The sequence below is a fragment of the Anabas testudineus genome, chromosome 24 (assembly GCF_900324465.2).
Source record: "Anabas testudineus chromosome 24, fAnaTes1.2, whole genome shotgun sequence".
In the NCBI taxonomy this organism is placed as follows: Eukaryota; Metazoa; Chordata; class Actinopteri; order Anabantiformes; family Anabantidae; genus Anabas; species Anabas testudineus.
The window spans coordinates 10,389,447-10,532,631 of record NC_046632.1 but is presented as its reverse complement, the minus strand read 5'-3'; the positions used below and the strand labels follow the sequence as shown (position 1 = coordinate 10,532,631).

The 143,185-nt window shown below is 38.8% G+C and overlaps 9 protein-coding genes across 15 annotated transcripts in view; 6 read left to right on the top strand and 3 right to left on the bottom strand.

The window, feature by feature from the left end:
- fig4a (FIG4 phosphoinositide 5-phosphatase a) overlaps nt 1-33,423 on the bottom strand; it is a 36,242-nt gene extending 2,819 nt beyond the window's left edge. Inside the window, exons 1-23 of the mRNA XM_026341734.1 lie at nt 33,294-33,423; nt 33,039-33,160; nt 31,475-31,573; nt 29,654-29,777; nt 26,998-27,154; nt 26,707-26,757; nt 25,983-26,146; nt 25,241-25,369; nt 23,371-23,471; nt 22,369-22,531; nt 20,990-21,087; nt 17,473-17,606; nt 16,957-17,073; nt 15,175-15,220; nt 14,423-14,571; nt 13,958-14,124; nt 11,349-11,487; nt 10,050-10,108; nt 9,375-9,522; nt 9,135-9,218; nt 8,081-8,279; nt 3,378-3,466; nt 763-837 (exon numbers count right to left, since the gene is read on the bottom strand). Of these exons, the coding sequence (XP_026197519.1) occupies nt 763-837; nt 3,378-3,466; nt 8,081-8,279; nt 9,135-9,218; nt 9,375-9,522; nt 10,050-10,108; nt 11,349-11,487; nt 13,958-14,124; nt 14,423-14,571; nt 15,175-15,220; nt 16,957-17,073; nt 17,473-17,606; nt 20,990-21,087; nt 22,369-22,531; nt 23,371-23,471; nt 25,241-25,369; nt 25,983-26,146; nt 26,707-26,757; nt 26,998-27,154; nt 29,654-29,777; nt 31,475-31,573; nt 33,039-33,101 (2,555 nt within the window). The 5' untranslated portion in view covers nt 33,102-33,160; nt 33,294-33,423. The remainder of the gene's footprint in view (nt 1-762; nt 838-3,377; nt 3,467-8,080; nt 8,280-9,134; nt 9,219-9,374; nt 9,523-10,049; nt 10,109-11,348; nt 11,488-13,957; nt 14,125-14,422; nt 14,572-15,174; nt 15,221-16,956; nt 17,074-17,472; nt 17,607-20,989; nt 21,088-22,368; nt 22,532-23,370; nt 23,472-25,240; nt 25,370-25,982; nt 26,147-26,706; nt 26,758-26,997; nt 27,155-29,653; nt 29,778-31,474; nt 31,574-33,038; nt 33,161-33,293) is intronic.
- Nucleotides 33,424-33,579: 156 nt separating this feature from the next.
- Nucleotides 33,580-44,526, top strand: ak9 (adenylate kinase 9). 2 transcript variants are annotated; one of them, XM_026340718.1, is made up of 37 exons: nt 33,580-33,699; nt 33,951-34,048; nt 34,141-34,204; nt 34,294-34,346; nt 34,431-34,527; nt 34,664-34,776; nt 34,959-35,111; nt 35,259-35,381; nt 35,615-35,689; nt 35,909-36,010; nt 36,188-36,327; nt 36,433-36,749; nt 36,996-37,016; nt 37,199-37,317; nt 37,573-37,720; nt 37,812-37,908; nt 37,993-38,057; nt 38,150-38,200; nt 38,370-38,564; nt 38,679-38,815; nt 39,001-39,204; nt 39,296-39,562; nt 39,709-39,827; nt 40,129-40,348; nt 40,440-40,508; nt 40,600-40,821; nt 40,985-41,203; nt 41,367-41,583; nt 41,659-41,860; nt 42,029-42,175; nt 42,313-42,530; nt 42,877-43,073; nt 43,210-43,379; nt 43,450-43,548; nt 43,722-43,824; nt 43,952-44,066; nt 44,190-44,526. In XM_026340718.1, the coding sequence occupies exons 1-37, from the start codon at nt 33,660-33,662 to the stop codon at nt 44,396-44,398; spliced, it is 5,205 nt and encodes a 1,734-aa protein (XP_026196503.1). In that variant the 5' UTR covers nt 33,580-33,659; the 3' UTR covers nt 44,399-44,526. The 2 variants fall into 2 exon arrangements, with proteins under 2 accessions (XP_026196503.1, XP_026196504.1); XM_026340719.1 differs by having other exon boundaries at nt 43,952-44,074; nt 44,190-44,408.
- Nucleotides 44,527-44,975: 449 nt separating this feature from the next.
- Nucleotides 44,976-55,755, top strand: si:dkey-119f1.1 (uncharacterized protein LOC557127 homolog). Its single transcript, XM_026341923.1, has 27 exons — nt 44,976-45,045; nt 45,437-45,581; nt 45,785-45,920; nt 46,670-46,775; nt 47,014-47,150; nt 47,273-47,334; nt 47,438-47,518; nt 47,609-47,710; nt 47,889-48,008; nt 48,130-48,228; nt 48,329-48,475; nt 48,839-48,927; nt 49,016-49,180; nt 49,314-49,492; nt 49,910-50,111; nt 50,602-50,716; nt 51,769-51,929; nt 52,414-52,549; nt 52,650-52,730; nt 52,887-53,057; nt 53,159-53,296; nt 53,417-53,562; nt 53,665-53,790; nt 53,897-54,002; nt 54,198-54,350; nt 54,483-54,580; nt 55,265-55,755. The coding sequence occupies exons 2-27, from the start codon at nt 45,453-45,455 to the stop codon at nt 55,359-55,361; spliced, it is 3,282 nt and encodes a 1,093-aa protein (XP_026197708.1). The 5' UTR covers nt 44,976-45,045; nt 45,437-45,452; the 3' UTR covers nt 55,362-55,755.
- Nucleotides 55,756-60,540: 4,785 nt separating this feature from the next.
- Nucleotides 60,541-61,883, top strand: tmem18 (transmembrane protein 18). Its single transcript, XM_026340765.1, has 5 exons — nt 60,541-60,719; nt 60,881-60,998; nt 61,166-61,220; nt 61,317-61,410; nt 61,513-61,883. The coding sequence occupies exons 1-5, from the start codon at nt 60,627-60,629 to the stop codon at nt 61,609-61,611; spliced, it is 459 nt and encodes a 152-aa protein (XP_026196550.1). The 5' UTR covers nt 60,541-60,626; the 3' UTR covers nt 61,612-61,883.
- A 26,546-nt stretch (nt 61,884-88,429) lies between these two features.
- On the top strand, nt 88,430-92,423 carry LOC113149032 (protein ALKAL-like). Of its 2 annotated transcripts, none has more exons than XM_026340853.1 (6): nt 88,430-89,189; nt 89,653-90,013; nt 90,458-90,511; nt 90,675-90,755; nt 90,876-90,944; nt 91,556-92,423. In XM_026340853.1, exons 2-5 carry the CDS (start codon nt 89,725-89,727, stop codon nt 90,938-90,940), a joined length of 489 nt encoding a protein of 162 aa, XP_026196638.1. In that variant the 5' UTR covers nt 88,430-89,189; nt 89,653-89,724; the 3' UTR covers nt 90,941-90,944; nt 91,556-92,423. The 2 variants fall into 2 exon arrangements, with proteins under 2 accessions (XP_026196638.1, XP_026196637.1); XM_026340852.1 differs by having other exon boundaries at nt 90,876-90,948.
- A 1,293-nt stretch (nt 92,424-93,716) lies between these two features.
- acp1 (acid phosphatase 1) lies at nt 93,717-101,255 on the bottom strand. Of its 2 annotated transcripts, none has more exons than XM_026341835.1 (6): nt 101,188-101,255; nt 100,469-100,542; nt 99,472-99,585; nt 96,299-96,360; nt 95,484-95,589; nt 93,717-94,028 (listed from the first exon to the last, which is right to left on the bottom strand). In XM_026341835.1, the coding sequence occupies exons 1-6, from the start codon at nt 101,228-101,230 to the stop codon at nt 93,951-93,953; spliced, it is 477 nt and encodes a 158-aa protein (XP_026197620.1). In that variant the 5' UTR covers nt 101,231-101,255; the 3' UTR covers nt 93,717-93,950. The 2 variants fall into 2 exon arrangements, with proteins under 2 accessions (XP_026197620.1, XP_026197619.1); XM_026341834.1 differs by lacking the exon at nt 99,472-99,585 and adding an exon at nt 99,657-99,770 and having other exon boundaries at nt 101,188-101,249.
- A 6,210-nt stretch (nt 101,256-107,465) lies between these two features.
- On the top strand, nt 107,466-111,414 carry fam110c (family with sequence similarity 110 member C). Its single transcript, XM_026341594.1, has one exon. The coding sequence runs from the start codon at nt 107,811-107,813 to the stop codon at nt 108,843-108,845; it is 1,035 nt and encodes a 344-aa protein (XP_026197379.1). The 5' UTR covers nt 107,466-107,810; the 3' UTR covers nt 108,846-111,414.
- Nucleotides 111,415-111,754: 340 nt separating this feature from the next.
- fbxo25 (F-box protein 25) lies at nt 111,755-121,965 on the top strand. Of its 3 annotated transcripts, XM_026341590.1 has the most exons (12): nt 111,805-111,862; nt 112,419-112,472; nt 112,743-112,886; nt 116,193-116,296; nt 116,801-116,850; nt 116,992-117,084; nt 117,174-117,267; nt 117,847-118,031; nt 118,301-118,483; nt 118,993-119,130; nt 119,919-119,945; nt 121,042-121,965. In XM_026341590.1, exons 3-12 carry the CDS (start codon nt 112,759-112,761, stop codon nt 121,126-121,128), a joined length of 1,089 nt encoding a protein of 362 aa, XP_026197375.1. In that variant the 5' UTR covers nt 111,805-111,862; nt 112,419-112,472; nt 112,743-112,758; the 3' UTR covers nt 121,129-121,965. The 3 variants fall into 3 exon arrangements, with proteins under 3 accessions (XP_026197376.1, XP_026197375.1, XP_026197377.1); XM_026341591.1 differs by lacking the exon at nt 112,419-112,472 and having other exon boundaries at nt 111,755-111,862; XM_026341592.1 differs by lacking the exon at nt 119,919-119,945 and having other exon boundaries at nt 111,806-111,862.
- A 357-nt stretch (nt 121,966-122,322) lies between these two features.
- Nucleotides 122,323-136,225, bottom strand: si:ch211-225h24.2 (testis development-related protein). 2 transcript variants are annotated; one of them, XM_026341602.1, is made up of 4 exons: nt 135,893-136,225; nt 128,587-128,643; nt 125,099-125,214; nt 122,323-124,180 (listed from the first exon to the last, which is right to left on the bottom strand). In XM_026341602.1, exons 1-4 carry the CDS (start codon nt 135,977-135,979, stop codon nt 123,742-123,744), a joined length of 699 nt encoding a protein of 232 aa, XP_026197387.1. In that variant the 5' UTR covers nt 135,980-136,225; the 3' UTR covers nt 122,323-123,741. The 2 variants fall into 2 exon arrangements, with proteins under 2 accessions (XP_026197387.1, XP_026197386.1); XM_026341601.1 differs by having other exon boundaries at nt 122,323-124,183; nt 135,893-136,221.
- Between the last annotated feature and the right edge of the window lie 6,960 nt (nt 136,226-143,185).

Genomic DNA, 143,185 nt, shown 5'->3' with positions numbered 1-143,185 from the left:
AAGTCTGCTGGCTGATTGCTCTACCAATGAGTGGCAGCAGCTGGCTTCGCTCCCTGGGTGCACCTTGGTATCGTGCCCAAGGACACGTCGACATATAACAGGAAGATCCGAGGGTTGGTGGACGACCCGCAACCCTGCTATTTAGTAAAAAAGGATCTTAGCTAGAAAGCAAATATGGGTTTCCTTTAAATGTCTTGTGCAGTTCATAACTCCAGATAAACGTGTTAGCTGATGTATGCCTGTGTCTAGTATATGAGTGTTTGCATGAAGAGAAGTAAAAGAGAGAGCACAGCATCCAACTAATCTTTTTGATACATGGTTGAATTAAACCACTGAAGCCTAAGTGCGAGTGGTGCAACATTAGTAAAATAGACCTGTACAGTGTGTGGGTGAAAGAGACTGAGCAAAAGGTGAAAGGGCAAGAACAAAGAAATCAGAAGGAAAGCATAGAGAAGAAAGAAAGCATGACAAAGAGGGAAAGTGCTTATTTGTCTCTATAGCTGCACATTGCTATCCCATGTGTAGTTGTAGTCACGGGTGCAAAAAGCAGTGAAACCACTTAGGTTGAGCGACTGTTCACTTGTCTTCATGAAAAGTTGAGTGGTATTTACACAGATTCTAACTACGTCACACATATACAATATTACAACACAATTCTCGACATTATGCGAGTGAGGATTATTGAATGTGGCCACGCTGTGTTTTTTTTTTTTTTTTTTCTAGACTTTGTGTTTGGATTAACGTGTCCAATGTTCTACTCACAAGCAGATGATGTTCGCCAGCTCGATCTGCTCGGTTCTCTCCACTTTGTGCTGGTTCTCGCCCAGATGAGCAAACCTGAAAACACACACACGCACAAACACGCACAATGAAAAACATTCCTGCAAAACGAGCCAACGCTCTAACATGTGTTCGTCTCTCTGTCACTTGCTCCTGCCATCTTCATCATGTGAAGAGCAATTAACACGAAGTCACTGGGTGACAGCGCTGTTGTTATTTGCTGAAGGACTCTTGAATTGTCTGCTCTTTTACATAAATACTCAGAGATGAGCTAAACATATCTAGTGAGATGTTTAATCTTCAGAGCACATCATCATCAAATCCCAAATTTCCCCATGGGTCGTTTTTCTTTCACTAAGACACAGCAATATGCAATGGTTGAGAGTTCCCTCCTGGCTCTTGCTTATGATTTTTAATATTAATGCATTGATTAGCGGCGCTCTGGCTGCAGCTAACATCCTTGGAGCTGTTCCAACTTCCAGCTTCAATAATGAATGCTGTTTCATTCTCATTATGTGCCACTACAATGGGAACGATATGAACAACATTCTTCACCGCAGTTTGTTTGTTTTTTTTGTTATTTATTAATTTTTTTTTAAGTCAACAGCTCTGTTTCAATCAACGCCTCAAAACTGGCTGCTGTCATGTCAGATGAAACACAAAGTAAAATAAAAAATAAAAACAAAACAAAGTGCATGCAATTTTTTTTCACAAAGCCGCTTTTAGTAAACGAATATATAGTTGCTTCAGAAAGTAATCGCAACCCTCCATGTTTTGCACATTTTGTTTTGTTGTGAACAGGATTTGAAATAGATCCCCATCAGTCGACACACAGCAACCCATAATAACAAAGTGAAAACACATTTTGTGATCATTTTCTTCTCATTGCAAATTTGTCAAAAGAACAAATAAATAAAATGGTGCAAAATGTACACAGTTGTGCATCTAGGGTACAATTACTCACACGGGATGCTAGAACATTAAGCCACAAAGTCCAACAAAAGAAGAAGTCCAATAACTATGTCTGAAATAATGTCCATACACCGCTAATTGCTAATACTATACAGTGAAGCATGATGGCTCAGTTTCATACTTTTGGGTTGCTTCTCTGTACTTGGGACAAGAGCATGGTCAGAATTGAGGAAAGGATAAGTGCAGCCAAATACAGTGTCTTCGAACGCTCTAGAGTGTATAACACTGGACCTGTGCGATGTCTGACCTTTATACATGATCATATCACAAAGCAAACAGTCGGCGGAGTGGCTTCAGGACAAGAATCTGATGGGTCGTGAGTGATTCGGGCAAAGCCCAGACTTAAACCCTATAGAGCATCTGTAGAGACCTGATGATGGCACTTCACAGAGACTTCCTGTTTAATTTGATGAAGATCTAAAGGGATAAACTGTCCAAATCTAGATAGGAGACATACCCAAAAAGACTCAAAGCTGCAATTGCTGCCAAAGATGTTTCTACAAAAAACTGGATTAAAGATGTGAATACCTTTGTAGATGAAAGATTTCACATATTAATTTTTAATATATTGTCAAAAAAAAAGTCTAGAAACATGCTTTCACTGTGGGATTACAGATGGTTACTGTGTGTAGGTTGATAAATCTGAAGTTAGCTTACAATGGAGCCAAAAAAGTTGGTAGGTAAGTAAGGCGACTGTACTGTTGTTGCATTGACGTACAACAGTATTACAGCTGGGAGAGATTTTGTGTTTTGAAGGGTCACAAGAAAGATTAAGAACATATTGTCCTTAAAAAATATGGACACACTCTGAAATAGAGTGTTATTTTTAGACAGTTTTGTTGGAGGAAAACAACTATTAAAGGTTCATGAAATGCATCATACTGTCTCAAATGTACAGCTAATCTCAGTTTCAGATCTGAGAAGGGCTTTTCCCTGCAGCTCATCAAGGTGGTTGGGTGAGAAAAGACAGAGTGAGTTATAATGGAGAGGGAGAAAAATGAAACTCAGGGGTGAAGGAAGGGAGAGGTGGACAAAGAGCAGTGAGGTCAGAAGTGTGGTGCACACAGCAGGCCAGGGTTGACAATGTCCCTTTTGCAAAATGACTGATATCACTCTGGAGAGGGGGGGGGGCTGCTGACACCGACTGCTTGTTCCTCCCCTCTCTGCCTCACGGGGTGTACAGTCAATAAAGATAAAAAGAAAACATTTTCTTCAGGGCCGCTTAAATGGGCAGAGGCAGCCTGAAAATAAGGCTGGAGCTCGACGTGAACCAAAATCAAAACAAAAAACATGTTCGACATACAATCCTGAGAACTGAAGGTCAAACAAACAACTAGCTCCGAGTTGGTAGGTATGACACATGTCAAAAAGGGGCTTTTTTTCCTGGCTTACAAATGTATTGTGCAGCACGGTACATGTTAGTACACGAAGGTGTGATGTGGATTATAGCATACCAAAAAAAGATCAAACTATTAGTGCATTAATGGAAATAAATGTATATAAAGTACATATAGCATCTGTACATATCACTTATATTGTACAAGGTATGGTCAGTCACTTTGAAGTGTGTGCATTTGTGTGTAATTATGATCTCCAAGAGTGTGTGCCAGCCTTCTGTACATTACCTTTCATAAATGAGCAGATCGTTTTCAGCAGGAAATTTAGCCAGATTGAGTCCATAGGGCTCCTTAACTGTCTGCTGCTGTTGGATCTCCTGAAGAGGTCAGATATGAAAGGTAAGAAAGACAGAAAAAATTAGGTTTTAACATAGTTATGACTTCTTGAGGACTAAAGAGATACCATTTAGTGTCAACAAGTAACTTTGAAAACAGAAATAAAATCAGCCAGTAACAAACAGAGGCCAAATCAAGTCAGGTGATAATAGATGACTTGATCACGCTATGCTAAGAAGAACACATTTAAAGAAATACACAGTTTAAAACCATATCTTAAATAGAAAATTTATTTAATAATTAAATTAATTATTGTGGCCTAAAATGATTATTTATCTATAATGAAGGTAAAATAAATACTCATTATTATTAAAGACACATTTTTTGTTGTGTACTGTGCATCATGTTCTAATCACATCATGTATAGAGCTACAACAAAATGGCACTAGAATTTCCTCATTAAGACGCAGTAAGATTTAAGTTTTAAGCTTCTTTAAAAACACATAAGTACTTCTTACATGTTTTACTTTTCATCATTACTTTTCATGATTAGCAGATTCCCCAACCACTGACATCATCATGCAGGAACATATTTTAATATATCTGCCCTCAAAATATTCTTGTCTTGTTGAGTTTTTTCCAAATTATTTACAAGGTCAGTACCACAGTGGCACACAGAAGGACCTTGAAGCAGACCATGAGCAAAAACAGACTAAGGCGAATTGCATTCCTGTTGACTAAGAATAAGATGGTGATTATGTAGTGGACACGTGCTCAACAGCACCTGACACATAGTATCCTTGGTCACTTTACTTGTCATTCACCTGAAGTTCCCTGTCACCTTGCATTTGTTTGTACGCTCGTGAGACGCACATGTCATCTTGCAGCTATTAGTAAGAGAGCGTTGTCTGGCCTGACGCATCTCGGTTTCTGTGTTCACGTACTGGTGCTGGGGCAGGAATATCACGTAAACAGCATGAATCCGTCTTGCCTTGTGTCATGGTGAGAAATTGCGGGGATGGTTATGAGTGTTTTCTTGGCAAATATTAGACCATTTCACAACAACATGAGAGAAATGACTTACTCTCCATTTGTAAAGCAATTTAAAAAGGGAATGTATATGAAACCTTAAGATGTGCTGTGATCTTTCTTCTGTAAACCTTCAAGAACAGGGAGAAGCCTGTTATGTAACAAGCTGCACAAAAGTGGCCTTACAGAAGTCAGATATGTCACTGTTTATATCGACACTACAGCAAAATGCTCAACACAATGCATTTGGTTTTCACAGTATTTCTATTGATACAAGCTGCAGAGAGGGGAGAACAAATGAGGATCATGTCCAGGAAACCACAGCTGTGAACACACACTCAAACACACAGGATCACAGAAATACACAGTCTCGTTAAAAGCACGAACAAATAAACACACACTGCTGCATACACACATTTACATGGTGTGTCTAGTACTGATGAGTGAGTAAATATACTTGCTTGTATATACACCCAAATGAATTGAAAATCTATGTTCATGCGAGCACACGTACGCTCAAATTCAGGTGGAATATGAAATGAACATGTGTAATTACATGGCAATCACAGTAATGATCTGATGTTTAAATATTTCAACAGTTTTGTGTTGTGCTGGCACCCTGGCAATCAGTTCTCACGGACAGGCTCGGAGGCAGCGACACAAGAAGCGTGAGAGTGACTGTGTGCACCCAACACGTGAGCTACCTATTCATGACCAGCTCATTACTCAAGGCCCCAAGAAGACAGAGCTGGGTAAGAAAAAACAGCAAGAAACACATCATAAATCAGGAGGAAGAAAGAGATGGATTGAACAAGAAGGGGAAGCCTTTGCCTCCAGCTGATCAAGATCGGTCCTATTTAAATTTGTCTTGTCCAGTATCTTTGCTCAGTTTACATCAAGTGAAATTGAGTCTTTGAAAAATGATATTATGAGGATTTTATCTATTTCTTTGTGTTGATGTATGAAAAGAAAGTTAATTTGTAGAGTCTTCACCATCCATCAATGTGATGCCAGCAACAAAGCACTAACTTATGGCATGTAAAACTTTATAGTTAGACAGTGAGAAAAGGTTCTTTAACACAAAGGTTGGCTTTCAAAATTAGTACTTATTGGTGCCACTACATAAATTCCCGAAATTCAAACTAGAACAGAGACGCAGTCCTCAGGCTTATGAACACAACCAACATTAGAGGACAGAAACTAGTAACATGATAATTAAAATCAGACTCTTCAGTTAAAAGGATCTGAAATGAAATTATCTGAAGACCTGTTTAAAATGTAGACTGTCATCTTTAAGTTTAGGTTTGTTCAAAAATATTGGATGAAATACGTAGGAACTACAGCTGTTCTAACTAATAGACCTCCAGTAATTGTAGGGCTCTATTAAACCTATGAAAGTTGTGATATGAACGATGGCAAAAACAACAAGAAGACAACTCTGAAGTGTTTCGAGTCATCTGTTATCTGCCCATTTTCAGAAAATGAAACAAGCTGCTTCGTTGTGCAAAGAGTGCCAACGACACACATGGGAATGTGGCCACAAACACAGTCATGTTTGGAAATTACAGTGAATGTGTGAAAAGTAGGACACGAAGGCAAAGTGTTGACAGGAGGAGTCACCTCATTATCCCACTATACTGTAATTGCTCAAATAAACACACACATCACTAATGGTTCTTATGCAACAAGACATTTCATATAAACTGAGGAATTCCAACAGGATATTGTTTCTTGGTTCCTGACATGTGAGTCATCCTGTTAACACACTGACCTACTACCTGAGCTCGGTAACATGCTCATTTTCTCTCCTCGGATATGGAATCAGTGTCAATGGGAGGTGTAAATGTGCTAACAGCCTATGTAGAAGATGAAACAGATACTAGACATGAATGGCAGTTTATTACAGTAGGTACACTTAGCTAAAATGAATGCAGCCTAATACAAAAGTCTTGCAATTTGTTCTCCCTTCATGTACGGTTTCGGTTATTTTGCCTAGCCCCAGAATGAACCCCAGTCTCCAGCATGGCATATATCAATATGATATAAATGGGGTGGGAAAATAATAAGACAACATCCTCCAACATTATTAGAAACCTCTCTAAAATAGTTTCCGCAGTTACAAACCCATTATGACCAAATGAAAATATAACCCAGTTTTAGATGCTATGTAAAATTTATATGCTACAAACTGTCATTTGTCATGCTACTACCTTGTCTCAACACTGATACCCAAAACTCTGTGCACTTTCAAAGGGAGTGAATATTAAATACAAATGTCAGTATGCAAGAACGCACACTCTACCTTCAAAGGTGTTTTAGAATTTAAGGGAAATAAATCTGAACAAATAAAAAAACTCTTTTACTCATTTCTTTTTTCCTTTATAAATAAATTCATGATGACAATGAAAAAGAAGATCATGTACTGACTACTAGCAAAAGTGTCGTTAGGATGGAACAGGAACGACAGGAAACTTTTGTCAAACAACTTATCTCTTAACAGCCACAAATAATCCTTGGTACTAAAGGAGCAGATGTAGACCTTAACATCAACCTGTGCAGCAAACTCAAGAGAACATTAAACATTACATGGTGCGGCACGCATGGCTCTGTGATACGGTATTTTATACATATTTCCTACAATGACAATAAAATATTCTCTCCTATATCCCCGTCATGTCCTCGAATGAGAGAAATGCCCTCCTGAGATACACGCTGTAATGATACCAGGGCCTTGGAGGAGGAAGTCATAAAAGTCAGACCATGATACGGTACACACGTGGCTACAAGCACCAGAGAGTTGGAGTTCCTGTTAATTCCCAACCATGATCGTATTGAACACAGAATACATAGTATGCTTCATAAGAGGCTGCAGAAAGGATGGAGAAGATGTTTCCTGTATGGATGGTGCACCTTTGTGCATAGCATTGAAAATTCTATTAAATAGTAATATAATTTTAAAAGCAGTTAAAAGTCTTGTGGAGATCAGTGGGACAAATTACTATGAGACAAACAAGTATGTGTTCTGATAATCAAACTGTAACTGAAGCCAACCAGAACTGAAAAATACAAACACGATAACTTTGAAATGTGTTCTCATGCATGTGTTTGACAACAACTTGATGCCTTTTATTTCATTCTCCGTGAAACCGACATTGATATAAACTGACATTATGTAAACCCCAGTTACAGAGACTAGACAAGTTGACGTCTCTTCTTCTGTCTGACGCAAAGAGCTAATTTCTTCTGGGAGACTTGGGAGAAGTGAAGAGGAGAAAATACAATCAGGGGGACACAGTCAAGCTGGAATGCAAAATACTTTTCAGGCCCAAAATACGAGCAGGTGGTTTAAACTCAGCTTGAACTGTGATGACATTTCCCTCAGGTCTTTAGAGGAGATTAAATATTGTTGAGTCATTAGAGGAACTTGTTTTAATGAGCTGTTTGTCCTCCACATGAAACAATAAGGCTCCAAATGGTCTATTTTTTATTTACTTGTCATTTCAAGTTCTCCTTGAAGGTTTAAATTGTAATTTTACTGTATTTCAAATCTCTCATTACGGCAGTACATATGTGTTTGCATTTGTACATTTGATGATGTAAATCTGTTTTGGGGCATTGTTTCATACCTCCTGTGTGCGACTGCTCTCCCCAGACTCTGTTAGCAGTTTGATCGGGGTTGAGCGCTGGGACACGGATCCGTCCTCGTCGCGGTCCTCCTCCGAGTCGTCCTCGGATGTGCTGGAGATGGCCTCCTCGCTCGGAGGAGGAGGTGCGCTGGCTGCAGTCTTCCTCTGGAGTAGCGTCTCCTCCTTACTGCTCTTATTGCTGCCAATATCCACACACATGGACACAGATGAATATATGCTCCAAAAACAGCTATGTGACTCCAAGAAAAGTAAAAGTTTCTGATTGGCATTAAACTTACAGTGCCCTACGAAAGTATTGCAACGACACAGCTTTTTTTTTTTTTTGGCTGTACACTGAAGACATTTTCAATTTGGTGCTATGTACAACTCAGTATATAAAAAATTACCAAAGATTGCACCTTTGGTATCAGAGCACAAGTATTAGAGCACATAGTTTTGAAGTAAATTAAAGCCTACTATATACTAAAATATCTGATTTTAAATCCATTGTTTGCATTAACTGCATCAAGCCTGTGACTCACCGATAGCACCATAGTGTTTCGTCTTTTGCTTTGATGGGTTCTCCCTTTAATTCCCTTCTACAGTAGGTGAAATGTATGTTTAGATGGGTTATTTATGCTTATGAAGTCTTCTTCAAATGCTAGGTTCTAGATGTATACATGCATCATCAAACTAGATTCATAGGAAGTGAGTTGAACATTGGCGAAGTGGCCCTTTAAAGGGAAACACTCCAACACAACAGTCCAATAAGCTCTTTTCTAATAGTTTATTTTAAAACTATATGCACCCACACAGTTTACTGCAGGTGAATTCAACGCGGTGGTTCTAAACAAAGACAGGAAAAAGGATAGAGTGTTGTTTGTGGCTTCCTGAGAACACAGTGTCTAATGAAGTTGTGTGGATGAGGGCACTGTGACATGGGATTTATTGCATCAAACACACACACAGACACACCGCCACACATAGACACACACACCCCTACCAAAGAGTTGTGAATGTGAGCATGTATGTATATTGACTTAGACGCACTCACCCCAGAACTGATTTCCCAGTCTCTTCTGGCTTGCGAACAGTGAACGGGCTAGGATCCACTCCAACTGATTTGGGCATGAATTCCCTACATGAACATGAAATACAAGGAAACCCATTAGCTGACATTTAGCATTTATCAATTAAAGCCAAGGAACGTTTCGTACAAGTGTCTACCATCAACCAAATCTGTCACGTTGATTGTGGGACATGTTTAAAGGATTTTGTATGTGTGTGTATCCACCTTGCAGAGTTGGTCATGGTGATGCAGAATGTGTCATCAAAGGAGGTGAGTTCATACGGCTTAAAGAATTCTGTGTAGATGTCAATACTCTCATCGAATTGGTTCACTCTCTTCACTTTGATCTTCTTCATGTTTTCCTCACAAGGGACTGCATCCACACAGGAACAGGGGAAAAACAGTTTTACAGGGCATTCATCCACACAAGCATATATATCCATATCCATGTGTGACTAAGTGTGATTGTGGTAACATTTTGTCAACATTTAAAAGTCGTTTTTTGTTTTTCATTTGTGGCACAGATGTTCATTGTTGTCCGAAAAATATTAAAAACCCATCGTTGAGCCACACTGGTGTACTGGGTGACACATGCTTTTCAATATGATAAACATGAACATGCAATACATGTTGTTAATCTCTCATACGCTGTTCTGCTGCTTTGAAGGTTTTCGTGTGCTGCTTACTGGCACAACAAAACCACAGCAAAAACAGGGATAACTAAAGTATATGTATATAAGTTTATGACTTGACTTCACTGTACATGGCTGCCAATATTTGTATTGGTATAATACTTATATTTACAAATATCAATTGTGAGGTTTTTATAAAATGTATAATGTGTAAATTAGATATAAAGTATCTGTAACATATTATGGATATTGAATATTATAGAGATACCTTCATCATAGGCCACAGGGAGGGAGGACAGGATTCCTTCTGACCACCACAGGGTGTAGCTAAACACAGACAAGGCACACAAATATATTAGTACCTTCCAGGAAAGTTTCCACTGAATGTGCATTCTGCTCTCTGCACCATTGCACCTGGGCCTTCACATAATCTAGATATGAAAATTGGCTTGGCGAGACCACCTACTGTACAACTCCTGAATACATCAGCCCTTTTATTCAATAGAACCAATTTGAGTGAATGCCCTGATTATTATTTAGTGTGTGATGTGCTACTTAGGCGAGTTTGAGAGCAAAAGCTCAGTGTGTGGCTGCTGAATCCAATTCAGTTCTAGCCATGTTAATTTCTTAGAATAATGGCTGAGCTACCTTGGTCCATTGTGGCTGCATAAACTAGTTGGCCTAAAGCCGAAAACTAGGTCTACTTTTATGTAAGCATGAAGACATGAAAAGCAAATAACATGCATGCTATTACAACCTTACACACATGCACACAGATGACACACTTACTGTGGGTCAAAATATAGAGTGAAATACAAGTGTGTAAAGTGACAAAACAAACACGTTAGACAAAAAAATAACTGAAAATCGGTCAAAAGACCAGGCACAAAAAAACTGTTGCCTTGTTACGTAGTTCAAAAAATAGAGATACAACACAATCACGCCTCTTTTAGAGAAATAAAACATGATAATGATAATGCAGCTCAGCAATAATTCACCTTAAACACTGTTAAGGAAAAGCATATTCTTCTTGAACCAGACTTACTGAAAAGCTACCCTAAACCAGGAGGAGAGCAGCTGCAGTAATACAGACACTTTATTAAGGTGACACGGTAAAACATGGACCCTCAGACCCTCAGGAGTGTAACACACTCACATAATTACACATCAAGGCCAAAGCTGTGTGACCCCGATACTTCACCTTCCACATATAAAGAGGGCTTAATAGCAGCCAATTGGAATAACCACAAAATCAATCCAATCCCATAAAAGCCCATCCTCATTCTAATGCCAACAGCCTCCACACTTGTGGCAGACGTGCACCCTCTGCACTTAGAGAAAAAAAAAAGTCTTCACAAACAGCAGTACAGATGCTAATCTTTTGTAAATTGACTTCCCACTGAGCAATCACTTCAAAAACTAGCACACGAAAACACACTCAAAACATCATAAACAGCCTCAGTTGCTCTTAAACAGTTTGGTTTCATAAGCTTCTTATTTAGAATTGTGCATATACTGAATGTGCAGTAAGTATTTCTATTTTTGTATGAGACGTATGCACGTGCACCTGCGCCTGTCTAGGGGAAGGGCCATGGTGCTCCTCTGATGTAGGTAGAAGTCAGTGGGCAGCTCCCACAGATGTGGCTTGGACTCTGATGGCTGGTAGACTTGGAGAAACAGGTTGATGGCATCCTGTCTGTCAGCATCTGGACGAGCAAGATGGACACAATAAAGACGTGCACACACACAAGCACATAAATATCTACACCCCTTCATAATATTAATGCATGAGTTCCTAAAGAGAGAGCTCAGCAGCAATTCATGCTGAGAAGACAAAAACAAGATACTCAGAATATTATTAGGGCTGAACTCAGTCAACAGCACATTCTCACCTTGTTCACAGGAAACATACCAGCAAAAAGTGTCCGATCCACCTCTCATCAAAATGTTTGCCTGTGAGAGTGTGCCAAGATAATCTCTGTGAGTGTTAGTCTGTTCACCATGTGGCACGTGTTTTGTGTGTTGCCCAGTTTGGTGCCATTTAATCCATCCTCCAACTGGGAGGCCACGTGCGTGCGGCTCCAGCAGTCATGTCACATAATTAGAGACTAGACTGGGTTCTATTAAAGCCTGCTACCAAGCCTTTTCTCTAGGTAATTTTCAGCCTGGGGTTCATTCAGTACATCACGAGATACGAGTTATGCATGATCAGGGAGCATAATACACATGTGCAGCGGATGTCCTGGACAAAAAGCCCAATCTCAAAATACGTATTACGAATGAAATGCTTACAGTAAAAACCAGTAAACACTTTTCCTCCCTTTTCACTGTTGTCGTCAGTCATTGAAGTTTGCTTCAACCACTCAACAGGCACCAAAGCATATGTTAGTGGCTACTTTATGTTATAATTATGAGTCATAAAAGCATGCGTCATTTACCATAATGGTAGGTGTTCCTTTTTTCTCCTAAAGGTATCAGAAGCTACTCAAGATTGACTTTTGAGGACTTATTATGGAATCATAAAAATGGGTAATATTTGGGCTTTGAAAGGTTAATTTGCTCAAATTATTTCTCATTAATCTCCAGTTTGGTCTAGTTCTTTTTAAATTTCTGCCTAGAAGCTCTGTGAGGCTGTAATTTAGGAACGGAGGCTTTTTGAGCTAAATGCTAACGTCACCATGTTAATATACTCACATGATGATGTTTAAAAGCTTTAATGTTTTACCATATTTGTTTAGCATGTGAGCATTATTTGCTTATTTGCACTTAAAGCATACATGAGGCTCATAGGAATAGCATTAGTTCAGCGTTTTTAGCCATCAGCCTCTGATGATGCTGTCATTCCTGGGGGCCATACCACCAGCATGGCGTGTAAAGTGACAATTAAAAGAACTTACATTGTAATTGATATTAATATTAGTTTCCTGTTGTTAATCCTGGGTACAGACTCTTGCAGACATTAGCATATGGCATAGTAAATGTATGGGTAAAGCGGCTGTACATACTAGCTGGTACTAAAACCTAACAGTGCAACCTGATATACATTGTGTAAAGGTATTACTGAGTTTGTGTGCTGCATTAGATGAACCTTTCCCACTTGATATTTCAGTCTGAATAAAGAATCTGCTACCAGTACTTTCCTGGTTCTGTTTTCAATCGACAATGCCAACCAGTCATTAAGAAGCAAAGACAAAAGTCGGCTTTGTAGGTCAAGTAGTACAGATCTATTACTCCCGATTTATTATACTACACACAACCTTCATCTTCTTTTCTGGATCCAGTAATGCCACTCGTTGATGTGGAAAAGTCACATGTGTATTGTGAAAACACCCATGCACATTTTCATAAACCCACTCTATCAAACTATACACTACGGTGTCATTTAGAATTATTAGAAAACTGAATTGACAAGGCAAAACAAAGCCACTTTATGTAGGACAAATTCACAATGAATCTTGTTTGCAATTAAAAAGAGATGTAAAAACATCAGTCAATTTATGGCTTTCTCCAGACATTAATATCAGAAATGTCCCCAAAATATCCCTTTTGCAGCAACACTACAAATGTCGTTGAAATAGTTTCAAAATCCATTCTTTACCAATTATAGCACAGCACCATCATGGTAGTCTGGGAGCTAAGTATGCTGGTAAATCTTTAGCAGTGGATACTGAAATGGGTATGTCCATCATTTAAAAAAATCAGACCAGTGTTCTACTAACCCACAAAATTAAAATGAGTATTTTCAGTAACGTGGAAACCAATGAGCAATGGACCTCTGCAATAGCCAGCAATATGGATATGCTGCAGATGTTGTAAAGCAACCTTTCTCAAATCAGCTCCAATAATGTGCTGACTATGGAGATGGTCACATTGCATAAAACAGTGAGAAAAGTACTTCAGGGTTCTGACTGTGAGTGCAATATGGGGCTGTTTTCTTGTGTAAATATCCTTTGTGCGTGATATTGGCTAAATGTACCATATATTTATGCAAAGGCTGAGGTTATGTTTCTCCTTGTCCAACATAGGCAGATTCAGTCTGACAGGGTGTGGTGTACTGGAGAAGCTGTGGTTCTATATATTTGAATATAGATGAATTTATTTATATTAGTGCAGAAAGTATACGTGTAAGAGAAGCTTATTAAGATATGTGATTTGATGTGTACGTATAACACACACCTGAGAAAGCATTGCTGTAGTAGCGTGACAACGTCTGCATGATGTCTTTGGAGTGCTGAGTCCAGGGAGCGATCTTTCGGTAGGTCTTGACCCTGTGGACAAGCTGGGAACCGCCATACTGCAGTGACAGAGTGTCTCCGTGGTCCTCATACAGCTCCTCAAACAACCTGAAGTACACACACACACACACACATGCTGCTACTAGTCTTTATAACTTTAAGTGAACGGCTGCACACTAAGTTGTGTTCTCAGGTGTGGTACATATTGATATTATTATTATACATTGATACATACAAGAATTATAGTTGCCACCATTTGTTATTTTGCACAAAACACACAAACCAATTGTTTTTAGTATTTAACAGCACAACACTTACAAGGACTTAACAAAGCACCACACAAACACAGTTAAACACATGCATATTCCTTGTTGGCTGGTGCAAAACATAAAATAAGGAGCATTACCTCACACAGTCGGTATCAAACTGCAGCTTGGGCTTATCAATCATTCCTAGTGCATAAAGCTGATAGGCCAGTGCGCACTTCCCCACCATGAACTGGGCGGTATTGGTCCGGTCCAGACAGTCCACACAGTTGGTCCTCAACACACCGTTCTACAATAACCAAGACTTATGAAACTCACTGACAACACTTCGATCATCTACTATTTATGTATTTCTGACAGTCAGATAAAAACTTCATACAAATCTTTATACAACAATCCATGGTCAGACACAAACTATGTGAAAAGGCAATTACTAGATCATCAGTAGCATCAATGGCAATGACCTATTCATCTATTTACCTACTGTGAATGATGGCAATTCATTTTACAATATTACAGCTCAGATCATTCCAAGAAAATCACTGTATAGACAATCAAGGTTTCCATGAAAACACATAAAACCTCTCATTATGCACCTAGTGTAACTGCATTAGCCTAGTTTTGCTGTTGTATCAATGAACACGGGGCACCTTTAAAATAAACATTCTAGACAAAAGCTGTTTCCTTGGCCTAGATATCCAAGTACCATGAATTGATATGTGGGTTTATTAGCTTTTATGATTCAACTGACATGCAGTCTTTAATCTGCTATCTGATATTTATCTTTACATTTTGCCAGAGCAAAAACTGTAAATGAGTTACCAAGATGGTTAAGATATTAGGATTTTACCATGAAAATGGAATTGTGACATAAAGGTTTTATACTTCATACCTGGACTCGTCCGCTGTTTGTGATTTGTCCACCCAAATCTCCCCACCTGAAAAATTTGCATTTCATGTTACTAAGAGGACATAGAGCTGGAGATAAAATGTGGGCTCTGACTGGGCCACTCCAAAAGGTGGATTTTATGTCTTTCTGAAACAGTTTGACTTTGAAATCTAGGGTTAGTGTCCTGCTGCACCACCCAGCTTTTTCTCAGTCTTAGCTTGCAGGCAGCCACTCTCACATTATGCTGTATGTCCTGATAAACTTGGGAATTCATTTTCCCCTCCATGATGGCAAGCTGTCCACGTCCAGAGGCGGCACAACAGCCACAAAACTTTATGATCCCTCTACCACACTGGCATAATACTTCTTCTCAAATTAAACAAATGGGATATTGCACTTTAATTAGAGAGCTTTAGAGGCTCTAGAGGTCAATTTTCAAGACAAAAAACACTTTATGCTAAACTTTATGCAAAGCTAATGGGCTGTAAGCTGTAGCTTAATATTTAATGTATTTATGAGGGAGCAGTATCAATCTCTTCATCAAACACTTTAAAAAACACTAGATTTGTTGTTCCCTGAATCTTCAACTGCAGCTTTAAAATTAAAACATTGTTTATTCAGCCATTAAATTGTAAGTTTTTGATCACTAGTGAAAAATCAGTCCACCTCTGGCTCTGGACAATTAGTCCTTTTTTCCCCACAATTCAATAAACCTCTGACTATTCATCACTTTCTTTTTAAAGTGTTTTTCAAATAACACAGCAATAGGCAAGGGAAAGTCAGCAATAGGAAACAAACTGCCTCTAAATTGTTGCAAAGAGCTCTGAAAAGAAAATTCAATAGTTGTTAAATGCTGACTTTTAAAGCAAAGTGGATCTCTGCAGGGCATGAACTCAGTGAACTGACTGAGACCAAGGAGCCACGATGAGTTTAAACACATATCTGTCTGAGAAAATGTATGTCTTATTGTGAAGACAAAGTAAAAAAATCTGTGCTCATCATTTTTCACAAGTTATTTATGTATGTGATGGAGACAACAGTACACGTGCCAGAGGTGTTAGTGCATCTACATAAAAAAACTCTGTGTTTTCTGTGTGTGTGTACATCAGACTAGGAGCCTCAGCATGAGTGCGAAGTGAGAGTATATTACAAAGAAAGTCAGATAGTGTTGGGTTATGCAAAAGAAAGGGTAATAAATACAGGCCTTGGCATGGTCATTGGGTTATGTAACAGAATGGTAATGTTGGGTGAAAGTGATTAAGACATGCAGACAATGGAAGGGCCGTGCGCTGAGTACATGGACGGCAATCTACTCAGCTCATTAGCAGAAAACTCTCCACGACACAACTGCCTTCAGGCATAATTTCCATTATGAATTCAGATCTGAAGAGTAGCCAAATTAAACAGTTCGATAAATGTATGATTCTGAATATGTATGACACAAAAATAGATGATATTCTCACATGTAAGTCTTGATATGCAAATCCAGAACATATGGCAGGGTTTTCTTTGTTCACGTTTTCACATATCAGTGGCGCATAATCTGCAGCCTTATTTCATTTCAACCCAGTCTAACTCGTCTAGTTTTAACAGTTCACTTAGTAAGAACAAGCGTGCTATTAGGAGCCGAAAGATCTTAGTCACAAAGTGTTTTTGAACACGTTTTACATTAGCTGACTGTTTATTTCATATGGAAATATGACACAATAGTAGTTATGTGGTTTTCTGAACAATAAAGAATGAAAAATAGCAGAAACAGGTGCAATGTAGATGAAGAAGACTCACCTTTCATCTGGTCTGAGGATGTGACAGTAGAATTCGGATCGATTAATAAAGAAACCTGTTCTTTTAACCACGTTCTCTGCGATCATACTCAGACGGTCGAGAACATTGCACAACTTACTGAAAGAGAGAGAGAGAGAGAGAGAGAAATAGAAAGGTCAAACTAGTATTTGCTCTATAGCCAAGTCTGTAATATACAGATCCCATTATTTTAAAAACAGACACGGCACGGCACCCATCACAAATCACTGCCCTCCTCAACACATGTACAAAGAGATTCTCACCTTGATGAGAGGCAGATACTGTTTATGGTGATAACAATTTTACTACGTATCAAGAAAAATGATATAAAGATGAATTTTTAACTCTTTAATCCCACTTAGCCACTTCATTCTCCACACTATCTTAGACTAACTACTCCTTATGCGGTTGATCTGAAACCATCATACGGCAGTGTTTTAGACTGAGACTGATATTTTGAACGAATTACAAAAGCTGGTTTTCATTTATTGTCGCAACCTCTTGGTGTAGCGGGCCATGTCCCAAGCAATGTAGTCGATGCAGTGATCTGGGGGCAGGAACTGATTGAGGTTGATCACAGCTGGGTAGAGCTCTTCACTCAGAATCTTCTCATGTTTCCTTTTTTCACGCTTCTGTAACAGAGAGACACACACACACGCTATATCACATGTATGACTCTGGTTCTATCCAAACAGCAAGGTCCTATATTTTGGTGTTTGTTATGCACAGCTATGATTATGATACATTAGTATAAATGGCACACGAGGAGTTGAGCACAAATAAGAGAGATCCAGAGAAATCCATTCACATCTTTGTCTCACAGGCAAAGAACACATCTCTTCATAATTGTCTGCAAATTAATTCATTAAGCTAAACTAGACCGTTTAGAGTGGCTAGACAGAATCTACATTGAATAAAAAACACATGTGAAAGCAACATGGACAGGGAGCCTGATGAAAATTGAGGGAAACATGAATGTAGCTATATAGAGAGAGTCTTTGAGCTCCACAGTGCATATCACCTGAAAGCGGGGTTACAGATAATCCTGCAGCACAATAAAGACCTGAGGCACACAGCCAAGACAACACTGGAGCAGCTTCAGGACAAGTCTCTGTCCTTAGGTGGCACAGCCAAGACAATTTAAAGACCCAACCATAGGCAGTTGGAAGCTCCTCGTGTTGTAAAAGAAGAATTTACAGAAATAGGTTGCAATCAAATTAAACTGAACTAAAAAGCTTGACTCTTGCCACTTCTCATGGTAATAATCACTGACACACTTTCCAAATGATTCCTCTTGTACTGCTCTACCCCTCACTGTGCCTTTTTGACCCACCCTGGGCGTTAATCAGCTTGGATGCATCATTTAGCAGCTCACCACACATCCAGCAGTGACAAAGCAACACACAAGCCTTCAAATTACCACCGCACTTCCTCACCTAACGTCAGAGAGTCTTCCGCTTAGACACATACAGACACTCAACTTTCTAGACACAGAATGATAATAGAACGCGTGCTACATGTGCACATATAAAAGCACACGTGTTCAGTTCACAGGTAGAAACCAGCACATAAATGCCATCGCGATAATCATGGGTGTAGGTGTTCACATGTGTTCCAAATCATGAATGAATAAACGGTCGCACATACAGGAGAAGGCAGGTCGCGGACATTTTAATAGATGGAAATAAGCTCTGTAATTATTTTAATATACATAGTTAATCACAATAAAATGGTTTGTTAATTACGTCTTTTACGCTCTTCTAATGTTTTTACCACTTTCTTTCGTATGCAATGGTTTGGTGGTTGCTGCCATTTTGGAAATTTTTGTCTCAAAACTATTTGTTTTTGATCTTCACAACAAATTTTATTTTTGATTTTTAGATTATCACCGAACTCCAACAGTAATAAATACTTTTTGTGTTTTGTGTTTATGTGTGCAAAGGGTAAAAGTTATCTCCCACAAAACAAATTGACTCTAATTAAGTTAGCTGGTTGGAAAAATAATTCACATGCTAGGCCATGTGAACACTTACTCTCCTTCACTCTTCATATTTAAACTCAGAAACACGCAGCAACCTATGACAACATCAGAAGCCTATGTTGGCATTAACACAACCCTAGTCGCCACCATGGCAAAATGGACTGTCACGATTTTATGGTCAATTGCGAAATCTTTTTTCCTCTCTCACTGGGGTGAGAGAGAGGGTGTAGTGTATTAGTCAGGGGTCCCCTCCCTTACTCCCCACAGTCTGCAAATCACATGGCTGCAACTTGTGCGGACCTCTGCGCTCTATGATTGGTCCCTCGTCTCACGGCTCCCTTGTGAGTGACAACGTGAGTGTGAGAAAGCCAAGCTACAGAGTGTATGGCTGCGTGCCCAAGTGTGTCCATGCATGTGTATGCAAAAAGGCAATACAAACACTACTACTAGAGGGCTGGCTCAGATAGGACCATCTATAAACACAATGGGAAGAGAATTCAATATAATTTGGCATAAGCAATTCATGCAACCTTTAGTTACTTTTATTGTGGATTTTTAACATGACATGGAGTCTTGAAGTATGTTATTAGTGCAATTAGTGTTACACCTGTCAAAACGTCATCATTACCAGACCAGAACTCAGCCGCAAGACTCTTAACTAGAAAAATAACATGTCACCCCTGTCTTAGCTTCTTTGCACTGGCTCCCAGTATGTTTTAGGAAAACATTTAATATTGATTTTATTAATAGCATTAAAGCCCTGCATGGCTTTTCTTCCAGTTATATATCCCAGTTGTTAAAACCTTATGAACCGCCACCTAGCCTGAGATCCGCTGGTAGAGGTCTTCTGATTGTTCCCAGGTGACAGAGCTTTTGCAGTTAGAGCTCCCAAACTCTGGAATGACTTAGCTGAGGAAATAAGATCAGCTGACTCAGTAACATCTTTTAAATCTCTGCTTAAAACATACTTCTACTGAGGAGCCTTTTCTGATCTCCTTCAAATGAACTGATTATGTTTTTCTTTTGGAACTGGTTTTACAGAGGAAAACTATAGTTGATTGCTGTTGTTGTTGTTCTACGTGTTTATTGTTACTAGTTTGACTTGTCTGTCCCTTATTATTATTACCATTTTTTAGTTTAATTAACATTTAATGTTAGTTTTTCCTTATATAACAGCAAATTAATGGTTGATGCTTTTTTCAGAGCAACATAGTGAGTCTTTATGTATGTGTCTTCCCTGTCAGTGTTGCTGTGTGTTTTCAAGGCAATGCTGAGGGAGGATTTTCAAGGTAGTATTTCAACTGCTACCAATTACCAGCCATCAAGAAAATCTTATGTGATTACTAAAGTCTACACAGCAAACAACCAACCCATATAAATTGAGCGCTTGGGCAATTACACAATCACGCATCCTTATTAGATAACAACCTGATGAACGATTGCACCAACTGGGAATAATTCAATGGAACAATCCACATCAACAAATCACAAAGGTCCAGTTTAAATCAAATCGAGAAACAAGTCTTCTGTAAACTAAACTCCAGTATTTGCAACATTGTTTTATTAAGGTGATTCAGGCTAGGTTAAATGAACTGTAACATTTAAACAAAATATATGGAGCTTACAGTGAGTAAAGAAACAAATTAGGTGTGAACCCCTAAATGATATTATTAAGAAAAAGCTCACTGGCACCATCTGAAAAGATAGTGCCAATGCCCTGTACATTCACATCATTAGGTACACCTGTACACTCTAATGCAAACCAATACAGCAGCTGTGCCATAAATTCAACTTTTACAAGGTCAGAATTTTTTGTTGAAACTGTCAGAAAGGTGATGATTGCACCATGTTTATTATTGAGGTCATAAGTTTCATAAACATTTTCTGAGAAGATAGATTCTCATCATAAAGGTAAGTGCTTAAAATGCCAGCTAACCCGTTTATTTAATTTTATTATTGGATGGCCTATGCTATATGCATCGTCATGGCAAAAGTGGAAAAACCTCATAAAAAGAGTTTGTGCATGTGCGTTACCTTGACCAGGTTTAGGATGATGATAGGAGAGCCGAACCGCTGCAGCATCTGGTCAAAGTGCAGGGCAGCTACATGGGCATATGGGTCAGCCTGGTCCACTGAAAGACAAATCAAGCCAATTGATTTATCACATATCACCAAGTAGCTAAAAATCTTAGGACATTTGCAAATTTGAGAACAGATAAGCAAAAACAGACATTTTGAGAGGCTCAGAACTCAGTGGTTCAGATTAGATCAGAGGTTTGTGTTTCGGGGTATGATGCATGTTCAGCTAGTTGATATTAACAGAACCAGGTCTGTTTCATAAAGTCAATAAAAGTAGACACTAAGCTAAAAGTTACTGTCTGATCCCCGACTCTGGCCCGGCTTATTGTTCACTGTTTAGTATACTTACTTCCATTTTCATTATTCTATTAATTCTTTATTTTGTGTTTAATAACACTCATGGCTGGGCATCACACCTGCAGTTTGACATCAAATTGGATCAGTGAAGCAGCCAAAAGACAGATTGGAAGAAATAAGTCAGATTGTGCCAGAGTTCATGCAGTATGTCAGAACTGAAATGAATATTCCTTTGACCTAGAGATGTTGTAACCTGTGCTATTACCTAATCCAGACAGAAAAACAAACCTAGCATGAATAATTTTGTTGTTTTATTTAAATGTGCAGTAACTGAAAATCTGGAGAACTGAGAAAAAAAAAACATCTCAGAGAGAAAGTATGTCAACACCAAGGACAAACTGTCTCAAGCTACATACACACAGTCAACAATAATTGAAATTGGGCAACATTTTGGTAAATGCCAGATAAGGACTGTCATTAAGGATCAAAGTGTAGGCTGGATGATGAGGTAAGCTGATACACAGAGGGATCCTAGGGACACACTCAGCATCTCTATCTCACTCAGGTAAATGTCATCCAAGGATGAATTAAAGGGCAAACTGGGGGGAAAAGATTATGATTTAATACTGGCATTGTACAGATGCAAGCACCAGCGTCTTACTATGTATACACATACACAGAAGTGCACACAGCTGTCTCCAGTGTCATCAGCCTCTGGGACCTGATCGCCTCCCATTGTACCTGGTTTTGTGTTTTTATCTGGCTCATAATGACATGGAAGAATGGCTACAAAGATGAAAGAGAGGGCTGTCCTGCCTTCACCTACTGCCTTTTTACTTTCCTATCTCTTTGCCAGCAGTTGAGGAGCAAAGCCTCAGTATAAAGTCACTACTTTATTTGAACGTAGTTTTTCTGATTATATTTGTCTTCTGTCTTTAAAGGGTATTTCTGGGGCTGCACAGTGGCTACAATTAATAGCATAAGAAGAAATGTAAAACGTGAAAACAGACAGAATCAGCTGTAAAGAGCGGTCTCACATCGTATGGGGGGTTTTGGCATCATGGTGGAAATGTCCTGGGACCAGTAGAGTGGTACCGAACCTCGCACTTGGACGTACGAGGAATAACTTCCCGCTGTGAAAGACATAACTGAGGCATCATGGACAATCTGTTCCGTCTCCACCTCATTGGCCACATCCCCCTGGAAACAAAAGAAAAGTATGAACAACAACAAGGTTGATGAAGAAGAAACTCGCCCCAAGGTCCAGCTCATTTAACATGATCTTCATCAGCAAGTTGTTACAGAAGTGTAGATGTTAAAATGTCCATTTTCTATGGTGATGAAACACAGCTGTTCAGCTCGTTCAGTGTTTTAGAGATTTTGTTTATATCACATAATCTTTATCACTAAATAGACAAGGTACTCATCAAGAACAATTTCTTTAAGAGGTCACAAAACATTTCAATGTCTACAGCTCCATGAAAAGTCAAAGATCATGTTAGTGTTCCAGAGCTGCTGTTAATTGAAACTTGAAGTGAGATAAACTTTTCAGCAGTTTTTCCAATCCAAGAAAGAACTTTTAACATCTTTTTAACGTTAACTAATATCGGCTGCACCACATAGCTGCCGGCTTCTATGCTGGCTCACTGATGTGGCTTAAATGTAACATTAAGGACATTTATTATGGCTGTGGTTTCTCAAGGTCAAATGTCTGTGTGAAAGGGACCTATGAAAAGGTAAATCATAATAATATGCTTTATTTGGCGACACTCACAACAGCTGGAAATTGTATAAATTGTGTCTAATCACTTACTGTAGCAGTTCAAACTGAAAAAAAAGAAATTGTATGTTTGCACCCAAGTTTCTCCCTCCTTCCACCATACACCTAGACACCCACACATTGCACTCGTGCATGCTCAAGGAAGATGCTCAGGTCAAATTAACCCCCGTGATCATCCTGAGTCATCTCAATCATCACAGTGGTTCTCAGCCCTGCCTACACTATCTATTCTTCCCTGTTGCCTCGGCAACTGCTGTACCTCACAGTTGGCTCCTCTTTTAAGGAAGCGGGTCCCTGCAAATTTGCTGGAGCGCCTGGCAATGAGGGTGATGTGAACAGGTCGGCCGTAGATCAGGAGCTCTGTAGTTGGCAGGTCAAGGGGAAACCACGCTTACAGTATTACACAATGCAGACATATAGCACATATATAATTGATCTTATTTTATAATATTAAATTAGCCTTTTCTGTAGTCCCCCAAACCTCACAATTTAGTAGAAATACAATATAAGAGCCATTAGTACTAATGTCAAAATATTGAAATTAATATTTATACGCACAACACTTAAGATGACAAGCAGTTAGGATAATGGATGGATGGATATTCATTTTGTTGACATAATTATTGCAATTATTACCTAATTATATTATTTTGTAAACAACTGGCTAATATCTAATATTACACTAATAAAACTAATAACTTACTCTTCTCTATTCTTATTTTAGACTAACGACCTACTGGAGCATCCTGTATCTTCTTTAACATCAGCTATGTTGTTGATGCTACTATGCTGTTGGGGGGGTGTTGATGTTCCCACCTATAAATTTAACATAAAACATGAAAAGTTTGTTTCAAATTTGTTCCAAATCACAATTCATTTTAGAAATAACAACCGACTTTAAAAGCTCTTAATGTGTTTCTGTATATTTTTACCTACAGACCCCCCCTCTTATTGCTTCTTTTCAAATTTTCTTTGCTCTGCTTTGGTGTCTCCTCATCAGCAACAAATTTCAATATTTCCCTACTCCCCACCTCCTGCCATCGCACCCACTGGCCCTCTCATGCTCTCAGAAACACAGCACTGAAGGCCAATCTGTTTCCACCTATTTTTTTCAACTCAAAGCGCCCACACAATGTCTCTGTGTCAGCAAGCTGCCTGATAAGAGATGACAGTGGAAAGTGCACCCTAGCTTATCTACCTGCTGTGATTTATTGTGCAACATACAGACATTAGGTAAAAACCAAAATAACATTAAAATGATAATTCATTAACAACGGTTACTTCTTTTGAATGCAAAACGTCAACAAATGTATGCAGCTTAGTGTGATTTATGTAAAACAGACTTGATGGAAAATTGATAGAAATCTTTAGTATATATAACCTAAGGCAGATTTTTACTATAATAAATCAGTTTATTCAGCTTCAGTCAAGCTTAAATCACCTCTGCAGCAGTAACCAATGCATCAATACGACAAAAGCTTTGCAAAAAATCCATGGGAAATTACTCACATTGCATCTAATATAAATCTCCTTTATGCAGTTTATGTCTAGTCAAAAGTGGGTAGCTGTAGTGCACTGAAATGAAAGACCAAAAAATGTGTGCATGCATTTGCAAAACACCAGAGTCGACACGCCATGTATCTCATCTGATTTAATATGCACAATATCGCTGCCTTTTCCATGCAGATAACAGATGGACTGATTATGCAAGTGACAGTGTTTACATACTGTACCTGATAACCATTGATTAATTGCCATCAGGCTTGTTTTGCTAAAGTCCTAAAAACAAACACAAATTGCATCTGCAGTTTGGTGTTGAATCACACGCCCTTGTTCACAGTGTGATCCACGTGCTCCGATGGAGGCTGGGCACAGTTCAGCAAGTGATGCTGGGAAATGAGGGGGGGGATGTTGACAAAGAACGACATCCAGAGAAATGCAGCCGCCTCTTCTACTAGCGAGTGAACATTATTGCAGACAGACGTGTCTGGGAATTTAAATAATACTTTTTAATTATGTATTGACATACAGTATGTATGTACTGTACTGTTGTAGTATTCAAAAGAAGAACACAAGACAAGAAATTCACAGCTTTAACACAATTGACCCCACAGTGCTTAAAAGGATACTTGACTGGCCACAAAAGCCATGGATTATATACATGAGCCAGTCATGGTGCACTATGTCCTTGAATCGCTCCAGCAGCTTCCCATTCCACACGTACTTGTAGTACGGCTCATTCTGGAGTCCGTAAACCACTGTGGTGGAAGAGTAGGGACACATAAAACCTGTGGCTCACTGTACTGGCCTGACATCAGTCCAAATTATAAGTCAGAAAGCAACAAATGGAACAAAAGAAGATTAGCTGAGGTAAAACAGGACGTGGAAAAAGGGACTATTTAGAAACACGAATTAAGTTGATGTAACTGGGATTAATCCGATGTGATTGTATTACAATACATGTTATTAAAGTCAGAGGCAACGTCAGTCAAGGTAAGTAAAGCTACTTTTAGGTGAGTTTCAACAAAGCAAGGCAAAGTGGCAGCAAAGCAGAAACGAAGCTTCAGACAGCAGCAAACTGTGATTTTGCACTTTTTGTGGACATTAGTGGTAACAAGAAAAAAAACAAACAACAACAACAATTAAACTGACAATATTTTTAATTGAGTATGTCAAAAGCTAAATCACAGTAAAAAAAGACAACAGGCTATTCACTCTGTTCACACTAGTTTAGTTTCTCCTTTTTCCTCCTACCTCACACTTAAACTCACTCATTCGACCACTACCAGGGCTTCTGGATTACTAATGTTCCTCTTTCCATTTAACAACCAAACAAAGGAATACCATAGCCATCGATTATTTTCCACTCACCTTGCGTAGGCAAACCCTCATCTTCAAAGATGTCAAAGCTGTCCTGCTTGCTCTGTGTGTGCACTTCTTCCTCAGCGGAGGAAGCTTCTGACAACCACAGGTCATAAGGCCTCTGCAGTAAAGTCAGGTTGTACTGCAGCGAGTGGCTGAGGTCATAGCTGTAGCTACAGGGCACAACGGCAGTGTTATTTAAACAAAGTACAGACTGTACAGTACCATAATGAATTTAAAGATGTGGTCAATGTGATATTGACGTGGTACATTATCATGTGTATCATGTGTCATAATTAGTATTAACTGTGTCTATGTCTAAATAACAGACATAATAGAACAGACTTAAAGTGGCTCTCACTAAATATTTGGTCAATTTTCCAGGCTGTGTGCAGTATCCTTGTGATAACCAAGGTCACATTTCTCAAGAACTCACAAGTATTGCACACGAACAGCCCTGAGCTGAGTAAAATTTGTTTGATCTGAGTTCCAATTAGCTTCAAAGTGCAAATAGTGAACAGATGAAAAGATTGTGCAAAGAGAATGGTTGAATTTTTTTTATTAAATTCAAGTAATTTAACCTTGGCAGGTGCAGCAAATAACTATCTTAATAAGAAATGATGCTAGAAACCTGACACTCTTTGGATTTTAAATGTTTCAGTGTACACTTGATGGGTCAAGAGATGTGCACTATGATAACATTGTTTAAAAAAGCTTTTTTGTCTTACTGTACCTGAAGTAGAAGTTGCTGGAGAGGTCCACATTCTGAAAGATCCGCACATACCTAGAAGAGAAAAGCTCGGTCAGCCAAGTTTACACATCTAAAAGTCTTACTTTACTCATTTTTTATGTTATAAATCAACGTAAAAAGTAATTTTACCTAGAATTCAATTATCTTTTTAATTTCAATACATCAGAGGCAAGATTCATTGGACAAAGCATGAACAGCTTTCATTCAACCATATCAGATTTTAAATGGCAGCCTTAAAAGTTTAGAAAAGGAAGGCTGAGAACAAGACAGCACCTTGCTTCATCGGGATGTGTAACCCTGACTGAATCATTCGGGATGTAGATCATGCTTGTGTCTTCAATTTTGTATATGGAGTGGCCACCGATGTCAGCCACCTTTCTGCGTTTGGTGATCAGCACAATGTAGTACCCTTCAAGGAAACGTACAAACCCTGTGAAGAAAACAAAAAGTAGGAATTAGGTGCCTTTCATATTCTATTTACTGTCAAAGAACTTTTTTTTCCCAACTTTACTCGTAGTATAACTTGAGTTTCAGAAGTTCCCCTGCAGTTCAGAAAAAAAAAATCCTCTGAATAAGGTAAACTTAGATTATACAATCAAGTAAACAACTATATTTGCAGAAGTGGATCACAAGTGCTTGTGTGTCATGTGTCACTATATTACCTATACAATGAACAGTCTACCACAGATGCTAAATTAGAAATGAATAAAAAAAAGTCCTTGTACATTTAGAGTATTCACTGATAGCCCAGTGCCACCGTGTTGTAAACAGACTAATGAGGTTGTTGAGGTTCATATTATGCTTGCACATACAAAGAAAAGGCTACAAAGCAGATCTATATACTGTATGACGTCAAACTGCAGATACACAACAAACTCACCTTAAATACTGTATAATGATCAACACTACTGTGTATTTGAATCTAATGAATTGCATAGATTGAAACAAATAAAGTCACAAATTCAATTCCTAAGTCCGCCCGTTGTGATGCTTCCTGCCAGGGATGGGTCAGACTGACAAAACTGAAAGTGAATAAAAATATATTGAAAATAATGACACTCGTACACTGCAATAAGAAAGGTGGCGGGCAAATAGGCTCTCAGGATACACTGTACCCTATTCCATGTTAAAACAGTGACTTTGACAAAGACTCAGCTGCTGAACAAAAACAGCATTAGGGAACAGTGGAAAAAAGAATGTAATTTATTTATGCAGACGTCAGAATCTGTCTGTGTCAGTGTGACCAGGAGTTAGCCTCAACCATGATGCTGAATTTAACCTTAACAGTATAGTATTACATCACTTACTTAAATGGGAACAAGGTTAAATTTTATCATGGGTGGTTGTTATTTTATCCTGAAAATAACATGGCTAATAGAGTCTAGCAATTGCTAGTATCTTCCCTCATCAGAGTATATCACAGTATATGTGTACACACACAGGCACGGGGTGAACTATAAAGCTGAATGTCGAACCTTTGCAACTGTCTTTAACTGTATTTTTAGACATGTAGCTGTACCATGAACAGATTGCACACTTTATAGTATTCTGTATTAGAAATGCGATAATTAATATCTGGACATGTCCCCAAACAACCTGAGGTTGAGAATGAAATGAAAACTGATTATTGCAAATACTGGATATCTGATTTCCAATGGACCTACTATGTATAAAAAAACAAGTTATTCAGGTCAGTGTCCTTATTCACTGATGAAATGTACTTGTTTGGATGGTGTTTAGAGATCACTGCAGATTATTGTGCTGATTATGACACAATATATTGAGCATTTAATGAAGAAATCCACCAAACTCCTAAATGAATATCACTGTTTTGTCATAAATGTATGTTTCTGTGACAGATTATTTACTAGGAACTCAAACCTACTTTTGCTGCATAAAATACATAAGATACACTGCCCGCCCAACCAAAAAAAAAAAGATAAATCCAACAAAATATTAGAGTTTGTGCCTTTTTTTTATTTGAACTAGCAATGTATGACGGGACAGATATTGCAGAACATATGTAAACTTCACAGCTCTGGTATAAACACTGTGGAAGCACAGCTACACATGTAATCAGTGACACAAACGTCCTACCTTGGCTCTCATATATGGAGCAGAAAGACAGAACAAGATTGACCTGGGAAAATTAGAGTGACCTATGTTCCATGTTTTAGGTTGACAAAAAGCCAGAAAAAAATATGCAAATTATCATTTAATCGACTTTATAATTGTATCAAGATGTAATGGGGTCTGTAAGACAATGTCCAAAGCACAAAGACACTGGAGGAAGCTTTAATTTCTCATATGAGAAAGAGCATGATGCTACAGAAACTAAATCAATCCTTTTTTAATTTTTTAATTACGGGGTTTTTAATTAAATTGTTTTGTCTTCTCTCCTAACATTAAGAGAAGTGTTGAGATTAGTTTTACATTTCTTTTATGTTGAAACACAGAGGTTGCGGTGTAGGTTTTTTGATACTGATGAACAGAGAAAAGGACTTTTAACGGCAATTTAAAAAGTGAATCTCTATAAATTAATTAATCACAATGTAGAATACGGAGTAGTTTAATAGGAACTGTATGGAAATTTTAACAATACTAGACAACCCTCTTACACAATACTGTCTCAGAAATGGTGGAAAGCTTCTTGCTGATTCTGAATGCACGAATGATGGTTAATATTGAAACCTGAAAACAGAGCTTCACAAAAGTAGTAGTGGAGGTGGTAGCGGAGTTACAAGGTGGTGAATTGCATTATACTGCCAGGTGGTCCTTTTATTTTGTTTTTCCATCTCCTTTAAAGTAAAACCAGGTCAAACCAGCAGTTATAGAAATAACACCCTGGAGAAGAGTTGTTGCCATCATTGTGCCCCACAGTAGTTGTTGCTATGCCACTGAGGAGGAAAGTGATGGTGACTGTACTCACCCACGATGCCATACGCTGTGAGAGCCTTGGACAGGCCTGAGGAGCCCTTTTGGCCAATTTTGGTCCGGTTGCCCAGGTCGAGGCGGCCCAGTAATTCCCGAACCTCGTGCTGGTTGTACACATGCTGTTAACCATACCATACAGTTAGATTAACTATAGTACATGCACAAAGCAGTAAGTAGTTTTTATTTTAACCAATAAGTTATTAGTTTCAGTTCCAATCACGTCCTCTCACTGACGTAACTGAATTGTTACTTTAATATTTAACATTTATGATGTTTTTCCTTATGTTTCAACTTTTTTTGAGTGCTGCAGTTATTCTTTGTACAGATAAATAAAGGTAAATTAATGAAAATAAGATTACAATTTTTATTGCATATTAGATTTGATTCTTTTCAATGTATCAATACTTATTTTACTAAGATATAAAATAGCTAAGAATAAATAAATTTACTAAGAAAAAAAAGAAAAAAAAGGCAGGATACACCCTGGACAGTTCACCAGTCTATCACACGGCTGACCCAAACAACCACTCACATTCACATTACACCTACAGGCAATTTAGAGTCAACTAACTTAACCTAACCTAAGTGCCTCTCTTTGGATGGTGGGAGGAAGCCGGAGTACCCAGAGAAAACCCACACAGACACAGGGGAGAGCGTGGATTCTGGCTGTGAGGCCTCCTCCTCACCTGAATAATAGCAGCCATCTGTTCACAAGCAGATTGCACCTGCCTTTCAAACACATTAAATACAGACACAGTCACGGCCACCGCAGTTGCTTTGAGGTTTAAGTCAAGCTGCTTGTGCTCAACTTATGTATTTGGTAAATGCACAACTTGCAGGCCAATGTGCAGAATCCACACTGTGCATTATTTTGCTGATTTGATAGAGTCCTCAGTGCACACCTTTAGATGATCAGTGTTCACCGTTTCTTTAGGCCCATATAGTAAATGTGTTTTCTCTCTTTTTCTGTGCGACAATAAGTAAAACAACAACAGGTCCTGTTTAATCAGTGGCCCTAAATTTTCTACAAAAGGGTTATATTGATCCCCAGCAAAGCCCAGATCAGCTGCTTTCCAAATTCCCTTGGCAATGCTGTAATGAATGAACCATTGTGTTTTTCACAAAAAAACTGCAGACAACTTTATGTTCAGGAACCTTCTACATCCATAGTATACAGTCGATTTCAACAACATGTTGTATTTAAGTGCACATTTCAAGTTAATTTGCAGAATTAAACACTTTTCACTGTGAAATACATGAATCTAGAAGTTGACCATGATCTGATTATTTAGGTTCCTCAGCTTGTCATATAATCTTTAATAATGTTGAAAGATAAAGAGGTTTTAATCAGCGGTTTATATTGATTATATATAACAACCTTCCTTATGTATGAACTCAGATAAAGTGCAAGATTATGCTGTTTAGAGCTTTAAACCTGCTGAAGTTCAAGTCTTCATCATAATACCAAGCATCCGCACTGTTTATGCAATACTGTACTATAGTATTCTATACAACAATCGAATGAACATGGTTTCCAGAGGAGCAGTGTAATATGTGCAGGAATGAGAGCGTGGGGTGATGGATGCTTCATAATAACAAACATCATAATCATAATCACCCACAACATGGACAAACAAATCAACTCCCAGTTCATAGATCCTGGTAATGAGCAGTAGAGAAGAAAAGGAGCTGTCAACCACAATACACTTGGGATAAGCTGAGTGATTGTACAATTTCCCCCCAAGCGTACTGTACTGTATTACATAAGCATATACAATTGTACTGTACTAGCTCTGGTGGAAGCTCTAACACATACCTTGTCATCAATTATGACCAGGTCCTTAGGTTCGGTGCGGTCAATCTTTAGGACTCTGTGTTTGGTGTGTGCCTCATTGCTCCCCACCAAAAAATACCTCTGAAAAAAAAAAAAAAAAAGAAATTATGATTGCACTGTAGACTTTAATGCATTTTGTCAACATAATCAGAAAGGCCTTTGCATTCTAGGCTGCATGATCTTTTCTTTTAGTGAGCACATTCTGAAGACAAGGTGTGGTGTGTGAATAAGTAATTTCAGATGAAGCATCCAGAAGAAACACAGAGCATATGTGACAATTTGATATCTACAAATAATTCATCGTTTCAAGCCTTGTTTCTGGCTCTGAACTTGCGAGTAAATTGTGGATTTCGGACCAGAAAGACAAGTTTAACACGCATCACAACAAGAGAATTGCAGACTAAGTTGCCTTAAGAACTGGTCTTAGGGAACTGTTCTTTGGTAAAACAGCCACTACAATGTGTGTTGGAGGAGACAAACATGCATGTGGTAAAGCCGTACTTTCTTATTTTTCCAGCCTGTCTTCTCCATGAATGACTAAGAAAATACTGTACACTTGAAAAAGAGTACCTACAGTTCAAAGTACATGTGGGCAGCAGACATATTTGTTCACAAGGCTAAAGTCTAAAATGTTCAAATGTGTCTTCCTTGTATGCCTTTCACTTTCAAGTCATTATTTTTGTCATACTGGGCGGAAAGATGGTTAAAGAGTGTAAATTGGAACACCCTGCATCAGTACAGTCTGAAACCATTACACCCATATTGTCCTGTTCCATGCTTTCCAGACTCCTGGTGAGCTCCTTGTCCACTGTTCAGTAAAAGGGGACATTTGATATGATATGAAATTGTCAACTGTCCGCGACAAATATTTTTTCGCCTTATATTGTAAATGTTTGTGACTATTTGTGACTAAACTCTTCAATGAGAATGTGTACTTTAAAAAAGAAAGTTGAAATTAGGAAAGACAGATGTGCAAGAACTTTGAAGTGTCAACATTTTAACAAGCAAATTAAATGGGTACAAAGTGAAACCAATGTACTTTAATGCAGCTTTAAATGCACCTGGTGGTTTTGATGTTGTGGTGGAGAGGATTTAAAATGGGCACCTAACTGCAGATATGCAGAAGCTGTGATCCATCGCATGCTCTGACCACTGTCTACCACAACATTAGAACCATTGGTAAATGTGACTTTGTGGTTGATCAGTATATGCGAGCCATTTTAATAGCTAATACTATACTGTAGCTGTACATGAGGTAGAAAACCATCACATCAACACTCTTTTGCTGCCATCTAGCGTTTGTTGACAAACATTAGTAGTTATACGAGGGCTTTCCACATCTCACGATTTTGTCAGCGGTTTTGAATGCCCAGTCCTTCTGCAGACATTTGTCCAGAACATAGACTGTATGGTCCTGAATAAACATTAGTGCTCCCGCTGAAGCACTGCGAAAGAGTGAGCCGGTTAGTCCCCATACAGACTGGTCAGACGATGTGGTTGTGATGAGACAGAGATAATAACCGTAGAAGGAGCATGTCAAACTTACAGCTCTGGTTTCATACAGAGTCACTGTTTGGATCCCACTGATGGTAGCCGCCGCCTGAGGCATTTTTTTTTACTTCGGAGCCTTTTACGAGCATTCACCATCCAGAGAAGACATCAAACAATCTGCAGAATACATGTAAAGCAATACGTAAATCCATTAAATGCCATCATAAAACAACAGAGACAAGCTATGTATTGGTTAATCCTGCTACTTCTAGCTACAGGCTGCATTTGCTAAGGTGCTAATGTTACTCACCATTAATACAGCTAGCAAGCTACATTAACGGCATATCATTGTTCAATAAACTAAATATGTCTGTAATGTGCTCAAGCAGCTAGCACGAAGTAGCATGCAACATGAATTTGTTATAGTCAGGTGACTGTCATGAACGGCTGGAGCCGACGTCGTGTCAGCTGATACGGTGCCTCGCAGAGTAAAAAAGCGTAGAAAGGCGATTAGTAAATAAACGCATTAGTTTTGTCCTTGTTTTGTATTATTAAGTCATTAACAAGATACCGGTTTGTAACTAGAAAGGCATACACTCATAAATAATATTAGATTTAAGATTAACATAAAGTAAAAAGCTAATCTAAACGCAGTCTCTTTAGTTTGTTAGTTGCTATGGTAACCCGTTTCATTAACTTTGGATACCCAAAGCGAGGTAAGTTAACGGAGTTACCACCGCTAGTTATAGTTATTTAACGTTTTAACAGTGTTAAAACAGATAAATGGATGCACTGAATAACCACTAGTTGAACTTTGACAGCGCCACTTACAATATACTGTAGCTAATGAACTTTTATATTTTCTGGGTCACGCTAGCGGTCTGATAGAGGTCGCTAACAGTTTGATAGCTTCTCCCTCTGTTTGGTTTAGTTATGGCTTTTAATTATTCCCTCTGTGTTTATTAAGATCAGATGGACTGTTTTGTGGACAACCTAATCGAAGATGAAGCTGAGAGAGAGAGTTTGCTCGCCAAACCCACCTGCTTCATCATAGTTGGAAGACCGGTAATTTCTCCTTTTTCTAGAGTCAACACATGTTAATATTATATCAGGAAGTTACTGAAATAAAGTCTTACATTTACATTTCTTTGCTGCAGGGTGTTGGCAAATCCACCTTGGCCAAAAAAATTGCAGAGTCCTGGAAATGTATCTTGATTGATGGTAAGTGCACAATTTGTTCTTTGTACTAAAAATTATGTTTTATGTGCTGTACATTCAGATATAGCATCATCTGCTTTACAATATTTCAGATACAGACCTACTCAACGCACACATAGACAATAAAACAAAGCAAGGAAGAGAGGTGAGTCTGTATCGTGGTACAGCAGGAAAGTTAACTGTCTTTGTTGTATATTGTGTCATTATAGTCTCTATCTGAATCTTTTAGATCCTAGAGATATTATCTGAAGGGAAGAGTCTACCAGAGGACATGGTGCTGCAGCTGATTCTTGCCAGGCTTAACTCATCAGATGTAGAGCATTATGGTAATTCATGCATTTAGCATTTATATAACTTAATCATGAGTGTGTTGTATGATCAGCAGTGATAGCACTGAAAGCTGTTGTTCAAAATATGCCCTGACACCACTTGTATTTGATGGCCTAATTTGTTGTGATACAGGATATGTGCTGAGCTGCCTGCCGTTCATGTCGGAGGAATGTCTGAAGATTCATGAGCAGATTGAACTAATCAAAAACCTAAAGCTAGCCCCCGATTTCATCATTAATATCAAGGTTATCATCACATCATCTCTTTAAAGTTCTGAATTGTGTCATTTTAGTTTAATATACTTTATAGCAATAATTGATTTCTTTTTTCAATTACATTATCTGTTTTAATAAAGTGTAATGTGAATTTCTCGTGTGTTCTAACTTTGTAATACTACAGTAATACTAACAGTCCCATCTTCCTCTAGTGTGCAGACAAGGACCTGGCCCAGAGGCTGTCAGGTCTGAAGCTGCACCCAGAGACAGGGCAGCTGTATAACTGGGATCAGTCACAGAGAGAAGAGGGGTACATTGAGAGGAAGAAGAACATTGACGAAGAAGGGGAGGATGACGAGGAGCAGGTATGGTTCAAGAGAAACACTTCACTGGCTTTTTTAATTGAATTATTTACTGTAATTTAAATTATGCTTATCATAACATACCCTTAACAAGAAAGCTGTGAATCCATGATCACCTTTCATACTAATAAGAAAAGATTGTGCTTACAGGCACCAGAACAGGACCTTCCAAAGGATTTTATTGACCAGATGGTGTGGACACCAGAGAATCTGGCCAGAAATGCCCTTCTCAGAATCACCATGTATAAGGACATGATGCTCAGACCATTGGAAGTGAGTTGCCTGGTGCTGCACAACGTTTATCCAAGATGTTAAACATATACTACTCCACACATAATGCAGCTATTAGAATTTAGTATCCAATTAACACAGTCTAAATCAAAGATTTTCCGGGTAATTAGTTTAAAAGTTCTGTCTGTTTCAAATTATTTAGCCTCTCTGACAAAATTAAAAACACACTGAAACTCTAATTGTGGTATTGTTAAAGTTAATGGATATTTTTTCAGGACTACATGACAGACCACAACCCTCTCTACCTTATGGAGCTAGATGGAAACAACACACCTGAAGAGCTGCACTTGGTAAAGACACTAAGGTTAAATGAGCTGTGTCCAGGACATGCAAGCTGTAGTATGTGCCACTGAATTCATTGTGTCAACCTTGTTTCTAATTTACAGGTAATGTTAGTCCTGTGCGTGTGTGTGTGTGTGTGTGTGCGTGTATGTTTGAGCATAAATGTGCATGTTGAACTATCACATTTTCTGTGACCTGATGTTAGTTTGTTGATTGTTTTGTCTCAGTCTGTGATGTCCCGTCTTGGATCTATGGCAATAAAACGTGTCTCTATTCCCATCCTCCTCCACGAGACTGAAAATGAAGAACTGCCTGAAGACATTGATACGGTCTGCTATTAATGACCATATTTATATTTTATTTGTATTATTGAATGTATTCTATATTTTAAACAACCTGGTTTTACTTGTTTCAAATTGTTTAATGATGAACTTACTTTCATTTCTTTTCTCAAACCCACTGTTAATGTAACTAGTAGTTCATTCCTAACTCCATCTCTTTTCCAGGAGGAACTGCTGAGAATTATGTCCTCCTCCAGGATGGTGGCCCCTGGCTTTAGGTGGAGAAGGAGCCGCTGGGGCCGAACTTGTCCTGTTACTCTGAAAGAAGGCAACATCATTCCTGGCAAGCCTGAATTTTGTGTTGGGTAAGTGCACTTATGTATTCTATACACCATTAAGAATTAGGCTAAACGGTTTATAGTAAGACTGGGTGAAAGTGTCAGCATGCTATTATTTTAACCACTCTACAGCTTCCAAGGAAAAATGTACATCCTTTCATCTCAAGAGGCATACCAGAAATTTGTCACCAACCCCAGACGGTACCTAATCCCTCCAATGCCCAGACCCCCTTGCAGGGTTTCCATCATTGGGCCTCCTCAGTCAGGGAAGAGCACCCTTTGTAAGCTTCTCGCTCAGCACTACAATGCATTGGTGCTCGACATGGAGGAACTGGTGAAGCCAGTTCTGGTCAAGTTTGAGCAGGAGAGGCTTGAGAAAATCAAAGAGGAGACTACACAGATTGCTATTGAGAAAATTAGGATGGAGCTGTTTGGCGGACAGAACTCAGGCAAGTGGATGTAGCTGGTTATTATATTTACTGGTATAGTCTTTTGTTGTTGATGTTTTTGACAAAACAGGCAATACAATGACAATTAAATGACAAAAATTTACTATATAAACAGAATTTTTAGATTACCCTAACACCATGAACCATAACTATAAATCTAAAATGTGTTAATTCACACACCTTAAAAATACCACCTGCTTTGACATGTTTTATGCTATAAGTTGAACATGTTTTTTTTTTTATCAGATGAAACCAGTGATGTAGAAGGTAAGATGTGTTTTATTTATGTATTGTTAACAAAATATGCATGCAGACAAACAGACCTGGATAGAGAATCTTTTTTTCAATCTTATACTGTACATAACATAGAGTAATCTAACAGTGCCTAATTATGTCCTACTAAATATTAGTGTGAGAGATTGGAATTTGAATCTTGTTGTTTTTTTCAGTGAAAGAGGATCATCCAGAGGTGAAAGCTATGGTACTTAGTGCACTGGAGGAAGCCAAACAACTGATGCCATCTCCGCTCAGCCTGTACACAGAGGCCCTGGAGAACCATATAAAACAGGTATATTAAATGTAGAAAACATAGTAGCTGCATTCACATACATATCCTCCTTCTATTGTGTACTGTACACATTCAGGATCCCCAACCATAGCTTCTGCAATTTAAACACTCATAAACGAGGAAATCTACCAGAATAAGTTCTACAGTAACAACACTAAACACACATTGATAGCATCAGTTTAAATTTATATAACCTATATCACTAGGTAGATTACAATTTCGATGTGATACCAAAAATAAGGGTTGATTTTCCAGATTGAAGAGGTGGACACTGATAAGGACGTCAGGACTGGCTGGGTGCTTGACAACTTTCCCCAAAACTTTGCCCAAATGGACGCCTTAATGCAAGCTGGCATCCTGCCAGACACGCTCTTCTGCCTCACAGACAGTGACGGAAATCAAGGTAGTAGATGCACAATTACAAATATGATGTTGCTATTTGTATTTCTAGATTTTCTTTTAGTTTTTAAGCATTTTATGTTGAACTTCAACAGTTTTGAAGAGATTATATGAAATGAACAAGGAGACGGTGGATAGAGCGGTAAGGAACAGGCTCCAGAACGAACAGCATGAGAGGGAGAAACAGGCCTTGTAAGTGCAGATAAAATATTACCAGTTTGTCATACTTTATCTGACTGGGATTGTTAATGCACTGTTGCTTTCTCTCCATTTTAGAAGCCAAAATGTGGTAGAATCAGAAGTGTATTCAAATCTAGACACAGTTCCTGAAGAGATTGATGGTATATATTCTGTCTATAAACAGCCTAAATTCACATACTGAACTTTCCTTGAGCATTCAAAATTTACTGAGCATTGTTTTTATTGTATTCAGATCAATCTGACCCAACTGCCTCTGCACATCTTGATATATCTGAAAACCAAGGTGAGACATTTTTATTTCCTGGTGTTGTTGTCAGATCAAAAGTTAATAAAATCAAATACTCTGACACAATAATACATTTACAAAGTATACCTTATTTACAAGCCACAAAAACAGCACTAAGCTGAAATCTATACACCTCTCTGCTGTGCTTCTTTGTCTCTAACTCAAGCTGTGGTCCTACCTGATTTGGGGGAGTTGGGTTATCCAGACGGCCCAGAAATGAAGGACTATAAACTGCAATTGCAACAGTTTGTGTCCGAATGGGAACAAATGCAGCACGCTCTAACTGTCACCTACTCCGTACTGGAGATTGGAGGCAAAAATCCTGAGGACCTGCTTCAAGAGATGGTCCTTGAGATGGATAGTGAGTGTGATGACTGTTATCATGGATGTGTTGACAATAGAATAATAATAATCTCCCCATCTATATGAAATTCAACTAGTCTTTTGTTGACATGTATAAATGTATAATCTTCAGAACCCTTTGAGTATGTGTCTTGGGAGATGTCATCGGTGGACCAGGATGAGGAGGCAGAAGATCTCGAGGCCCTGGCAGAGCTGGAGAGAGCCGAGGAAGGCAGCAGTGACAATGATGCAACAGAGGAAGAGAATGAAGTCAGTAAAGAGAAATGTCCTTTCACCTTAAAGCCCCAGTCAGTAACATTATAAAATGCATAAGTATAATTTTATTTACTGTTTAATGAAAGTTTCTGAATCTGGAAGTTGAGTCATGGCAACTAGACTTTATTAATATTATAAACGAATCTTAAACAGCATCTTCTTCTTCACAATGTAACCAGGGGGATAAAAGGTCCAAGCGAGTGTTAGGCGATACCTATCATTTCTGCCCTGTGGCCTTACAAACTCATAATGTGCTGTGGCCTTGTACGGACGAAATTGCAGCAAAGTACAGAGAGAAGACATTCTACTTCTCCAGCCTAGAAGCCAGACACGCTTTCCTTCAAAACCCTGCACAGTTTGTTGCACAGACTGAGCTACTTAAGGTACAAGCCAACATAAAAAGTAATATCAAACATCAGAATAAAATAAACAAATATCCCTAACACGTTTTTTTTTTTTCTTATTCTATCCAAGCCTCCTTCACTGCGTATTTTTTTGCTTGGTCCCCGTGGATCAGGTAAGACCACTCATGGCGAGTGGCTCGCCAAGCAACTTGGTCTCTTCCATATTCAATTCAGGGAGCAGCTCCAAATGATCATTGTGGCCAAGACGAAGAAGCGGGTGCCTTATGCCGATGAGTTGTCAGATGAGGCTCATGAGGACTTGGACGCCCTGATAAAGGAAGCTATGTGGGAAGGGGAGGAGACAGAGAATGTCTCTAACAGCATAAATGATATGGAGGTCAGCATTTATGTGAGGTTTTTCCTTTTTTATGCAGTTTTCTCTGTATCATCCTTAAATGTTCCTTAAATTGTCGATATTATTACTATTAGTGTTGTAAAGATTTAACACACGTTTTGCACCTTTACTTGTTATGTCTACAACAGGAAGTGGAACTAACTGATGAGGAAAAGGCCATCAAAGCCTACTTGTCTGATGGAGAACCGCTGACACCAGAGATCCTAAATGAGCTTATTGCTCCATATTGGAAACAGGAGCCCTACATGTAGTTACACACACACACACACACACAAACTAACCTATGCTAGTTACCCTGTGCTTTTATTTCCCTCAAAAGAAGAGTTTGGGGAATGTGGTTATTATCTTTCTTTTTAAGAGCTAGTTAACTCCGTTTAATAAACCTATAAAATTTCAGATGGCAGCTGGCAATAGCTTCAAATTTAGTGTGCAGACTAAAAAGGGGTATCAAACTTCCTATGTAATGTAACTATAAGAAAACAAGAGGCTTAATCTATGTCTTACACTACATTCACTTACATTTATATGACTTTAACATACCTCCACAGGTCGACAGGTTTCATTTTGGAAGGCTTCCCACATCACCCCGATGAGGTGCAGTACATGTTGCAGGAACAGCTTTTCCCTGACATTTTTGTAATCATGGCAGCGGATGTTGCAGATGTTCAGAAGCGTCTGTTGCCGACACACCTGGAAAAGTGGCGTGAGCGCCGCAATCACCGTGAAGCACAGCTGAACCACCTTCATGATCTGCGAAAGAAAAGCAGGGTACGCAAGTTGTTAGAATTATTGTTTTGTCAGATCTAGCGTTAAGCAGTGTAGAATGTCTGACACAGCTACTTCAAACCTGTTGGTGCAGGAAGAGAACATTCTCAAGAGAAGGGCTGAACTCATGGCAGAGAAAATCGCTACATCAGCCAATACAAAGGTGAGCAAACTAATCTCATCATAACTACTGTCATCACTCCTTCATCGCTGATTAACCTGTTTCTTATATTGCTTATCACCAAATTGAGCAGTTTAGCTTCAATGAGGATGAAGAAAATGAAAAACAGGATGAAGGGGATGAAGATGATGACAACACAGACAGTGAAATAGAGGCCATGCTGGAGCAGGAGTTTCCATTAGAAGAGGATAAGGAAGATGAGAATGAGGAGACTGAGGACACAGCTATTGAGAGGCTGGAAATGGAAATAGAAGAGCGTTTTGTGACAGATGAAAACAACCTCATAACTTTGACGGTATAAAGACACACGAACAAACACAAAGATGCTTAACTAGACAAATAGTTTTTTGGTTGCCACACCACTTTTATTTCTTCATTTATTGTGTGTTATACACTGTACGGTAATTATACAGTTATTTTCATCAAGTATATTATGTTTTGTGTTTGTCTATAATCAGAATCTCCTGACTGAGCAAAACATACCCAATTTGTCAATCAGTGCATCTCGCAAGCCGCGAATCGTGCGGTATCAGCTACTTCAGCAAATCCAGCCTCTGCTGACCAACAGGGAGTCACTCTTCCAAAAATGTCAACCCATTTCATACAGCCTGGCACACAAGCTGCTGGTCTCTTCATACAAGTTCCACAGTGCATTTGGCTGCTGGGATCCCATAAAGGTAGGTGCACTTTTAAAAATGGCTGGCATCTGTGGGATGACATTCTAGACATTATTTAAAATATAACGCAAGTTGGCTAACATGTTAATGAGCAGAACTGTTTAATTTCATGTACACAGTGTATTGTAACACTTTGATAATCTCCATATGTCCCCATCTACAGCAATATAAAGAGAGCGACTTAATCCAGCCTCTGCAGTGGCCGCTTAATACCACATACCCCCTGATGTTCAATCAGTATATCTACTTCTTTGCATCTAAGGAAAACCGCAATACATTCCAGCTCAACCCCTTGAGGTACCTCAGGCAGCCAAAGCCAACCCCATCCCTCCCTGTTAAAATAGCTATCATTGGACCACCCAAATCTGGAAAAACCACTGGTAAGACTTTTTCTCAAATGCATATCTCTCACCTATTTGACATTTGTCTTCATTTGTTTGCTTTTACATCTCTAGTGGCACAGATGCTAGCTCAAAAATATGGTCTGGTGCGCCTGTCCATTGGCGGTGTTGTGCGTATGGTGCTTAACACTCGCGAGCACACCGATCTGGCTGTCCAGATGAAAAAGCATCTTTCCCAGGGCCTAGTTGTTCCTGATGAGATGGCCATTCAGTGTTTGGAGGTGGCACTCATGAGCCTGACCTGCAGCACTCAAGGGTAAGACATTTATATGTTTACTTTTATTTAAATGAAAAGTTCCTAACTTCTGCCTTAATAAAAATATTTTCTATGAGCTGCCTATGAAAGACAAAAACTGTTTTTAATTGTGACTTTAAACTAACTTTCAAATGTTGTAGTCAGTGTCAGCGTTCTTTTGCATTCTAGGTATGTGCTGGATGGCTTTCCAATGACACTTAAGCAATCACAACTGATGGGCGCTCGGAGTATCATCCCCATGATAGTAGTAGAACTGGAACTTGACACAGTAGAGGTGCTTAAAAGAGGTCTTGTGGACAAGATGAAGCCCAACAAGTCAGAGAACACACATAAATCAAAACTTTGAAATCACTTTTTTTCCACAAATATAACATGTTGTGTGTTAAGGCTATGTAAAATCACAAACCTCCCAATGTCCTTAAAAATATGTGTCCCTCTTTCTGCCCTCATAGGCCTCACCTTATGCACGACAGCTCTGAGATTCTCCATATTCGTAATTCTTGTTACAAGCAGGAGGTAGTGCATGTGAGGAAGCTTTTCCAACAGCAATATCAGAACTGGATTCTGCTTGATGCCTTAAAAAGCAAATGGTGGATCTGGAGTAACATTATAAAGGAGGTCAGCGTCAGCATGAAAAATATCCACACTTACCTGGAGGGGATGCGCAACGGTAAGTATTAGAAGCCTGTCTGGGCATCAATATACCATAGCAAAGCATTTTATATCTGAAACAAATACTGTAAAGATGGAAAAACTTTATTCAAGTTTTTATAAACAGTGTTTTTACAGGAGTTTCTCCTAATATGATTTGAGGGTCTAAGGACAGAGGGTCACAATGAAGATTTAGGATGTTAATTAGTTATTTGATTTGGTTTTATGCGGGTGTGAAGCACCTTGGATTGCCATTGTGTATAGAGAGTGTTATATAAACACAACTGACTTGACTTCTAATGAAAATTTTGGGCAGAAAAAGTGAAAAACAGTAATCCTCTTGCTGGTGCCATTTTATTTGGCAGGGCAAGCATCCTGCATCGACAGACTGTGCATCACACCGAAGGAGCTGCAGTTTCGGCTTGGAGAGTTTGGTCAGTACTGCCCTGTCTGCCTGGCTCTTCATCGCCACCTGATGGATTGCTCAGAAATTGCAGCCTTGACTCACGCAGCTGAGTACAGAGGAAAATACTATAAGATGTGCGGTGAAGACCATTTAAAGGTCAGTTTAGTGGAGCTGCAATCTCAATGAAAGAATGCATGCCTACAGATGTGTGTGATACTTGATAAAAGTCATAGCCTTTTTCTTTAACTGTGAGGAAAAGGAAACTATGTTATTGTTGTTCTCACAACCACAGAAGTTTCTGGCCACTGCAGAGGAATTTGTAACTCCTGGCTGCCCATACACACTCCCACAACCCCACCTGCTGCCAAGAAAATTAACTGAGTTTCAGGTGAAAAACAAGTTCCCACAGCAAGTTGAGATGAAGGGCTACTGTCCCGTTTCTTACCTGGATGGGAAACAAAGGTACAAAATTGTGCAAACCTCTGTAAGTTGCAACAAAATATTATTTAAAAAATAAAACAAATCTCCTTAGGTATGAAGCTCTGGTTCGAGGAAAAATGGAATATGCTGTTGAATACAGAGAACGGATCTACATACTGGAAACAAAGCAGAAACAGGACAAGTTTCTGAGGTGCAAAGTTATCTCTATATCCCAGACATGTTGAGTTAATCAGTTAATTATGCTTCCTCATACAGTGACTAATCAGTTGTGCAGATCAGTGTGTAAGTTTTCCCACTACCTCCCACTATACTGTGTAATATTTGTGTGCCTTGCAATGTTGTGTTGTTGCATTATCAATGCAGGACCCCTGAAACCTACTGGAACCAGAAGCTGCCCTGTAAAGTTCCTCCTCTTTGTGAGCCTATACCTCTCACCTCCCTTCCAACTCTTGGTTACTTAGAACAGGTCAGACAAATTTAAATTCAAATAAAATATATTGTCATAGTACTGTGTTAAGCATTTCTTTAACAATTTTAAGTACTTGTCTGAGATACTGTATCTGCTCTGCTTTGAGTGAAGTCTGTATTTTTAGGGTGTGGCTGTAGCTGTCATCAAAGCCATGACAGCTATTGGGTGTCTCAAACCAAAGTATCCCTTTGTCAGTATAGAACGATCAGCACTTCTCTATATGGCCTTCTACCTGAAAGGTAAACAGGTCAGCTTAAGTCAAAATTACTTATTCTGTACCTTATAAGGGTGGTGGTAAGAATGTTAAGTACTACATTATCAATCAATTTATTGTTACTAATGAATGAAATATATTTTTACAGCTTTCAACCACAAGAGCACAGACTACACTCGCCAGAAGTACAAAAAGAAGCTGGCATTGTTTGAAGAGAACTGTGCGCTCATTCCCTACCTGAGCTCAACTATGAGAGGCAATTACAAGGCCCCCAGTGAATATCCCATTGACTTTGAGTTCAAACTGAACAGGTTCCTGGCCTTGAGAGATATGCCGGGAGCCAGTGGTGTGCTGTAGCTGTGTCTGTTTTGCACCACAAACAATCATTGTATTTATATGGTGTGTGATAACAACCACATTTTAAAAATATTTCAAGGTGGTCTAAGATTTTATTTTGTTAACATATGTGTAATAAAGCATACTTTGTCTTTAAGGCTGGTACAATGATTTTGTCTGGATTGTTTGCAGTGTGATCATATGGGCTTTCTTTATCATGCAATACACTTTGCACAGAATGGAAACTAATGCACGTCTGTCAATATACTGTAATACATGTCAAGGGTCAGTTTCATAACAAATCAAAGTGCTGCTTTGAATCAAAGTATTCTAGCAAGCAAACATGAACACCTGCACTCATCACTGAATCACTGAAGCAAGGCCTACTATGCCTACTGTGTAAAGTGCCTTAAGATGATTCCTGTGACATATAAATAAAACAAATCAAAACAAAGAAAGGTTTCATAATCCACAGCCATAACTGCTCAACATCAGAGTGAGTAAACAAAGAATTAACAATAGATGCAGATCAATAGTACAACAACAACAACAACAACAGGATCCCGTTTATTCACACGAGATTTCCTGGAGACTGAGCGCGAATTCGATAAGTTGAGTGTCGGTCCTCCCCATCAGTAGCTGTGTTGTGAGCGGTGGCAACGCAGCAGGTAACTAGTCACTTCACGAATCGATCATATTAGCTATTTCTCAAAACCATAGAAAACCAGCCACAAAATACTGAACTGCTATCCGATTAACTAGTTGATAGCTAACTTTCTGTTTAGGATTTAGCGTTGGTTAGCCAGCTAAGCTAGCGTTAGTCCTGTATCATGGCTAACTTGATGACACTTCTTACGTTAGTGCCGTTTTCGTTTCATCTGCTGCTGATATCCTGCAGCTCTTTATCACATTGAGTTTGCCGAAAGACTTCGCGCATGTAAACTAATCCAAGAAATGTGACAGCAGCGTTTAAGCTGGAGAGTCGCTGTTTCAGTTCAACTAACGTTAACATGCTAGCCGCTTTGGTGCGTCTTTCCTTTCACTTTCCTTTCTCCACAGAACAAGGCTGTCTAGGATGTCTAAAAGGAAAAGCAGCTCTGTGAGTGAAAACCCCAACAAAAGGGCTAAGCCAGTGGAGGATGATGAAGAGGAAGATGAAAATATTGGCGATTGCGACCAGGTTGATCCTTTGCTGAGTAATCAGGCATGTACCTTCACTGTAATGCTGCATAACAAGTTATAATAAGATCATATAACAAGGTGTGGACTTGCAAAGAGGATATATCATCACCTTTTGGTTGCTGATTATTTAAAAATGTTAAAAAAAAAAAGATCTCTACATTACTTTTGTAGCCTATGTAACATTGCATGTATTGAAGTGAAGTAACATAAATGATCTGTGTGTAGTTGCAGTGCACTGGTGAGGTGGTCAGTGATGCAGGTATCGTGGAGAGCATCACACTGAAAAATTTCATGTGCCACTCTCTCCTTGGCCCGTTTGCTTTTGGTCCCAATGTCAACTTTGTTGTCGGCAACAATGGAAGTGAGTATCACAACTTAACCACTGTTTTTCCAGGAAAGAGAAGTATTCAGGTCACGTTTCAGAAACCAGGTTTACTAAAAGTGCCTAAAACGTGTCCTGCCCTCTAACTGCACGTGCAGAGTTAACAGCCCTGGTCCCAGAACACTTTTCACACCTCTATTATCAGACTAAAATACTGTTACGAATTTTTAACCAAGCTGAAACGACGTCTTCTGTGATTCTGATTGAGAAATGCTAGTTGTTAAGTCTTAGATTCCTATACAGCACTTTGATCCTTCCTTTAGACAAACAATGTTTCACATTGACCTCACAGGAGTTAAGCAGTGATATGAATAACTTGTTACTAATTACCAACACTGATCCACAAAAATGCTAAAATGCCGGTTTTGTTTGCTCAAGACTTTCTTTATGGATCATGTTTTTTTTTTCTTCATAAAATGTTTAATATGTTCTGCTTTGAGGATATTGACAACACACATGTCCCTATAAATGTCAGTTCATGTAATTAATCAATATAATCAGCACAGTCTCTCTTGTTTGTGGTTTTCAGTTGTGCTGGTGACTTTTATTTTTTCTTAACTGTCTTGTTAGCAGCTTAAATGGCTAAAAGTTAAACCATGTGTTTATGTAAACATAACTGTGGCTTTTTATTATGCAGTAGTTTAACCTTCACTCTGGAATTGTTTTGTCTGTATGTATTATTTCTGTTTTCTGTACATAAACTGTGCATGTGTACGTGTGTGTGACAGGTGGAAAGAGTGCTGTCCTGACTGCCCTTATAGTTGCCTTAGGCGGTAACGCGCAGGCCACAAACAGAGGATCATCCCTCAAGGGATTTGTGAAGGAAGGAGAGAGGTATATTGATTGTAACTCCCTTTTCTGTCAAAATTCATATGACCCTAACCCTAATAATTTGCCAATGTGTCACATGTCTAATGTGTTTTCTTATTTTAAGTAGTCGTAGTAGTAGTGAGTAGATCTCTCACAAATCCATCATAAGTTGTTTAAAGTATCACATGCACAAGTAGCTTTGTTAAAAGTTGCATCTATTAAACTGTCAGTAGAATGAATGTGTGTCACTCTCTTTCCTCAGTTCAGCTGATGTATCAATCACCCTGCGTAACAAAGGAAGGGATGCTTACAAACCTGAGGTGTATGGCTCCGCCATCACTGTCGACCTGAGAATAACACGTGACGGGTTGAGAACCTATAAACTGAGAGGCAAATCAGGTAAAGGCTACAAGGGGTTATGGATTTGTCATTTTCAATATACCAGTGTCACTGCTACAGCGTGACATGTCAGTTTGCATTTTTTCTGAGCATTGAGGACTTTTTTTTTTCTTGTCTTGTAGGTCAGATTGTTTCATCCAAAAAGGAAGAGCTTATGTCCATATTGGACAATTTTAATATTCAGGTATGAGCTTTAAATGTCTTGTACAGGACAATTTTATTAAAATTAAAGGACTAAATGACATCAGGTGGCACAAAGCAGTCTTACTTTTTTTTTTTTTTTAAAGGTCAACAATCCTGTGTCAGTTCTCACTCAAGAAATGAGCAAATACTTCTTACACTCTAAAGGAGAAGGGGACAAGTATAAGGTTTGTTGAAGTAATTATATAGTTTATTACTCTGTTGTCCTTGTCCTTCAATGCTGACAACTGTTTTCCACTTTAATTCCTGTTGCCCAGTTTTTTATGAAAGCAACACAACTAGAGCAGATGAGAGAGGACTTTGTCTACATCAAAACCACCAAGCATGCTACAGAGGACAAAGTGGGCCAACACAGTGAAGTAAGAAGTAGCCTGACTGAAATGGTTTATTTCAAACTACATGCGCAGTGATACGCTGTTAATGAATTATTGGCCTTCATTGTGGATGAAATTTGTAATCCTTTAAGTGTGGGTCCACTAGCATTGCTATCATAGCTTAGTCAATTTTCGTGTGTGTGTGTGTGTGTTTGTGTTACAGTGCTTGAAAGATTTGAAGCGAAAGTACCTAGAGAAAGAAGACCGCTACAAGAGCCTGGCATCGCTTGACGAAATGCACACCAAACTGGAGGAGTTGCAGAAGCAGATGGCCTGGGCTCTGGTGACTTTTTCTACCTTAGTTTTTCCATCTGTTCATATGCAACTGAATTAGTACAATAATTGTTGATCTAAAAACTAAATATGTGATATTAATGACTTTGAGTATGTGTTAAATTTTAAAGGTGGCAGAGATGGAGAAGGAGTTGGAGCCAGTGAAAGAGAAGCTGCTGTCAGACAAACATTCTACAAGAAAGTTTGATGAGAAGGTGGATGAATGGAAGGTATGGGACACTTTTTTACAAAAAAGCTAAAACATAATGATTTTCAGAATGAACTGTAGGGCCAACGCTAGCATCTTTTCTTCATTCTGCAATGATGCAGAACAAGGTTGAGGAGGCTGAGAAGAAGTACAAGCACATCCAGGAACAGTTGGAGGGGATCACCCAGCAAGTCCAGGAGGTCCAGCCCAAATGTGCAGAGCTCAAGGCCGAGGCCCAGAGACATAATACTCTTCTCAAGTCCAGTGAGGTCAGGTTCTTGTTATTTATCTATGTCTTATTTTTGTATCTGTGGCATACTGTAACTCAGTTTCTCAGGTAGCGGTAAGTGTAAAAGTACATACACAGTTTCTAATATGTATTTTGGTTGAGTAATGTAATAAAGGTAAAGCTCGTGTTGGAATGGAGATGGTTGCAGTGGAAAAATCTATCTCTTTACATGTCCATCCATGGTAACATATGCTGTCATCAAGAAATCTGTGTCAGAACAGATTTATGTCAAAAATAATCCAAGAGCTGCAGAGCTCTTTATAGTTACCTTTATAAGTTTTGATGCTTGTTGTGCAACTCTGTAAATTGAGTGTTTGTGTTGTTTGTTTATGCATGCCTTTAGGTCACTGTCCATCGATGCAAAGCTAATCTGAGGGATCTGGAAAAGGACAAGGTTCAGCTTTCTTCAAGGATAAATGATCTCAAGTTGAGGTACAAATTCATCTTGTGTTTCTTTTTTTGTTGTGTTGTTTTACTAAACTAAAATACCTATTCATAATACCTCTTTCCTTCACTCTAGTATCAGTCAGGCTACTGGAGCGGAGAGTCAGGCCAGGACAGAAAGCATGAAGCAAATACAGGATGAGCTGGAGCACTTGGAACACCAGATTTCCACTCTGGGCCAGCAGATTGACCAGTATCAGCATGCCTGCAGTCGCGCCAAGGAAGAACAAGGAAAGATGAGGTATGTAAACTTGGCACCAAAAACAAATTCATTATCTATCTGTATCTAAGAAAACACTCATAGGTGGATAATAATAATTTAAAAATCACCTTACCTAGCCTCTAACATAACAAACACTTTTTTCTGTGTTCAGGAGAGAGCAGGAAGTACTTCACAGGTCGATTCAAGCAAACAAAAGGAACCTACAGACTATGGAGAGCAGTCGCTCTAATCGACTGCGGCGCTTTGGAGAGCACATGCCCGCCCTCCTCAACGCCATCCAGGAAGCTCACAGAAGGGGCCAGTTCAGGCACAAACCCCGGGGACCTCTAGGTAAGGCTCAGTGCTGTATGTCTGTTTGTTTGTTTTTGTTTGTTTTGTTTTTTTTGATATACAATAATAATTAGACCACAATTCCCTTGATAATTATCAATCTTTTTCAATAGAGATTTAAAAGAAACACAGCAGAGGAAAATGCTAGCAGTGGTTTAATCAGCCACTCTCCAATACATTCTATTACGTATTTTTAAAAAGGAGAAACAAACTATATAAGACTGAGACAGTCACATGATCATTGTTACATCATCATGCAGATACCTTCATTTAACTATTAATGGGAATGTTTAGCATTGCAAAGCCTCCTACAATCATTTTGAAGCATGTTTAAGATTGAGACAAGCAGAATGCATGACTGTGGCAAGAATGCATTTCTCTCTCTTCTTTTTGTTTATCCTCATGTCTATTGTACAGGTTTCCTTATTAGCCTTAGGGACCCAGAGACAGCTCTAGCAATAGAAGTATGTCTCAGAGGCCAACTGTTGGCCTTTACATGCGACAACTATGAAGATGAGAAGGTTCTGCAGGGTCTCATGGCCAGACTGTTCCCAGGAGGCCGCAGGCCTACCATCATTACCAGCCAGTTCATCTCACATGTCCACGATACAAGAAGGAGGTGAGATGTGATTATTTACATTTACAGAAAGCTTGTTTCAGTGTTTACTTTTTTCATTGGCTGCAAAAAAATCATTAGGTTTAAAGGTTTCCTTATCAAAGAATGGCAGCATTAGTCATCTTATTATTAATGTTAGTTGCAATGTACTACACTGATACTGTGTTTTCATTATTTTAAAATGTACACAGTTTCCTCATAGTACAGAATTACTGTATGACGGAGCTACAGACAGAATGTGGACACCATGTTTAGACATGTTTTAGGAATCTGCTAGAGGACAGTAATTCTTTTACATTCTTGCTTGCATTCCCACTTGACAAAACATGTCACTATTACTGGAGTGCATACAGTTTTTCCTGAGTCTGACCTGAATTCAACCTATAGGTGGAGATGAGTCTGTGAAACATCATAGAACCATTTATTTAATGAGATATTGTTTGACTGCTCCACAATGTCTGAAGACTTGTAATGCTTTTTTTTTTTATGTCAGGGGCGTGAATCATCCCGAGTACCCCTCTGTGCTTCAAGCTTTAGAAATTGAGGACCCAGTTGTGGCCAACTGCTTGATTGATCAAAGGGGTATAGAGAGCATTCTGATCATTAAGGTAAGGAGCATTATGTTCATAAAGGAAGACTCCGTAATACAAGACATACTGTGTAACTGGTCTCTGTCAGGTCCAGTTGTATACAACATGTTAATTAATTCAATTCAATTCGATTCAATTTTATTTGTATAGCGCCAATTTACAACAGAAGTTATCTCAAGGCACTTTACAGTGTAAGGTTTAAGACCTTACAGAAAATATTTATACAAAAAATTATAGAGAAAACCCAACAATCCCATTTGAGCAAGCTTTAGGCAACAGTGGAGAGGAAAAACTCCCTTTAGAGGAAGAAACCTCCAGCAGAACCAGGCTCATAGTGGGCGGCCATCTGCCTCGACCAGTTGGGGTGAGTGGAAAGAGAAGAGAGAAAAGAACAGCAGGCAATAAAGACAACAACAAGCATCAAGAACATTGGGCAGATGAACTGGATTCTGGAGATGTACAGCTCCAGGCCGAGGATAGCTGCAGAAAAGTACAGAGAGAGGGAGACAGAGAGGAGGAAATACAACTACAGGAGAGAGAAGACAAAAAGTTAATGACATGCAATGGTGGCATTTGCATTGATACAGGAGAAAGGAGAGAGGAGAGGAGCTCAGTTTATCAGTAGAGGTCCCCCAGCAGAATAACCTATATCAGCACTAACTAAGAGATGGTTCAGAGTCACCTGATCCATCTCTAACTATAAGCTTTATAAAAAAGGAAAGTTTTAAGTCTTGTCTTAAATGTAGAGACGGTGTCTGCCTCCCGAACCTGAACTGGGAGCTGGTTCCACAGGAGAGGGGCTTGGTAGCTAAAGGCTCTGCCTCCCATTCTACATTTGGAAACTCAATTAGTCGCACTAAGTGACCAGCAAACTACAACTAAAGGATTAGGTTGTTTAAAGGAATGTTATTGTCGTTCTAAATGATTGCGCATCTGACTAGTTTTGTAAAACTAGTTTAATTTAGTGTCATCTCATTGAAATCCTCTGGTCACAAACATTGTAGAGTGAAGTTGAGAATCACTGTGTAGTTGGTGAGTTGATATATTGACCTCGATTTCTTTGTCTGTAGAATCGCACAGATGCTCGGAGAGTGATGCAGGGCAGAAACCCTCCTCAGAACTGTACCCAGGCCTTCTCTAAGGACGGAGATCAGATCTTCAATAACCGTACTTACACTGCAGAGCAGACCAGAGCCAACTACCTCTCCGGAGATGTTGAGGAGGAGATAAGGTGTGTGTGAATGAGCAATAAGAAGCTTACCTTTGTGCACATTGAGTTGATTAGGGGCAGTCAATGATTGCCCTGCTACAAGACATATTAATATAATCACATTAATGCAAACATTAGATCCTATAACCTTTCTCACCTTTACACTTTTACGGGCTTGAGTAACAGCCTTTATTGCGTGTCAATGTAACATATTACCTTCTTAGTTCACAGAGCAGCTTCTTGTTGTTTCTGGTAAAAATGGGAAACAGCAGGTCAGATCAGGGGGGACTCTCTTAAAATGTATTATGTTGGACACAGGTGTCACTGCCAGGTGAGCTCTTTAACAAAGGAATCCTTTTAAATGATACAAGAACAGCAATATGAAAGCTGGGATTAATTAAGTTAATCTATAAAACACCAGGGGGCGGTTGTGTAAACCTGTGTTCTTGTTTATTATCTTAATATTTTTTTCTCTCTCTCTTGTTTTTATTTTTTTCCCTCTTAGGCACTTGCAGAGGGAAATTGAGAACCAGAACGCTCAAGCAGATCGCTTCAAGCAACAAATGAAGAGGTTGGATGACGAAATCAAACAAAATGAAAGCTTACTGAGAAGAGCCCACATAGAGCAGAAGACTGCTAAGGTAGCAATTCTACCTGTAACAGATACGTATTCATTCACAAAGTATTTTCTGGAATGTTGGGAGTATGTATTTGCTCATTACATTTGTGTATTTGTTGTAGGATAAAGCCAGAAAACTGCAGCTTGAGCTCACAGACCTAAAAAATGTGGAAGAGCCTCAATCAGAGGACCTCAGGCCACTGGTTTGTACACATCCTCGCAATACAGTACAATACTTAACCGTACCTGTATCCATCCCAGCACATCGTAGCCAAATCTCCAGAGAAATTCACATTCAAGTCAGTAGTGTTTTTTTTTTTTTTTTTTTCTGATTTGTTGCTGTTGCCCTTCCTCCACAGGAGGAGGATCTCCAAGAGATTGTTACCAAGATCTCGTCCAAGCGTGCCGAGTATGATGAGGCACGAACTCAGATGGCTGCGCTCAAGGCCTCCTATGAGAAGGCAGAGCAGCAGTACAAGCAGCACAAGGAGCAGATCAACACTGTCACAGAGGAAGCAGATTCGATCAAGGTAATGTTACTGGTTGTTACTTGGTGAATAGCTAATTCCAGACTATTGGTGTGGTACAAGGGGTTATTTCTTGTGTGCTTGTTCTATTGTCCCAACATCAGGACGAGCTCAGTAAAAGTGATCAGGAGGTGATGAAGTGCAAGCATCACAAGAAACACTACGACGACAAGCGCACTGCACATCTCCAAAACATCAAGACTCTGGAAGCCAACCTTAAAGGCAAGGAGAAGGAACTTGAGGTATGCCATACAGAGACGGGAAAACATAGTTAACACACAAGTTAATCCGCTCTATATTATGGTTTTGAGAATTGAATAACCCTAACTTTAGTCTCAACGATGTCTAACCCTGCATTTCAGACATCTGTGGCCAAGGCTAAAGAGATCTGTCCAGAGCGCCTCGAAGTCCGTCGGACAGCCAAGAGTTTGGACAGTGAGATAAACCGTCTCAAGGTTAAGATCTCTACCCAGCGGGAGCAACAGGGCGACCGCGAGGAGGTTGTGCGGTATGTTACTTTGACCGCTGTGATAGTTAATAGTGAAACAGCTGTGAAACAGCTGTCATGGGGCTTCACTTTTTCCCTCACTTGTCTTTTTCCCACATTTAGGCAATACCATGAGGCGCTGGAGAACTACAAGAACATGGCACAGCAAATGAAGAACCTCAACAGCTTCATCAAAAGTCTGGACAGCGTTATGAACCACAGGCTCCAGGTTTACGCCGATCTCAGGAGGCAAGTGGTGACAACAGCTCATGGTTTCCATTGAAGTCCGTTTCCTCATTCATTCTTCCTTATTCTTGCTAATTTGAAACCTGCTCTGTATGTGTGGTTGTCTTAGGTTCCTCTCTGCACGCTGTAAATACTACTTTGACAGCATGCTGGCCCAGAGAGGCTACACTGGAAGCATGACCTTTGACCACAAGAACGAAACCCTCTCTATATCAGTAAGATTTTATTTTATTTGTATTCACTTTATTCATGTCAGACAATTAAAAAATTAGAAATAAAATGATAAAGTGATAATTCGTATAGCGGTATGACCTTTGGGCTTGATCAATTAAATTTGCATGTGAACCATATTCCCACAGAATAGATTTCTTGTACAAAACTGACTCAGATTCCTGATCCTCTCTCATTAGGTGCAGCCAGGTCAAGGTAACAAGGCAGACTTGAGTGACATGCGCTCTCTGTCTGGAGGAGAGCGCTCTTTTTCCACTGTTTGCTTTGTCCTCTCTCTTTGGGCCATCACAGAGGCGCCGTTCCGCTGCCTTGACGAGTTCGATGTTTACATGGTAATAAGAGAGTTTATATTAATACTAAGACAGAATACTAAATGCAAAGAAATTGTAAACTGAAATCATTTACAAGGCTTTAGAAGTTTCACGTGTTTTTAAAAATCTAACGTGGCATTGTTTGTTGTTTAGGACATGGTTAACAGGAGGATATCAATGGACATGATGCTAAAGGTGGCTGCCGGTCAGCGCTACAGACAGTTCATTTTCCTCACACCACAGAGCATGGGGTAATCACTTACACAACATCCTTCTGTTTGTATATACAGTGCATCCAGAAAGCATCATGCTGTGAGGATGTTTTTCACTGGCAGGGACTGGGAGACTAGTCAGGATTGAGGGAAAGATGAATGCAGCATAACATAGCATAATAACAAGGACACAGTCAAGATAACAAAGAAGTGATCCAGCCAGAGCTCAGACTGAAACCCGATCTAGATGTTCTGGAGAGATATGAAAATAGCCGTGCACCAATGGTCCCCATCCAACCTGACGAAAAATAGGTTTGCCAAGCTTGTAGCATCATACTCAAAAAGACTTGAGGCTGTAATTGATGCTAAAGGTGCTTTTTTTTAAGACTGTGAATACTTGTGTACATGTACATGTGATTTTTTTTTTTTTTTTTTTCCAAAATGTTCTTTTCACATTGACATTATGGGGTATTTTTTGTAGAAAACAACGAATCTGTTCTGGAAAAAATGCTGTAACATAACAAAATGTGGAAAAAGTTAAGCACTATGAAAACTTACTGGATGCACTGTGTGTACAAAGCGATTAGACCACCTAGATGCTGATTATTGACTTAGTAAATGAGCTGCGATGGACTAATCCTCCCAGGAGTAAAGTCATGATATGATTTTAGACCATGGCAGCCTAATCGTCTTTTTTACTGTTCTTTTTTTTTCTCTCCTCAGTTCTCTTCCAATGAGCAAAATCATCCGCATCCTCCGTCTGAATGATCCCGACCGTGGTCAAAACAGCACACAAAGAAGTCAAGATGAGGACCAGTAGTATTTTTAGCTCAGAGACAATTTGAGGCCACAAGCCAGTGGTAAGATTCACAGCTGGGGCTGTCCTGGTTTGTCCCGGTGTAGACATCTGGTCGCACACTGCTGTCCTGGTCCAGCCACATGTTGCTTTTGGCCCATGACGTGGACATAAGCTTTAAGAATGTTTACTTAAACCATGAAAATTAGTATATTGTTCAGTTTTGTTTAAGGTTTTGTACCATAAGACAGGACCAATTGAATGTTAGCACTATTACATAAAAGGGGTTCTGTACACCATGTTTTATAGTCAAAATAGTATAAATAAATATTGCATGTCTTGAAAAGTGGCATCTAAATATATCATTATTGTGTTTTAACCAATGGAGGATGGTTCCCATTAAACAAATTAAAATACACGCAGCGTTGGTGTTTTGTTTTTTACTTTTTAAAGACAATAAACAGTTGGAACAATTCCACTTAGTTTCAACTCATAATATTTTTTTTGTTTGTTTTTTGAAGGTCAAAACATGTTAATTTCCATTAAGGTTTTAGTTTTTTATGAAATTGCAAATTCAAGTTGTTTTATTTTTTTTAACCACAACCATCATCATTCTATTACTGACTGTCTGATACTATGCTATGCTCAACTCAACCACTGGCTCAAGAAGCTACATTAATAATGTAATGTGCATAAAACCATACCATTGTATTCTGCTACTAAGGAAGTAGTACAAGACTTATTATTTTTCACATTTAATTAACAGCATGTGGCCAAAATTCCCATAACATCTACTCACTCCTATTTCTAACCCTAACCCTGTTAAATTCACCAGTCCATAAACGTCACTTTGTAACTGCACATATGACCTACTCAAGCTGGATGGTTTTGATCTGCTTTACTAGTATCCATTGGTTAATGGGTTAGTTTTTTGAAAATACTGTATTGAGGTCAGTCTTGTGAAGAGGAAGGAACTTGTGACTTTAAGGGCTTCATGCCAATAACTCCACATAGGGCGGTCCACTGGAATGCACTTCCACTCATGCACATAAATGTCTGTTGACAACATACCTGACTCCCTGAGGAAAGTGGTACGTCTTCATTCAATCCCTGAGAGCTGAAACAAGCAGACAAGATGAAGCTTAAGTCTCTCCCGTCGAGGCTGTTTGGCAGACGTTCAGCATCACCATCGAGTGATACTCAGAATGTACAAGCAGCAAAATATGAAAGACAAGTGGACTGCGAGGATCGCCCAGAGAGCCTGGATCGATCTGGCTGTGACGACAACCAACAAGTGGCAGGCAGCAGCAAGAAAAAGGAGAAGTGCCACAGAGAAATCCATTTTTCCTTTGTTACAGAGCGTTATGAGCAACTGATGGACGAGGCGCAAGCCAAAGCAAAAGAAGAGAAAAAGAAAATGAAGAAGGAAAAGTACAAAAAAGTAAAGAAGGTTGGTATTCAGTTTTCCCATTGTCCTTAAAATGTTCCTGATAATATTTATTATAATTAATAGACTGTTTTTAGGTGCTGTAGCCTCACAATGTTCATTCTACTCCTAACTTAACTTCTTGTCTTTTCTCTGTAGACTGACTATGGGTAAGGACAAATGTTAATTGTTTTTCAATCTGGCATTAAATCAGCCTCAATTGATAAAAAACAAAAGAAGAAGCAAAAATCTTGTCACATCTGTTTAGAATAATAATAACAAAATAATTTGCACACAAAATGTGGGATGTGTTGGTGTTGGTGGTGCTTTGTGTTGTAAGTGCATAATCACCTGTCATGTTCCCATAAAATCAGACTTCGATAATTGATGTAATAAGTAGTTAAAAAAAAAAAGACAGCTGAATTGTTTACAATTGTAAAATCCGGAGATTACTAAAGTGTCATAAACTGAAAATAAAACACGGATGATCACCTGAGATCAAAGTTTGCACCCATTCTATAATCACATGAACATTACAGCTGTATTCTCTCTGGCATCCAGCCCCATCTTGCTTTGCTGGCCTAAGGTCTGGTCTCATGTTAAGTCAGCCAGAGTGAAACCTGAGATTACTGTCTCTGCAGCACAGGAGACACAAGTAAATCCTGGCAAACAATGCAGAAGTCAGGATATCTTGTTTAAAGGTGTCATTCACGTTCTCCTAAAATCTGCTCTGCCTTCCACTCTTTTCCTGCACGAATCACTCACAATCATGACCTGGGAAACACAATACACAGAGGTTATTTTGACCTCAGTGATCTATTTACAGCATTTATTACTTTATAACTATTTTTCACGTGCTTCGGGTGGAAATAGTTCACAGACTGTGCACTCAAAAACATTTTTTACAATAAGTGACCAGAAGCATATATTTCTATCAAACAGTAACCGAGTCATATCAGTTGACCTTTCCTGGGAATACGTGATGCCCAGTGTCTGATAAACAAATCCTAAATCAGTGTCAGGCTGCATACCTACATGGACGTGTATTAAAAATAATCAGTTCTACTAGTGGGTCGTATGTCCACACATTATACTGAGTGTGAGTGTTTGAAAAGAAAAGTAAATGTTCCCCTCTGTATTGTTTAAAATTATTATTTTTTTATTTCAAATGTTCAGTATAATGTGGTTAAACCTCTAACAGATATAATATTTGTCTTTTTTTGTAGTTCCACTCTAGGTAAGTTGTAATAGAACTGTTTTTGAAAATTTGTCATCACTGTTGACAATAATTAAATGATTTTACATGCACTTGAAGCTTTATCTAAACTGATGAAAGTTAAATTACCAAACCAACAAAGTAGCAATCACACACTACAAATCATCCTGAAATAATATGTGTAGGATGCATTTTACACTGGGGCTGCATGATCCTCCAATTTTCTCCAGTAGGTCTAATGATACGAAGTTCAGGACTTGCAGTTCAAAGTTTTTCACGTGCACAAAGAAGAAAGTTCATTCACACCTTAATGTTGGTTAATGTGTTCATAAATCCGCCTCAGCATATCAAATCAAATCTTCCTTACAAGCAAGAGAATAATTGGCATGAGCAGGTGAGACATCTTCATAAAAGATTTACCAGATAATTTCAATTTTCTAAACCATGCTCACGTGTGCTTTTTAAGGAAAATGGGTTATGGACTGTGATCTCAAACAACAACAGTACAGTACAAAAAGCTGATTGGGCTTTTTGACTAGGTGCACTGTTGCATGGCAGCCAACATTAACACTTTTTTTTTCGGTCAGCTGTGGCCTACATATTGTGGAGCAATGTTTGATAAACACATCATAGACTACACACACTTTATACTTTATATTATTATATTTTAATATAATTGTGCACTATTTAGTTTTTTTTTTTTATTTCAACTCGGTACATACCCAATTTAACAACCAGTTTTACTAGCAGTTACACTTACTCACAACACTGAGGAGATGAGATTGTTTTTGCTTTATTTTTGTCAAACATTTGACTTCCTGTCTCCGCTTCAGCCGGTCAGCCCTTTCCTGTTCAAAGAGCCCAGGAGACAATAGTGTTCATGGTTCACTACAGATTGTACCTCTCCTCCTGCTGTGCTATTGTTCTGAAACATCACATGTTTAGGCTTTCTTAGCCAGCGTCTGCTTCCGATCATATCTTGACCGATTTCTTAAATCACTAGTAAAGCTTTGTACTGTTATCTATAATCTGTATAATCTGAATAATGCGAGAATAAAAGTTACAATCACAAAAATTAAACAATGACATTTGGTCCAAGGTTTGTCAGACTCATATTGTTTATCTTTGTATCTTCCACTGACAGATTGTTAGTGAAAGATTATGAGTTTCTATTTTTTGTTAACAATTAATACCTACAGATGAATTATTATTCTGTATCTGTTTGTCTTTCAGAATGCTGGCAAAGCCATGCGTGCTACCTGGAAGTGTCTAATGCTTGGTCTGTACAATTTTGCTCTAGGATACTCTACTCCGATAACGGTGGCAGCTACTTTTGTCCCTGAGTTTTACCCTGGCAGAAACAGGACCTAAGTTCAGTAGAGATAAAATCATCTCCTCCAGCTTCTTTACAATCTGTACTTAGCAACAAAAATATGAATGATGACCAAAGATTGTAAATTGTATTTGTAGATTGTTATTTCTTTGTTACAAACGCATAATTCTTACTCATAATTATTGTTATCTGTAATCTGTAGTCATAAGATATTCTATTTACAGTACCACTATACAGATTTGTAGAAATACATGTATTATATATTATAAAGGGAGACTGTCTCATTAAAGTTAAATCACATATAACCCATACACTTATTAAGCCTTAGCTTAGATGTATATAAAAAAATGTGTGCCTTTTCACACTTTTTTTTAAATATACTGCCTGGTATTTGAAATTATTGATTGTTTAAATAGAATTTAAATGTTACAGTTACACCTTGTGTCAAATTAACTGTAAATATTATCAAATAACTAGCTGGTGTTTGCATGTGTTTTAGAAAGATAAAATAGAAATGTGGCACTCACAGCAGGAGATAAAAATGATTGGCAGATTGTTCTTTAATGGATTTATGGGCAGAAAAGATGAAGAGAAGTGAGCATTAGTGAAGCACATGAAAGGTGACTGAGCTTTTATCTTGGAGTTGAGCTTTTGGACCAGAGGTCTAAGGTGTATTTTTCTAAAACCAAAGACTGCAAATGACTGAAGGTGATAAAGGCTTTAGTACTGTGAAGTATATGTTAGTTCAAATTTGAATGCTAAGGTGTGATTTTTTTGAAAGTAATGTCTATGTTTGAGTTTCTTCATTTGTAAATGTTTTGTAATTCATGACTTTTGTAAATTGGAGTATAACTTGTTATTAAATTACACATAACACAGTTATTTTAAAATATAGCATGTATTGTTTTTGTTTTGTTTTGTTTTGTTTTGTTTTTGTTTGGGACAATATTCCACCCTATGTATAAAACAGAAACTTCTATGTTTGTTGTTTTGTTTCTAAGAATAATAGTTTGAAAAAAATATCTGTAATTGTATTTTACTCGAGAATGTCCGCAGTATGGTTAATTAGGACTATGAAAGTGTATAATAAATAATTTTTTACTGAGATTATTGTCGTGTAACTTGGGAACTTTTGTCTGTACATTCATTTTTTAATATTGCACATTTGTAATTAGTGAAATACAAATATACATGACAAACGCTAGTCGCGTTCGTGACGTAAATCAGCTGCGACACACAATCTCCTTCCGCGTTTTTGTCTTGTTTACATGAGAGTTCAGTCAGTTAGTACAGTGACTTTAGTGTTTTCTGAAGATGACGGTCCAGAAAGCAGAGAATATCAGCTCCATACCCATCGATGCATTCAGTAATCTAAGAATAACGTCGATTTGGACATTTCTCATGTCTGTAAGTTCAATTTTTTAAGTTAGTTATGAGGTTAGCTTAACGTTAGCCACCATAGCTAATAGCTAAGTTAAGTCGGTTACCTTCATTGTAGAAGTTTGGAGAGGTATATTTCAGTTCGGTAACCAAGTCAGTTATACTGACGGGTGTTATTTCTGTTTTAGGTGCAGTGGTCGGAGCCGTGGCTTGTCGGTTTGTTGGTGTTTCATGTTGTGTGTTTGTGCCTAACTGTGGTCACCTGCAGATACTACAGAGCCCAGATCTGCCACTTCCTGCTCATGGGTACGTGGATAAGAAAATGACAAGAAATATTCAGCTTACTTAATGTAAAATATTGATGTACAGTATCATTAGCTGCTGATTTAGTTCTAGCTGATAGTAACTTTGATTTATTTGTAATAAATGCCTATTTAGCTTACCTTCTTGTATTCCACTAATTCTCTTCACAGTTGCCCTGGTGTATAGTGCTGAATATCTGAATGAACTAGCTGCCATGAACTGGAGGTGAGGCTATTACTACAGGAATCTTTTAATACCATAGGTTAAAATTGTATTATTATTATAAATTTAGCAATACACACATGCTGTTATCTTTTGCAGGTCATTTTCTAAGTTCCAGTACTTTGATTCCAAGGGCATGTTTATATCTTTGATCTTTTCAATTCCTCTTCTTCTTAATACTGTCATCATTGTGGTAAGTTCAGCTTGTTTTCCATGTTGTCAAATCCCAAAAAATATTGAAAATACTACTTAACACCTGTTCATGTGAATCTTTGTGTATGCTACATAACTACAGGCACTGTGGGTGTACAGAACCTTTTCCACTATGACTGAGCTGAAGACACTCCAGCTGAAGCGAAAGGCTTTGAGACAGAGGAGAGAGAAGAATGACTGATCCCTTTCATTCTGTTTATTAATGAGGTTTTTGGAGAAGGAACTAACAATCCCTGCTTTGCTAATCCTTAATTTTGGAGCTTGAAGGCAGAGGATTTGTCAGTGCCAGGACCGCATGCCTGTTTTAAGTAATGACTGTTGGATGGTGCTCCTGAATATACTGTACATTATAGGATTTACAAGGACCAAAAGATAATAATGGTTTTGCATTTTGTGTTGTGTAAAGTGTGTTAAATGGTTTGAAAAATATAAAGCATTTTTGAATTATGTTAATGTGACTGTTTTATAATTGCACGTCAAGAACTGGACAAAAACAGCATAGATGTTGGAGAAACAAATAAGGTGTTATCTGCCATCCTTGTTCACAAAAGAAAGATATATGGATATGTATATAAACATTTTAGAAGAATGTATAATACATTTTTTATGCAGGTGATTCAAGTGATTCTAGGTCACCATTTCCCATAGGCCTTTTTCACATTTTGACTGACTAACTTTCTGACGGTAAAGGTAAAATGTGACTAATAACATAAGAATGGTTCTGCTTTATCAAGGTGTCCCAGTAAGTAGTGACAACGAGCACATTGAAAATAAGCCAGCTAAATGTAGTTCAGCCATCATTACTTGTAGTATTTATACCTGTGAGTAGCCCTAACATAGACTGGAGACCTGTCCACCTGAACTGGGATTGGCTCCAGCACCACCTTAAGCAGCTGAGCAGGATAAACCAGTAGTTCCCAAACTTGAATCTCAGAATTCTACAGAATCTTGAATCTGGTCAAAGTCCAAACACTAGTCCCTGGGAGTTTATACTCCTAAGAGAAGTTCCTGAAAAGTGAATTGCTCTATTATACATTTGGGTTTTAGTTTTGGTCACATTCATAGCTTTGATATACTGTAATACTGTAAAAGGTTAATAATGCTGGCTGTTTATGGTTTGAGTAAATGTCTGGCACACCACTAGAGGGCAGCATGGAATGACATGAAACAGGTGTCTTGTTCTTTATTTCACACTCCATTTCTTACTTTTTTATCTTCTGCTGAAGTTAGCAAGATGTCTTTACTGTTGTACACCTTATTAGTTTTCATTGAAACATCTGAAATAAGTTGTTTTATTTTGCTTGCATTCATCTGTGGATACAAGTTACTGGACTGCAGTCATGATTGGAAGATATCTCATGGGACAGGGAGTAAGAAGTGTGGGTGTGTGTTTGGAGATTCCTCAAGTCTCACTCATGTGCAGGAGGTTCCTCTGTGGACAGCTGGAAGAACTGATCATCTCCAAAGGGAATAAGTGTTACATGTTCAAAAGCAAGAGCAGGTGTCTGTCTCTCTCTCTCACACACACACACACACAGTCTTGACTACAGTTGTAAGGGAGCTAATTGACAAATTGTATTTTGTAATTCTATGCCTTAACCTATCCTAACCTTTATCCAACTTATCAAAAAAGTCACAGCCTTTGAACGTCTTTAACATGCCAGCATATGTTCATAGAAATTGTATTCAATTATTCCTTTTTCACTTTTCAGCTAAACATTGAAATGGAAACTATCAGGTTCTGGTCTGATTGGTGGAGCCAAATGCACTACTTCATGCATCTCTGATATGGCTGCGTTCTTTGTGTTTGTCATGCAAGACAGTGCATTTCACAACATCCAGTCATCTGTGGTCCTGTGGGTGAAGAGACAACAACCACCTGTTGGAAAAGAGTTTAAAGGGCTGACCGCATTGTTCAAGATGAAAGGTGGGGTTCAAAACAGAGTGAAAAAATTCATGAGGTCAACACTGTGAAGTGATCGTAAATATTGAAGCATTGTCAAACATGTTGGGCGGTAGCCGGCTGCATTATGGCATCTGACTTCATAAAGGTTTTTTGCAGAGGGAACTTAACAGATGGGCAACTGAAGCATGCAGTTATAGATGTAGCGACAGTGGATGTGGCAAATATTATAATGACCTCAATTTCAACATATTTCAATATTAATAAAAGAACGAGACTTCCAATTTCCCTCATAGTTTTCATCTCAGTACTACTTGCTTTTGAAATAACCCCTTTCTACTCTGTACAAAACAATTACATGGCACTCAATTACATATTAATTGTCTAATTTCCTGTTGGAGCTCTACACTGAAGATATATGATGTTTACATTTTGTTATATAAATCTAAGAAATTATGATTTCAACTTGAGCAGGATTGAACAATGGTTGGCTGCACAGCATGAGTTTGTAGCCAAATAGCCAACCCACCGCTGAGGGGATTTAAGAACACATACTATAACAGATGTTGGTGAAATTACAGTTGCCATCATCATTTTATCAGTATAAGAATTCCCAAAATGAAAATAATGTCATGACATGATTATTTTAAGAAACAATAAATTGTGTTATTGAATGGTTGCCCAACTCTAATGTACACACAAATCACTTATTTATGAAAAAAAGAACTAAGCTCTGCACAAGTGCTCCCTTTGGTTGGATTTCAAAGCCATGATAATCCCAGGCATTGAGACACGAGCATTGTTTGCAACCTTTTTGTAGATGTTTTTGATTGTGTTGCCGGCCAAATGCATTCTTTACTGCATGTGACTGAAGTGAATAAACAGATGCTGTGTAGGCAACAATGGGCTGTGCGTTTAAATCTTGAGTGCCGAAAGGAAATGAGCTCAAATGATGACAGTGATTTCTCCATCTGTCAAGAGTCTTCTCTCTCACTCTTTCTATAGTTTATGTTGGCTCCTGCTGTGGTTCCCCACATCTGGGGTTGTATAATCTACTAGTAAAGACCAGTTTGGCCAGGGTTGTGTGTTTATTACAATGTTATGCTAATTAAGAGGCCTTTTCTACAGTTCTTGTGGATAGTTTATCTATGCTATGCTGCAGAGCTGCATTAACAAAGTAAAGATCTCTCCCATGTTGATTCTACAACAAACATTCACCGGTTTTGCTGCGTAACAAGATTTTTCACATAAGTTTTGAGCTGAAAATAAGTGCACTCGAGATAAGTTATTCATTCTGGATTTGTTTATCCTACTTTTTATTATTGGGTCAACATTACATCATATGACTTCAGTGGTGATGACAAACTAGTTGTAGACGGTCCCAGGTTATATTATATATGTATCTTTTACTACTTTATTTAAACACCCTTTTTAGAATTTTCACTTATTCTATGAGGTATCTTTGATGCATGGGTACAAAGCTCTGTACATATGCTTTCATAATTCCCAGATGATGTATCCTAATGACACTGATGATCTTCTGATTTTTTTAACCTGCTGCCACAGTATTTTCTGGTTCATTTGATGAACCATTTTTGGTTGTCAATAAAATATATGTAACAATATAATATAAGAGCAGATATTTGGCATTCCCACTAGCCTCATCAGTTTGTGCTTAATGCTAATTAATAATTTAACTTGCTAAACTGCGGTGGTGAACATGCTAAATAGCAGCATGTTGACATGACATAGTGTTATTATGCTGACCTCAGCATCACAGCGCTGCTACATCTAGTCTTGGTTTTGTGTTAATAGACAGGAATTACCCAAATTGCTGTAATAAACACATAAAACATATTTATATTTCCTTAAAGCAAGTAATACTGTATGTGTGTATTGCCTTGCATGTATCTTTGCCGACTGAAAGCAGCGTACTTTAACCAGGTGGTGTTCTGAAACAGCAGCAACATCTCTCTGCAGGTTGAGTCACACTGTGACTGGGCATGCTCTGTAATGGAATAAGGAGAAGAGAGAGAGTGAGAGGAACGACTGGAGTAACTGATACAGAGTAATAGATGACTCACACGGCGTGTGCTTATGAATGAGTCACTGTGATATACATGATCATATGTATGTCTATATACTGGCGAGATAAGAGTTACTGTCTAATGAGAATTAGAGTTCACAGTAACAGTAATGAAAGTAGGCTACACTTTTAGCCATGGAATACATGGATTTTATTGTTTTAAATTCAGTATGACACATATTAAATATAAATTAATTTAGGTTTCACTAATGTATTTTGTGCTTTATCAAATATGGCTCAACGATGCAGACTAAAAGCCACAGAGGGCTTGTGACTCAGTGACTCACTCCCAGTCTCAGATTCACTGAGTCATCAATCAATCCGTATCAATTACTACATGGATCACTTAGAGGATGATCACATTCTTTCATCATCGTTTGCTTTAAGAGTAACTACTGAAAAAAAAATACGAATTCAAACTTTCCACAGCATCAGTGATATTTTGGTAGTTGTGGTATGGTGTAGATTAACATGCACAGGGTGACTGAACACTAATAAAGATAATAAAACTTTTCCTTAACAAACTATTTACTGATAAAAATCCTGTTGTTGAGAATGTTATCATAGGACATTATTACTAAAAAAAACAAAAAAACACATGTACCCTTCAGTGTACCCTGAAGAGTAGTTACTACTTTGAAATGTGCTGTCATGTCATGCAACAAATATTTCTGCAGTCAGTGTTTGCAGAAGTCCAGATGGACAAGACACAGTCAACTGATACTGTTGGATCTATGTTTCAGGTGAGATCACTACGGACATCTAACTCCATAAAGTTCCTCCTCGACTTACTCACCATTCCCTGTTTTTGCCACACGCTGGCATTCCCACACTGGCAGGTTTTTCTCTGTCTCAGATATTCAGTGACATTGTGGGAAGCTGTAGATCATACCAGGAATTCTGACAAACATGGTTGCTGCCAAGTTTTCCCCTTTTATGGTCCTTGTCAAAAGTCGGCCCTATTTCCTATGTTTGCTTCTGTGCTTGTCTGTAAACAAATTTCACTTTATTGCATGTTTTGCTAACCTGCTGTGCACTGACTAAAAGGCTGGTTATGCCAGCAACCTAATTACTCAACACATTTCACAGAGTTTTCACTGCATAATCCAGCAAACATGTTAGATAAATTTAAAATTATGACCCCATGTTATAAAGCTTTACCACCTACAGTTGTTCAATGTGTGTCTAATTGTCCTATGGGCCAATTCAGTTCACTAGCAAGTGAAAACTATTCTTCTCTGAATCATCATGTTTCGCCCTTGTTGTTGGAAAAGTCTTCTGATATTTCCCTGTATGGGGCCAAATGTATCAACCAGTGTTCCTGTCTATGACTTGAGGACTTGATTTATTGATCTGTTTAAAAAAAGGGTTTGGTCCCACAAATGGATCCAGAACTCCAAATCCTAACCAGAGGCTGAACACCTCAAAAAAAGTGATGAGGAGGGTAACATGATACAGCCACAATGGAACCAAAGGTGCTGACGTGATGGGAAAACATTTTAGGAAAACAAAAACAGGCAAGAGAACACATATGATGAAGAATTATTATCCTGAGATGACTTTAGGATGTCAGTGTTTAGATGTTAAGCTCACAGACCGAGCCATCACACTTGTTGATAAAATGAATATAGGGACACACACAATCATGCTCACATAAACACGCGCAAATATTAACATCATTAACTATAGAAGGAAAAACTGAAAACAGTCAACTTTACAATGAAGTCCTGCTGAGGCCTGAAGGGAGAGAAATGCATAAAAATGGAGCCACGGATGGAGAATCTGCTGAATGAAATAAGCTTATTAATGTCCATTCTCACACATATCCGTCTGTCTGGACAACGTGTACACTCTAGGGACAGCGTCTCTTTTGTCACTTATGCCAATTTGGTGCTCCTATCTGAAATGAATGAATCACCGCCCAATGTTGTGATGAATTATAGAACTTTGTTACTTGAAGTGAAGCCTCCCCTCTGCTCTGTGTCTGCAGTTTGTCCAGACAGAGATGGAGGAGAAGACGGGTTCAATCCATCACTTTCCAAAACATCTTGTTGATTTGTTATCCCAACATGTTGCACTGTGATACCATGATATAGTCGCATAGAAATGTGTGTGGGTTCAAAATCTCAGTAGGTAGAGTTGGGCTACCTTCAGCTCACATGCTGAAGTAGCTTAAGTCCAATCTTTTCCCCCCTAAGTGACAAAGATCAGATTTTTAGGGAAGTGTGCACAAACCAAATCAATTTTTTTCTGGCTCACTTTCGTATCTGGCCCGACACCAGATTGATATCTAACAGTGACAAATGCGACTTCTGTTATTACGGGCATATCAGAATTATTTTTTTAAACTGCCTGTCAGCGTCAGCATCTCACAGTCTGGTAAAAATAAACATAGTGAGCAACAACAGAGATGAATGTGTATAAAGAGATGAAGTTTTAGATTTCTTGGACATTTATGGAGAAACCTCTGCTCTTACTCAACTGTAAGGAATGTAAGTGGCCAAGTGCTTTGAAGACACTGGATGATCTGATAGCTGCACAAATTACATTGTTGCTGATATTATTGTACATGCATTGCTCACACACATAAGTCAATTTAACATTATAACGGTGTTCACACACAGCTGGTTACATGTTACTTACACAGTCATGTTTGTAAGTCCTCTGTACACCACCACACTGGATTTGAAATCCAGCTTTAATTCAAGGGGTTTGACAAAAGTGTGGTATTAACCATTCAGGAATTACAGCCACTTTCATACACACACAAAATAATATAACTACAAGCATAAACTGTGTCTTTAATTCGCTTTGGGAAATTCTTATGTACAAGCAGCTTTATTGAACTGCCAGAGGTTTAGGGTTTAGTGTCTTGTCCAGGAATACTTCAACATGTGATCAGGCATCTGGTGGAACCAGAAGTCAAACCACAAAGCTTGACAGTCTATGAAATCGTTACAGACCATTAAACAGGTTTTCATTATTTCTGTGGTCAAAATATTTTCGGCAGGGCAGAAACAAAGCTCGCTGACACACTGGCGATACTGAAAGAACACCCATGAGCCATAAGCATCCACAGGCTAAACTTCACAGCTCGAAAGAATAACAGCAGAACAGAGAGGGCTGAACGCTGCAGATGTCTTTAGAAAGCTGAGCCAGAATGTCGAAATAACTACTTTAAGAACACATTTTCCCATGGCATAACAAACTCAGATTTCTAACTGCTTTACTTATAATTGGTCCTATTAAAACTGCTGCGTGAAAAAATAAACGCATCATTAAAAAGCTATTGACTCTGTAAATTGACCTCAACCTCTACAGGAGGGATCAAAGACAATTCAACAAATTAATTTTAATATAGTCCCGCTGCATTGCTTAACTGAGTGACATCTATGTATGATCATCATTTTATATTTAAACTATAATCAGATGAATTCCTACCTCGTGATTTTTTATTTTAAATTTTTAAATTCAATTCAATTTTATTTTATTTGCATAGCGGCAAATCACAACAGAAGTAATCTCAAGGCACTTTACAGTGTTTAAGGTTTAAGACCTTATAACATATAAGTGTATACAGAATTATATAGAAAATTCAACAACCCCACTTGAGCAAGCAGCTGTTCATGCTGAGATACCTTTCATTATAAAACTAAATATACTATATTTCTCCATCAGAGAAGCTAGTATTGGGAATGTTTGTCTGAACATGCACACATAAACATACTGGTGTTTGTGTGCATGTGTGTGTGTGCGTGTGGGAGGGTGGGTGTGTACGTATCAAATGTTGGTCCTCCATTGTTCAGATATTATTAAATTAAAATTTTCTGAAACGCAAGCCAAAGTACACACCAGTTCTCACTAACATACTCAACGCTGAGCAAGATGAAAAGAAGTACTTTGGGTGGCTGATTGTAATAATCCAGCCCAGGATAACATCTGGCTGAGCAAGATGAAAGATAGAGAAAGAGAATGGGGTGGATGATGATGATAGTGGAGCTGGGGGGTCAGAATGTGTCTGGTTCTCTATTAAAATATTAAATTTTACAATCACAAGCCTTTGTTCTTTGCCTTCTTCACTGGGAACTGTTCCCTGTATCTGTCTGGCCCCATGAGTCATCATCCTCATCTCCATCGTACATGTCTACGATTCACATGTGTCACATCGGGAGGCTCCATCCAGCCAATTCTCACATTTCTTCAGTGCACCATTTTCACCTCTGGTGTCATTTATGGGTGAATTGTCTAGCCTACAGTGTTATGTTAGGTACAGATGGCAATCTAATGCTTTCTTTTTTTTACTTTTAAAGCCAAATAATAATTACAATTAATTAAAATACAGATGATACAGTGCCGACAGAGGGTTTGGGTGGTTATAGCCATCATAAAGTTGGCAGGTAGTCTGCTGTTGTTCATTATCTACAGATGTGTCTGTGTTCTGTTACTGAAACAGCTCACATCAATAAAGTACTTTCAAATGCACTTAACTTGAATAAATGCGTGATCTGACAAAATATCACAAACACTATGTATAAACAGACAGGTTATAGATAGGATATCTCTATAGGAGCACAATAAATGGACAACAAGATAATCACGCTGACCTGCCCCTTATAAATCCCGTATACTGTAAGATACAGCTTGATGTAGGAGAGGTGGAAAATGTGACATGTCCCATTCTGTCTGCTACAAAATGTCCTTACTGTTTTTTTTTTTTATTTCTACATTTTACGTCATCAGCTCAGCAATCTTATTGGATTAGATTTTACAAGACTCAAGGCAGGATGCTCTTTCACAGCAGGACCCATCTTCCACACACAAATAGAGACCGCTGGATGCCTGCTCTTCTCATGCAGGCATCCAGCCTATAAAAGTGTAATGTTCACTACGTTCTCATTCTGTTTTCTGTCAACATAGTCCCAAATTTGATTAATTAAAGCTCAATGCTTCCTACTGGTCACCAGGGGCAGCCACCAGGAACTTGTCACATTGTTTGATCTACCCATACACATCATGATGACCTAGCAAGTAGCAAAAATTTTATCTTGACTTGCAAGGTACAAGACAAAGTTCAGGGTAAGCCCTTTAGGAGTCCCACTGGAGGTAGGCCCGGTCGACTACAATGGAGGGCAGCAATCTTACCACTACACTAACCAGCAGCCACTATCCACTCATACAGTTGCAAGAAAAACTATGTTAACCATTTGGACTAATGCCCTCAAAAAAAGTTAATTGGAGTCAAGTGTTAGCATGAGTTAAGAAAAATAGTTTGTAGGTGTGGACTAGAGCAACTTCGACTGACAAAAATCACACAATTTTTTGAGTTTGCTCCTCACAAGAAGAATACGTTTATGTGAACCACGATCAAGAATTGTTGATTTACATAAAGCTGGAATAGTTTCAAAGTGATGTCAGAGACTGTAGATATTCACCAGTCTAAAGTTAGGCAAATAATCTACAAATGGAGACACTTTGGGACTGTGGCTACTCTGCCAATAAATAAGAGGCCGGTCAAAATGACCCCAAGGGCACAACAGACACTCATTAATGAGGTAAAAAAAAAAAAACAACCCAGAGAGACAGTCAAAGATTTGAAGGCATCATTGGAACTGGCTAACATCTGTGTTCATGACTCTATTGTAAAACATTGAACTAGCAGGGTGTCTATGACAGGACACCACAAAGGAAGCTGCTGCATTACTAAAAAGAACATTGCTGCACACCTGAAGTTTGCCAAAGAGCACAGTGACACTAAACAGCAGTATTGGCAAAATGTTTTGTGAAAGATGAAACAAAGATTTCACTATTTAGAAAGAACACACAGCTCTACATTTGGTGTAAAAAGGTCATTGCATATCATCCCAATTGTAAATTATGGTGGAGGAAACATCATGATTTGGGCCTGCTTTGCTGCATCAAGGCCTGGCCAGCTTGCAGAGATTGAGTGGAAGATAAATTCCCAAGTGTATCAAAAAATACAAAACAAAACTATTAATTTAACTAATTTCTACTACTGAAAACTATTACAATGCCCAAACATTTCACTGCTCATCTCTGTTTGACTTTTAGGAACAGAAAAGTGGACTCTGAGAAAGTGGTTGATTACCTTTCAACTGTCCCATAATGTATCAGTCTTTCTGTTTATTATCTTTGCTCTCCAGGTTAACCTGGGTTGAAGCCAGTCACATTCAAGAATATACTATTCTGACACTTTGGCCACTTTTCCAGTCCATCACCAGCAAGAAGACAGGCATAACTCATTTAAGTAGACGGTCACGCCCACACATGTCTGGGATGTCTGGGCATACAGAGTACCACAAAGAGGTGACATGATAATAATAATTCCAATCTCCTCTGCTTAAACTTTTACTTACCAAACAATCAGAAGAAGTTTTCAAACTTTGCTCTGAAAATAATTGTGTCCTCTCTTTCCCTCTGCTGACGCACTCCTGCGTCATCAGCCATGTTTGCTGAGATTTCCGTATGGGATGAGAATACTTTGTCTTCCTGACATCTCCTCTGCAAAGACATTTCTGTCACCGAGGGTAATTTCCCACTACAAGACTAACTGCAAACACCCCTAACCTCCTGAAAGCACAAAGAGTGTGCACCCATTTCAGACGGAGATGAAAGGAGAGATGAGAGAGGGATGCTGGGATCTTAGAGGCCAAATAGAAGATACCAGAATCTTTTTTTCTTCTGAAGACGAAATTGTCGTATTACTCAATAATGAATAATCTCATTCCATGAAAGATATATTTCTCATTCATCAGGAAAACGTGTACACAGTGATCTGTACATGCACAGAACAAGTATGCGCAGTTGATGAATGGGACTTGTAAGTTGCACCTGATGTTCTTTGCCATTGAGTCAAAGAAAAATATCGGTCGGGTGCTTTACCCGTCTTGATACTATAATAGGATTTCAACGATAATAGCATTTGTGGGAAAACAGAGACCTTAACGTTATGTCCAAATTCAAATGAATGAACACAGCAGGAATGATGTCATTTCTAATGTAATAAGCCAAAGCAGTTGTCTTAATACTGTGAAACCTGTGATGGCACATGACGATTCAAAAGAACTAAAAGAAAAAGAAGTCGTCATTGTAGATAAACAAGAAAAACAAAAACAAAAATATACACACATAACCAGACGTTTGACATGTGTAAAATTGTGTATGTCAACGTCACCCTGCCCTCTATTCGTCATGCTTTATTGATGAGTTAAGAGCTTTAATTTTATTTAAGGATTTTTTTTAAGGAGTTGTATTTATTTTTCCTTGTCAGATTGTTTTGTTTAAAATATGTTTAGTGGCCAAAAGAGGTTAAAATGTCCTTGTTTTACAATAAAAAAACAAAACAAAGAACAAATTATACTTCAAGAACTTCTTGTCCGTATGATTTCATTTCATTTTATATGAAAGAAAGCATCACTGAAATGAACTGCATTGCAGCAACATTTTTTAACATAAAACCATTATAAATAGTAATGTGGAAAATCTTTTAAAGGTTTTACCAGCTCAGCGTTTGTATGACGAACCTTTTTATTCAATTTCTCCAATGTACGAGCTCTGAACTTAGCTCTTAAACATCTAGGCAATTAACTGACTGATTGAAGCCAGAAATGTTTGAGCAGTTTTTAGTCTTCTGCTCATTTTGATGAGTTATTTTTCGCTGTAAGTTTGAGTTTCAGCTCCTGTCCTTTTCTATCTCTCCTCTCACTTCATACATCTCAACTTTATCTCTTAAAGCCTGAAAAATGTGCGCATACATCTTTCAAGCATGGTAAATGTTTATTGCCATGAATGAAACATTTGAACATTTGTTGGAGCAAGAGGCAACAGGCAACACGTTGTCAGACAGCGGCTTGTTTTCATGACGAGACTCTGTCTCTATTCTCTCTGTCCAACGTCTCTGATCTATGGGCACAAAGTGACTCAGCTTATCTCAGGAGAGATGGAGGAAAAAGACGTGACGAATGGTCCTGTGGGAAAACGTAAGGGTTAAAAAAGTAGAGGTGAATGTTTAAGAAGGAAAGCTATGGCGTGAAAAGAAAGTTAATGTGGGGCGTCTAGCAGCTGTCCAGCCACAATTTCCCCAAGGGGATCAATAAAGTATTCATTATTTATTTATTTAATGGACGTTTTATGACACTGACTTTGAAATTCACAAAAGCAGACAGATCCTATTTAACATTTCCATATGTAATGAGGTCTGCAAATAAAACTTTGCAGAAAAAAAAAACGAACATACACACACACACACAAAAAATAAAATCATGATCAGCGTCATTGTATTTTACAAGCATGCGTTTATCTCAAACTGCAGCTGGTCATGAGTTAGATCACTAGTGTTTGACCTTTAAAGCAAGACACCACTTGTAAGAAGCAATAACACAACCCTCCTCTTAGAAATAAAAAAAATTGCTTTGATGGGCTTTTTCAATTCAGTGAGGGGATTTTGCCATCAAACTTCATTTGCTCTGGTTTCATCAGCAGTTAATTGTGTCTGTTTGTTAGGTGGGATTAAAAAAACTTAACTGGAGGGATAATTGCTGTGAGCTACTGTAACTGTACTTTTCTTGTGCTTCTACGCTGCATTTCAGCATTTCAGTATTTTCCCTTTATCTAATAACATGTGGTCACAGACTACAGGTCGCTGTTCACTGGAATTTGAAAGGTAAGCAACCTGTTAGCTTAGCTTATCATTTAGGAGTAGAAAGACATGGTGAAACACAGCTAGCCAAGAGGTAACTAAATTCCAACCCAGTCTTTTAAAAATGATGTTCCTGCAACTAAACTGCAAATGTGAATAATGTGTTTTTTTTATTTTGTTTTGTAGTGAATGTGATAATATGATTTGTTTTTTATTTAAATGAATAAGGCAGCACCTTTACTAACAGAAAGCAAGTTGCAAGCAGGTGGTTGGGGTTGATGGAAGGCGTATAACCTGAGACCTGAGCTTGAGTCCAGAGTCAAGGGTTTAGATTGGGTTTAGGCAACAAAAACACTTTGGTTAGGGTTAGAGATTGTTGGTGCGCTTAATAATGAAAAATGTAAGAGTCAATTTACACATGGCACCTTGAAAGTGTGAGCTGCCTGAACCTAACCAAAAAAATATCTGTTTCTTTTTATAGGGATACTCACCCACTTTTTTTAGACATTTAACTGTGTGTTGATAACTGACTTTTTCTTAAAAATATAATGCCAACTGCTCAATCACTTTTAACATAATTTTCGGATTTACAACAATAGTCGTTTTATTTTTAAGCCACACAACAGACAACTGTGTAAAATAACCCTCAGTCATATATTTGTGTTTCACATATTACATGTTTTCTTTCTTTCTTTTTGCATTGCATTATTCATCTTCTCATAACAGTTGCCATTTACCTGACCACCTGAAGTGAAATGTTTCCGTTCCTTTTCTATTTTTTTTGACCAATTCCTGAATAATAAATGAGACATTGTTTTGGGCTCGCTCTGATGGGGATTCCACAGCAATGTTTTTTTATAATGTCTTTAATGTCAACCAGCAAAATGACAGACAACAAAACAGGCAAACAGAGATAACCCTTTACAACATGCTCCTGGTTAAGCACTTTACTGTACCTAAAACCTAAAAATAATCTGCCCTTGGTGGAGCTGACAGCGGAATCACGCTCTATTTACCAAATTCAGTGTGTGAAATGTTTGAACCACACTATATAAACCCTCGAAGACTTCAATGCAACCAAAACACTTCACTACTTCCTGAAACTCTCAACATCATGCAGCGCATTTAAAACACTGTAGATGTGAAACTTTTGATAATCTTAGGTTACTGTTCACTATTAAAGTAAACTACTGATATTACAAAACAATGGGTCAAATTATATTCTGCATGCAGGTCCACATTTCAGGCTTGTTGCACTTGTTACATTAGCAGATAAATGCTTTTTTTTTTTTAAGTACCTGAGATGGCATGTCATATATTGAGACTCTAGTCACCTTTGGCTGCCACTATACTGTCGAAGATTTCTCAACTGGAAATGAGTCCAGCAGAGTTTTTATATTATTTCACTGACAGTGGAAGAGTGGATTTGCCTGTAGTCATCATATCATGTGCATTTTGTGCATATTTGTGGTATTACAGAATTCCCAGACTTTACAGCATACTCTATTGTGAGAGGTCATGCACGCATCCACACCTCTTTTGACTCAATTTTTGTTACCAAACATCCTACAAAACAGCTTGAGATGAAAGGAAAAGCCCACTGAGTAGGCACCAGTAAACCCCATGAAACAACTTAAAAAGAACCTTGAGGCTTTGGATGATTTGGTAAATACTTTAGACTGTATCTTCCAAAATGAAAACACAATGAAACATCCTAAAATCCCAATCCTGCAAATGCTTAGGCAAATTAGCTTGCTATTTGCTGCTATAAAACTGACATAACTATTTGCAGTTGTTCTAAAACGAAGAGCAGAACCTTCAATAGCAAAGAAACATCTGAGAGTGAGAAAATGTGAATGCATAGGCACTCTTTCACTGCAATGCCAGTGCATTGATTTGTAATGCAAGGAAAGACAAAACTGTCTGACTCAATTTGCTGTAAATGTCAATCCGAGACAAGAACACACAGTTTCATTAAACGCAGTCAGGAAAAGTGCACATGGAATATGCGGTACCAAGCAAAAAGCCAGTAGAATATAGTGTTTGTTTCACATAATGAAGCCTCTGTTACATCTATGTGTTGGTCATAGATGTTACATTTTCATGTGTCTGCACCCTTCAGTGCTCCTCCTTTGTCCATGATGCCTTATACATTTTTCACGAGCCAATGTCAGAATGAACTCTTTCAGCGCCAAGAAATGTACAAAAAATACATCACTTCTCCAAAGCAGAGCTAGTTCATGGTTTATTTGTTTAAAATTTTACAGTGGTCCCCTCTGCTCAATGTCTGGTTGAAGTTTGTGTATGTTGTTGTGAGACCATCAGATTAGACAGAGAGATGGTGGCTGGTCAGTATTCGCAGAGGTTAGAAATTCAACCCTATGGGTCAAGACACTTCACCATCTTCACAAACTCCCTTTTACACTCCCCTTGTCCATCAAGAGAGGAGTTACAGGCTTAACTCATTTAAACATTTATCAGTCTGTGTTTGTTATTTTCTGTTGTATAGAAATGCAATTTGGACTGGGTTGCTCAGAAATGCTGAGAATTAAGGCAAGAATGGGTAAAGTTTAAAAGAATTATAAATATCCCCAAACACAACACATCTTTACCTCACTTATGAATGGCTGATGGCTCGATGAGAATAAACCTGAATGAAATCTTAGGTTCTGAGTGATTTAACAGTTCTTAATGTGGTAGATTTTACACCACTGTGCACTGAAACGTGTGTTGCAGCAGTCCCTTGTCTGTTGTGTTTGCATTTAAAATTTAAAAAAACTTTAAAATTACTCTGAAGTGTCATCTGTAATTCTTACTGAGCAAAAAATAAAGTTAGTTTGACTTTGAGATACATTTTCAACAGAAGCTGGTAAAAATAGCCACCAGGGACACAAATTATTAATTTTCCAGCTCAAACCTTTTCAAATCACTTTAGTAGAAATGTTACACATGTGTTTAGGGAAAGTATTGAAACTCATACTGAATGAAGATGCCTTTGCTTGACAGCACAAGTTCAGATTACTTCCTCTGTAACTAAAGTAAATAAACACAAGTATTCATCTTACTCCCTAAAATTCCTATATGTCACAGCATGCGTTTGGTCAACTCCCTTGGCTTATTATGCCGTAATAAATATGTCTTGATTCAGCTTTTCTAGTGAAAAGCGGAACACCTTCAGCACAGTGTTTGTCCTTTGATGCTGAGGCAAAGACAGAGCTGTGAAACTTTACTGAAATTTATGAGCAACGTGTATTTAATGAATCTTCATTGAGACCTCCCACTCTCTGGGACCTTCTCTGTGAGACATCATAATGATCGCTAATACCACAGCTTATAGCTTTTAAATTTTTATAGCTGAACCAGATCACCAATGTGGTAAGAGTTAAGGTGCCCCACTTAAATAAGGAGGGCATGACAGAAGGGGAAAAAACGTATTAAAGGTAAACAAACCTGACCTCGTTGAAACTATGAAAATTAAATTTATGACCTGTGTAATCCAAAGGGAATGGGTAAGGAGTTGCTGTGATGGCTTTGAGCCCTGTACTGACAGAGAAGCTGTCAGTATTCTGACAGGAGAATATGCAATAAACAAACATGCACTAAACTGTCAGAACGAACCATGTTTGCATTGGCATGTGTTTGCAATTCCTTTTTTTTCAGTTTCATGCTGTTTTATAATTCATTAATTTGGTTTAGCTGCACTGAGATGCCCATGCCTTACAGATCAGGTTCAAGCTGTCTGGATTCTTTATGACTTCCAACTCCCCCGGCCTTTACACCTGCTTGTATCTTGTTATTTAATGTCATCTTAAATCATACTTGTGGTACAAGTGTACTTTGCTCTTGCTTCACAACCACATTTCTCAAATAACATGTTTAAAGCACAGCCTTGTGCCCTCATAGTTTGCAAATGGAGACGATATCTCAGTGTCCTGAATAACATAACATAACTTAATAATCACAACTTTTCCTTCTCAACCCACAGAAAGACTAATATTACAAAATAACCCTAACCCCTCAAGTGTCCAGCGATGAGTCTCCACACTGTTTTTTCTTTTCTGGCTTGTGTAATCACAGACAAATTGAACACAATAATTCCCCTTAAACCATGGTGCCCTCATTCCTGTCTTCGTCTTATCTTGTTTTCTATCAGTGTTCATTATTTTCACTCTCTATCTCAACATTTTTCCTCTTCTCCCATTTGTTGTTTTACAGTCTCCCTTCAGATTTTTGTTCATTTCACTTGGCATTTTTCTATGGAAACATTAAAGGAAGTGACTTCTGATTTGACCCGTTCAGCGACAGACAGACCACAGTGAAAAATAGAGGGAATAGAAGAGAAAAAGAAAGAAGCTGTATTTTTTTGTTAAAGCTCTTCTGTGTTTGTGTTTTTCTGTATTTGTGTGCAAATATTATGTATGTCGGTATACCGTACACCTCAGACAGATATCATATTGCCTGTGTGAGGTCAGGTTATCCTGCTCTGTCACCAGAACGAGCAGATGTAACGGGAACTCTCGTCATGTGACTAGGGGGAATGGTACCCACAAAATGATAGGCTGACGGGAACTGCGCATCTTTCCGTGTTACATACCATAACCAGATAATATATTCATAAAGTTTCAAACGGAAAGGATCTTTTACTTCTCAGAAACGTGAGCGTACTGTATAAATCGGGCAGATTAGCGAATGAATTTCTGTAAACTCTAGAAAACCCACAAGTAGAAGTGTCAAAAAAGCTGGCAATCATCAATACAGTCAACAAATGTCTGCTTAAAGGGAAAGTTTTACACAACCAATGGTTCTACTTTAGGGAGTTTTTATTGAATTACCACTCTGCTCCTATGGAGAACATAATGTGGAGGAGTGCCTCAGATAGAAGAGCTATTTTAATGCAGAGAAGGTAAAAGGGAGGTTTAATACTAAGGATTTAGCCTCAAAACTAGAACCACATGGGGAAAAAACAGACAAATCACTGACATTGCTCAAAGTTACCAAAAGCTGAGTCTACAAAGAGTCAAATGAAGGTGGCAATACACAACATTTGTAATCCCTCTATCAGGGTTCCTTGGATGCTTATAATGTGTTAAAGTATTATAAAAATGATAATATAATATATCACCCTGGTGTGGTAAACTATGCAAGGATTTTGTTTTATTTCTTCTGTAATTAACCCATAGGTCAGATAAGGGCATAAATGGGCTTCTCGCTATTAGAGCACAAAATTGAGGATTAGTTTTCTTGATTGGATTTTTACAAAACCTTTGTGAACGTGTGGAGTATAAATAATGTCATCGAGGAATCATGCTGTCTTACATAATGGTGTAAGTGGTACTACACTTCTTCCAAGGAACTGGCTCCTAGTGTGCCTGCAGCTACAGTAACTGATCCATGTCTGAGTGCATTTTCCGTACAGCGATGGTGTGGCCTTTTCTTGAGAATACACTGTTGTCAAGCAAGACTCTTCTAGGAATGAATTATTGCTTCTGATCTAATACCAAATCTAATACTAAATGTATTCCTTGGAGGGGTTTTCTTCTATTTATAAACTGTTCCTGTACTCCTTATCACTTGCATTTTTACTGTCATTTTAAATGCTTGCAATACAGTATGGATGCATGCTTGCACAAGACAGCACACTTTCCAGTGTAATCCAATACAAAACCATACCATTTATTCTCCCAGGGGAAATTACATTTACAAAGCTCTCACCCTCTCAAACATTTACAAACACTGAGCTGACGCAACCTTGTTTCTCTCTCTCTCTCTTTCTCTCTCTCTCTCTCTCTCTCTTACTTCATCCTTCCCTTAGTCTTTCTCCCTCAAGCTTTTAGATCCCATGTCAGTGATGTTAAATGGTTGGGGCCCTGCAGAAAAAGTGTGTTAGTATCAATTGCTCCCCTGGGGAATGACATCTGGGAAGAGCTCTTTTGCATTCAAACATATAGTGTAAGTTTAGCAACTGGATCCTGGACACAAAGTGCAGGACAGCTTTCCAGGCATGCTGCAGCAGAATATAACAGGGCTACTAGTTATCTTGACCTTGAGGAATGGTTGCATCAGATGATGAGGGATGACTAATCATATGTACCAAATAAGAGATGGATTCTGTATGACTGTGGATATCAGGGGCTACTGTCAGGATGCTCTCAGTGACACTGGATTCATTTCACTGGTATTACCTCAGTACTGTTTTCTTGCCTTGCTGTCATCTCTTCAGCTCTCTAAAATAAGTAAACATGGTAAATCCGCTGTCCCGGAAATTGAAAATTGGGAGACACTGGAGCGTCCTGCCTAAATAAACAAATTCCACAGTGTTGTCTCATTTGTTTTGCGAGACTCCGCTGCTAAACCAACAAACTATCCACCGCTGCATTCACTCGTCACCCCCTTAACGTCCCACATCGTTTGCATTTCATACAGATGTGAGATGCACTTCAAAGTCTGCTATATGCAGGGGACAAAAAGTCATCAGTCATCGATAATAACAGCGTGCGCCAAACATATGCTGCTCCTAATTGTCAGCCAAAGACAGGATCCCAGTCATGTCAACAAGCCTCACACACAAGCACACAGCGGGATAATAATCTGATAATGGCTAACACACATTAAGAGTTATTATGCCTTAGCAGGAACAAAAAAAAAGATCACTGGATGATCAAAAGAAAAAGGCAGCAAACAGTGTTGAGAAACAGGACAGAACTGGCTCAAGCAGAGATTATTTTCTTCTTCCTAATAGTTTTGATGCCGGCCAGGAGAATATGAGAGCCAGGCATTTAATCACAAAGCACTGTAATAGCAACATAACTTAAAATTACAGACACATTGTAAGACCGAAGGTCCACTTGGCCTGTGTGATGTTTTAAGAATATGTGCTATGAACATACTACACTGCACACTACAACACATACTAATTGTAGAGGTGTAACCCTACAAATATATGCAACTTTTCTCTGCGAAAAGATTATTTGATTGATTTTGTTTATATAGAGTTTGACACACAAAAGAAGTGCAATTTGCAGACAATGACAGAAATAGACCTTTAGAATAAACGTGCGGTCTCTTTTTGTTATCGTGCAGGAGGATGACTAAGTGATCACAAATGATTCCAGCGACTGTTTGTCACAATTAAGAAATCTGCTATCGGCTTGTAAGTCATATTTCCAAACTTCACAGGAGTAACCCACACACATGCATATGATAAAGTGTCTGAGGCATATACAGTTACACTTTAAGAGCTTTATGCAGATGTGATTATACCAGATGTGAAGACATCTTCAAAAACTCCTTCGTCCCTTTATGGGAAAGACAATAATTATAACTGCCATGAAACTAATATGGAGGGCTGAGCTTTGAATTCTAGTGAGCCATTAAGCTAACACATAAGACTGAAGCCAAATGACTCAACATCCCTTAATAATATTAGTGAGGGGGAAATGAAAGTGTCATTGTGAGAAGAAAAGAGATTTGTTTTCTAGTGTGAGACATAATTATTCAAGAATATCTCATTTGTCTTTAGCAACAATGCATTGACATTGTTGGGGTTAAAATTGGGAGAGAGAGAAAGCATTAAAGGAAACCTGCACATTTAATTGCTTTGAGTTAAATCAAGCCGAACAGTAGGAGCTTGAACTGGGTTGAAATTGACATGCTGATGTCGGTGCTGAGACGGTGCTGATGTCCTCATCGTATTTCATCACCCACTGTGAGAATGTGGTGATGACTCGTCCGACCATAACATTTTTTTTTTCCACATGTCGGTAGAGCAACTGAATTCTCGAGGCCCTGTAATGCACCCGAAGCTGATACTTAGCAGCCAGAAATGCCAGAAGAGCAGCTAGGTTACAATAACAGTTTGTTAACAGGGAGAACAACGACTTATTTGACCGCAACTTTAGCTCACAGGGGATAGACCGAGCAGAGGCTGTTTCCCACATTATGTAAGAGTCATGCAGAGCAACTGGCCTTTAATCTGTCTTAAAAACTTCTTAGTGAGTTACCCACCTGCTTACCTCTCATATTTTTGCAGTGCAAACTCACCACAATGCCATTCTAGGTGGTTGTCAATGGATTATTCTTGCTGACCCAGTGTGGTCACACATGTCTTTAAATTAAAATACCGCGCTTTTCACTGTTTCTAGCACTAATCAGGTGAGCAGAGTTTGTGACTAAGGCCCCTGCTATAAATGCTCCAGTAATTGGCCTGTGATAGCAGGAAGAACACATGTATTCAGTAACATTAATGATGGCTGCATTAAATTGAAGTTCGTCAGTGGCAGGGTTTACTGGCATGGTTTAATGAGCCACTACAAAGGAGTGGAGACACCGTTGTTCACTAACGTCTACTCCACGGTGTTATTCAGTAATTATCTCCTACAAGTCAAAATGTTTCCTGTAAAAGCTCATGTTCAAACAATGTGAACCATTTGTTATGCTTTTTTAGGTGCTAAATCAGACACAGTAGCCTCAGGGAGCTTTTATGTAATTGTCTTCAATAAGAACAAAGCAAGAAACTCTAGGAACAAGGTTCCTAGAGTTTCCAAATGTAGAATGGGAGGCAGAGCCTTTAGCTATCAAGCCCCTCTCCTGTGGAAGCAGCTCCCAGTTCAGGTTTGGGAGGCAGATGACCTCTCTACTTTTAAGACTAGACTTAAAAGCTTAGTTAGAGATGGATCAGGTGACTCCCATCTCTTAGTTATGCTGCTATAGGTTAGTATGCTGGGGGAACTCTATTGATATACTGAGCTCCTCTCCTCTCCTCTCTCCTTCCTCCTATATCTATTCAAACGCCACCATTGCACATCATTAACTTTGTGTCTTCTCTCTCGTGTAGTTGTGTTTCCTCCTCTCTGTCTCCCTCTCTCTGTACTTTTCTCCAGGTATCCTCGGCCTGGAACTGTACATCTCCAGAATCCAGTTCATCTGCCCAATGTTCTTGCTGCTTGTTGTTGTTTTTGTTATGCCTGCTGTTCTTTTCTCTCTTCTCTTTACACTCACCCCAACCGGTCGAGGCAGATGACCGCCCACTATGAGCCTGGTTCTGCTGGAGGTTTCTTCCTCTGAGGGAGTTTTTCCTCTCCACTGTTGCCTAAAACTTGCTCAAATGGGATTGTTGGGTTTTCTATATCATTTTATGTATGATTATACTATAGTGAATTGGCACTATACAAATAAAAATGAATTGAATTAAATTGAATTGAATACTTTACATTGCGTCTTGCATTCTTTGGCTTTGTGCATGTATAAACAGCTCAGAGCTGAGGAGCGTTCTTTTCCATTTAGCCTTGGTCTGAGAGCCACAGCCCTGTTTGTTTTTGCACCTGCAGCTTTTGATTGGTTGAACGCACCTGATCCAGGTGATAAAAAAAAGTAAGGGCAGAGATAATTGGAAAACAAGCAGGACTGTGGCTCTCAAGGACAAGGGTTTTATTACCTTCTGTGATACAGGCGTGCATTAACAAGGAAGACTAGCTCTTTCTGGCTATCAGAAACCAACGAGTGTATTTCCTCTTCCTCTTCACAACATGAGACTGTTGTACAAAATGGCCTATTAATACTAAACGCCCCACTTCTTGTCAACAGACAATATAAATGTCAAATCACCCTTAAGTGTGGTCACCAGCAACTAGTGGCGACTCGGTGCCAAAGAGTTTATGAGTCATTGCATTCTACCCAAATCTGAATTACACTGACAGCTCAAGTGTCATTCCTGAGCAGTGAGTTACTCCACTGCGATGCAGAGGAAATAATAGTTACCATATTGCACTTAAACATTCATAAATCATGCTCCTTCCATTTTACTGCCAACTGTGTGGATTAAATTATTAGTTGTGTGTTTATGTCCCTGATCATGTGTTAGTGGGAGGTTAGTGTTAGTGAGTAGGCAGACAGGAAACATGGGAGAAGGGGGGGGGGGGGGGGGGGGGTTACGACATGCAGCTATTGTCCCCAGCTGCACTCGTGGCATGCGCTGTAATGGTTTTCTTCTATTTGCATTAAGTAAAGAGTATATGGTTGACAGCCAGATGGAGATTACACCAGTGGTTCTGACCACAGCCTAGTCAGGGTCAAGCCCAAACCATTAAAATGCAACGCGCAGGGGTTTGTTTGAACACACAAACACTATTCTTAGGCTCCTTTCACCTTTTCTGACTCCAACCTCTAATAACAAATGTGTGTCTTACATGGAGGAAAAACGTTCTTTCCACTTGGAAATGCATTTCTTTAGAATTTTTAAAAAAATGCTGTATTTGCATGTGACCTGCATTTGTTCAGTTGATTTGTATTTAAATGAACGTATGCACACTCAGATTTCCTACATTAAGTATATTTTTTGGTGATATTGGCCATTTCCCACAGAATGTTTCATTCACTCAGGGTCATATATATCAGCCTGTTGATAGATGGTTATTATGATTTCAACAGCAAAACCTTTTTTTTCCAAAGTGTTAATAAGCAATGACATTAATTTATGTGCAACTGTTTGGATAGGTGGTTGCATGTGGAACAGTAGCCTGGAGGAAAAGAACCGTGGCTGGATCCTGCCCTCTTACAGTAGGAACAGAGGCAGCTCTTCAGGGTTTTAAAAATTAATTCCACAGAACATTTTATTACAGTTTTTGTTTAGAGCACTCAATCTAAACATGTCCCATGCTTTTATTAAAGCATGTGTGATGTGAATGGGATCGTTCTCCTTAGCTTTACCAAACTTTATGGCAGGAGTCACTAGTTTTCTAGAGGGGTTGTGCGGTCTGCCGCGGGTCGTAAAGAAACCAGTTGGTGATCGCTGTTTTATGGCATGTTTAAGCTCATTGTTTTGATCTTCCAGCCCCTGGCTTTAATGTTTTGGTCCACTCTCAGCTGTTTTAAATAAAAAACAATCTAAAAGCTACAGGCACGCTACCTGCTTGGCACTAATAGACACAATTAGTCACTAGCTGATGAACATAGCAGCGTGCTTAGTAGTGAACGAGTCAGAGGTTTTCTTGGAGAGCACAGACAGAGATTTACTTAGAGATCCCACATGTAAGCTTGTAAAACGTAGTGAAACACTTAGTGATGAGTGTGTCACATCAAAAACAAGTAATAATACTCCTTGTTTTACTTCTGTAATGTCTCTACATGTTCATGCCATGTCAGTTCCCTTTCACCTTCATTCAACTCTAGTTGAGGAATGTATTTGTTATTTGGCTCAACTGTGCTGAAACTGCAACCCAATACCTGCAATTTAGTAATCAGGGCATATGGACCCATTTTTCATTTTGACAACATAAGACAATGACACTTTAAAGTTCACCGAATCTGAAAAACACTTTATATAAATTGCACATTTGACAAACAGGGGAACCTCTCCAAGTGGAGGCAACATTAAGGATGAAACCAATTCAAGTACATATGTTATGCATATGGTGCATGTGAAATCTGTTCAGAGCATCTGTGCTTGTGCGTTGCCTACTTTCGTTTTGAATATGAAAGATTGTCAAAAATACTAAGTATGTGACCCTTGCAGGACCACTTACTTCTTATTTCTTATATTTCTCTGGAAGCTGTCAATCAAACACATACTGGACATACCTGCAGAGTCATGAAACGATGTTTAAAAACTGTGCAAGTAGGAGACTTTTAATAGTGTGTCAGTGCTTCCAGCGAAGGGCTCATAATGTGCTTTCTTGTATTTTGAGAGCTAACTTTACCGATGATGGGTAAGTCCACGATTCCATTCAAAGGTTTGAAAGTCTGGAATTAAATTGTAAAGCCACAGTTTGTTTATGTACTGTAGCATCTGGAGCTGAACCATTTCAGAGTGAGGGTCAGAGGAGGTAGTGCATAAAAGCCCATTACTGTATAAGAAAAATAAGCTGCTTTTGGAATTGTAAATCAACCAAAACTATTTCAGTCGAGCCCCAGAATAAAAATCTTAACCTGAAATTATGCATAAGCATTTCAGCTGACTATAAAGTTAGAGCTGACCTTCTGCTAAGAGTTTGATACCAGATGTGAGATCTCGCTTACAACAGGAGACTGAATTAACACTGGATAGGGGCTAAACTAAACCATTTGATCTGTGGACACCAGAGCAAAACCACTCGTCGCATACTGGGAAGGAGTTAACATCATCAAACAGGAGTCACCTGACAGCCAGCCAACGATTCAAGATTTCAATCCCCTCTGCATATATTTCAACCATCTGTTTTCATGTGATGACAAATACTGAACTATCTCTTTCTGTTGAGGAAGACCACAAAAATGAGCCTTGTTGTACTTCAGGACACAAACACAGAGGTTGTTTTATAGTCACATGTCCTATTATCCAGTCATCTGTTGTTTCAGGAAAATTTTCTCTGTGCGTGTTGATGTTCTTTAAAGAGGAACTCCACCAGATTCATACATAAGTCTGTAAACGTTTTGCAGAGTAGCATATGAAAGCATATGTGTTAAGGTGCATGTAGTAGTCAGAGGAGTTCTTGTTTAATGCTAAGCAAGCTTCCTTCAAGTTGTTGCACCCATTATGCTTAAATTAATGATTCTCAAACTTGATATTGATCATTCTGACTGTATTATGGCATCCAAACTCCCCACCATGTTTACCAAAAGAACACATGATTAGTTAAGACAGTAGATGCTCTCACGGGCTAAGCGTGTGTATGAAGCTGTCAAAATCATTTGCTGTTGTTCACGTTCAATATCTGTGCTGGTTGACAGAATTGATACACAGCGTGACAGTTTGCTGCCAACATTCAGTACAAGTAAAAGCCAACCAGATGCTGAAAGAATGACAGAGGGGGATATAAAGAAGATAAAAACTCAGAGAACAAGAATCTAAAGCATTTTAGGAGACACAGAGGATCATTTTAAATATCAGTAAGGAGAATTTTCCTTAACCAGATACACGTGTTTAAAGCCTTGCCTGGATACCAGCAGGATAGCAGTGATTTGTGAGCTGTAAATAAGTGTTAGACACGACATTTCATACCTATAAGTAAAAAAAAATATGGATGACAACAATTTCTGGGCCTTTCGTTTTTGAAGAAACACCAATTCCTTTCAGCAAAAGGAAGTAGACGTTTCCTCTCTTCATACAAGTATGAATATGTTTTGATTTTATCAGCCATCAGCAGTGTCAGTTTATTTAACCCTCACGTGTGAAAATATTTTCAACATCCTTGATTACAGCAGAGGGTTCTCTCTGTGCCGTAGCCAAGATCAGAGAAAGCCTGGTTGTTTGACCAAGTTGAAAATGTAGGAGGTTACATTTTCTGACAAGGACAGAGCACAGTTGAGATTTACAGTACAATATAATATATAGTAGTCATGAATATGGACAATTAAAAAAAAATCTATCTAAGCCATTGAAGCTTCAGCTGCTTGTTGTTCTATATGGAAAAGTTACAAGCACCAAATCCAGTGTTTGTTCTAACAAACAGGAGGCACAGCACAGCAGACTGTGAAAGTCACTGGGACAATGTAAATGTGGAGCCACTGCAGAATGACGCCACCTGCTGAAACTGCTGCTTGTCATCTTAGAATAAGTCAGGAAAACGTATTAATGGTAATTATCTCTACTTAATATTTTATGAGAATTTATTTAGACTTTAGCATCAACAAAATACATGCAATGCCCGTTTTAACTTATAATAAAAAGACTTAGATGATCAAATATAGCAGTGAATGTGTATTTCATGATATAATAGTAGGAAAACTGTGTTCACTGTAGCCTCCCACTCACATGTCAGGGGTCAGGCTCGCTGTAGCACACGTTGATTACGTGTGGATACATGTCACAGGCGAGCTAAACGCCTAGAAACAGGAGTTTTTTTAATTATTTATTTTTTGTTTTAGTCATCATTATGGTCAATAAAATTAATCAGGACGTTGTTCGGACAACGTAACAATGTCACTAAAACGCCTCTCAGATAATACGGAGCACTGGCTGCTGAGAGAAGACGCTTGACGGTGCCAGTGACAGTGCGCGCTGTCCTTTCAGCACCGAGGTTTTACGCACGGCCACAGGATTTTCAGACAAGAAGCGCAAACAAGTTTTTTTTTGTTTTGTTTTTGTTTTTTCAAACCGGTTCCAGATAGCATGCAAACATAAAGACAGAAGCAAAAGGCAAATTATGTTTTACATGCATTTACTCAGATTTTGAATAACTTGATTTGCAAACATGTGAAAGCTGCTACTGCCCTCCGCCGTGTTGTCATGAGATAGTTAACTTTGTGAGCCTCACTAGTAGCACCACCGTCAGTTTTGAGGTGAGGGGGTGGGAGCATGAAAACCAATTGAACGCCCTGACTTAAAGAAAGCTTTACCAGACAAAGTGGGTCGGTATAAGCTAAATTCCCAAAAGCACAAACCTTGTGTAAACCTCAAAGTATCAGTGTGTAGTCGTTAGCTCTGATCGATAATCTGCAATACGTTTCCAAACCGTGCGTAATTAATTTTCAAAGAATCTTCCTTAAACAGTAATTGTGTTTCAGTTCCCATGATGGATGTCAAGCCGCAATGGCTCTAAATGGAGAAAGATATGGGAGCATTTCCACTAAGAGGCCGGTATCTGCGCTGCGTGCTGTGCTGATTGAAATTTCAGTGGAAGTATTAGTAAGGAAACCGCTTCCTGTAACCGCGTATCGCGCAGATAAATGGAGTAACGGAAAGGAGGGAGGCGCAGAAAACTTGACACAGCATTCAAGTGATGGTCAGTCAACTCCAGTGGACTTTGCGCGTCAGGAGTGCCAATGATGCGTCGCCTTATTATCACCGACACTGCGGAGTAACCCACAAGGGACAGGTCACAGACAGAATAAAAAGTGAGCCGTACTTCAAGGGGGGACTGATCTGCTGCTCTGGCGAGGACGCACACGGATCCTTTAGCTGTTTGAACGCTCGCTCCTCGCGGTCAGTCGGCGTTCAGAGAACGACTTGCGAATATTCATACGACTTCTGAAGTTTGGCTTTTTTCCTTCACATGAGCAGATTTAAAGGGAAGTGTCATTTAGTGCCGGACTGAAGCAGGAATCTTAAAAAGAAAGTTGCGCATAGTGTTTTAATTCTAGTTGCCATCTTTGTCGGACGCCCCGGGACTCAAAACACACAACGTTTGAAGAGGCTTGAAGGTAGGAACACTTTTATTAACCTGTCCTTCATTTCTGAAATACATCACTTTGACCAGATGAGAGCCAACCAAATTAAACTTAACCAAGCCACATTTCCACAGGTCACCGAGGCGCAGTGCAGAAGGTCCACTCAATAAATAAAATACAGGACAAACTAAGTGAACGGATTTAATCACAATATGCCAACATTTTCATTGTCACTAATATGATGAGAGATATTTGACATACATAAACAACTGAACTTAAGTAAACTGGGCTGCATCATCTGTCACTCCGTGGTTGTATGGGCACTTGTTAAATCAGTCCAAATCTGTTTTTAACCCTTTTGTTTTGTCTGATTATCTGATTATAGTTTACCATATGGTAACTGTGGCATCAACAATCACTAGCAGTAGTGATGGTTTTAGGGTAAACGATATGAGGAACACTTTCATTTGACTTTCCTCCTCGATCTCTCTTGCAGGTGCCTGCTTAAACTTTTTTCCCAGAGGAGTTGGATAAGGATTTCACTTTTCTCTCAACCCCCGCGGGAGCTATGAGGGAACTGCGCAAGCGCTTCACGATGGGACTGGTGCTGCTGATGTGCACGCTTACCGGCCACTGCAGCGAGAGCGCGCCTTCGTCGACTCCGGCGGCTGCAGCCGGCAGGATCGTGCAGCAGGACTTTAGGCGGATGGTGGAGATCGTGAAACACGTGGAGGAGACCCGGGGCCGCCACAGCGTGAGGACGGCGGCGCCACTGACCACGCGGCCGAGGACGTCTCCGGTGGTGCCGAAGGATTTACGCAACTTGAAAACAGAAAACAAAGGGGATGAGGCTGTTGGTGAGTGGCGGCTTGTCATCGTGGGCGGGACTCTTACACTGGATCCCAAGAGGATGCTGTAACCCATAATGAAGGATTTAACCTGGAATATGTTGCAAAGTCATTGTTGACAAGATGAAGTTGCACTGATAGATTCAATGTGTCGTTGCATCCAAATTACACAAACGTTTCTTCAGACCTCAAGTGGTTGCAGTTGAACAACTTAGCCTACGTTTGAGGGAGGAATATAAAATCCAGGCATATCTAAACCATGAAAATGGCACTAAAACTATATGTATACTATATGTGTGAGAAAATAGTTTTCATTTAGGTGAACTGATCCTTTAATGGTATTATTGTGACAGCTTTTGGTCAATTAGTGCACATCCTTTGATAAAATGAATGTTTTTAGGCTTATTGAAGGCAGCTCAGTGATACTCCTTTCCATCTTGTCTTCTTCAACAGCTCTATTCCCCAGAGACGTCAGGAAGAAGGAGAAATTTCTAAAACACATAACAGGTAAGTCCTCATTAAAAACTGTGATACTACTGTAGGTAGATAACCAAAAACAAAAAAAAAGGGAATAATAGTCTTTTAGATAACGAATATATAAAACAAATGTTAGTGCAAGTGTTTGTTGAGCTGGAAGTATTCCTAAGACCTGCTCTCTTTTTCCTTTCAGGTCCGCTCTACTTCAGTCCTAAGTGCAGGAAGCATGTGTACAGACTGTATCATCACACCAGAGACTGCACAATACCTGCATGTAAGCTGCACTGACATTAGCCCCAGTAATACCATGATAATTGAGTCTTTGCGTCCAGTGGGAGCAATGTGTCCGACGTGAAAAGCTTCTAAGTCTCTGTTTTTCGTCTTCTCTTTACAGACTATAAAAGATGTGCGCGGCTTCTCACTCGACTAGCTGGCAGCCCGCAGTGCACAGAAGGGTAGCAAAGTAGGTACTGTCACATAGTCGCCTTTAATTCAAACATAAATGTTTCATGTCTGTTTTGGGACATAGTTTCCAGGTGGGCTGACAGTGTCTGGGAGTAAAACTGTGAAAATGAATTAATTCACAAAAAGGTGACTAAACTGCAGACTAATAGACCATTTGAGTCAAGTGACGTATTTAATTATTGCATTACTCTACTTGAGTACTTTGTTACACATGGTGCACAACACACGCAACCAAAACTAGAATTTACCACCATACTTGATCCATCACAGTGGTGGTACCTGATGTACTTGTATTTTCTATTTTCTTTCCTGTATCCACGTTATATTTCTGATCCTCTTAATTTCAGACATAAATATAGTACTTTATTGCCCCTTTTAGAAGCTATGATCAATGAGTATTGCACAAATTAGGATTTTACATATTAATGATGTAAAACTGATGCATTATCATAGGTCTAGATCAAAATGTAGCAGCGCAGCAACAGCAGCAGATCTGTGCCAAATCAACTTTCTGAATTTATTGTCTGCGGTGCTTTTTGGAGAGGAAAGAATTTGTCAGGTACTGCCAAGTAGGAGACAGCACTGAATTTCACTTCCTTTGCTTTGCAGATGGAAGCCAAACACAAGTTTTTTAGAAGAAAAAAAAACTTGGGGGAAAAAAGTGCCTTGGACAGTAAGAGGGAAGACTAAAATACTCCGACCATCCCCGACTGATATTAGGCACAGTACTGTCCTCCACTAAGGTCTGTTCTGCTACAGCGTGGATTACTGCCACCCACTGCTCTGGATGGGCTTCGATGGCTGACTGTCACCACGAGGAAGCATCCAGCAACAAAACCAGACCAAGATAAAGATAGTGAAAGTGAACAGTGGAAAAGAAAAAGAAACAAGTGGCTCAGAGAAACCAACCTGGGACTTTTCTTTCTTGATGGCATCGAAAAAGATGATGATATATAAAAAAAAAAAAAAGGGATTGCATTTATTTATTTTGTTCATTTGTTTAAGAACAAAATCCAAATGCTACGTTAAGTATGACTTGCCTTCTGCGATTGGTCTGCTCTTAGTGATTTGGGTGGAGCCCATCCTTTCTTACTGCACAACCTGCAGACAAAAAAACAGCCCAGCTGGTAGTCATGGAATATTTTCACCTACTTGTGCACATAACGAGAAAGAACAGTAATTAATTTATTAATTGCATGAACATTTCTCTTTGTCTTTGCAAGACATGTCACAGAAAGGAGTGTAAGTCACTGGCCTCTTGTGGATACTGTGTGGTACGTCTATATTTATATATATATATATACACAAGTGTCACCAGATGCCACTGTGCTTAATTTTGGCCATGACCATTTAAAACAGGAGTAACATGTACATACTGTACAGAAAAGCATAACAGGATCCCACCTATCTACCATAAATTAAAGTGACTGACATTTATCAAATGTGTCTCAAATGCACATACTGTACATATACATATATATATTATATATATTTAAAAATGAAATATATTTAAATAAATTATAAGATTGGTACAAATAGGAATAGTCTGTCATTTCTTTTACATTCCTATCCTAGTCCTAAGACTAAAGGTTTGATTCTCTTTATACTGATATTGTGTGTAAAGTGTCCTTTATATAAAGTGTAAAAACCACATTTTGTGATTTTACATAGGATTATGTGTGTCTACTGCCAACAAACCAGTGCAGACTCTAGGAATTTAGGGTATAATTTTGGTTGTATTGATTACGAATGAATATAGAAATTGCATGCTAATTATTGGGAGGCTGATATAGGTGTATTTTCTTACCTTCAAGATTATTCTTCTCTGCATTATTGCTAATAAGCATATTTCCCATAAAGTTTAAGTGGCGTTGTAGCCATTGTTTCAGTCAAGGTGTAATTACAGGTTGTTTGGTCTTAACTCCTATTGATGCTTCTGCTAACAGACAAAGGAACTACACTTCTTTATGTGCTTTGTTTTAAGACTAAATGAAGCACAGAGTGGACTACACTATAGATCATATATTCTTCAATATTTGAGTAGCAAAAGTACAAAACCTTGCCTTCACTAACTGGTATGACCTGCTTTTGCAGTAACAACTTCCTAACTAAACGTGTCCGTGAGCATATGTGTTCCCAAAACTCAGATTTACACATACAATGATGGCAATGATGTTCTGCTCTAGAGGCAGCAAGCCAGGCCCAAATCATGACACTGCCACCACCACCACCATGTTTCATAGATAAGTTTCTCATGAAGTTTTACTTTGATCTGGTCCATCCACAGGGCGTTCTTCAAGTAACCTTCTGCTTTATCCATGTGGTCTTGAGCAAACTGTGGACAAGCAGCAATCTTATTGGAGATTTCCTCCTTACAACTCTGCCATATCTACCATTGTTGTTCAATGTGGACCAAGTGCTGGACTCATGAACACTGATATTAGCCACTGCAACAGAGGCCTTTAGTTTCCCAGCTGTTAACCCTTTAGTCTCCCTGTGACCTCCTGGACATCTACTACCTTAACCAACCTAGTCAACATCAAAAACTCTTCTTCAGAAATTAGAGGTTCACAAATAGACGAAACAGAATAAAACATATGCACATAAAGTAATCAAACCATTAAGTGCTTGCTGGCATTTAGACCAGCATTACCTTTGACCTCAACATTAGCCTTTGACCTCAAAATTGTCCAGTCATGCATTATCGTCTACAGGATATCCTCATTCATTTCAATGCTTAAGCACATTCACAAAGGCTTCACAAACTCTGTAATAGTCTTAAATCATGTATTTGTTTTATTATTCACCTGGATTTACACTTAACAAACTTACTGTATTGCTGTACTATGTACTGAATGTGTGGTTTGTATAACATTTACAACACAGTTTTATCCACAACAAGGTATATAGTGAGAAGTGCTTGTGTGACACAGCCAAGTATATTTGGTTAATTATTCATGTTTATCCATTAGACTAGGGAGGGACTCTTTCAGGTGGGATGTTGTTAGGAGTTTGCCTCTAGAAATGCTTTGCAGCAACGTACACACTGTTCGTACACAGTTTCAAAGTCTTCATCACTTCCCTGAGAGACAAAAACAAAAAGGAAATAAAGTAAGTTTCAGGTTAATTGTTATGAGTTTCTCACTTAGCTGATGAATTGTTTTTACTCCCCATTTAGCTAACAAATGAAAATGATGTAAAGGAAACTGGTGCTGAAACCCACGCTCACATTCGACACACACAGTTTTCTTAAGGAAGTACTACAAATAAATAAGGGAGGTCTTCTGAAATGATGGTCTTGATGGTTCTAAGAGGTGGGACTTTGCTGAAAACTGAATTGGCAGTTATGACAAAGATTTCTAACTGTAAACACCCTGATCCCATTAAAGTTAGTGATTACTCCACAATGAAAAGATGTCTCTATCTGATTCAATCCATTTCAATTACATTAATAAGTCTTAAAAAACTAAATAATATACAGTGATACTGTCTCACCGACGTGTGTGTTTTAAGAGATGTTGGTGGCATAATTTTAGGCATAGCATCACTTTGGTCCAGTCTGTGCGTTATATATTAGTGTCCAAAGCACACTGACTGTATACAGCCTTCATTCAACCCTTGTTTTTGATTCATTCTGCAACACCAAAAAACAATGTGTCTAAAGTCACTATCTGAGACAAACTATTACACCAAGACACACAAACTATGGTCAACCAAGACCTCTTCTTCCAGCCGCATCACTAATAGTTTGATAACAATTTATGAGTTACAACTTATTTTTCGATTTAAAAAAAAGTTTGAGTGCCCATATGAATTAATGCTTTTTTATACTGACAATTTATCACTACAAGCCTTCCCCGCCAGTTTTTCCATTCATAATCCTGAAGTTGGTTGTTGGGTTTTCCCTTTTATTCTGTATACAGTTTTTTTGTGAGGTCTTAAACCTGTAAAGTGCGAGTTGAGATTACTTCTGTTGTGATTTGGCACAATACAGATAAAATTGATTTTAATTAAAGGAGATAAAAGCAGCCAAGGACACATTTCCAGAGCATCTGGCAGCACTTTTAACTGCAGAGAAAGCTTGAAAGAAAAAAAAGGGATGAATGAGCCGATGGAGCGTAAAAAAGGCAAACCAATTCATAACCAAAAAGTTAATTTTTGATGTGCAATCAATCAAATAGGCTGTGTGGAAATCTTTTACTGTGTGTTGTGCACTCAGAACTCACTGTGCTGGATTTATAGTCCACTCTCTTTTGTTTTGGAGCTGTTTATTGTATTAAAACATGCCTGGACATGATCCCACCTTTCCCTGTGGAGTATGAATTCTCTACAGAACTACCACATACACATGAAGATGGACATGTTCTGTCCAAAACAGCCAACAGCCATTAGGAGACAAGAACATTTTTTAAAAATGATTTTCAGCGCAGTGAAAACTCATAATAAATTAATTATGATAATCACGCATCACCCTGATTGGTCAGTAATCCGTAGATCAAGAACTTCAAAATACTCTAATTTATACTTGAATACTTACATAATATGGGTCTTTGATGATCAGCTGCTTCTGAGGATCATATGAACCAAGAAGCTCAATCTTTGCTTTGTAGTTTTTCACAGAGTTTGCTTTCCTTTTTAAGTCACTGAGGAACAAAGAAAGAAGCATAACTATGGAAAATGACAAAACCATCTCTCAACACATTTAAGCTAATATCAAACTAAAGCAGCACAAATCGAGGTCAAAACACAAACTTCAAAATCAATAAATGTTATAAGTTGTCAACAGTGAGATGGGTTCTGTTGAAAGAAAACTGAACATGAACAGAGTACTCTTTGTATTGAACAAGGTCTCATTTTCTCAGTCTGGTCAGCTTAACACTTAACACGGGAATAAAAAGAATATGTGGGAGAGACAGGAAAAAACTGAGCAAAGACAAGGCATCCAAAGAACTCAGTAAGCTGCTTACAGATCAGATCTGCCATAGGCATGTGATCTCAAAAATGATCCCTAAACGTTCAAAGTAGCAAAAAATATCCCTCCCCCTGACCTTTGGAAAGAGCTTAAGAGAGGGCTTAAGAAAGGATATTGCTCATTAAAGAGAGGCATTCACCTACACGTTAGTTATAGCTCAACGTTTCCACTAGGAGTAGAGCACATAATGGCGGGGACAGTTAGCAGAACGACCTAGTTTGACCCATTATCTGGGCAAATGTTTATTTTAAACCAAGGAAAGCATTAATAAATAAGACAGGACACATTATACATGACACCTGTGTTTTCAGCAACAGTGGGTGCAAACCTACATTGACAGAAAAAAAAATTAACGCCGCTGTAGACCGAAATAACTTTACCTCAAATTGCTCTCATCCATGCAGAGGATGTACTCAAAGCTCATGAAGTCCTCCTTGGTCACCTAAAGGAGAAAGATAAACATTACAGTTGGCTCTGTGCAAAAAAGACAGCAGCAGAGACTCTCTCTGGTCCTTCAATGTCAGTTCAACATTCTACTAAGAAAAAGCACTTACATAAATAGGCTTTCAACATATTTACATTAAATCATTTTGTTAGTTTCAGGGGTCCCTCAAAGCTGGTTTCACACTGTTCCACTGATCTACAAGTAATGCACTAATAAGCTAGCAGAACATTACAAGTTTTCATAATTAAAACATAAGATGGCTTTTATTGTGAAGCAGTCCAAGGAAGTACAGTTCAGTCACCAGAGATTAACTTTGACAGCTATTGTTATACGTTACCTGTTCGTCAAGACCATTTAGTGTGGTGAACAACTGTTAGCTCACAGGAAACTTATTTATCAAAGTAATTTAACCTGTGAGCATCTGGAGCAAGCAATATAAAAAAGATAAACAGAAAATAAGCAAGGTGAATAGTTTGGATGGTTTATAGAAATGAAAGAAGGAGTCAAGAGCAGCAGAGACAAATAAGAAAAAAGAACCACAAGACTCCTCACTGGGTTATTAGCTTATGGGTATTTATGTAACAACAGAATGATAAACAGATGTTTGTAATAACAAGTGTTTTTAAAATTGTTCCAAATCCATGTTTAGATTGCCAGAATGTCGAGTTATCGCCACTGGAATCTAATCTCTTTAATTTCCACTTGGACACTCGCATATCCTGTGTCCAACACGTAGTCGTAATTTGTGGCAATGATAATCACAGCAGCTATTGATCTCTCACCTCTTGTCTACCTCGAGCTTCTAACTGTAACAGTGGTAATCCCCTACTAAAAAAAAAAAAAAAGTCTCTTGCTACATTCTCGTGAAAAGATTGTGGTCTGATTTTGGAAATATCTGGCTGAGATGGGAGGCTCACTACTGAAATACATAGCATATTTCAAGTTCAGCAAGTCAGATAAGAAAGAAATCTGGATAAGATGTGAAGTGACGATATCGCAAGATTGTGTGAAAGGAATTTACGACAGGCCCTTGTCATAGGAGACATTTTAACTGGTGGAAGCACAGTAGTATAATGGTTCATGCAAATGCCCAGTACCCTGTTCTAGTGCAGCTGGGGATCTTTGTTGCATCTGTAACAATTTAGATTATGTCTTGACAGCAGAAGCAGGATCCTTGGTGTCAACCTAATGTGTGACGGCCATTTTCATTTTGTTAATAAAGACACTAACATAGCATAATCTGTGCAGCATCGAAACTAAAATGATGACAGGTTAAATTTGTGTTATTACAGCAAGATGATGGTATTTTGGCTGGAAGTGACGCATTCTTTAAGTTCATATTCAATGATAACATATTGATGAGTGTGAATGAATCTGTCTGGTTGGAGATTTTTGACACAATCCATATGATCCGTTATGGATCATATCGAAGCATGGTTGCTTCTTCTAACAAACACATTTGTTTATTTGGACATACCATGGTTTCTAAATAATCTCCTACTTGGACCGTCTGCCTGGACACTGCCAGGGGCACTAGTTCAGTGCGGTTTACAGAGTAAAAAAAATTGGGAGAATAAGAGAAAAAAATAAAGGGTGGGAGGAAAAACCTGTCAGTGATGGAAATGAAAAGGCTGAAAAAACTAAAGTGGGAAGACCAAAAGCTTGTCAGAGTTAATTTTGTAGATTTGGCTGGATTTAAGCCATGGGCTGAGTCCTTTGAGGAGATTAAATGAGGATCTGACTGAGAAACAAACCAATGAGACGAACCATTTCAAGCACAGGGTGAAACCCCTGAAGTTCCATCAGAGAAGCACAAAATGAGCGTTTTCAGGACACAGGGGAGTAGGAGTTGCATCAAGGATGAGCCAGAACAACATAATGCCTAAAGGGTCTACATGAACAAACATCTTGGTGTGATTTCAGGACAGTTTCAGGATTTGAAACACATGCTGCAAAAGCGACAACAACTGTTCAAGTGGCTTCATCAATATTTCAAAGGCACCATGGGTGCTATTATTTTGCTGGGCAGTAGAGATGCAAGTCTGGCCAACAGGTTCTTTATCATTTTCAGAGACAGACAAGCAGATCTAAGATAGTAAGACAACTGCATCAAGATTCATGAAAGACAACAAAATAAAAAGTCTAAATATTTGAAAACACTGAGAACACATTAGTTATTGTGTATATTAGAACAAATTTCATAGAATAAAAATGGTCTTTATAGTTAAAGAAATTAGAAAGCACAGAGAAATAAAAAAACTGCTCTAACAGCTCATACATCAGAGGTACAAGAACACAAAAAAGGACAAACTACAGTGTAGTACTGGCAAGTACCACCTTTCTTTCTCAATGGCTGTTAATTAAAAGTTGTCTGGAATGAGTCATGTGATCACTTAAATCCTACTGTTGTGTCCTCTGCCCAAGTAGAGTTCACCTAACTGTCACAAGAGGTCACTGTCTCTGAGGTTTATACTAAACATGCTACACACAGTAAACTTTATGTGCTGCTTAAATTATTTTAATATAAATACATAAGTTAAAGACAGGGTGAAGGAAAATCACAGTTTTGTTTCTAAACACATTAAACATGTGGAAAGTCTAAACTAGATAGTACTGAACTGTGGGGCTCTAAAAAGTTAAACAGTTTCTGTTTAAGACCCAATTCAAGATCCCATTGAGATTTCAAAAACACTAATAGCTAAAAATCCAGCCTTGGAACGCAGCTTTTTCTAAAGTGTGTTGTGTAACTCAGTAGGTGTGTTAAGATAAGTATGGTAACACTGTAAAATCACGGTTTATCCAGTATTTAAATCTTGAATGTTGAATAACAACTTTTAAAAGAGAGCATTGAGTTTTGTGTCTGTGAAAAATCATGTTAGAATGCAAGTACCCACTCTGCCATCCTCAGCGCTTTCTGTGTTATGATGAGAGAGTGTTAAGCAGAGAATGTATATTTTATCAAACTTGATAACCCCCTAACTAAATCTATTTTGAACCAAAATTACAGCAACACCACCAGGAGGTTTCAGATGCATCGTTTTACCAACATTACATTTATACACACAAACACCAGTGAGGTGAAAGAAGCCACGGGTCATCTGGTTGTACCTGTCGTGCCCTGTGCCTCGTCTCAATGTTATGCTTCCTTAAGCAGGACAGACCACGTGCATCCGGTGAGCTGCCTATATTCCAGTCAGATGTGGCCCCACTGTCTATGACCCACTGCAACAACAGAGAACAAGAAAGGGGGCGCTAACTACTGCTAAGACAAGAGTAGAGGTGGGTGGTCATACCTGCCTAGCCACATGCCTCATGGGCACGCCATGTCTCTTCATGCAGGCTTGACCACGGTAGTCTGGAGGGTTTCCTATCTCATAGGTGGAGGTGGCAGCACTGTCTATCCTCCACTAGGCAGAGCAGAGCACGGGGAACAATAACACAGCAGAAATGATTCATACGCTAACATAGAGAGATGGTGGAGGTGGTAAAGCATTTGAAGTACAATAGTTCTCTTGAGATCAGACTCAGAGGTGGGACTCTTCAGGAAGAATTATGAGGAAATGTTCTAAATCAAACAAACCCTGGGCTTATTCATTAACATTAGAGGCTGCATAAAGTCATTACTTTGCCTTCTAGTAACAGTGCAATTTTAGATTGCTCTAAAAGAGTCCACCCATAGTTCTTGAATTCTGCCAGATTAACAATTGCCAGATGTTGAATCATCATTTCTTTAAATTTATCTTGTGACTATTACCCAATTAAATAACTATGGACAGAATTTTTTAATCTGCTATCAATTATCATTATGTTCTCACAAACATCAGACAACAAAAAAACTGGGAGAGATTTAAAAACAGAAAACACTAATTTATTACTCCGATGGCAAATGTAATAAGTGTAGCAAAACATGGGAAACTGGTTTGATAAGTGTTATACAGTCTAAGGATATTTCCTCGACAGCTGTATTGAATGTCATACTCCCAGGAAAATATGACTAAAGTCTATGAATATATAAAATATTCCAGTTCTAACATAAACCAAAAACTTTCAACATATTTAAAAAAGAAAACAATGATGACCTGTCAACACTGTGTTGAGTGATTACCTTATCAACAACACCAGCATCTGTTGCCATCTTCCTGAATACTGCTTCAGCGATCGGGGATCTGCAAATATTCCCTGTTAAAAACCACAAAACACCACAATGAACCCTTTGACAAATATTTTGTAGGGTTTGTTTTAGTTTGGATGAAGAGCTACATTATACAGTACTACTCACTACAATTGACATGCCATAAAATACACCCACCTGTAAATGAATGCTGGCCTAGTTGTGCCTAAACTTAACTGCAGCTGAACTAGGTGAGCTGAGAACCACAAACTTTCTGCTAAATTATAGTGTTGACAGTATTGTAGCTCCAGCCCTGCAGCGAATAGTGATCTGTGCACCTGCCATATTAATTAGTTAACTATAAACGTATTTAGTAACCTTTCTCTCAAACTAATCAAGGCAGTGTAAACTTAGCGGTTCAACCAAACATGTTGTATTGGATCCCTGTTCCCGTCACAAATAACTCTAACTCTAACTATTTTTCATTTAAGCATCGACGTGTATGAAAGTTGATGTTAACTTTCACTCGCACCATTCATCACCATTTATTTAACACATCAACTTAGCTAGCTGAAACACTTTAGCTAGCTTTAGCTTATGAAAATCAAACAACGCCCACATAAGCTACTACAACATTATAATTTATTATGTTGGCTATTATTTGTTGGATGTTTTTATCGAGAGCTTATTTTAGTTTAAAAGACGTCTCTTACCCAGGCAAACGAATAAAACAGACTTCGAACTAGTGGCCGCCATGTTGTTCTGTGGGGTCCTCTATAACGTAGCAGGAGGTGGCCAACTAGTGCCTGAACAAAACTTTTATTGTAAATAGTCCAGTAAATACAAAGGTGGCGAGAGAGTACTGTATTTAAGTACTCCACTGCAGTTCAGAGGGAAGTTATTATTGTACTTTTATTTATTTTGCAGCCTTTCTTATTTTTTGCGGATGTTGTAGACCTCCACATTGTTATCAACAGCATTAAATGCAGTACTGTAAATACTTCTTATGTATATATTCTTAATGGAATATTTGCCTACTTTTGCACAAATACATTTTATACCATCTAATTTGTCTTTGTAATTTGCAGCTAATGCCCTGAGAAAAAAACTGAAGTGCTGCTAAAAATATTTCTTCTATATGATCTCTATAGGAAAGTTCAGAGAGACATTTTGCACTTTTTATTGCACATGTAACTTTGCTATACAGCTATGATATTCACTAACATGCGAATAAGGATTCTATATTTTACATTTTATTTACTTGTGATGTTATAGTGATCCAATAATATGATATACTAGAATCATATATTATGGTTCAATGGCCCAACTCTCAGAGTTGGGCCATTCTGCTTAACAATGAGTTTTATTAGACTTAGTGCATTTTTCCTTACCTTTTTAGTCCATTTGTATATAATAAATAACAGCCAATATCCATGCCTTTGCCAGACAGGAAAGCATTAATTTATGATGATTTGACTCATTGGTATTTTATTGCTACATTAGTCAACACCAACTTGAAGTGTTGATAATAATGGTTAAAGATACTGCAAGACAACAAAAGCCTTCTAGTCTAATAGCCATGTAATAAAATATGTCCTTTGATTCCATGATGTATGGTAACTTAGTGATACAACTTTATTACAGTTGATCCAGTAAAAAGTGTAAATCAATTATCTTACTTAATGAAATACACATTTTTATGACTACACTGTCAAGTATGTGATTGAGGTGTCCTCAAAGTATAACAGCCTCACAGACTCCACAATAATAAAACACAGTCTTCCCTATTCGTAAACTCCAGGAGCATTGAGTATTGAGTCATTGTATCAAATGCAAACGTCAAGCAAAAAATAGTGAACATAGTACATTTTTAGCATCTGATTGCTAGGTGTTGTGCAAACCCTCTCTGCTTAGTGTAACACTCAAAAAAGCTTAAATACTCTACTATTGTGTGTCTTTTCTTAATGCAGCAGTGGTTTGCCTTGTGTCACTTTTGAAAAACGGTGACTTTATGGTACTTCAAGTGTGTGAAAAATGAAAATCCCTGCAAAACTTAAAGGGCAGATGAAGTTTTAACATTAGGGAGCACAGTGCCAGAAATGCATAAACTGGAAGAAATGGTTACAAGTAATGTTTAATTTAAGGAAAGAAACTACACATGCCTCCAAGGTAAAACTGAAGTTGTGATACCCTTAACAAAATCTTAGCTTTACACAACATATTGGAAGTTCAACCTAAACACACGGATACAGAGAATGATTAAAAACCTTACAGTTTTTTTTCCACTGTTTTATTGACATATGTCTGTGAGTCGTCTCTGAGGATTGTCGGAGGATGTTTGTTTGTGTACAATTTATGTGTATGAACGAGAGAGAGAGTGGAATATCTGACATTTACCAGCACAAGCTCTTCCCTACATCCCCGTCCATCAGTGGAAACAAGTACAGTAAGGTTTGTAAGGTCAAACTTGAAAATCTATAGGTTCTGTGTAGTTCTAGCAGATCTCCATCTGCTATACGTCACATTCCTTGAAACATTTGTGGCATATGAGGGAAATGTAATAGCCTTCACTAGACTGACAATGAAACTAGTCTGCTACAGTATTAAAAACAGAAAGTAAGAGTATCATGTTTTCTTGGCTCCATATTACACCAAACATGTAGAAGTCAGATAATAAAAATGCCAGATTTGTGCAAAAATATTACACTTTGTCATATGCTAGAATTTATGAAGTGTGTTATTTTCTATAAAAATACTAATTCAGCAATATAAAAAAAGCTGTTTTGACAGTTTCTTCAGTGATTTTTAATGGCTGTACTCGCAGTTCTGAGAGCATCGACTTAATCTTGAAAAAAATATTCCAAATAAACAGAGAAAAATCATTAAGTGGCAGCTAATCTACTCTCATTATCAAGTTCATGTCCTGAAAACCTGTTGTGCAGTTATCACAGCAGCATTATCTAAACCAAACTGTAAATGTATTTCCTGGAAGAGGACTTACCTGGAATCAATGAACACAATATAAGAGAGACAATGAGCGAGAGTAGCCTTAATCTTACTCACAATCAGCCTCCAGTTTTTTCCTGCATGTTTTTCTACCAAACTGTTAACTGGAAGCCTCACGTGTTCAAACGTACACAACTTGAGGTTAAACAGATGCTTGTGATGTTCTCCTACAGCCAACTGGCTTTATATCCCACTTTCATTTAATGTCTCTAATGTGGCATATATTCACCAAGTGATCAATCACTCTTGAGTCTGTTCAGTTTTAATAAAAGTGGTTTTTGTCCTATTGTTGTTTTCTGAACAAATGCATCTTGTGGAGCTCATCCAGGAGAACCATTGCTGAAGCTTTTGTTAAAGTCATGATTTAAGTGGTGGATGTGGTATTCAATTTTTGAGGCAAACTAGATTGATCATATCTCACAAGATTTTGTTCCTTTATGTATGGTACTAATATTGTTTTGTCACTGGTTTATATCCCTGGTGTGTTGCAATTTTTCATCACAGTGAAAGAATTTAATCACTTCAGTATGAATATGAACAAAACCAAATAGGACTGGTTGTATTTCACAATCTGACTGCATTCAAATAAGTATCACTTGTGTTGCTGTGTGATTGTGGTATTGTTATTGGTACAGTTTTTGCTGGCCGTCGGTTTTGCAGCAAGGTTAAAAAAAAGTGTTCACAGCAGGGTGCTCTTCTGATCAGTCGGGGCATTTGCATAAACTTAAACAACTCTGTCAGAACACAGGTTTCTCTTGTATGTATACACTTCACTGATTTCAAATCAGCTTTTTACAGCTATGCATGTGCAAGACAAAAGACAGAAAGAATTGCATGGGGCAATGTGCCAAAGTCAGATAAACTAAAACACATAGTAGCCCCTAGGAGCCTGCCACTGGAAAACCTCAGTCAGCTCCAACAAACACAGCCGAAAACAAGGAGAGTCGAGAAATGATGTCTCACAGTTAAAAGTAAACTAAAGTAAATAAGGTCCAAAATAATGTGAGGCTGCTGCTGCTGCAAATAACATATACGTAGGTTTACAACCAAGTGCATATAAACACATTCTCCAGTAACACAGTTTCAACATACTGTAAAATGTCTTTTCAGCATACCAACAATTGTTGGCTCATGTGGCTGTTAAATGCGTCACTATGTTCACCTGTTAGTCACTAACGTTGTCAGTCTGCTGTTTGGTGCGGAGCAGGCAGCACAGAGCTTTTTAACTAAATCCAGGAGGGAAAAACACGATTATGAACCTAAACAAGGCTATGAGCTGTAAAACCAAAACAATAACTTATAAATAAAATGAAGCCTAAGACCTAGAACCAAGTAATGCTGCAGCATCAGGTGATGATAACGTGGAGTCATCACATCTACATCAAATCTTCATATTGGTTTCTGTCCTTAGACATAATGCAAAATAGTATTTTTTTTTATTTTCATTGTACAATAGAATAAATTATTTGCTTTCAGAGATACAGTAGGATGAGCCTGTGTTAGGTAGACACTGATTAATTGAGTGGGAGGTGAAGGTGACCTTATATTCCTGTTAACGAGTGCTGCATGCATATTTACCAATTAGCAGTTACTTTACATAACCCTCAAACAATAACTGCAAGTAAAAGATGCCCGCAGCAATTACATCTGATAATTTGTGAGCCATTTTTAATTGAGTCAGCCGTTTTCATTCACGTCTCAAGGATGGATGGTAATTATCGTGAATGACTGAATAAAAACAAAATTAGCGAATGATGACTCTCACATTAAAGTGTAGAATATGTTTTCCCAACTAGCTTCGTAAGTTATAATTAAATTGAGAAGGCTCGGGGAAAAGGTGACTAATGGTGTCAGTGTCCATGTTTACTCTGTTCCCTTTCTCTTTTTGCAATTAGGCAGAAACAGATTTCAACATTAAGTCAAACAACATGCTAAGTGATTGTAAACAGCTTTTTAGGTCGTAAGCCAAAGAACAGAAAAGTATGTTGAGTCTAACTGGGACATTTTGGCAACTAATCACGTTGGACAAGGAAGATGAAGAAGAAAGAGATGATGAACAACATGCAAAAAAAAGGGGAAAGAGAGAGAGAGAGAGTTCACACACACATCTGTTTTTTTCTCGCTGCTATGTTTGTTCCCATTCATTTTTGTTTGCTTTGCAATGTTTCACAAGTATCATTAAAAAACAAGCTCACAGTTGTGGTTAACCCATTACACTTTCTCTCGTTTCAGTTGCTATGAATATTTGGTAAATTCTTTGTTTTGTCACTGTCCGTTGGCAATAGTGTAACTGAATATGGTCATGCAAATAGGGTGATTTGAATTTGAAAGACAGAGAGATGGAGGGAATGTTTATGTATGTTAAATTTGATTTTGCATGTGAGGACAACACCAGGACAGACTTCTGAGAAACAGATCTACTAAAATCATTTTATAGGTTTATTGGACGTTACAGATTTTTCAGAATAAAGTAAAAATTATTATTAAAAATAATAACTTGTTCAACAATATGCCCGTCATATTCCTAATCTCTATGTTCTTTAGAGATCAGTGACACATCTTTCAAATCTCTGTTTAGCATCTGACAATTAAGCTAAATGAGATTGAGGTTATTTGAAGTGGAGGTCGAAGAGAAAAGTACAAATAAACATAGTTGAATCCCCAAATGAACTGTTGGGTCATATTTCAGGGTAGCCAATCAAAAAAAAGACAGTTTTTTTCTTAGTGTCTCAGTTTAATTAGTAAGCGGAAAGACAACAGAGGTGTTTTATTTGTTTTTCCTCTGAAGAGAGAGTCTCGACCCAGATTCTCAAGAGTTTATTCTAATGACTTTCACACTGTTTATTCTAGTGCTGCTTGATGATCTGGTATTCATTCATCCGTGGCAACATGCAGTTTATACATAGATGTTTCAGGTTCTAGATCAGTGAATGGTTTCAATTACAAATAGAGGCAGAGAACAGGGAGCCAGTGGTTACCTCCTTTGCCAGTGTTGTGCTGGATATGTTTCTAGTTTGGAGTGGATGTTTTTTTTTTTTTTTTTCAAAAATGTGTGCAAGGATGCCAGTGCTTCTTTCTTTCACTAAGAACACATCAGATATAAATGAAACATATCTTAAACAAATCAAGCAGTGGGCCACCACCAAAAGAAATATTAAAAATACATCTTTCCAAATGTAATGACTCACTTGGGAACAGCGGTGTATGAAAATGCAGAGCAGATCTGTGTTGAAGTGAGAGGCTGAGAGATTTTGCAGAGAGTTTGTTGCAACTTCTTTGACTGAAGGCGCAGTTTTTAATTTTAATCACTTCACAAGACACATATCTGCTTTACTTCACAATAGCACCATGAAAAAACTCATTGGCAGAGGCTTACAGTGCTCACATGTGGAAAAATGTGTGTCTGCTGTTCTGCATCTAAAGTTAAACATATTGTCATTAACAAAGGCAATTTTTATATTTGTAGGTATTATTTTATATTTATTCTGGCTACTTATAGGCTAGGCACAGATGACTACATGAACCCCAGAGGACAACTGAGGCTGAATGGGTCCTTTCCACTATGCCGACACAGATTTCCTCTGTGTCCTGCTTCCCACGGTCTGACTCAAAACTGGTTGTAGGTGTGAATGTATTTCTGTCTCTGTGTGTTAGTCCTGTGATAGATTGATAACCTGTCCATGCTGTTCTCTGCCTGATACCCAGTGTCAAGGGATAACAGCTACTGGCTAAATGTCATTTAGACAATCTAAATCTAGAGTGTTTTTGGCATGCATTCAAAACGTCACACACGTTGTCGGTGCCAATTATGAAAAACTTTGTAGTACATAATTATAACAATTATGTTATAATTATAATTATAAGTATTTATTGTGCAATTTTGCAATTTAAAACTGTATTTGATGAGTCAGTTTCTCTGGAAATGAATGAATCTAACATCAGCACATGATACTAGGAAAGTCAGAAACTGGTTTTCTTGGTATTGGATAACGTAAAGCTTTTTCCTGTATTGGGCAACAAGGATGAAGGCTGACATTTTCACACTGAAAAAAGAAAAAAAAATCTGCAGAAGTATCAGCTTGCACTGTTCTTACTTGTGATAGTATCAGGTGTACTTTGAACAGACTTGTGCTTGGTGAAAACTAATCTTGCACAGGATGGGTGGGGTAACGTGATGTGTGTTTGAACAGACAAGGTGAAGTCTCCTGTTGTGATATGTGCTCAGGCAAAGGACGGGCTTGAATGGAATCTTCCACCTCAGAGAGGAGACACGCTGAAGGATTACCAGCTATTTGGAAATAACTGTACTTGAATGTTCATTTAAACCACAATGGAGGCAACAAGTGGCACCACAAAAATCCTAGTGAAGGGTCCTGAATACCTTCGGAGGCAAATGGAATTGGAGGGTGAGACAAAAGGTCGTGTGAGTGCTGTGGAGAGACTTGCCGCAAGTAAACCCAAATATGTCAAAAGCCAACAAGTGGCCAACTCAACTCAGGAGCCTGTAATCAATCTTGGATCAGCTTCTGTGAGCAGCACAGGGTCTTCTAACAAGAGCTCAAAACAGAATGGGAATCTTGTTACAGAGAGTAATTCAGCAGAGGCTACAAGTAGTGCACAGACCTGCTCGCCGGTCGAGGTGCGTCGATCCAGCTCCAAAAAACGACCAGACTCTCTACTACTCTACAGACAGAAGTGTGATTTAGTGAAAGGTGCTGCGAATGACCGGAAACACCATATAACACGTAAGCTGCTGCTTAACTCAGTGAATATAAATGTTTTGTTACCTGAGGCAGCAGATAAGGAGTGTGAGTCTGAAGGTAATAAGGAAAAAAACACCACACCTGAGGGAACAGCAAAGGAATGTGGCTCCCGTCTATTTACCTCTCGGTCAGAGAGGAGGAGGAATGGATTAACAGAACAACTCAGCACTGAAAGCAATGATTCTGGTACAAAGATGACAGGTGGTCTTCTAACTGTTCCCGAGTTTGAAGGGAGGTCTGGCAAAGGGGTCAGCCGTTCTCACTCTGACATCAGCTCTAGGTACTCCAAAAACTTTGCTGACTTTGATGCTTTTTTCAAGTACTGCGGCCTGGACATTGAAGTCATCGACTCTCTGGGGAAGGAGAACTTCTCAGCGCACTCAGATGACATAGCGATAAACATCCGAAGTGTCAGTATCTCCACATCAGATGATGGCTTTTCCAGGAGCAGCGGGGACAGCGACAGACTACAGGAAGATGAGTTACAGGAAAAGATGCGGCAGGGGACGTCAGTGATTGAGCGTAATGCACGGATTATTAAATGGCTTTACAGCTGCAAAAATGCCATAGAGACTGGGAAAACATTACGAGACCTTCACTGAGATAAGGCTGTTGCATGGATAGTACAATTTTCATGTGTCATCTGATCACTCTGGACTTAGGTCTTTGCAATAGAGCAGCTATAGGTTATTCCTAACTCTGGGTTGTAGAAAACATTAAGCTTTGGCCTCACTCCCCTACTGAATTGTGTGTGTGTACAGTATGTATGTCTGTGTGTGCTTTCAGCTGACAGTTCTGATTACAAATGAAGATTTAGCATGTTTGATTCTGCTCAGACTTGCATAGAGCTACCTGACTTTGGGGCTAGATACAGTCCTCAGAAAAACCCACACATACGAAAAATACTACCAATATTTCTCATGTTGTAAATGTTCATGTACATGGGTGATTGAGTGTAAATGTACACCTAGATGCCTGTTCTACATTATTTAGTCACACAACTGCAAGTTATATTGCAGTTCTGTGTTAAACGTAAAATCTTTGGCTATAGTATGTTTGTATTTGAAGACAACAGAATAACACATCTGGAAACTATGTTAATTCAGTTAATTGTACTTTAATATTTTTTTTATTTGAATACTTTGAATAATTTTACCTAAATTACTCTGTATTAGTTTGTACTATTGTAACTTATAAAAGTTGGAACCAAATGATTTATTAATTTTTAATAAAACCTTTAGTCCTAGGTACATTAGACATTGATCTTTTTTTTTTGTTATCATTGGCGGTTAGGCTGTAAAAAGTCCTTTTAAAAATCAGAGCTCATGTTATAGCACTAAGATTCATAATAGATGTATTCCAGGGTGTCCAGTACTGATATTCATACATATATTTATTTAAACTACTTCCCATTTCTGTCCAGTCTGGTAATTACACATGCATAGACCCAGGGCACAGTGTTAAAATGTTTATAAATTGTGCTCCTTAAATGGTTTACATGACATTGCGGTTTAGTAGTTCTTATTGAGAGTAATGAAATTGGTAAAATCATTCAATTTATCTGTACCCAGACTGAAAGACTTGTAGGATGTGATTAATTTCCCAGGCAAAGACTGAGCTGGTCCCTAAATCCTAAGTGAGAAGAATGTGACTGATAATTTGATAGGCTTAAGTCCAGTGAACCATTGTAACTATATCTCTACTTCCCTCCCAGTCTCTGTCAGCTTTGTCTCTTTACCAGAAGAAAGGTTTCTTGTTCTGTTAACTTCCTTTGCTGACCAAAGATTAGAAGCTGTAGCAGAAATGGGGAAAAAAGCAAACGACAGACTGTGGACTGTATGTAATGTGCAGCATTATCACCTACTCTGTTTTTCTATCATGTATGCAGAAAAAACATTGCATCTTATAAGCAGACACACAATCAACTGCAGCATTTGTGTTGACGACACGCCTTTCAATTTTCCAGAAACCCAGTAGACTGTTCCACACTAAGGCAAGTCATGTCATGCCTTTTCTTCTTGTTCTACCTCTGCTCCCTTAACATGAACTTACTTTTCATGTTCAGTTAAAGAGCCATGCAGTAAAAATGGTGCTTAACGTTACAGTGGTGGGTGTGATTAACCCTTCACAGACTTGTAGTGGTCTGACTGAAAATGAATGTGGCTTTTATGGGCTTGTCCCATTTATTAGTATTTTTACTGAGTAAAAGTGCTTCTGTACTCACACAACAACAACATTTTTAACCCCCCTTCACTTCTTATCATACCTATGGTCAATCAACAACTTAAAGCTGGTGTTGCCTGTGAAACACTGTTTATTTTTTTGTAAATCATGTAAACCTGCTACACAAATATTGAATCGTTGTCTTTTCTAAATTATTGTACAAAGCCATGAATGTTCTTTACATTTATTTGAGTGGCATCTATAATGTACAGCATAGTAGATCTATGTGGGATGACCGGTAACACTCTGGACCTGTAGACCAATTGAATATGTTTTGATTTTACTGAATGAAGCCCAAAGGGGGCAGTGTCTAACAACGAGACTGAACATAGTTACTGTGTAATAATTATGTCTGGCCAATAAGCCTCTGGCTGCAACAAAATAATACAATAATACCCAGAGGGACAGTTTCTACATATAAACCCATCAGCACGGAGTCTTAATTTGTCACTTAAGGATATTTGATTAAATCTGTATTTATATTGCTGATTATATAAAAAAAAGTAAAGTTAATGTTTTATACTTTTCAAAGACACATACTTCATCTACTTTTTCCTGCAACTGTAAAACATAAAGGTTATGCAATGTATGCATGTCTGAACATGCACACAGATCACCACATACTGACATACATACAGTGTACATACAACTCAGACAGCTGAAATCTGCATGAGTTGTTGTGCAGGTTGTTTTAACATGCTAGTGAAAAGAGAATTGCTCCGCTACAATGCAGGAAATGATTTATCTGAGTCTGTTTGTGACAAGAATCAATTAACTTTTTCTATATTTCTTAGTTTGTGTCACTACAGACGTTTAGGGTACATGGTCAAAAGTATAAATCATTTTCTTTTTTGTGCCCAGCAGTATGAATGCTGGTTTTCCTTGTGTACACTTGTAAAATATGTTTATATTATTTTGCAACAATAATAAAATACTACAATAATTTTATTATGAGCTGTTGACTTGAGCAGGACAGGGAAGCAGGTAGTTCCCACAACTATAAAACTGTGACCTGCATAAAATTCCATAGATTAAAGGTTAAATTGTAGTTTTTGCTATTAAAAGCATGCATTGCATGGTCACATAATCACCAATATGACCATCGATTAGTGCAAAACCAAAATCAAAACACAAGTGCATGTGCGCGGTGCAGCGTCACGTGTAGAGGAAAGCCCCAACAAAACAGCAGGGAGAGAACCGGAGTGGATTGACAGCCGCCGCCAGCCAATCAGACAACGGGAATCCGGGTAGCAACACGCTGGATACGAAGATGTCGTCCAATCAGAGAGCAGCAGGGGGCGTGGACGAATCCCCCGACTCCGCGCCGTGTTTACTTCCGTCAATATTTCCAGCACGGCGGGCAGGAGACACGACACAGCGAAGGAGTCTGTTAAAGGTTTGTTTATCCATATCCTATAAACTCCCAGCTGTGACACGATGTAGTCTACCTTATTTTACGATTTCATGTCGTGGTCATGTGTGCTAAATCGACTGACAGATCCGTCTTTCCTTCATTTTTGTACCCTTAAGCCTTGAATCCACTTGCTTTGCTAACGATAACGCTGTTATTGTCCAAATGCCCAAGGTAAATGCGTCATAGTCGACTGCTGTGGAAACGAAATTTATTTCCGTATGCCATTTTGCATCTCAGCTTTAATCCGTGATTTACGCCGCAGCAGACGGACAATATTGCATGTTTCAATCCAATGGGTCTCTTATTGTCAGATAATAAATGGGGCTAAATGTAGGCTGCAGACTGAATCTGTGGACGCACTAAAAGGCCATAATTATTCAAATGACAGATAAAACCTAAATGTCACTCACTTTACAGCATTGGAATAATTTAGTTGGAAAACCACTCAACCCTAGCTGAATTTATGTGGTTTTTAATTCTCTGCTTACTGGACTGGACAAGTGGTGAATTACACAAACCTGTTCACACCTTGTTCCAGGTTTCCAGCCGCTCATTTGACCTTCTCTTACTGGGATCAAATGACAGACTGAAGGTAAGCTGATAGGGCACAGGTCTGATCGGTTAATTATTCTCAGAAACAAGATGCTTGTGTTGAATTTTGGTGTCTGAATTTCACAAATGCAATAAGCAGCCAATTTGTTTACTAGGCTTGAATTGTAAGTGTTAAGGCACTTGACCTATTTTTTAGTAGAAGATTTGAGTTACAGTTCAGATTTCATTAGTGATTCTGTTTCTCAATTAGATTTTGAGTTGTTTATGAGTCACATTAACTATTATGGTCTGTTTTCCTCTCTGCCCATAGTCATCCCTCAGCTAAAATGCCTTTCTTGGGTAAGGACTGGAGGTCGCCAGGATGGAGCTGGACAAAGACAGAGCACGGCTGGAAGAGAATTGTTTTCTATGGGCATGAGTTGGATGACGACAACAGAGAGATAGACTTGAAAGTGTAAGATCATAGTTTGTTGACATTTGTCATTCAAATCTGCAATTATTGGTTTGTTACACTGGTCTAGACTTTATTCATTTAATACAACTACATAACTGTCAATTCATACGTTTGCTACAACCTTCACAGTGGCAGTGCTGTTTTTGCAGTGCTTTGATTACTTTCTATAAGAATAGTATATTTTAATGATTACATTTTCGATGAAACATCTTACAGTATAATGTGGACTTTGATCATATTGTCCACCAGTAGAAAATGTGTCAAAGAGTTATATTCAGAGACCATCCATAAATCTATTCAAGCCAGATTGCTTTTATTGCAGTTTTTATTAGATTTGTTTATTCCTTTATGGATTGAGAGATTTGAGTAGTAACAACATGTATTACTAGTGAATACAAGTGTTTCCTTTTAAGGACATTTTTGCTCATTACACAGTAGAGTTAAATATTTTGCTTACTAAAATACTACAGCTCAAAATTAAGCATACATTGGTGCTTTTTACTGAGCCCATTAGAATTGGAGGTTGCTCAGAATTCAGTATGACCAAACCAGTGTAGCCAAGAGTAGATTAGGTCTTATTAGCTTTTATTAAAAAGTGGACTGACTAAAGCTGAGTGGCTGCCAAGTCGCACACTGAATGTTGTCTTGGTTGTGTGATACTTTCCATCGTCTACTTTCCATCTTAGATGATTTGAAATGATATTTTGATGACAGACTGAGCTGACAGGAAAATAAGGGATAGAAATAGGGTTGAATATGCAATAAAAGGTTTATGGTGCAATTATGTGGTTAGTGTCATAGATACCTGTCAGCCACAGGGACTCCAGTGAGTAGAGATGGTCTGTGTTAACGTGTTATGTATTTTTGTTGTATGCTGCTCAATGAACTTCTTTGAGTTAGACTAAAAACTAAATTTCCTTTATGGTAATAATGAAATTCAAATTGAAGTTCAACAACTCTCTGTGACTTGTGAAAGAAATGTTTAATAAACCAGAAGTAAAGAGAGGAAGTTGCATAGACTCAGTAAATGATAAAAGTGGAAAACCTCATGTCCAGATTTCTCAGATAAAGGCATAGGGACTTAATGTCAGAGAGATGAGAATGCAGCCAACCCTTATCAGGGACATAGCAGCGAGTCTTTGATGAGGTGATTTGCATCACACAGTTGCAGCCTGCTGTTGCCAGAGGGGCGTCATGGCAACAGAAAGAGTTGAATATAGGGTTGGGTTGGATAGACTCTCTATTTACCTAGAGGGTGATTTTACAAATGATTAACATGTCATTGTATGCTGGTAGACAAAGAATCAAAACAAATGAGAAAGGTGTTCCTAATATTGCTGTGTAGGACGTTTTTGAGTTTCTGCATATTTTTTTAACCCCCATTTAAATGTGAACCTGAATTATCTGGGTCAGATGTTTTTGTGTGAACTCAGTTGTCTTACTTCTGCAAATTATCCCATCCAAGCAATACACACAATATATCTCTTACTGTTAATGAACATACTATCATGGAACCTGGTTGTAATATATAATCTCTTGTTACATGGTTAATACACAGAAAGTTATTACTGATAAACTGAGTACAAGATGTTAAAATTGCACTTCCTGCATCTCAGGGAGGTACTTTTGATTGTTTGCAGCAAGCGTGACATGTGAATTCTGTCTCAGTTGTGTATTTGAAGTTGTGTGATAAATCTTAACATGTCAGTTCTTCTGCCAGAAGCACAAAGGAATAGCTTCCCAGTTCAAAGAATGCCTGTTGTGTGTATGTGCTTTTAAAATACCATCCCTCCCAAAGGCGTGAACTGAGTTGAAATAGTGTTTGGTTGTTGACAGCAGCTGATATGGTATTTTAAAAGGTATGAAGCAAACCGTGGCTCATAAATCGAGGTTTGAACCAACTCATTTGATAATCATTACACCTATATATAACAAGAACATCCCGGTTGAAAGTGTGAAGCTCATTGGAAGAATTTTTAATTTTAACATTAAGAGTTGGCTTGACATTAGTGTTCTGCTGTTACTGAATTGGATAAGAGTGGAAAGACAGCACCAGCTTGTGAAACACAGGCACAGTGTCGCCTTTTCTATTGATTGGTGAATAGTACCTCACACTACCACATTTGTTGGCTGCACTGATCTCACAAAAACGCAAAGGACATGGCAATAGACAATAACCCATGTCATAATCTCTTCAGCTTGGCAGCTCTCCCAATGCAGCCTCACTCAGCAAGGCTGGTGACTTCATGCAGCTCAAGTATGGTAGACCAACACATATCAGCCAGAAAGAAAGAAGAGCATTATGATGAATACTGGTATAGCACGCAGTGTTACAGAAGTAGTTTAGATCATTGGGTATCTGTGAAAGTTACCAACTATCACTTATTATTATGCTGGAAACTTGACTAACATATAGTGATGTCATGTATAGTTTAAACATCAACAAATCCTTTTGAGCCTTTCTGCTGCTGTGTCATGTTTTTCTTTAGCTCTTTGGAGACTAGTGCACCGTTAGCAACATGTGTAAAAAACATACAGGCAATTGCATTCCCCACTCGTAATTCACTGTTATAGATTACTGTACTTCATGTGTGTTTCTGTGTATGCCTGTGCAATTAGATAACCGGATAGAGACAAGGGATTACTGTAAAGCACATTCATCCTGTCAGTTGACTTTGCAGTTTGAGAAGTAAAGCCATGCCTTCACTTATGCTGGAGAAAAAGTAAATTAGTTTCTTAATCCAACAACATACTTGAGTGAAGTAAATATTTCCTTCAGCTTCTGAAACTCATAAACAGAAAATAGCTTTATGTTTTATTTTTCTTCAAATAAATATCTTGTTTGTCTCTGGGGCCTAGTGTGCAGCTAAAACCCTGTTTAGCATGTGTTGCAGCCACCCTTTCAGTCATTTCATTCTTTAAAGCAGCAAAACCTTTAAAGCAGAAGTCTGCTTGCTGAAGTAAATCAGAAGATCAATTAACTAGTTGATATTTCATTCAATTTTTCAAATTATTTTATGAGATCTCTACCATACTGTTGACCTTGGTACTTGCACAATGAATAAACCCGGTGCAGGTGGAAGAAACAGCACCACACCTGGAAAAATATACTTCAAATCAGTATTTGCTTTGACTCACACTGATAAGCCATAATTAAGGAAGCACTTCACCTCTAAGTTATCATAACCTACAGCAGAGTGATATACAGGTTATCAGTAAAATTTGTAACTAGATTGTTTTTTTAGTCTGGTCAAACTCACAGAAATATTATTAACCTGTTCCTTCCTCACTCCTCTGTCTAAACAGGCTCTGCAGTGACAACAAAGAAAATCTGTTTGTCGGAGATGTGTGTGAGCTCAACACAACAAAGAGGAAAAAGGACTTCTACAACAATAACACCAAATCTCAGTGTGAGTTTTTAGCAACGCATAATCACATTTGGGCTGAGTGAGGACTTTTTGATATGAAAAGTAACCCTTAGACCAAAAAAAGGCAAATGTTTTAAGTCACTGGTTTGCATAAGTCATAATTGCAGTGAAGGCACAACCACGTACTGACTTTTTTTTTTAGCACTGTTTAATTAGTTGGACGAAACAGTTAAGTCTGATTCACTTCTCTTAAACAGATTGATGAAGCTTGATGCAAAACAAAACATTTAAGATTAATTAATTATCTGTTTTGTCCATAGAGGTGAGAAATATAAAGACATTACACAATAAAATACTGACTAGTAAAAAAAAAGCATCACACATTAGGACTCTGTTTTGCTGTGAGCAAAATTGAACGTCTATAATCATCTTTACCCACATAGCATTTGCTTCAGCTGTATTGTACCGGGTTGCATTTAATTGCACAGGTGCATTCTTTTGTCTCCTAGTTAACAATGAATAATGCATTTGTTGTTCCTTGTCTAGTCGTTTTCACAGATAAATGGATTTATGTGCAAAAGGGGAGCACAAAAGAAGTGAGTGGTCAAGCCATTACCAGCATTTTCACATGAATCATTTATTTGCTGTTGATTTAAACAGTAGTTTGTGTTTTCGTTAAATAATTATTTGTTCAACTGTACGTGTACATATGTGTCTGTTTGGCCGTTCACTCACAGCGACATGGCTACTGCACGCTTGGTGAGGCCCTCAACCGCCTCGACTTCTCCAGTGCCATTCAGGACTTGAGAAGATTCAACTATGTTGCTAAAGTGAGCAGTGATAGTCACAAAAGTTGATTAATAATCTTTTTTTGCTGTTGTGCTGACTTTAAGTCTGATTGTGTCTCTCTGTCCAACAGCTTTTCCAGCTAATAGCCAGGTCTCAGCTGACATCTTTGAGCGGAGCTGCCCAGAAAAACTATTTTAATATCCTGGAGAAGATTGTACGGAAGGGTAAGGACATATTGAGCCAGCATGCTCTACAAGAAGGAGCCGTGTGTCTGATCTCACAGCCTGTGATTAGCATTAGTAAAAGTAGAGTTACATTTCACAGAAAGATTTATTTACTAAATGATAATTCTTTAAAGAACTAGAATCTGTTTTACAGACTACTGTTCAGTTGCAGTAGCCTCATTGCACTGAATGTCTAACCACAAAACCAGTAAGACTGGTGTGCTCCATCATTATAGGGTTGTGTTGCTTGGTTGAGCAAAGATCAGCTCTTGACTGAGATTCAAAATTCCACATGTATATGATGAAACAAGTTATCTTTGGCATCAGTAAATGTCCTTAAATGGATTATTTAAAAATTGCAAAGTACTTTCAGTAATGTTGTTTTTGTACACTGAGGGTGACCGTACCTCTATTGGAATAATACCAGTTACTTTCTTTTTAAAATAAGTCTTCAGCTGGATCAAAACTAGCTAGTGGGAAAAAATATGTGAACCCTTGGAATTAACAACTGGTTGACTTGCTAATGTTGTATCTTTCCTTCTTTCACTATTTGTTTCTGTTTTTTAATTTGGGATGTAGTCCTAGAGGACCAATACAACCCTCGCCTTGTCAAGGAGCTGCTGCAGGACCTGAGCTCAACTCTGCACAGTCTGACTGTCCATGTTGGCAGGTGTGTCCTTGTGGGTAACATCAACATCTGGTTGTGCCGATTGGAGACCATTCTCAAATGGCAGCAGCAGCTCAACAACTTGCAGATCCCAAAGGTAAAGAAAGTGAATTAGTGGGTCTGCATGTGTGCATATTTACCAGAACTTGTGTCACAGTGCTCTCAACTTCACTCTGCACACTTGTGGTTCTGTCTATGTTTTCTACACCCATTTGAGCTGTTGCAACAAAATTATTGTTCAGTGTCAGTGGTTTCTTACTGCAGAGATGAGATTAACTGTGAAGCATCAGCCTTTCATTTGTGCATTAGGTCAATTGTCCTGTACTGTTCAACTCTAATGTTACTTTCTTTTGGTCATTATTGCAGCAAATGTGTGACGGCATGTCATTCAGCGACTTGCCGCTGCACATGCAGAACAAGATCCTTTACAAGTTATCTGATGCCTATGACATCATTAACCTGGGGCAGGCCACACCAACGCTGCACATCCTCAGTGAGAACAGGACGCTGTGGAAGAAACTCTGCCACTTTCACTTCTCTGACAAACAGGTAAATATTCAGTCAGAAAAAAAATTATTCAACGTATTTTTTGTCATTGTGCATTGGTGTACTGCAGCACCAGAGAGTATAGTTGGAGATAGAGGAGGAAAGGGTCAAATTATAGGCATCTGGGTGGAGAACCGTCCAACACATTATTAAAAACTGAAAGGATAGTGGGGATGGTTTTGTTTTTTGATTTTTTTTTTTGGACGGGCAGTGTATGTCCAAAGAGACACCTGGCCCAGAAGGCTGCTAAATAGTCTACCATTGGACCACTAGAGGGCAGAATTGCCACAGCTTCTCCTAGTTCATGGTTGTCTCTGGCTTCTTTTTACTCTCTCATTCGCACACTGTCTCAAACATGTAACAAACATGCACCAAGGACTGGGTTAATTAGAAATTGTCCTTGAATCAATTTAATTACACTGTGTTCCAGATATAATTACATTTCTTTCTCTTGTCTCTAAAGAGGTTTTAAACAGTCAATCTCTGTCTGTCTGTTCACTACACAATTGCAGTTCTGTAGAAATTTGGTCTTGAATGATAACGTGGACTGGAAGCTGATGTACTTCACCCTGCAGAAACAGTACCCCATGAAAGAACAGTACGGCGACACCTTGCACTTCTGCAAACATTGTAGCATCCTCTTCTGGAAGGTAAGCAAGAAGATAAAACACACCTGGAACCACAGCCATATTATGTAGGAAGCACATATGACCAACTAGCACTGTTCATCAGAAAGCAAGATAACAAGCGTTCAGTTTGGTGTTTGCACCAGAACACACTGTATTTTCTTGGCCAAAAGTCAAAACATTCATTATCGTTTGGTGCACTGAGAAACACTTTATTCCGCTGATGCGACCTCTCTAACACTAATAGCTGTCTTTGACCAGCAGTGGGGTGTTTAATTATAAGGGAACTTTTTTGAAATATCTGGCATTTTAGAAAAAGAAAAAAGATGTATTTACATTTCTACTTAGATTTTTGATGCTTGAGGACAGCATGAAGTCTTCAAAACAATATTCTCATTATTAAAAAGGAAACAAACGGGTCACACATGTAAGCGCACAGAAGCACGTACTGAAAACGCTAATTGTTGCTGTGCACCAGCACAATGGATTCTGTGAGCTTGTGAACTCATACATGCATTCGTAGCAGTCAGAGGTCAAACGAATGACTTGTTTGCTGTGAGTTACACATGACAGTGTTATCCACACTTAATACAAATATCTCATTTTGAAGTGATAACCTCTGGGCACAGTTTGTATAGTGGAATATAGTGTCCCTGCCTGTCCTTGTGATTATTTAGTACGCACAGTTGTGTTATCCTCCTGAGATTGTTCCCTATACTGTTTAACATCTGCCCTCTCTGCATTCCTCTCCTTGCTTGTCTCCTTTCCTTCCCGCCTCTACTCCTGGTTCCCCTTCTCTCTGATTCCCTAAGGATCTCCACCTGGCTTTGTTATTCAAGGTACTTTCTGTCCCATCATGCCTTTCTGTTTGTTCTGTCCCCAGTTTGTCTGATGTTTATCCAGTGATCAGATTTATGACTTATCTTTTTTTCCATGCGTTAAGCCTGATGTCATCATGTGTTATGTTTAGTAAACAGTGCCGCTCTCTCTGCTGCCTCTAACCACGAGTTTAGATTATCACTCCTCTGAATGTTGAGTTGTTGTGTCTGAAAGAAAATTGTGAGTTGTCAGTTAGTTTAACTCGAATGTTTCTCTGTGTTTATAAGTGAAAATAATGACAATATGTCCAAAACCTTTAAAATATGTTATGATATAGGATGAATTTTCAAACCACTACTTTTTAATTTTTATACTGTGAATGATGTGTCTGTCATTAGCATACATGGCATCTCCCTCTATAGCTATGCTGATTACACTCAGCATTGACATTGGACCAACTGACAGACTTAAATGTATTTTAAATATTAGTGTCTGGTTATTACAGAACTTTTACAGCCCAACCAGGACTAGGTTAGTCTTTGGTCCAAAGGTTTAAAGAGATTAAGTTCCTCTGTGCTGTCTTTTGTATCAGCTACTTCTTCTATCTGCAGTTTGTCCTTCCATGATCCAACCACATTGGAGCTGGAATACATTCTGTGTGACGTGAATCGTGTGTAAAGCCCACAATTGGATATCTGAGTCAATCAAGCTTAAAACCCAGCCCATCAACCTCTCATCTTTAGTGTAGATATTTGGCTGCTGCTGTTTACTACATGGTTCCCATTTACCTGTGGTGTTCCAAGGTACCTGTAGCTGTCCTCACCATCTGCCATGCTGCCATCTGGTAATTCAGTTGTGACTACCTTTCCCCTACAGTGCTTGTGTAGGGGGTTCTGTAGTCAGTATGCATAACCAGTCCTGATGATGATCTAGCTAAAAGGGGTCAGGCCTATGCAGAACAGCGGAGAGGACAAGGGTATCTTCTAGGTGGGGTGGCCCCTAGTAGTATTTGGATGGGTACTGTCTGGTCTTCAGTTAACCATTCAGGACGTTGCTCTACTTTTATCTTTCTCTGCTTCTTTCTTTCTAACATTTTGGTTGTCAACTGTGTTCCAGGACTGTGGCCACCCGTGCACAGCCAACGATCCAGACAGCCTCATGCCCATCTCCCCGCAGCACTTTATCGACCTCTTCAAGTTCTGAACCCTTCATGTTGTTCTTCACGCAAAGCGTCCTCCTACCTTAACTCCACCCCAAGACTGTGTAAGTCTTTGATTTGATTTACCCAAATACAAAGGGCTTCAAGAGAAAAAGAAAAACTTATTTATGTTGTCTTTCCATACGCACAAATGTTTTCTTAATACACAAGAAAGAATAAATGTATATGTTTGATTTTGAAATGATGGCGGCTTAAACATAATGAATTTTGGTTTTTCATCTTTCTCCACAAATGTTTTGTCTTCATGACCAAGAAAGGCTTCGCCTGACAGAGGAAATAATAAATAATATGTCAAATTCCTATTCCTATTTCTAAAGGATTTATATGTAAAATGAGTTGTAGCATGGTTAAGTGAGTGTTTATGTGCAAAGGTTTTTTTATTGCAAAGGTGACTATTTATAGAATACGGTGAGTCATGTTGATTGTGTATTTAATTGGGTTAAACTGTTCTGCTTTCAGTTTTATTTTGGTGGCATTTCTCCGCAATAACTGAATGCATGTAATGGTTAAGTCTCTGTTTACATACTGTCTGTTGTCCCTTGTGAACTCTTGCTGTGCTTTGTGTGCAATGAAGATAATAACAAAAATAATGTTTAAAATTAAAAAAAAAAAACTCCATTAGCCGTTTTTATAATCAGCTCCTTTAGAACTGTCCAGTGACAGCGGAAATGTAAAATATAATTTATGACAAAAAAAAAGTTTTGTATCCTTTCTCCAACTTTTGTAATATTCCTTTACCTGTTCCAATAATCTTGATGGTTCTGTCGTTACTTTTGGGACAGAAGCTAGATATACTGTAATTAAATATTTCTAAAAACCTGTTTCTGGTGTTAATTTTGTACTGGGTTGTGGAAAATCTTTTTTTGTTATTACATTCAGATCATTTTTAGTGTATTTCCACGTCAAACACACATTAGGTTCAATGATAAATATCCTTCCTATTGTGTTCTAGTGTCAATATTTCAATGGCAGCTGACTTGCTTTTCCTAATTTAATTTATATTTCAGCAATACGTAAATATACAGTTTGTCCCACTGTGGTGTGTGTGAGATTTAAAGTTTTGCAATTGTAGCAGAGTTAGCTTAAAGTATAAAATAATACAGTCATTTCTGTGGTACCCATTGCTGAACTATGGTAGAATGAAGTGTGTCTACTCCAAGCTGAAAGAAGTCGAGAGAGACCGTCTGACTTGATCTTTATTCTGCTCAAGCAAACATGACCTAGCCTTTTAGTGAATAAATACAGGACACAGGAAAGTGTCCCACTGTTGGAAGAGGAATCTGTGCTGTATACACTCCTGGCTGCAATGACGCAGTCTGCTGTATGAAACAAACCCAGCCTGAAACCAATGAACAAAGAAGAAAGCAAAGTCTATTGGCATGAGTTTTAACATTTGTTCTTCATTTAAAAGTAAAATCACATCATTGTAGAAATGAAATTCCAATTTATTGTTTCAATCTTATACTGTATTCGAGGGTAATGTAAGGTTGTAATGCAGCACACAAACACTGCTCCTGCTGGTAACGCGAATGGTGTCTGGACACACTGGTTTGTAACTGGGGAAAGAGGATGCGGCACAGGTGCGTGTTGGGTTGACCCCGCAGCACCTGCGTGGATGTTTTGATGAGCACGGCGGTTTGTGCTCAGAGGATGAGCTGCTCAAATTTACAGCAAACACATGACGTCAGTCTTTTTGATAAAAGGCACTTCACAAGTGCATGAAGTCAAGGCTTGTCTTAACAAACACATATACAGTATCTGGCCTTTAATGTTTTCACCATTATATATTTTTATGAACATTCAGTATCTGTTGTCCATTAAATTTGGCTTTCAAGTGTATGGAACTATTGTGTTTTGCTTTACAGTAACTCTAAGATGACATGAACGTAGCATTACCTCCATATATTCTCCATACAACAGCAGGACTTCAAATCTTCCCTTCGATGCAGTAATGCATTAAACAAACATGCGCGCACGTCCACTCACAAACTCACTTTCACAGTTAGAACATTAACATACACACCCACCTTGCTGGTATTTCAGGTAATTTGTTTGATTTTATGATTGCACAGCCCATTAACAGTGTGTATGTTAAGACTTCGAACTCCCACTCTGTGTTCTGATGCTGTAAATGACCAGAGATGCAGTAAATTACCTGAAAACCACTCGACAATCATCAGCATCTTCAGCGTGTCTCAATGATAGCCACAAAGTTATACGTAAATCACTTTTCTGATATGTTGGCAATATAAAATATCTCAATTCCAAGCCAGTGGAGGTCACAGTTAACATGGTTCAGTAGTTTAAGGCTTTCATTTGTTGTAATTTACAGATGATGACAGTGATTCAAAAGTAAAAAAAAAAAAAAAAGAAAAACAGCTGATAAAACACATGTAGGTGTTTAAATTCAAAGCTAAAATGATTATTTTTGGGGCTTTACTGCAATTTTTCACTTTAATACCTGTTAATAAAGGAAAGAAAATAGATTTGATCCAGAACTAAACTACAGGGACAAACAGATTTTTGGTTCAGGTGTTCATCCTTGTTGCTGTTGGCACACAGATGAGGAGAGAGCATGATCAAAGTGAAAGCTGCTACTATTTAAAACCCTCCCATGCGCTGTCTGACACAATCCCTCTGCTCATCCTGCTGATGCCAGCCAGTTTGACTTTAGCGCGGGCTGTCCACCTGACGGCCACTGTTGAATCCTTGGAGTCCGACAGGTTAGCATAGCGAGAGGAGTCCTCCTCCAGACCCTGGCTGCCCCACGAGGCAAGTTCCAAGGGGAGGCCTAGAGAGTCAGGGAAGGACACCTGTGAATTCTCCTTCTGGTTCTTCTCGTCCAAGGCTTCATCAGTAATAGACTCAGATAGGTTTTCCAGCTGAGGAGGTTCCCATCCCTCCATCTTCTCCAGTTTTTTAGTCGGTGAGATCTGCCTCATCGTCGTCGTAACGCTCTCCCAGAAACAGTAGCCCTTCTCTGGCTTGTCCTTCTTTTCCTTCTCCTTCTCATCATCCTTGATTTTCTTGTGAGAACTACTGAGAAATACAAAGAGAAGGAGGGAAGCACAAGGTTAAAATCAATGAAATGTTTGTGCAACAGCTAGTTAGAAGGAACAAACTGCACCACTAACATCCTCACTATCAATAACTCTGACACGGTGGGGAACAAATGTGTACGGGATATCTCAACAGCGCAGACTTTCCCCATACGGTGAGTCATTAAATGGGAATTCACAGTTGTTTGTTACAGGGAGGTGATTGATTTAGATTTTCCTCTACATACGTGTTCCACTTCCTTAAGTGTTCTGAAAGTTAATAACAGCTCGGGCTCTAACTTATAAACAAACACGAGCAGTGGGCCGTGACCCAATTATTTCCAGTCAGGTCTGTAAATATTTTTGAAACACACACTTGGCCGGTGATGGTAATGGCCACTGAGTATATACTGTATCTGTTAGGACAATGTGAACCAGAAATAATGTAGACAGGTCTGATATACATCACTATTATTCTGACAGTGAAACCCATATTTTTAGTTACACAAACCTTTTAACAGCACTGTTAAAAAGTAACACATCATTTTAGAGGTTCAGTGCCCATGTTTACTCAAGCACTGCACTGTCCTTTACATGTGATCTTGAAATTTCTTTTACAAACTAAAATCAATAAATTGAAAAAATATACTACATTTAAAAAAAAATTGTTTGTGATCTGTTTATGATACTATGCATTATTAAAGATTACACTATATATAAATATATGCACGTTATCGCCTAGTGATGTGAAAAAGTCTAACAAATCAACTATAAAATGAGGTTAACAAATGATTGTATGTAGTTACCGTCTGCCTCTGATAAAACCTACATGTTACCACATTTATTTTGCCGTCAGTCGAGTTTAACTTATAGGAGAGCATCCGTAGAGATAACATTATTGTTTGTGTAACCTCACCCTCTGCGGTCAGCCAGCTTCACCCCAGTCAATAAGAAGTGTTCGTCATCCTTGGAAGAGAACATCTTCTTCTCCCGCCTCTCTTTCTTGGACATGATCTTCTTGACCTTGGCATCCTGACAGAGACCGGCAGAAAATAGCGCATTTGACTTTTGAATTTCAGAACTAACATTAATCACTGCATCTGGTGCATGTTAGCGTGTTATCGCTGGTGCCTGTGTGTGAGTGATTTATGCTCCCTGAAGACGCAGATTTCACAAGTTCCAGTTTCACAGGAGTTTAGAAAAGCAGCCTGATGTTCAAAGTGATGAAATGTGTATCTTTTCTCTAAAAATTGTATTTTGGGCTCAGTTGATCCTGATGCATGCAATTCTTCAGATCTGTCCATGATACAAACATTTAAAGTTATAAAAACAAGCGAGATTTCTTTTTGCAACACAAATCATCACTAAATGAATTGTTTCTGCATGTTCATATACATTTTAGATGACAATAGTGATGCCATTCTCATCTCTATACGGTAAATCAATTAGTTTAGTATAGCTGAGGACAGGGAAACAGCTAACATGTCCCTGTCCAACAAAATGGACCTATCAGCTTTTCCAAACTCACTAATTAACATGTAGTATCATGTTTGTTTAGTCTTTGTCCAGGTTTCCCGTATAAATAAGGAGGTCAATTTGGCTCCAGTTTCATAGGTACTTTGCAGATAGTATTAAGTTTAACTAACATTAGCTACTCAGCAGCTATGTATCTTATTCTAACAGAGGATAAACGAGGAGACTAACTAAAACTTCTTGTGGCTGTATGAGCACAGCCAACTTTTTGGAAAGCCAGCCAGTAGTGGGTCCTGACACGCGACCTGATCCAAGTCTTTCTGCAACTACAACTTCAGTAATTAGCTATTCATCATCCAAGAGTCTACCTGTTTCGCCTCCATAATCTTAGCACACAAACGCGCTGCTTACAAGAATCTTTCAGCATAATCATTTCTGTTCATGTCGCATTCAACAGCAACTGCTTTGTGAGCCTCTCATCTAACTAGGAAAGCAAAGAAGCATGCGTTCTTATTGCAGTTGGACAAAAACCTTGCAATGTTCGCTATTGAGATAAATAGATAAAGATAGAGAAAGAGCTTGAGTGGCATTGACTTGGCAGTAATGTTTGGCACATTGCAGTGGAAGACCCACCACTCCCTCTGAAACTCCCCTCATACTCCCCCATCACATCTGAATTCCTCCCTGCCTTTGCAGCTTTCGACAGAGCACACATTCCACCCTCCTCAGTGATTGTGGAACAAACTTTTGGCTGTTTCTCTCCCTGCCTGGGAAGAATTCCCAATGTCAACTGTCAAGGTCATAACATTTACTCCTACTCACATCCGTGCCTGTCTTTGCCTAACTGTTATCAGAACGTTCTCAGTATTTACACTGTTTGATGAACGTGTCTGACTCTGGCAACCCCCTAAAACTACTACTTTTGTTTCTGTGGTCCACCTGCTGAGGAGGTGCTCGATTCTAATGTCTCATGTTTCGGGCTCTGTGCTAGAGGCCGTGAAAGCAATCATCTCTCAAACTGAATAGGAACACATGCAATAATATCAGCCACCAGGGCTGAGATCAAGGTTCAGAATGTCGCTCCCCTACTTGGTTTCTGCGTGCTGTCAAGCGTAAACCATGGATAAGATTTGCTGTACCTCGAGAAACCAGAGATTCCAAATAAGATCCAGTTGATCTGTCTACATATGTGTGTGCACACATGGATAATTCTTGCTTTATATGTGCATGCATGCATGTGTGCACATGCAGAAGCCTGCCCATTCACCATTCTTTTCAACACTGACACCAAGGTCACAAGATCCAAAGCAGCTCAGTGCCCAATACTCTCTCCAGCCAAAAAACAGGTAAACCAAGTAGCTCACTGAGGCTCACTGTGTGGGAGAGCGTTACCTACAGCTCCACGCCTGGCAGAACAAAGGGTTGTTATTGGACCAAGTTCTACCAACCATACCACAGAGTTAGAAGCTGGGATTACAAATGCATTTGATTTTGGACATTTTGAAAATATCTATGTGCTAAGCTTCTGCTGGCTGAACCTCTCAATTAACTCTTGGTAATGAAATTAAGCCCATATTTCCCAAAATATAAAATTATTATTATTATTATTATTGACTGTAAATTAATCAAGCTTGTTTCATAATTTAATAAGTACACAGCATTCATATAAATATCTCGTCTACTGTTTAATGGCAGCCACTGTGACCTTTTGACCACTGACATCATCATTAGTGAATCACATTATGGCACAGCACCGAAAGCAAGGACTCAAAGTAAAGTGAGCACTGCTTGCCAGCAATACTTGCAAAATAATTATATGGCACTGTGGAATAAAATTCATTCAGTCTAGAAATGTAATCAGCCGTGCAGCTAAAAGTAACCCCCTCGTCCAGGACTGCACATCTGAACAAAGCAACCAATGGTGAAAGTACTGCAGCCTTCTACAGTGTCTGTGCAGTCTGTGGCTATTTTCAGCCTTGTTTTTCTTCCACGGTGATTGTTCCCATCTAAAAGGCCCAGCTCCTCGAAAGAATGCTATGTTTCCTTCCCTTCTCCATCCCAGCCAGCCGTATCCTCACAAACAGGTCAGTCATGAAATACGTCCTGAGAACTCTGTGTAGCTAAGTATGCAGAGATAACATGTTGTGTGTGAGATGGTTGGGCTTTAAACACTCATATGAGTTCAATTAAAATGTGTTAACAGCACAGATCAGAGGACGTTACATACAAAGTGACATCTTGAGCCCCCTCCATCCACAAAGGATGCTTCTCCTCAACCCTAATACTTAAGCTGTAATATTTGTTCATGGCCATTAGCTTGGTGGGTATATTACAGACAAAAGTGACGGCCACTACATACTTAAAGTGCCTTAAACTGCTATTCGAACAGTAACTGCTGAAGGCCAAAAAAATGTTGACCCTGCGCCTCAGTTTCAGGATTAGTTTTAGGATAAGCATAAAAGTCCAAACTCATGAGCCATAACAACAAACAAGTTTTTCAGTGATAAAGTTGAGCATAAAACAGGGGATGATGATGAGCAGGCGTGTTTACAGGAAAACACTGCAGCTTCAGCACTCGTCTGACTCTCCTGCTTTCCTTCAGCGCTACTGTGACAACGCTCTGTGGTCACCAGACAAGAGGAAACCACCACCCAGGAGTGTATATGTCTGTGTGTGTGTGTGTGTGTGTGTGTTGTGTGGACTGGGAGCATTGAGGTCAACGATGATGATGATGATGATGACACTGACTGTTTTAGGGTACCATCAAGGTGACGTCATGTGTGTGAGTACATAGGAGTATGCTGGATGAGTGCATATCGTCAGAGAGTAACAGTCGGAGGTAAAACTGTGTAAATTTAGATTATGTTTGAAAGCACAGTGTGTGTTTGTGTCTGTGTTATATCCAAATTGCTGTAAAGTTGTGCTGTTTACCTTGGATACTCCACTGACAGCTTCCTCCTCCTCTTCCTCTCCTTCTATGTCCTTGTCCTGCGACACACACACACACACACACACACACACACACACACAAACACACACACACCAGCAGTGAGTTAACACAAATAGCAACCCCCCAATACAAACACACACACACACACACACACACACCAACCACACTTTGCGGCGGTGGTGTGTGAGTGTGGAGCGTGTACAGACTTTCCTGTATAACAGAGTTACACCTTTTTACAGCTGTAACATAAATACGCTGTGTTTGGACGGTGAGAGGGAGGGATGGATGGATGGATGGATGGATGGATGGATGGATGGAGGACGAGGGGAAGCCACGAGGCTCAGAGGGCAGATTTAAACAAAAGAGAAAGAAAACAAATCCCTGACCTACTGCCTTAACAGGACTTTGGTATATAAGCACAGCTATTTTGGTTCCATTGTGCTTCTTTGGCCAGGCCTATTTTCCACATTGTTTAGTAGAGTATTTGTATTTCACATTCATTATTCTTTTTATTATATTGTTATACTTTGTTTTGATGACTGCTTTAAATCATCTTGACGATGATGAAGGAATAAACAGGTCTGCAGGCCAGAGGCTTTAGATTTGGACATGAGTTGGACTCAAACCACACAAAAGAGGCTTTAATTTGACTTGGACTTACTTTCTGAGGGACTTGTATAGTATACAGTAACCAACAATGTAAAGTATTATAGGTTCACTCTTATTAACAGGTTGCTTTATTACATGTTGAATTAATGCAAACTGACTGCAGCTATACAGGCTATACATTTTATTTACACTCAGACAGTGAGTTTTGAGTTTAATGGGGATGCTCCTAACCTTAGGAAACCATTTACAATCACACTTGCCTTGTGCTTTTGAACACTCATGACTTGACTTAGACTAAAAAAAAAAAAAAAACATTAAATCATAAGAAGAGGGCAGGATGTGCAGCCGAGCCTGAGATTACTAGTGGAGCCAGAATTCCTGTAAAATGATCAAAGGTGCATGAACTTCTAACAGCTATTAAGTCTAGGAGAGAGAGGGAGAAATGGTGGTTGGACATGTCTGAGCAAAGACTGCTGGGTCGCTGCCATCGAAGCTGAGACACTCTCCCACACACAGTCACACATACTGATTGCTGACTACTGTTTTACAGTGTAAAAGCATTAACAACGTGACACAGACCGGAGGGAGGGAGCGGAGTGATGATTCAGAGGGACAGAGACTAGTGTTTCAGAAAGAGATACTCCTGACAACAGAAACTAAGAGTTCTGCTTTCGCACCTCAGGGGGGGACACTTTCTCTCCTCTTTGTCTGTCTCTGTTTTCTCTCTGTGACTGAGTCTCTGTAAGTGTGTAAATTTCAGCAGTGTTGTAGGAATCTAAGCCAAAAAAAAAAAAAAAGGCAAAGTGAATTTAAATATCAAAGCACTGATGGTATTTGCACTAAGCCCAGAACCCAGCAACAATAACCCACATTCTCCAAACACAGACATTTCTAAGTCTAAAAAAAAGTAGCAGACCACAGGAACCATCTTCGCTTCAACCTCAGATGCAGACAGCAGAACATCTTGCCGGTCAGCCTACGGCTGCATTCTACAGTAAGAAGCCATAGAGCATCCAAGATCCTTCAGATAGCACAGAAACATCTGCTTGATGAACGAATAAGACTGACACACTACACCAAGGACACTTTAGAACACAGATCCAACAACCTCCACGACAAATTATGTGATGCTCTTCCTAAACCAGCTATGGAGGCAGTTGTAGAGTTTGTCCAGAAAGCGCAGATGGCCCAGCATCGCAAAGGCAAGGAGAGGCAAACAAAGAAGTTTGACATTCTTCTGACCAAAAAGCAAACCGCTGAGGAGCGTACATGGAGAAATAAGGATGACGAGACCACAACAGAGGACACCAAGGAGAAATGGGTTAAGAATCTCTCAGACAGAGAACTAACCCCTCCAGAGAGGGAGGTCTTATCCAAAGGCCTAAACTATGCAGTCACCCCAAAACAAGTTCCTGTTGTGGATTTCATTACAGCGACTGAAACCGCCATCCGAAACAACAACCTACCACTGGCAGAAGCAGAAGAACTTCGACTCAAAGTCTCTGCAGCTCTCTCCAGTGCACAACCACCAGATTCCAACCTCACCAAGGATGAGAGAATTGCACTGACATCACTCAGCAGGGATGAGACTATTACCATCCTTCCTGCGGACAAAGGAAGATGCACGGTCATTCTGAATACAACAGACTATCACGCCAAGGTGATTTCGCTTCTGGAGGATAAGCACACATACGAAAAACTGAAAAGGGACCCCACCAGCAATTACAAGAAGAAGGTAATAGACTGCCTGAAACATCTGGAACTGAAAAATGCCATTGATAGGGCAACCTATTACAGGTTGTATCCTGGGGAAGCCACTCCTTGCCTCTATGGCCTTCCCAAGATACACAAGGAAGGAGCCCCCCTCAGACCTATAGTCAGCAGTATTAACTCAGTAACATACAACATTGCCAAATTCCTGGCCACAGTATTGGCCCCACTAGTTGGACACACGGACCACCACATCCACAACTCAGAGGACTTTACGGCAAAGGTCAGGGACCTGGAACTGGATACGGATGAAACCATGGTATCCTTTGATGTTACGTCTCTCTTCACCAGCATCCCCACTACGGACGCATTGACATCGGTGAAGAGAAGACTGGAAGAAGACAGCTCCCTCAGCACCAGAACCAACCTCGGCCCCGACCAGATCTGTTTGCTCCTGGACCTGTGTCTCAACACCACGTACTTCACGTACAGAGGGGACTTCTACAAACAGAGACACGGCTGTGCCATGGGTTCCCCAGTGTCACCCATTGTAGCAAACCTATACATGGAAGAGGTGGAGAAGAAAGCTCTCAACTCCTTCCCAGGGACGACACCGACCCACTGGTTCAGATATGTGGATGACACCTGGGTGAAGATCAAAACCCAGGAGTTACAGTCTTTCACAGACCACATAAACTCAGTGGACACCAACATCAGTTTCACTAGAGAGGACACCAAAGATAACCGTTTGGCCTTCCTGGACTGCGCGGTCATCATTGGGGCAGGCAGAAGACTGGAAATAGAGGTTTACAGAAAACCCACCCACACGGACCAGTACCTGTTGTTCGACTCACATCATCCACTACAACACAAAATAGGAGTCATCAGGACTTTGAACCACAGAGCGCAAAACATCCCCACCTCCATAGAAGCCCAAAAGAAAGAAGACAGGCATCTGAAGACAGCGCTCAGGACTTGTGGATATCCCAAGTGGGCCTTTAACAAAGCAGGAACCTGTTCCAGGAAAAGAACAAGGGAACAGTCGGAGTCTCAGGTCCTACGCAAAAACCTGGTCATACCTTACATGGCTGGGGTTTCAGATAAGCTGAAGAGGATTTTCAGAAAACACAACATCCCTGTCTATTTCAAACCCACTAACACACTCAGACAGAAACTTGTACATCCCAAAGATCGGACTCCAAAACACAAGATGAGCAATATAGTGTATGCGGTCCAATGCAGTGAGGAATGCCCTGAACTGTACATTGGAGAAACCAAACAGCCGCTACACAGGAGGATGGCACAGCACAGGAGGAGTAACACCTCAGGTCCTGAATCAGCTGTGTACCTTCATCTTAAGGATAAAGGACACTCATTTGAGGACTGTGACGTTAAAATATTGGACAAAGAGGACAAGTGGTTTGAGAGAGGGGTGAGGGAAGCCGTGCATGTGCAAATCAACACTCCCTCTCTCAACAGAGGTGGAGGACTTAGACACAACCTGTCTTCTATTTATCATGCTGCCCTTTCATCTATCCCCAAAAAGGCCAGAAACAGTTCACACCTGCACCAGGTTGGACACACTTAACGACCCATTTAGGTGTTACGAGGGGGTGGGCTGAGGTGTGATCATTACATCCTTCACATCCCCCCCATCCTTTGTTTCACCTAACGAGCCTATTCAGGGCAAGGGGTGGAGTGAAACCAGCCTTGGAGCATAAATTTGCGGCCTCTAACCAACTATCTTCAGACTGAAGAAGCTACTTGGATGAGTAGCGAAACGTTTCACCTAACTAAAGGAAGTCCAGTTGCCATGACTAAACTTCCAGATAAGCTGAATTAGCCATCTCATGGGAGCCACAAGTTTAAATCTTGTGAAGAAAGCAAACAACAGTATTTTGTAAAATGTTGATTATTGCTGTGAAAAGTGCTTCAGACAAACCTTTTTGTGGCATCATGATGATTTGATTTACACTTGTAAGGTAAAACCTACAAACCTTTGATTTCAGTGATGTTACCCTTATCCCTTTGCCACTAATGATTTAGGTGTGCGGCCGTCTGAAGTTTTTTGCATAGACCTGACCCTCTGTAGTCGCTTCACAATGAAGGCCCTGACAGCTGAATATTAGTGGTGTTATTAAAGTGTTCAGGCGCATTACTGCTTTAAGCCACAGACAAACAGGCACATTCACCTCCTGCAAGCTCACAGCTGCCTCTTACAGCCTGTTGAACTTCAATAGAGGCTGAGTGGCGAGCAAGCAAAGCTGCTGCACAGGGCCTGCGGTCGCCCTAGAGCACCATGGAGGGAGAAAAGATATTGACTTCAAATCCTGCATTTTGTCTCCGCCCTTCCCCCCTTTACACTCCCTCTTTGCCTCTGTGTGCCTGTGGATGTCTTATCCCTTTATAATTATCTGCCTACCTGTCTAGCTGCTCGTCTCTGATGTACGGGCTTGACTCACTTTATTGGCACAGCATGTAAATCATGTGTTTCTGGCGCGGATTCACCTGCTGCCAAGCTAAAGATGTCAAAACTCCACGTGCAGCGTAACTTGCTGTTGGACTGACGTGTTTGGTGTTATGACCTCCACCTGGGTCAGTGTTAGAGAAGGCCACAAGTTGAAACACGTGAGTCTAACAAGTTGCTCTTTTTAAGTGTTGCTGCCATGAAATACAAACAGATAAGTGGGACCACCGAGACAAATGGGTGGAGAAAGTGAATAAGGTTGCCCTCGAGCAAGGACCTTCAGGCCTAACTCTGCATAGCAGCAGACAGATCAGACTGTCAGACAAGTAAAAGTGTGAGTAGAATCGACAAACACAGTCTCCACAAAACACATCATATTTACACTAAGCTACTTAGGATTATGTAAAAATGTATTGTGTTGATTACACATGTAATCACATTCTCACTCGCTAACAAAAACTAGGTTTCATTTGATTATTTTATGTGCATTATAGTTGTCAGCAGTATTGTCTTCATCTGTCATTTAAAGCAACAATACTAATGCTTGAAATGAATAACTGTGATTAGCATTTAATGTTATTAACAGAAATTATTGTAAAATAAAACCTTAAACCTTCCTAAAGTGTCAAAAAACAACTTTTTAACCAATTCAGCTAGTTCATTAAGTGACTAGTAACCCATCATATAATTAACTATAACATTGTTGATGAATATTTGCTGCTATTTTTGTTTTTTAACCTGCAGATGTTTGGGCCGCCGGTCAGCCAAAATAAACTATTTGAATGTGTAAACTTCTGGGAAATGATAGTAAGCTATTTCCTAACCTGTTATAAAACAACCAACCTTTATTTGAAACCCTGTTTTGAATCCTGCTTTACATCTACTGGTGATCTAATCCAAAAACAGATCATGACACAAACATGATCTATCTTTTGTTCTCTCTACTTCCCACTTTGTGCACGAGGCAAATCATGATTTGAATAGGGGGAAGCGAAAGTCTGCATGTCCAGACTGTGTTATCATAACTTTTTATCTTGGTTCATCCTGTATCACTGCTGGGTTGGATCGGCCTCCTCGCTGTTTTTATGACGTTTTATGAGCCAACCCCTGACCGTGGATGTGCTTCATTACCATGGAGACTTGAGGAGACCTCCCGGATGACATTCCCAAGAATTCTGCTCTGAACTCAGATCAGCTCTGATCAACCAAGTAGCGCTGCTGACCACTGGGGACACGGTCAGAAACTGAACTCAAGCACAGCTCTTCAGCCGTAGGGACCACATGCACTGGTTCCCAGGGTGGATGTTAAAAACGGCCAATAAAACCCAGCCAAAGGTCACAGATCTCGACTTTGTCACAATAACTGATGAAATATTACATGAAATGATGTTGGTTGATTTTCCTATTCACCTGCTAGATAGCACATTTACCCATTGCTCCCATTGCTGCTGCAGTCAGCAACATAATTATGGTCAAAGGTATTGACTTTTTACTTGTCTTTTGTTATTTATTTGTTTCTAGTACTGTACCACTGTAGTACTGTTGTTGCTAATTATTTTTAATTCTAGAGCTGCTGGAGAAACTCTTTTATGTGTGTGTGTTTGTGTCTTCACATGGTTTCTCCCCTATGCCCTTCTACACCTTGACACAGCCCAGCTGCCTGCTTGCAAGTGCTGATACAGAACACCACACCACCACACCACCACACACATACTGTTGCTGTTCATCTGGAAGAGATGTGGGTTTGTACATATGAGCTTTTGTGTATGTGCTTCCTGTTTCCATTGACACCAGAATATTCACTGAACGGACTAAATGAAAAACATTGCATGAACACAACAAAAAGACAGTTATGAGCTGTTCCCTCTTAGGTGTCTGCCAATCACAACCTGTGCTTACCTTTACAGTTATAGTGACTTTTGCTATTTGATTCCTCCTATCATATCACCACTATATTCTGTAATAAGCTGCGAAGGACACAGACTACACACAAACAGGCTCCGAGGAGACACTGGGATATTCAGTGTCATCATTTTGACCACAGCTGACATTAGTTTGAGCACTCGTCCTCCTCCTGCTCCACCATCAACTATTTGAGGTGTGTTTAGTCACTTTTTGGAAAGTTTAGGGACTTCAATAAAAACATATTTCAGGAAATTACAAGAATAGTTTTAACATTTTTATTTATTTATGTACTTTGTAAGGGATTTCTAATACGTTTGGTTTGAGTTCACTATAAAATCCAACAAATATTTAGTCTTAAAATCTTTTAGTGTTTTACAAACAAGATCAAAACTATCATAGTGTGTTTCTAACTCCCCTCAGCTGTTTTGATTTCCTGCACTTGCTCCTTAAAAATTCAGACGCAAGTGAAACAATGGAGAGAACAAACAGAAGTATCCACTGTGACCATTTCAACCCCATTGTTTAAGGGTCAACATGTAAAAACACAGTAACAGCAATGTCTATCGTCGTTTCCTTTTCATCGTTCTCATTATTACCTTGTAGGAGTGATGATAATGCCAGGACATGTCGTCTTCCTCTGACGCGTAATCCACCAGCACTTTACTCTTGCTTTTTTTAAACATACCGCTTCTAGCTGAAACAAGCTGTCTTGATCTTTTTGAAATAAAATAAAAAAAAAAGGTTTGAAGTTTAGTTAGCCCCGACTGTTCGGTCCCTCGTTTTCTGGAGAGATCGCAGCGACGCACCACCGAAGCGCGTTTGATTATTTCTCCAGCAGCAAATCCGGGAGACTTTCCCTAAAAACAGCTTATTCATTCATAGAGGTGCCAGGAGCTGGGAGGGTCCAGCTTTTCTTTTTTTTTTTTTTTACTGACGCTTACTATCCGTTCCGTGAGGGTTTGGCGTGTGTTCGGTGCGTTTTTACGCAGACTGGACCACCTGGACCTCAAACCGTCGCTCCTCCCATATCCCCCATACTTCGGTTCCTTGAAGTTACCATGGCAGTGGGAGGAAGGGGTCACACGTTTCATCTCTGGCCAATGCAATCACTGAGCTCCGCGTTCATGTAAAATAAGATATTTGGAACCTACTGGCAAAACACACATGGAAAACTCATTAACGCTGCAGATTATGGGGAGGCGCAGAAACCTGGTTTATTTATGCAGTAAGTAAAATGTGGTTCTAATGTTTTATATTCATGTCAATAAAGTAGTCAAAATATTAGCAACGCCTCTTAAAATAATTACCCTCCAGTACAACTCTACCACGCACTATGACCTCCATCATAATGTGTCTGTATCTTAATCTGTTTATTCAGTTGTTGCTGGAAGAACATGTGGAAGTAAAAAGATTAGTTATTTTGGTCAAAGTTCACCTTTACTGACTTTTATCTCCCAAACTTCAAAACAAACAAAATATTCTGCAACAAAATCAATTCTACAGTGGGTGCTTGTCATCTCCTATGGGAGTCTTTCACATGAAAACAGCTGGATCAGAAGTTTGTTTTTTAAAGGTTGAGCTCATGTTTACTGTAGACAGGCTGTTTGTCCTATTACACAAAATCCACACCTCCATAATTAAGGTCCCCCATGACACATTGATACGTTCTCCTGCTTACAGATTGAATAAATATGTAAAGAAAAACATGTTTATTACATTTTTTAAATGTTTGTGGTTACGTATTTGTCTGAAAATGAAATCCCTCTCTCCCTCTCTCCCACTCTCCCTGTCTCTCTCTCTCTCAGAGACCTCTGACGCCAGGAGAAACAAATGGCACATTATACTGGTGGGCTGACCTCTTAAAATAGCCACAGTAGCTCCAGTTAAGACCACTCACCTGATTCAAAGGTCCTTAAATTCCTGTTTCAATGTCCACGTTATACAGTAAGTCAGTTGGGAATGTGGACTTGTAGACGTGTAAGAATGTACAGGAAAAAACAGTGATATCAGATAAAACGCACACAGAGAGAAAGGTTTGTGTCTTTCTAGTCAGGAAAAGCACATATTTGGCCACAATGGTACACACAAGGTGTTGTGCAATGTTTCATTCAGTGTCTAATCTGAATGTTGCACTATAATAATAACTGTATAATACTATAAATATATAATATTACATTAGATTATTATAAAAACATTTTATGTGTGGGTTATATATTATATTATTATAATATTATTATATATTATATGTCTTTGCCCTTGTTTCTAATTAATTGCTTTTACATGGTTTGGTGTTGACAATTGATTGGTGCCAATTCACACAAGCCATGGCTGTAAAGACATGTCCATCACCTGTCAATAGGCAGGTCAGTGACCTTTGACACTGAAGGTCGTTAGTGGGTCAACTGTTCATCCAAGAGCCTTTCTTGGCCATGCATTCCCACAGTATCTCTACAGAGGTTATTTACAGTCGAGGTGGCCCTGGCCACGAACATTTATGTCCCTAATCAATCCTCTTGATTGTCTTTTTCCTTACAAGGACCTGTTTGAACAAATTAGAAACAACTGTTTCATTAGCTCTACTGTATAACATCCATCATCTTTTTTTACAATCATTTTTAAGATGCCCTGAACACATTTTGTCATATATTGTGTTGTAATAAAAACAGATAAGTGCTCTTCTGCAAAGTTTAGTTAGTTCTTGCTCAACTGGGGATTTGTAGGGTTCCTCTCTTCATAACTCTGTAAGGCCTTGACCTTAATATGTGCAGTGTCTTGAGATGATTCTGTTGTGATTTGATGCTCCATCAATAAATTGACTTGAGGTTAGTTGAATTGATATATATTCCAAATTATAGTTATTCTTCAGTTTGTAGGAAGCCTTTGTTGTTTCAGTATAAAAATAAAGTATACACATTCATTTAAACCATAGATTTAGCATTTATAGGTGTTACAAAAACATTTACTAAAAGGTAAATGCACATTGAGACACACTGTAATTGCATAGTTCTAAGCACATATAAAGGGATTTTGTTGTGTTTATTGATTGTTGACATTTATTCTCTCATGACGACAACTGTGCCATTCACTTCCACTATTGTGACCACAGGAGACATTCATTGTTGACAAATGCATAACATAATTAATCTGTACAGTATGACTTATGCAGTTTAACACCACAAACTAATCACTTATCGCTGACATCAATCTAATTTTTGCCCTGGGGCCCTGTTGCGGCTTCAAGGATAAGACAGCAATTTTCTATAAACCAACAATGAATCGTTTATAATCATTTTAACAGCTGTGAATGGTTTTAGTTTGTGCCTTAAAACACATCATTAAGCTTCACAGTTTCTTCCTCATGAAAAAAAGAGTTATAAAGGCTCATAATAACTATCAGGTCCACGAATGTGACAGCGAATAGGTGCAATTTATTGTTGATCTCAGTCTTTATATGCAATTTGTTAACAATAACACATATATACTATGGAAACAGTCGTATGTTCTGATCAGACTCTGTTTGTCAGTTTATTTCATCATGTACTGTATGTGTTTTGTTAAGAAAGTCACTCTTACGTCAGCTGAAGCGTCTGATATATGAGACGGCAGATCAGGGGTCACAGGGTCAAACAGTCATGAAGGGGCACAGCTGGGATTATCTAACCTGCTTCAATTGTCTGACGTGGACACAGATGGACTGAACAGCTTAAACTGCTGATTGAGGCCTGAAGTATGTCCAGGACAGCGTCGTGCTTGCACAGTGTGCTTAACCTCTCAAATGAGCTTCAGCTACATGTTGGAACAACTACAAAGTCAGTTGCCAGAAATTGGACATGCATCTCTAGTATGCATGTCAATCACAGCTTGTGGCCTATGTTTATATTATATTTACATGTTTTGTATTGACAATAGATCACATAACTAGTGCTATGTGAAAATCTGTGTGAGTTGACTGTATTCCTTCAGCTCTGTGGAGCTTTTGCATCTTTCAGTTCATTGTTTTCATTTTATAGTCTACAGCTTTAATGTTTTAATTTATTCTCACATCTTGTTTTCAGCTGTTTTGTGTTGAAAAAAAAAAGTTTATTTTTAACCAGTTTCTCCCCATTGTAGGAATTTGTTTTGTCAAGTTTGTTGGTCTGTTGTGGACGGAAGGAGCCAGCTGAGTTTAACCATGACTCAGCAACTATCTGATGAGATTCGCAGGTCACAGGGTTCTCCAGCACAAACCCACGGGACCACATCAGAACTTGTTAGCCAGGAACAGAGATTAAAGCTTAAACCATGTTCACAGGCCAAAGAGGCTCCTTAGAGACTTTCCGCTTGTTGGTGTCTCAATGTACAGTTAGAATCAGAGACGTGAGTTTAAATTGCTCTGCTAATTTTCCTTTTACATGTGAGAAATTTATATAATTTTTGTTTAAGGTTAGTTTTATAATTATTATAGAATTAAGAAAATACAAAGATCAGAAAAATCTGAGTAAAAAATATATTTCCAAGTAAATCCTAAGTAAGAAAAAACATGTCTCAGCATAAGGCACCTCACTGCAAATGAGCCCTTAGACCTTTTAATAGTTATGCACAGCAAATATTAGACGTTACAGCAGCTAACTCTACAATTAAAAGGCAAAAAATTGGTATAAGTACTTTCCATTCACTTTAAAAATGTGCTATTAGTAGTGATGATTTGGTTCAATCATCATTTCCAGAGATCATTTTCACAAATTCCTCATCAATAACATGATTGGTTCGACTCCTGCAGTCACACCTCATCAATTTTGCACAATAGACCTAAAATAGACGGGATGTGTTCAGGCACACTCATGACCTGTGTAGTAACGAGCTGCCAGGTAACAACACGCATCCACACAGCTGCTACTTCCTCTGCCAGAATGTAAATTAGTGGAGTGTACAGTCTCAGGCGTTATATGTTTATTTAAGTTATGAGTCTGAATCTGTCAGTATCTGTGTCTGTTTTCTGTCTTTGTGCATTAAGGCATGTGTTTGTGTCAACATGGAAGGAAATAAAAAAATAACTAGCTTCTGTATATTTTAATGGGCTCAAGTTAGAGCACCCATTTAAAACACGGCTAAGCTCTTCCGCTGCTTAAGCCATTTAAAGGGAGGAAGAATGTCCTGCATTACTAAGATCGCACACATGCACCAAGGAACAGGTGAATCCACCACACTGAAAAAAGAAATTGTGCTTTATCACGCCAGATCATGTGTTTACAAGTTTTAACTGTGTTTGTATGATGTGTAAAAGATATGTCAGACAAATGCGTCGTCATGTTTACTTTCACCAATTTGATTATCTTATTGTGTGACCCCTGAGAGGAATCTGTCTGTCTCTGTAAGGAGGTCAAAGGTGAAGATGTGCAACAGAAGAACAACCCGCACAATGATCCTGTGTCTTGCTCGAGGACATTTCACTAAGGTGTTTATTAGATATCTGCCAACATGAGGACTTGAACCTGGGACTGAACCAGGAAATCTGCTTAATCAGCGACAAGATCACAAGGCCTATTGTCAGCAACATGACCTGCAGCTGATCTAGGTCACACAGAAACAGATTTAACTGTTCATAAGACACTGTATGTTAGACTGGTCTTGGTATTAGACATATTACTAGACACTAATACTCAGGGAAACTACACTACATGAACATACACACTAGGGCATTGTAAAACATAAGAAACTCTAAAAGACCTTGTGGATATGTCCCTCACCCATTCTCATCTATTCTCTGTGGTAGCAAAGACATTCAGCTCTTTGTTGTTGGCTGTAAGAGATGGTAACTAGAGCCTCCTGAGGAGACGGCGCTGAAACAGACACACAATGAGCCCCTGTGTGTGTATGTGCGTTTGTGAACTTGGAGAGAGTTGGGGAGAGTAAAGAAATTTAGTCAGCCTATCACTGACTCCTGACTCCTCTCTGCCCTGAGGCTGGGAACCTGGACAAACAGGTGTGTTTCTCTGCTTAAAAAGCTTTTCCCAACCACAGCAATGATTGAAATGTTTATCTGGGCCCAACAAGTGGTCAAGCCCATGGTGATCACTGAATTTCTTGTGGAGCTCCCAGTATATTTCCACATATTTTCTACACAAAACTCTAAGCTCCTTAAAAATTCAGAGTGGCACAACTGTAACCCCGACTGGCTTCTGCTGGGAAGGTCTGGGCTTGTTCCCAAAGCAGCTTAGATCCATAACTGGGTCAGAACTCTGTGTCGTAGCTCTGACCATGAATTGTTAATAGCTAAGTAGCGGTGGTGGAGGTGACGCCGTCTTAATCAGATCAACTTGGCTGAGCTGAGCAAGAGTGAATCAACAAGAGAAAATAAAAATAATGTTGAGAAATGACGGACAAACCAAAAACATCACATGATGCAAGTTTATTCTAACTGTAAACAGGATGTAATTTAGACAATTCTTACTTGTACTTGGAGTTTAAATTGTGTATCAAAAACGTAATAAAATGATCAAGATAGGAGTTTTACACAATACCTCCCGTTCATCAAATTATTTTCTTTGTGGTTGTGTAGCTGTCAGTCGGGTCATTTTCTGGTCATTTCCTTTAGTAATAAATTACCCATGCTCACACTGTAATGGTTAAATCACAAACTCAGAAACCTGTTGCTTCAGTGTGAGAAACAGTGTGAAGCCAATGCTGACATCTAGTGAATGTAGAAGACATTTTTTCTTTGAATTGTGTGGCAGATGTTTTTCTTTCCAATAGATTTCAGACTGAAAACAGACATGAGTTTCATAATGATTTATTAATATATACAGATGATTAGCTCATTAAAACAATGCATGTTTAAAATATTTAATGCTTCAGGTCACAAAAATAAGCCCCAAATACGATACAACCACAACTTAAATGAACCCATTTGCATTATAAAATTCCAAAACAAACAAAACCCTAACTCTCTCTGTGTCAAATCAATTGTACAATAAACAAACACAGATGCACAAATTCAAAAGAGACTGTTCTTTACAAGAGTATTTGAGTTATTATATACCACAATCAAATAACTTGATGAAGAAGCTAAACAATTAAAAAGTAATTGTGCAGCAACGATAAATGACAATGACTGCTATGTTATTCAAAAGCATCTGTTCATTATCAATGCATATTATTATACATACATTGGAAATCCCTTGTTCATTTAGAATGCAAGTCACAAGTGTTTCAGTGACTGAAACATTCAAACCCCATATTCCTTATTTGCTTTCACTAGGAAATAGCAACATATTGCCCTTACAACTAGAGTTTAACTGCTAATTTTCATTCTTTATCGGTGATACATTCATATGCTGTCAAAGTCTGACACTGTTAAGAGACCTTATTGGTCATGTATCTACATTTATCTTATTTGACAGTGGTGTGAAACTGGGGGAGATCCAGGAGGATTCAGATGTTAGTTCAGGTGGGATCCAGGGTGGCTGTCCTGATCCCTCCGCCTGACCATGTGTGATTCCAGCCAGATGTCGCCCAGTCCAGCTCACAACACAAGCTGGTGGTACTCCATGTCAAGTTCTACTAATCTCAGTGTGCATCATAATAATATGTGCGTTACTATGTACAGTTATGTACACAAAGCAGTGCAAAGTAGCAAGGATCTCACATTTCTTATGTTTCTGTTTAAGCATTTTCTCTGTGCATTTGCAGGGCCTTTTTGTGCAGTCAGAGCTATGAAGAGCAATTTGTTAGTTGCTCCTCTGGTATTTTGTCACACACAAAAAAGAAAGAGAAATATCAGAAAGCACCAAACTCATACTGTCCACTCCAGAATCAAGAGTGAAAACACTTTAATGTGGCTGTGAAACTGATTATCCGAGTAGACGATGCTTCTTATGTGATATCTCTCTTCGTTTCTGTCTAGCGTGATC

Bases quoted from the DNA above. Each gene is read 5' to 3' on its own strand.
- tmem18 (XM_026340765.1), top strand. From the start codon at position 60,627: ATGACGGTCCAGAAAGCAGAGAATATCAGCTCCATACCCATCGATGCA. The intron at 60,720-60,880 runs GTAAGTTCAATT...TTTCTGTTTTAG, and splicing joins TTTGGACATTTCTCATGTCT to GTGCAGTGGTCGGAGCCGTG. The intron at 60,999-61,165 runs GTACGTGGATAA...TTCTCTTCACAG, and splicing joins CTGCCACTTCCTGCTCATGG to TTGCCCTGGTGTATAGTGCT.
- fbxo25 (XM_026341591.1), top strand. From the start codon at position 112,759: ATGCCTTTCTTGGGTAAGGACTGGAGGTCGCCAGGATGGAGCTGGACA. The intron at 116,297-116,800 runs GTGAGTTTTTAG...TTCCTTGTCTAG, and splicing joins CAATAACACCAAATCTCAGT to TCGTTTTCACAGATAAATGG. The intron at 119,946-121,041 runs GTACTTTCTGTC...ACTGTGTTCCAG, and splicing joins ACCTGGCTTTGTTATTCAAG to GACTGTGGCCACCCGTGCAC.
- si:ch211-225h24.2 (XM_026341601.1), bottom strand. From the start codon at position 135,979: ATGTTTAAAAAAAGCAAGAGTAAAGTGCTGGTGGATTACGCGTCAGAG. The intron at 128,644-135,892 runs GTAATAATGAGA...TGTGTGTCGCAG, and splicing joins ATTATCATCACTCCTACAAG to GACAAGGACATAGAAGGAGA. The intron at 124,184-125,098 runs GTGAGGTTACAC...TGTATTTCTCAG, and splicing joins AAGCTGGCTGACCGCAGAGG to TAGTTCTCACAAGAAAATCA.
- acp1 (XM_026341835.1), bottom strand. From the start codon at position 101,230: ATGGCGGCCACTAGTTCGAAGTCTGTTTTATTCGTTTGCCTGG. The intron at 100,543-101,187 runs GTAAGAGACGTC...GGTTTTTAACAG, and splicing joins TGTTTTATTCGTTTGCCTGG to GGAATATTTGCAGATCCCCG. The intron at 99,586-100,468 runs GTAATCACTCAA...CTGTTGTTGCAG, and splicing joins ATGCTGGTGTTGTTGATAAG to TGGGTCATAGACAGTGGGGC.
- LOC113149032 (XM_026340853.1), top strand. From the start codon at position 89,725: ATGAGGGAACTGCGCAAGCGCTTCACGATGGGACTGGTGCTGCTGATG. The intron at 90,014-90,457 runs GTGAGTGGCGGC...CTTCTTCAACAG, and splicing joins CAAAGGGGATGAGGCTGTTG to CTCTATTCCCCAGAGACGTC. The intron at 90,756-90,875 runs GTAAGCTGCACT...TTCTCTTTACAG, and splicing joins AGACTGCACAATACCTGCAT to ACTATAAAAGATGTGCGCGG.
- fam110c (XM_026341594.1), top strand. From the start codon at position 107,811: ATGGAGGCAACAAGTGGCACCACAAAAATCCTAGTGAAGGGTCCTGAA.
- si:dkey-119f1.1 (XM_026341923.1), top strand. From the start codon at position 45,453: ATGTCTAAAAGGAAAAGCAGCTCTGTGAGTGAAAACCCCAACAAAAGG. The intron at 51,930-52,413 runs GTGTGTGTGAAT...TTTCCCTCTTAG, and splicing joins GATGTTGAGGAGGAGATAAG to GCACTTGCAGAGGGAAATTG. The intron at 53,058-53,158 runs GTAATGTTACTG...TCCCAACATCAG, and splicing joins AGGAAGCAGATTCGATCAAG to GACGAGCTCAGTAAAAGTGA.
- ak9 (XM_026340718.1), top strand. From the start codon at position 33,660: ATGGTAACCCGTTTCATTAACTTTGGATACCCAAAGCGAG. The intron at 37,721-37,811 runs GTAGTAGATGCA...GAACTTCAACAG, and splicing joins AGACAGTGACGGAAATCAAG to TTTTGAAGAGATTATATGAA. The intron at 42,176-42,312 runs GTCAGAGAACAC...CTGCCCTCATAG, and splicing joins GACAAGATGAAGCCCAACAA to GCCTCACCTTATGCACGACA.